Raw genomic sequence first — 141,941 nt, forward strand, 5'->3', positions numbered from 1 at the left:
GCAGGAGAAATTAGACTCTTAGCTGCAAAACTAAAAATAACATTGAAATGCGTGTGGTGGTAAATTGGAAAATTGCTTGTTCTCATGCAACCTGTTTGACTTTTTAGGTCATATTTTTAAAAAAAGAAAAAAAGAAAAGAAAACATCACTGAATTGCAAATTTTAGTAAACTACAAAATCATCTTTTATTCAGGTGAGATGTTTATTCTCCAGTGGTAACTGATAAACTCAGTGTGTTATACCTGAGATCAGCCGAAACCAATGAAAGAAATATTCAATTTAATAAGTCAAAGCTGGAGATCAGCACCCACATGAATATAAATGTAATGATTTTCATAGTTGTAGGTCCACCTTTACAGATTGTTTTTTAAAGAAGCAAGGCTAACTAACTCTCCACGTCAATGTTTTGTAGAAACACCTTACTTTATTGAGTGGTATGTCTTTACCACTTGGGAAACCTACAGACTGAAATGGCTGCTTGTTTATCTGTGCAAAATCACTCAAGCCTAGTCAAACTTAATGTGAAGTGTCAATGAGAATTAGTTTCCAAGCCTTGACATGGATTTTCCCTTAGATGGAGTGCTGGACTTTGCCTGGACATTTTAACACATGAATAGACTCTGCTTTGTGGCGCTGACTCAATACTAATAAATGTTGTTTTACTGGAATATGAAAATCATCCTTTGTCTTACATATGTATACAGGTGTTTGGAGTTGTTTCAAATACAAAAACAATCACCTTAAACAACTGAATATAAAATAAGTGAAAACAGAAAAAACTGCAAACTAATGAGCAAACTAATCCAGCATGTTAGCCACCTCTGCATGTGGCTAACTAATGAGCTATTCTTAAGTTTCAAGTTAACTGGCTATAGCTAAAAATATATTACACAAAATAATGGTGATATTATCCAAAATAATGGTGATATTGTCCAAAACAGAAGGTTTTGGTCTCACCACTTTCACCACTCTGAAACATAGTGGTGGCAGCATCATGCTGGGGTGATGGTTTCTACAGCCTGGAGTAGGAAACTGATTATAGTGAAAAGGAAACTAGATGCAGCTAAATAGATCAGTTATACAAACTCATATATATATATATGATCAGGATATATTCTACGGTGATATATATTTCTTTATTATTTTTATATATATATTTAAAATAAATAAATAAATAAATTATATATATATATATATATATATATATATATATATATATATATATATATATATATATATATATATATATATATATACACACACATAGGTGTGTGTGTGTGTGTGTGTGTGTGTGTGTGAGTGTGTGTGTGTGTGTGTGCGCATCATGAAGAACACACACGCGCGCGTGTGTGTTCTTCATGATGCTGATAGCTTGCTAATGTTCCATTTGATATTTGATACCTTTGATATTTGATAAAATGACATGCTATTTTTGGAAGCATGAACACAGCTTCCAAAAATAGCTGTGTTCATGCTGATGTTAGATTAAGAACAAGCTCAAATAATCAATGAATCGGATGTTTATAACTGGCATTATAATCTTTTCAAGCAGGGTAGGTTTTTAAGAAAGCAGTTAAATCTACTCAGGCGGTTTGCGAATGCGTCTCAATTGTTAACTGGACCTTCCCGGTTGCCGTACGATAACACGACTTGTTTATCAGAGTAACAAGACGTTCGGTTCAGACGTTCTAAGTAGATTGGAGTGAGAATACAAGATTAATAAATAGAATTTAAAAGATGTAGAGAAATGCTGCTACACACTCATGCACAGTAGGTGGCGGTATGCACCTTAAAGTTGCTTGCAATCCGCCATAATAGAAAAGAAGAAGAAGAAGAAGATTGGAGTGAGAAACATGTCTGAATATTCACATGTAAAATCAACTAAGCTTGTTCTGAAGGGTCAGAATAAAGGGTAAGTGTTCTTCTTTGTTGTAGCGTTAGTTACTGAGATGCCGCGTTGTTTGCAGCTTTAAATCAGTCTCTTCCCTAGCTAGCTTTATATAGAGCGCTAGCTAAACAGTGACGTTGGAAATCATGAAAGACCCCAAAGAACCTTTAAGATTTTAAATGTCTCTATTATTTAGTGTAACATATGTTTGGCTATAGCTAGATAACTTGAATCTTAAGAATAATTCGTTAGTTTATTAGTCAGCCACATGCAGAGGTAGCTAACGTGCTAGCTGTTAGCTCATTGGTTTGCAGTGTTTTTTACGCTTATTTTATCATCAGTTGTTTAAGGTGTTGGGTTTTGTTTCACCTTGAAACGACGACATCTACAAACATATGCAAACTTAGCAGACTGTGAGGTTTTGTCTGTCTGTTGATGAGCTTTTCCTGAAATAAGGAATTTGTTCGATTTGATTTTTTTCCCCAGAAAAAAGAAGAAGCAGAAAGATAAAAAGAGAAAATCTGGAAATGACGAAGATAAGCAAGACATTGTTGGTATGACCTGTTGTTATTATTATTATTATTATTATTATTATTATTATCATTATTATTATTATTATTAAATCTCCAAAGTGTGCTTGAATGATAAGAACGCTATTGTTTAACTCGTAATAGATTATGAGTGAACAATGCTCCAGTTGCTGTAGTGCAGTAGAGTCTAAATGTGTCCCAGATTTAACTTGAGGGAATTTAGTTTGAAACGAAACGTGCAATACGTTAAATATATATTTATTTATCAAAATATTTGTCAGACTTTAGCCACAGCTTTCTGCGGTATTTTGCAGGTTTAATAACTGACAAATATTTCCTGGTTTTAAACATCTAGGTTTGGTCTCCACAGGTGTTTTTATCATAAGGCATTTTACATATTTTCACAGTCAGTACTAAAGTACAGAGGTTTGTAGTCTTTTGTTGTTGTTGTTGTATCTGTCACCATATCTGATTCATTTTGGTTTGTGACATGAGTGAAACAGAATTCAAACAAGTTTATTTAGATTTAGGGGGGTTAATAAAAGATCAATTTATTACAAAATAATGCAAAGTTGGCACTATTAATGGACTTTCAATGCAACTTTCAGAGCAACTTTGCATTAAAAGTGTCCTTATTTACCGAATGATACTTCATGACACCAGTCATAAATATTCATAAATACTCCTCAGTGTTCCTAACAGGTGTTATGTCATGTTTATGACAGTGTCATGTCAGTCTTATGCACACCCCATCAAATAAAGTGTTACCAATTCTGTTCTCAAAATACGATTCTATATATGTGTATATATATATATGTATGTGTTCTCTGAAAGAACTTGAGGTATTTACCTTTAAATTCTATTCTCCATACCTGTTTTTGTTTCTGCCATGCAGAACTCCTCATCTTGTGTTCCCAGACCTGTTCTCTAAATGTAAATAAATTCAACATTGGTCATTTTGTAATGACTTGTATAATAAAACATTACCATAACTCCTTTTTTTAATCCCCTGAAAGTCAGTCATATTTTGAAATATCTGCCACCATCAAATAAAGCAGAGGACTTGATTAAATGTGTATAACAGTAACCTGAATGACATAACCAACTTCCTTTACAAGGCTCTACATCCTACCAGTTTTTAATGTAAAGAACAACAAGTGAAACTGTATTAAATGTATAATTTAACATCTCCATGACTGGGCCTTTATGAGAGATTCAAGCTGTATTATGACTTCATTTTTCTTGGCTTCATACGGTACCTTGGTTTCTCTGCTCCCCAGGTGGTTGGTGGTGTGTCAGTAGTTTCGGAAACATTGCAGGAACGGTTGCCGTGGAGATGCAGAACAACTCATACATTCATGCCCTGGATACTGGGCTCTTCACACTTGGCGCGCCACATGGAGGTATGAAGAGAGACGGGGATTATGATGCAATTATTACTTCAAGGGTTTAGTTCGTTCATGCGGTTCATGAGCATTTTGGTATTCCAGTCAGGCGATTCCATTATTACTATTGGAGCTGCACAATATATTTACTTTGAGTTGGCTTTGTGATATCAATGTGTGCAATATTGCAATCACAAAGGCCTGCTTGAATGAAATATTTATTAAACTACTACATCTAATATTGCAAGCCTTTCAGTTCTACATGCAGATGATCTGTTTGGCCTTGATGTCTAAACCTTCTGCAGATTTCACTGAGCGAGATCCTAAAGCTCAACGAAAGTGGTGGAGATATTATGGTAGAAAAATCAGATTAGTCACAACCAATATCGTCAAAATATCTATCATATTGCAAATGCACATCTTCCTTATGTTATGCAGCTGTAATCCACTGATTAATTTTTGTAATCAAGCGGTTCATTTCAATTAATATATGTTTAAAGACTCGCCACTTTAAATTTAAGAATTTCTTACATTTAGTTTAAAACACTTTTGAATGACTTTTCTAAAGCAAAAATATAATCTTGCCCAAAAAACGACAACTTTTACTGTATAGGTTTAATAACTCACAAATATTTCCTGGTTTTTACTGTTATTTACTGAAGAAAAAAAAACTTTACTCATTGTTTTTAACACATGAATATGTAAATCAATTAGTCATATCAGTTTGTTCAAGTATTATTACCACATTTGTGACGTTTTTGTTTCGTATTTTGTAGATATAATCTGCATATCACCATAGAATATGGTGAAGAAAACACTTGTAGTCAGTTGTTAAGATATTAACAACTGATGAATAAAATATTTTTTTAAACTAGCCTTGAATTGTTCAATACATTTTGAGCTTATTGAAATTATTTATATTCTCTATCAAATCAATATGGAGGAGGAAATGCAAAGCAAAGAGCTGAAAGTGCCAAGTCATTATGCAACAATTATAGAGCCTTGATGAGTTGAGTAAAATATGGATAATAAAAGTTAGATTAATTTAATCTGCCAATCGGGTTCAAATACCACCAGCTGTCCAGTTTTTTCCACAAAAAAGTGAAAACCTAACCTGGGTTTCTGCTAAGTGAGCTTTGTGGGAATAAAGTTGTCTTCTGGCTTCAGCAACAAAGTATCTAAAGTGGATACTTTAGTGAAACGCCTGATAGGAGCTGAGTTGAAGAGAAGGCCAGAGCTAATTCAGAGATATTACCTCCATCTACCTGCAGGCACTTCTGACAGAGTACAGCTCATTGAATCAGTCTGCCCTGAAAAACACCTGGCACACAATTAATTCTGCCCATGCTCAGCAGGAACATCCATTTCCCTCAGTGAGCCTTCGGTCTCTGCATGCATATAAGCCCATTTCCATGAGATGAAAGGGACCAAAAGCTTCCAGTGTAGAAGGAAAGACCACAGAGCCACTCAAGAACGTGGTCACAGTCTCTACAAGATTATGAAGATAATTAGCATTTCCAACCTAGATTTTATGAGGCGTTTTAATCAAACCACACCAGACCTGAATAATAGAGCCGCGTTGGAAAAACTGAGAAATTTCAGGGAATAATTAAAAAATTATATCTGCAACCTCAGCGCAATATGCGCACCAGACTCATGGCGACCGCAGGAGCTCTGACACTGCCAACCGTCGCCATTATCTGCACTTATCCACTAGGGGACGCGTTTGACAAGTCTTCTAAATCACCATCAGTCCATGTCCATACAAGTCCAGCTGCAAGTCTTAGACGTTTAGCCTAAATCCAACCTTCCAGCTTGAGAAAAAAACCGACTAGCGAAATAAGTGACTTCTTGTAGGAAAGGGGCGTAGTTAAGGTGATGTCACCAAATTATGAGCATAGTGTGTTAATTACTGTTCGGTTATGTTAATACAGCTATGAAATTGTGTGTGGAAGTTATTCTAACTTATTGTTTAATAGAAAATGGTCATATTCTGAAGCTTGGCCACACTTACATACTTTAACATAGCAGGAAGATGCATTAAAGCAAAAAAAAAATATGAAAAATTTAATTTAACATTTAAATAAAATATAATTTTTATTTAGATGCATCTTTCTTTCGGCAGAAAGATGCATTAAGGCATCTGTCTGCTGGTAACAGCCTTAAGGCTGTGCTGCTGATTTTCAAGTCTGGATGTGAAAAACTGTTTGCTCAGATAGAACATGTGTAAAAGACAATGTAGCGGTTTTGATCCAAAATGGTCGACTTCCTGTACGTTTCAGGTTATCCTCCAACAGACTTTTTGTTCTTGATTTGTGGGGATCTACATGCGTACCAGGACGCAGACCTCTGCTGAATCTTGGTAGAGATCTGACACAGTCTGTCCTGTCTCACGTTAGGGGGCGCTGTAGAGCAGTTTGGTCACGCCCACTTTCAGCGAGGGAAAGGTTTTGGTGAAGTTTGAGTTTCTAAATATGTTAAGGCTTTTAAAAAGCTATTACAGACGTTCAGAGCACTTTTGCTACTCAGGCTTAATAAATGAACTCAGTTTAAATATCTAACATTATTTTAAAAGGAACATTACGGTATATGGCTGTATTCATTTATTATTTAGAGTAGCCACGGCGCCCAACCTAAAACTGAAAGCAGTCGTCTGGTAAACTTGGCATTTTAAAGTGGAAATTTTGCAATAAACCTGCTTGTTGAGCTGTAACGACAGAGTAACAGAGTTACTTTCCATTGTACATCTTAGGAAATACTGTCATCACACCAGAAGTGTAAACTTGATAAATGCACCGGAAGTTTATCAGAAATAATGAGTGTGAAGCCTTAAAATGTGTGTGACGTTTCAGATGACGAGGGCCCGGACCCACCAGAGCAGCTCACCGCCATTAAACTGTCAGACACACGGTGAGGTCACAAACACACACACACACACACACCACACACACACACACACTGCTCTTTGTAAGACTTTTGAATTCATGACTTTTCCTTTTTTTTTAAAAAAGAAGATTTGTTTGTTTCGGCCTGGAGGCCAGTAGGTCTCCAAGGAGTCTCTGATTGCTGCCATTTTTTTTTTTATCGCTCTTTATGATACTTTTGTTTCAAACTCTTTCCAGGAGAGAGGGAACCAAAGTTAGCAGAAAATGATTTGTTACTTGTCTTGTTGAAGGATTGCGTTTAAATCTGGATATGGAAAGTACCTGGGCATCAACTCTGATGGTTTGGTGATGGGGCGCTCCGACGCCATTGGCTCAAGAGAACAATGGGAGCCCGTCTTCCAGGACGTGAGTAGATCTAAAAACGTTTCTCCTGCTCTTGTTGTTGTAGGTTTTGAATTGACTCACTACGTTTAAAAGTTAACTGCTGCCTTTTTGGGCTCCACTGGAGCCTGGATGTTGCTGATATCCAGACTCACCTGAAGGCATCATCATTATTACAAAAACAGCTTCATTTCTAATTGCCTTCATTATCATTATGTCTTCCAGCTGACACTGTAGGGACTCATGTTCATTTTTTAATCATTTGCAGCCATTTAGTTCACAGTGTGGCTTTATTATCTAATCAATTATTTTATTTTGAATATGAACAAGAAATGACATGACAGCGTGATGAGATTATATGAAGATCAGGGTGTAAAGATGATGGCAGACACTGTTAGTTGAATCCAATGGGGGTTTTTCTTGAGGAGAGAGGTATCAAAACTTTTTTTTTGCATTATGGACCAAAAACTGCAAGTTGGAAATATTCAGTGGACTTTTATTTCCAAGTTAAGAACATAAAATCATTTTAGTGTGAATTATTTTCTTTGTACCTGCTCAGCAAAACTAATAAACATGCAATATTTTTCTGATGCATTATTTATCTGATTTTTGTAGAAAAGAACAAATCCTGGATCCAAACAGCCTCTCAAATATTTGCCTTAATAAAACGCAGGTGTACTGTTTCAACAGTTTATAGAAATAATAATCTTAATGTCAGATTGTTTTTTTCCTCTCATTAAATGAACATATTTAACTTCTACGTTGCATCTGGTTCTGTGTGGGATGATGCTCCTTCTATGAAAGATTGGTTTGTTAAAGAGCTTTTTACACATCTTCACCAGGAATAAGAAAAAAACCCGGGTTGGTTGGTTGGTTGGTTGGTTGGTTGGTTGGTTGGTTGGTTGGTTGGTTGGTTGGTTGGTTGGTTGGTTGGTTGGTTGGTTGGTTGGTTGGTTGGTTGGTTGGTTGGTTGGTTGGTTGGTTGGTTGGTTGGTTGGTTGGTTGGTTGGTTGGATGGATGGATGGATGGATGGATGGATGGATGGATGGATGGATGGATGGATGGATGTCGCAATAACTTATTTAAAGATAAAGTTTCAGAAACTTTTCTGTCTTTCAGGTTTTCACATCAAAATATGTTAGCAGCATTTGATTTTTGGACGTGTTGTTATTTTATTCTATGCCTAGATGGATGACAGGTAAAAATTAGCTGTGGTGATAACCAATCACCCTGTCATCCTCTGTGGCTTGTTAAAACCTTCAATCTTCAGATGTGTTTTACATTAAAGATCTGTTGTTGTTTTTTTTATGTTTCTGTCACAACAACCCGTCTCACTGCAGTTGTATTTAATGTGTTTTTTTTTGTTTCTCTTCCCTCCCTCAGGGTAAAATGGCTCTGCTGGCTGCAAATAGCTGTTTCATCTCCTACAGTGATGATGGAGACATTGTGGCCAACAGCAAAACAGCGGGGGACGCCGAGATGCTGAAGGTGACGGATCGGCTGCCTTTCTTTCTCTGAGGATTCATGTTAATCCTCAGACTGTTTTTGTACGTTTGCAGTCTCTCCAGGAACTTGACCAGTTCAACAGAGGAGGGGAAATGGTCGCCTCCTCACTGAGAGAGGTCAAGGTGTTGGTATTTAACGTGCGCCTTCTCTCTTTGTGTGTTCTCCCCGCCCCAATGAGTAGATCCGGACCAATACAGAGCGGGAAGTCAAGCACAAAGATGAGCTTGCAGACGAGGACAGAGGGAATGTGAAATCCTGTGAGGTCAATTATGTGTAAGTTATCACCTCTGTTTCAATGAATGTTACTCATTTATGCATCAGCAGCGTGCGTGTTACATCAGCATCTTATCGGCTCTGCAGCCTGCAATATGCACAACAAAAAAATCAAAAGCTCTTTACTTAACAGTCATAGGCATTCATAAAAACTCCTTCATGTTCATAACAGATGCTATGTCATGTTTATGACAGTGTCATGTCAGTCTTATGCACACCCCTTCAGATAAAGTGTTACTGTTGTGTAATTTCAGGAGAATTTTTTTGAAATATATATATATTTATTTTTCACCAACAGCTGTATATACAACAAACATTATAGAGTGACAGAAAGCAAAAAGGGGTATTGATCTACAAAACAATTAATCGAATAACGGCAACAGAAATAACTCATAACTCACCGGCAATGAAATGTCATCTAAAAACATGGAGTGTATTTTATTGAAATATTTGAGTTGGTTTTAATGTATTGCTCATTGTTGCTCCATTGATATCTGATGTGTAAGTAGATTGTGAGGTACTGATTTTTTTCCTATTTTACCAGTTAAGCAGTTACACGTTTTTATGTCAAATAAAATAAGTAGAGACCCAAAACACTTGTGAAAATAAAAATAAAACACATTGAACATTTACTCACTTGTTCTGATGCTAATTGAACACTAGGTGGCGAGTTTCTTAAAGAGACAGAGACCCAATTTCAAGGTGTTAAATTATGAAGTAAGTCATATTTGCTATATAATGCATTTTTTAACAAGTGAAGTTAACATAGTTACTTCATTATGCTTTAAATTGACACTGTGTGGCCGGAAAACACATGATTCTTCCCCTTTAACGCAAAGTTCCCAGCAAAGAGCAACAGAGTCATTTAAAACATGTTGTTAGAAGGAGCTGAAGTAAAGAAATGTCCTACAATTGTCTTCTCCAACTGTTACATCGCGTTAAACTGTTTTTGTTCTGATGATAGCTTTGTCATCTTTTATGTGTGTCATTAAATCCAAACTGCTGTGCAATTTGTCCTAAGCGCTGCTGCGGCATCAGACGTGTAATGGTGTCTGGATGTTTCCGCTGCGCTCTGATATTTATTTTTCCTAGCTTAAGCAGAGAAACCTTTTGGCCTCTGAAGTCGGCGCCGCTGAAGCTTTTTATTCAGATCCCTTTGTTTTCCCGTCGTGTCCGTCTGCTCCGGCAGGATTTTGACAGTAAAACCACACGCTTGAATGAGACGACGCCTTCTCATCAGCGCTGTCCCTCAGAGGTGCTGTTGATGGTCTGCAGTTAGTGTGATGAGAGCGCGAGGAACGCCACATTTCACTGGGGCTTTTTTTGTTGTTTTTTTTCCTGCAGCCTATTAAAGTTGCAAACAATATGTCTGAGGCAGCCTTTTTTTTTTTTTTTCCTTTGGTTGGCATGCTTTAGATTGTGTTTCCACTCTGTTATTTGTTGTAGATGAATGTGAGGAAAATGGACTCATCATGCTGACATGTTGATAATGGCTGCCCCTGAGCCCTGCGTGGTGATGTAGTGTTTAGCGTGTGAGACGCCTTTCAGGATGGAGTGCAGTCTGGTAATCATAAAACACCGGCTGAGCCGAGACAAACGAACTGTCAGGAGCGTGCTCAGACCCAGAAAGGCCCCCAGGTCGTTTTCCAGCTCCGTTCCAGATCTTTCAGCGTAACTTAGCCTAATTATTTCTATCAAACCCCCTGCTCGAGTTATAACACACCACATGGTGCACGGCCGATCGTCTTCTTCACTGTCTGAATGGGTTTTTTTTTTTTCTTTTTTGTTAAGTGCTAATGAAATCAAGAACACCCAGTCCTTTTGTTTACTCCTCGCATAGAGCTGTGATATTTTTGTTCTCTGTCTTACAGAAAGAAATTTCAGAGTTTCCAGGACAGACGGCTGAGGGTTAACGAAGATGACGCATCGACGCTAAAGAAGGCCAGGGTGGACGGGAAGTTTCATGAAGCTTTGCTGGACAGGTATGAAAACAGAAGTAACACACAGGTGTTCCCAAACAGTCTGGGAGTTTATTTCATCATTTTCTACGTTTGAATAAGTATGGGGGGGAGAAGTTAGATTTTTCAGATTTTTTTTTTCTACTCTTGGCAAATGCCAAACAGCATTTGCCAAGATGCTATTTAATTTTTTTTTTACTTTTTTTGATATTTTTTTAACAAATCAAACACAGGTCCTAACGTTCTTAAGGGGGCAGTATAATGTATTTTTCAGGCATATAGTGTCATTTTATAGCACAATCAAGTAATTATGTTACGTTCAGTTGTTATAAAAAGGCTGTGTGTGTGTGTGTGTGTGTGTGTGTGTGTGTGTGTGTGTGTGTGTGTGTGTGTGTGTGTGTGTGTGTGTGTGCGTGTGCATGCATGTGTATATATATATATATTTATGTCAAATGTAACTGAAAAGAAATTTGACTTTGTAATTTTAAGTAAAAATGGCAAAAACCATTCAGCTTCCACTTCCCAAAAAAATTATCTGTCTACATTAAAAATATACGAATAATGAACATATTCCAAAATAGAAATGTTACTTTTTCTTGCATAGTTGAATACAAATAGTATTTCTACATACATGTTGTGTACATAGTAAAAATGTGAAACTAAAGTGACATATTTAGACTGGTGAGATTAAATGTTGTTTTGTTTGTTTGTTTGTTTGCTTGCAGGCGAAGCAAAATGAAAGCAGACAGATACTGCAAATGAAGACCGGGAGGATTTCCTGCCTGTTGTCTAATTGTGGTCGTGTCGTGTGGCTGGGTTTTTGTTGTTGTTGTTATTGTTACATTTTAAAAATAAACCTTTTACTGGTTAAAATGACTTTATTGCTTGGACTACCACATGCCCTCATTTTGTGATGAGCTATGAATTTCAGGTGACCCATTTGGCCTTTTAGTGTTAATAATTAACCAGTGTGTGTCCACGTCGCCCTGCAGTAACTAGAATATCATTACATAGATCCCAGTGTGTTCACAGTCTGAGATTCATCACAAAATCCATCAGTTTGGCCTTAAACTATGTGCTGCATCGATTATTTTTATGATGAACTATGTCACGTAAAGCAGCTTAGCAAGAGGAAAACACAGCAGCAAAAGAAGTTTATCTCCCATAGCTGGGATTTATTATTTGGACTACACAAAGTCATTGTTGCAACAAATTAACTGTAGCACATGGATGCTGTACATAATATAATAAGAGGCATAATCCTAATTAGAAAGCAGCTAAATGTGTTTTACTGTAGGAAATCCCAACGTTTGAAGAGCTGACTGTCTGCAGACGCTCAGGAAGCCTGGAGCAAACTATCAGAGGAGAATTTAATGTTTCATATTCTGTTTCATATACTGAGCTTGTAAATACTGTGTTTATCTGGACTAGTTTACCCAAAGGCCCTGGATTATTTCTACATGCATAAAGAATTCAGAGCGGTTTCAGTTCCAAACTGTTTATTGCTTCATATGAAGTAGGAGAGTTAGGAAAACCCTGAGTAAGTCAGGATTGTGAGTGGACATTACAAAAGTATTCACACCTCTGCAATCTATTGGGTATTTTCATGTCTTGACATGGAATTTCAGTCGGAACTTTGACTAGACCATTGTAGCACATAAACAGCTACCTGAGCCTCTTGGTGCTTCTCTTAGTAACTATAACAGCTGGACTTCTGAAAGCCTTTGGTTGCGCAGGTTTTTTATTTAGTGGTATTAGATTATAAAAAAGCCCACTTTAGGTTTTTATAAACATTTTGAACATGTCTTATTGTTCCTCCACACCTAGTGTTGGTCATATAAAAGTAAAATAGAAGTTTGTGGTTGTAAGATTGATGAACTGTAGAACATTTTGAGACATAAATACAAGCTGCTGCTCCCATGGCCCCTTGATCCTCTTTTCTGCCTTTCGTCATGGGAGTAGTGATGTCAGTAATAAAGAAAATTGGTCAGGGTAAAAGAAAAGAGTATATTTAAGTAATTTCTGCTTTAATTTCTGTGGTTTTTTTCACAATGATCTTTTTAAAGACAGAGAAAAGCCTCCTGAATGTGTTGGCCTTTTAAAAACATCATGGCCTGAAAGTCTGAAACAGCCTTGGTTAAAGGTCATGTTAACATTTTCTTGATCTTGACATCAGTATTTTATTAGATAAACGTGTTCAGTATTGTGTTGTTTATCTCCACCCTCCCTCACATTTCTGGTAATGTTTTCACCCAGATCTTCTGCTCTCACTGTCTGTAACTCCCAACATTACAGACTTTAAGCTCTTGCTGTTCCCTGAACTTCTCTTCCACAGTCTGAGCTCTGTGAAATCTGACACATTGTCCTGTTCTAATATACCGGCATCATCAGGGAAGATTAAAGTCCTTGGATGGGAAAGCCTGGTCGTCCATTACATTCTGATGTCCTCTGGGTCTCAGTCTTTGGGAGCATAATGCTACTTTATCTTCTGCTCTCACTGTAAAGCTTTTATCACTCGGCACCAGAATGAGTTCACAACTTGTCACATCACATAACTTTTCATATTCCTTCTGAATCCATTATTTGTTTTCTTTGCAAATTGTACTCATTTCAAAATTATTTATCTTTTTAATAAGGCCAAAGCCTTATTAACATGACCACGAGATTTTTCTATGGATTGTTTTGAATTAGATAAATGTTTAGGTGATCTTGGGTCATTTCTTCCACAGAGATTGGTTATTATTACAGATCGGTCAGGGATTAAAAATGCATTAGTCTGCTTTTCATCCCGTTTTTATTTCATCAGTCTCAGCTGTCAGACTCAGCTCCTCGCCAGGCACATATTGTGAAGTGTGTCTGTGAAGAGCAAGTAAGTTCCTTACAGAGGTTAAAAACAGGAATGGTTCAGATTGAGCTGAAGAAAATTCTCAGCAATTCACAACTTAATAGCTAAAGAACACTTCAATAGTGTATCAGTTGTGTCTGGGTCATCGGGAGACTGAAGTATGTCTTTTCAACAAAGTAAAAAAAAAAAAACAGAAATGAATGGGGCCGTTGCCATGTTGCTCGCTCACTGTGTTCGTGCTTTCCCCTCCTGTACGCAGGGGTGAACGTAAGGGGGTTCGGCAGGGTACTGCGTACCCCTAAAAGATTTAGCGGGGGTACGCAGAACCCTCAAGAGAGGAGCGGCTGTCTGCTGTAAAAAAAATCAACGGGTTCACTGTGCAGCTGTGACTGATTAGTTTTTCAAGAATAATCTAAAACACAACTTAATCAGTTAATAAATAGCTTTTTTTTTCTAATTTCATAATGTTTCTTAACTGTTCGTGCTATAGAGCAGCGGCGCAACACGTCGATCGCGGCATCAGGAGACAAACTGAACGTTTTGGCTCATCACAGCCGCTGTAGTTTTTGAACGTTCAATAAACGACGACAAAACTTGGACTAATTACCTCGTTCTTTGTGAGTATAAGTCATTTACAACAAACACCAAACACGGTAAATGTGTTTCATTAAGTATTTAACAAACAAATGGCTTCTACAGCGATAATTATGTGAAATTAAATTAATTGTCTGATATAAAAAATAGTTTGGTGCTTTGAGCTCTGTTCTGCCCCAGGCTGGAAGTTAGAAATGTCTTAATTAGTTTTAGAAAGTTCTATAGTATTAATTTATCTGTATTTTATTTTGAAAGAGAATTTTGAGATTTTAGTGCATTGTGGGTAGCAGAGGCAGTTGCAGTTTGGAATACCTGTTCACAGAGAGAAAGCCTGGCTGTTAATGTATGAACTTCACCTCCTGTGTTGTCAATCTTTTCTTACAACAATGGCTGTTCAATCTATGTTCTGTTTGGTGTTAGATGTTTTGTTAGTTTATTTTGAGATTGTTTTCCAAATGTGTTTATTCTAGAAAAGCCATATCCTGATAGTTTTTGTTTACATAGCAACAGTTGCTACGTGACTGTTTCTTAACTGCAGCTCAGGTTAATTCTATTCAGACTCTAGAAGTTTATTCTGTGTATTTAGAGCTGATGCATAGTTTATTTTTTCGGTTTCTTATAGTTTCACTCAACCTTTCATTGAGCTTTTCTACACCACGGCTCAAAGTTGTGTCAAGAAAACGTATTAAAGGAGCAAGACGCTCAGCTTCCTGGCTCATGAAATTGAGTTTGGCTTGCTGTTGATCTACGTTAACATACACAGAGTATTCAACACGTAGTGATAACAGTATAGTGAAAAGCCATTCACAGCAGTTGGTGGAAGATAAAACTCATGACACAGTGATGGACAACTCTCATGAGGAAAAGGCAGAAGAAATGGCTAACTCAGAAGCTAAAGCATCATCTAAAGCTAGCTTGAGATCCAAACACTCTAGCTCTAAGCATTCATCCAACAAGTCATCTTCTAAGTCCAGCGTATTTGAAGCAACTCTCTTTGCACGAGCCTCTGCTGAAGCAACAAATGCTAAAGCTTTCTACAGTAGAAAACAATTGGAAATTAAAAAGCAACGAGCAAATCTAGAGCTGGATTTGAAGATGCTGGAGATAGAAAAGGAAGCTGCAGCTGCTACAGCGAGAGCAGAGGTTCTAGAAGCTGCCGCAGCTGCTGAACAAGACAAAGAAGAGAGTGTAAAGAGTGCAGTCCCACCACAAGTCGTCAGACAACAAACCGTGGAGTATTTGCAACACCAAGCCCAGCTAAAGTCACATTCGTCTAAAGAAGAAATGCCTCAGGTCGAACCAGCATTGAAAGCATCATCATTCGACCCAAGGAGATCTGGTCAAACTCCCTCTTCACCGGTGCTCATGAAAATGTATGGAAAAGATGAACCTTTTGACACACCAAGAGACTATGTCAGGCCCAACAGTTACCATGATCCCCACCACAATTACCCACCTATGACTGACTTTGCTAAGTTCCTTGCACGTAGAGAGTTAATCACTACGGGGCTCTTTAAGTTCGACGACACCCCTGAAAATTTCAGGGCATGGAAGTCATCATTTTCGAATGCAACTGAAGACATAGATCTCACATATAGTCAAGAGTTGGATCTCCCAGTGAAATGGCTCGGTAAAGAGTCCTCGGAGCATGTCAAGAGAATCAGAGCTGTTTATACCACTAATCCCAAAGCTGCCCTTCATTTAGCATGGGACAGGTTAGAAGAATGTTATGCTACATCAGAAGTAGTAGAAAATGCTTTGTTTAAAAAACTAGACAGCTTCCTTACAAATAGAGACAATGTAAAACTCAGGGAACTAGAAGATTTGCTCCTAGAGCTGGAGGTTGCAAAAAATGAAACTTATCTCCCAGGCCTCGCTTACCTCGACACACCACGAGGTGTTAAGCCCATAGCGGAAAGGCTACCTCCAAGTTTGCAAGATAAATGGCTTCACGCAGGTTCAAAATACAAGCAAAAATATCAAGTAACATTCCCTCCCTTCTCATATTTTGTGAAGTTTGTCCAAGAGGAGGCAAAAGCGAGAAACGATCCAAGTTTTGTGACATGCAACAACCAACCTTTCAACAGAGGTGAGAGACCATCATTTAAACAAACTGGCTACAAACCTCCTCTAACTGTAAGCAGAACAGAAGTCAGTACAACCACTCTTCCTACTACGAAAGAGGAGGATGTAACGCGTTACTGCCCAGTCCACAGGAAATCACATCCACTTGCAAAATGCAGAGCTTTCCGGATCAAACCAATTCAGGAAAGACGAAACATACTCAAAGAACACAGACGGTGTTTTCGTTGTTGTTCTCCTATGCACACAATAAAGGACTGTGATATGAATGTCAGTTGTGAGGAGTGCCAAAGTGAAAAACATTGCTCTGCCACGCACTCTGATGTGATTCAACAACCCCGGCCAGAAAGCACACCTGAACCAGAGCCTCAGCTCCAAGACAACACGCCACCTGAGGTAACGTCACGGTGCACTGAGATCTGCGGTAAAGGCTGTCCCCCATGTTCTTGCTCTAAGGTATGCCTAGTTCGAGTGTTCCCTAAAGGTCAACCAGAACGCTCTGTCAAGATGTATGTGATCCTTGACGATCAGAGCAAATGCTCACTGGCTCATCCCGAATTCTTTGAGCTGTTTGGCATCCAGGGAAGTCATCTGACATACCATTTGAGAACATGTGCTGGTCTAACTGAAATGTGTGGCAGGAAAACAGTCAGGTTCCTAATAGAGCCAGTAGGTGGAGGCCCATGTCTAGACCTCCCTCCTCTCATTGAATGTGATGAGATAGTGTTTAATAGAGATGAAATACCTATGCCTGAAGTTGCTCTGGCCCATGCTCATTTGAAACACCTCGCTCCTCTCACACCAAAGTATGATCCAGATGCTGAGATAGTAATTTTACTCGGCAGAGACATCATACAAGTGCACAAAGCACGAAAACAAGTAAATGGACCCCCCTGCGCTCCCTTGGTCTAACACAACATGTCAAACAAGCAACACACACTCATGGACACATTGGACCTGGTTATCAGTAAGGGTGTGAATATTTCCAATGTTTCTGTAACTGATGTCGTCCTGTCAGATCACTTTGCTGTTATCTTTGACAGTTCTTTATTCATTAACCCACTTGGACAAACAGCTACTATCGCAAAACGTACTTTAATAGAAAACACAGCAGAAACATTTAATCAAATCTACTCTTCTTCCTCGCCCTTAAGCTATAATGTCGTAGATAAGATGTAGAGGATTTTCAGTGCAAACTTTCAGAGATCATTGATTACATTGCCCCCATTAAAGTAAAGGTTGTGACTGATAGGAAGAAATCTCCATGGAGAAATGCACAAACAGTTCAATCTGCAAGACAGCTCTGCCGCAGGGCCGAACAGAAATGGCGTAAAACTCAACTGCACGTTTATTGTGACATCTACAAGGAAAGATTACGTAACTATTATACAACACTAAAACATGTAAGAGAGGCTTTCTTTGCAGATGTCATAAACAAAACCATTAACAACGCTCGAGCTTTATTTGCTACTGTTGACAGGCTCATAAACATTTCTACCTGAACTTCAATCTAATGCCGCCTGCAACAAGTTCTCCAGTTTCTTTTCAGAAAAAATTCAAAAGATCAGAGGATTAATCTGCACATCCACTCCAAAGACAGTACCAATGCTAATCCCAAACAAAACAAATGCAGGAACAATGACAAAATTTCAACTACTAAATTATAAAACCCTAGAAGAAATTATAAGTCAATTAAGCTCCAGTTCCTGCTGTCTGGATGTCCTACCCACACATTTCTTTAAGAAAGTCCTGCCTGTTGTTGCTAATGATCTGATCCAAATAGTAAACTCATCGCTCTCTTCAGGTGTTTTCCCCCAGGCTTTGAAAACAGCAGTTATCAAACCACTGATAAAAAAGAACAATCTGGACAAATCACTACTGCAGAATTACAGGCCGATCTCCAACCTCCCATTCATCAGCAAAATTATTGAAAAAGCTGTTTTTAAACAATTAAATAACTTCCTAACAATAATGAATCGCTTTGACTCCTTCCAGTCTGGTTTTCGTGCTCACCACAGCACGGAGACGGCCTAGTCAAAGTGTTCAATGATATCCATATAAATACAGACTGTGGGAGAACCACAGTGCTGGTTCTGTTGGACCTCAGTGCAGCTTTCGACACTGTTGACCACGACATTTTACTGAATCGACTGGAGAGTTGGGTCGGACTCTCCGGTCCAGTCCTCCACTGGTTTGAATCTTACATAAAGAACAGGGATTTCTTTGTTTCAATCGGAAACTTCTCATCAGAGAGGTCAAAGGTCACATGTGGGGTACCCCAAGGTTCAATCCTAGGACCCCTCTTATTCAATATTTATATGCTCCCACTGGCTCAGGTTATAACAGGAAATAAGATTAGCTACCATAACTACGCGGATTACACACAGCTCTACATCACGATGTCACCAGGTGACTCTGAACCCATCCAATCACTGAATAGATGCTTAGAACAGATCAATGTGTGGATGTGAGAAAACTTTCTCCAGCTTAACAGAAACAAAACTGAAGTTATTATCTTTGGACCTAAAGAAAAGCAAACTAGAATCAATGCACAGCTTCAGTTATTACAACTGAAAACCAGCGATCAGCCTGAAACCTGGGAGTAGTGATGGACTCTGACCTGAACCTTCAGAGCCACATTAAGACATCTTCTGGTTCTGGTTCTGCTCTGCATCCCCAGAACCAGAACCAAACGAGGAGAAGCATCATTCAGTTTCTATGCACCACAAATTTGGAACAAACTTCCAGAAAACTTTAAAACAGCTGAAACACTGGGCGCCTTTAAATCTCAACTTAAAACCCACCTGTTTAGAGTTGCTTATGGCTAAATTAGGATTAGAGTGCGGGTTTTGATGTCTTCGATGTTTTTAATGTTTTTATCTTTACTTTTTATCTATTTATTATTTTCTTTTTATTCCTCTTTGGAATTATGTAAAAGTGGCAAGTGACTGAGGGTCATTGGAGTCTAGAATTTAACCCTGTAAATTCTAGACTCTAACAGGTAAAAAATAGTGGACAAAAATCCATGTAGGACGGCAAAGTCCTAGCGCAAAAATTCGCTTGACAGGTGGACGGAACCTGGTCCTGCAAAGTTGGAGACCTTGTCCTGTTAGGCGACGGGGCCTGATAATACCCTTGTTAAACGGACTGCAAAGTCTGGCGACGACAGGCGCTTAAATTCCGTAACAAAAGTATGTTTATATATTTTTTTAATCTTTTTTTTCAAAATCTCTTTCTCTGTTTTACTGTTTATTCAATGTCACATGTTTTTATTTTTTCTTTAATTAGGTAAAGCACCTTGAAATGCCTTGCTGCTGAAATGTGCTATACAAATAAAATTTGATTGATTGATTGATTGATTGATTGATTGATTGATTGATTGATTGATTGATTGATTGATTGATTGATTTCAGGAAAAGGAGTCTGAAAACAAAGAATCAAAAGAGCTCCATGAAAAAGGGGAGTGTTAAAGTCAGCACTCAGCTTTCAGAGTAGCAATCAACTAACTGCAGTGCATTCTGGGTAAAAGTGGCAGACAAGTTTGTAGTTCCCATCTGATTGAATAATTCCAGCTCTTTCCAGGGCTCAGAAGTGAGCATAAAAGCTGAACCAAGCTTCATGTCAGAAAAACTGAGTTATGAAATATAGAAATAAAAAAGGAAATAAAAGAATTTGATGAAAAAAGGGACTCCACAATCAAAATTCCAATCTTCAGAATAAGATACAAGCAATAATCGTGCATCCCGTGGAAGTGAGCTGAAGAAATAAAATAAAACATGACCATCTTACTTATCCTTTTCAAAGAAAGTAAACCAAGTAATTAAAATTTTCTGAAAATAAAATTAAATACTGACCTTTTATTTACTGGATGCCATTTTTATATTTTAGTTTATATAAACTTGCATTTTGGAATAATGCAAGAACATACATGAATCATATATTTGTATAAAACTGTATGTAAAGCTCAGTTTGATTAACCATCTGTAACAACAATAAAGAGATTCGGTAAAACACAATGGGCACCGAGGTAAGGTCAGTGTCTGGCATAAAACAAGTTCCTGCAAGGTGGAGCCATAATGTTAAATTCTCACCACACTTTCTCACAAACTAAAACATGACAAAAACAATATAATAGCAGAACTAGCAGGACCTAGATTAAACATATTTCAATAATATGTAAAAGAAAACCATATCAACATATTTTATAAAATGCATAAATATATGCAAATCCAAATGTATGTCAGTTATGACATCACTCTCTCTGTGATGTAATATCATTCTCTTTTGTTATGACATCATAAAACTGTCTCTAAGTACTTGAACGTTCCCAAGATCTTTCATTCGAGCACTGGAGAAAGACTGGAGGAGACATTTCACACTTTAAACATGGATAATAACCTCAGAGATGAAATTGAGGAATTTTATATAAGGGTTCAAAGGAGGAGGGTAAGAAATTTGACCACAGAGGAGTTACTAGGAGAAATAACGGAACTGATGAAGACTGTTAAAAGATCTTACAATTTAAATGAGTCAGAAGAAGAAGAAATGGTGGACGCGATTCTTCAAAATTTGAATCGAGAAGTGCCGCAGCAGCAGCGTGCAAGCTGGAGTATGTGGAGCTTCTTGACTGATTGTGGAGAGTCCTTCATGAACGGGTTGGGTTTTGGCCTGGGTTTTGGGGCAGCTGCAGGCATAGTTCTCATTGTATGTTCAAAACTTCTGTCCTAAACTGTTCTGTCCTCGTCTGAATCTGGATGGTGATTGAGGGAGGGGTCTCCGTCGACCTGATCTTCAGCTGCAGAACCTGGCTCTTGGGACGTGGAATGTCTCCTCTCTGGGAGAGATTGGGAGAGGGGTTCCTGCCTCAAGTGGAGGAGTTTATGTATCTGGAGATCTTGTTCACAAATGAGGGACAAAGGGAGCAGGAGATCGACAGGCGGATTGGGGCAGTATCTGCTGTGAAGCAGGCGCTGTACCGGTCTGTAGTGGTGAAGAGAGAGCAGAGTCAAACAGAGACAGCTCTTGATTTACCAGTCGATCTACTTTCCCACCTCATCTTTGGTCATGAGCTTTGGGTCATGACCAAACGAACAAGATCACGGATACAAGCGGCCAAAATGGGTTTCCTCTGCAGGGTGTTTGGACTCTCCCTTAGAAATAGGGTGAGAAGCTCCAACTTCCGGGAGCGACTCAGAGTAGAGCCGCTGCTTCTCCAAGTTGGCACGTCCCACCGGGAGGAGGCCCAGGACACGCTGGAGGGACTATGTCTCTCGGCTGGCCTGGGAACACCTTGGGATTCCCCCCGAGGAGCTGGAAGAAGTGGCTGGGGAGAGGGAAGTCTGGGCCTCCTTTCTGAAGCTGTTACCTCATGACCCAGAAACAGCAGAGGAAAATGGACGGATGGACAGAGGTTTTTGTTATCATGCAGTTTCTAAGGGTTCGGCATGTAAGAGGATGTGGAGGTTCTAAATACAATTTTACGGATGGTTTGTCACTTTCACTTGTTTTTGCATGACCTGTGGAGGGTCAAAGGTCAAGTTTTATTCACCTATTAGTGGTTTTCTCTGTTTAATTCCCTGAAATTGATTCACTTACCTGGGGATTATATTGTTTCTTCGGTGGAAACTGAAATCCTGGGTACGCCTCGCTGTTTTCCTGCAAAAAAGGAGGAAAAAGGTTACTACTTATCTGACTAAATGAATACAAACACAATAGAAGAAAAGACTAAATAGATTCCTCAAAGTGAGGTCCTTACCTGGGGCCTTGTTTGGAAGCCACATCGTCTACTTGGTCTTTTGGACCTTCTTTCCTGCCATGAAGAGAAAACAACATGACTCACCTGGAATGTATTGCTTCTTTTTGTAATGGACAACCAGGTTGTTTACCTGTAATTTTGGGGTTTCTTTGGTTACCTGCAGCATCCCCTGAATTGGGTGGTTCATTTGGGGGTACTGGTTCTAAAAAGTTTAGATACTTTGATTGTAATGTGGGCTGCACAGTGGCACAGTTGGTAGAGCTGTTGCCTTGCAGCAGGAAGGTTCTGGGTTCAATTCCCGGCCCCGGTATTTCTGCATGGAGTTTGCATGTTCTCCCTGTGTTCTCTCCGGGTACTCCGGCTTCCTCCCATAGTCCAAAAACATGACTGACAGGTTAATTGGTTTCTCTAAATTGTCCTTAGGTGTGAGTGTGTGTGCATGGTTGAGGTCACAAGGAAAGGAGCCACAGCCAAATACCTCCAACGAATAAGGCAAGTCCTGAGAAGCCAGCTCAATGGCAAGAACAAGATCCGTGCAATAAACAGCTATGCCTTACCAGTAATCAGATACCCTGCCGGAATAATTAGCTGGCCAATGGAAGAGATGAAGGCCACGGATGTTAAGACTAGGAAGCTACTAACCATGCATGGAGGATTCCACCCCAAATCCAGCACCCTGAGACTGTACACGAGCCGTAAGGAAGGAGGCAGAGGACTAGTGAGTGTGAGAGCCACTGTCCAGGATGAAACATCCAAGATCCATAAATACATCAAGGACAAAGCCTCAACGGACGATGTGCTCAGCGAATGTCTCAGGCAATGGGGAACAGAAGACAAGGTGCTGGAAGTACCATCATGGGAGGACAAGCCCCTACATGGGATGTACCACCGACAAATAACTGAAGTGGCTGATGTCAGGAAAACCTACCAATGGCTGGAGAAAGCTGGACTCAAGGACAGCACAGAGGCTCTCATCCTGGCCGCCCAGGAACAGGCCCTAAACACCACAGCAATAGAGGCTCAGATCTACCACACCAGACAAGACCCAAGGTGTAGGTTGTGCAAGGAGGCCCCTGAGACAGTCCAGCACATAATAGCAGGGTGCAAGATGCTGGCAGGGAAAGCGTACATGGAACGACATAACCAAGTGGCGGGCATAGTGTACAGGAACATCTGTGCAGAATATGGACTGGAAGCCCCGAGATCAAAGTGGGGAACACCCCCAAAAGTGGTGGAGAATGACCGAGCTAAGATCCTGTGGGACTTCCAGATCCAGACAGACAAGATGGTAATGGCGAACCAACCGGACATTGTGGTGGTGGATAAAGAACAGAGGAAAGCCGTTGTGGTGGATGTAGCAATACCAAGTGATTACAACATCAGGAAAAAGGAGCATGAGAAATTGGAGAAGTACCAGGGCCTCAGGGAGGAACTGGAAAAGACCTGGAAGGTGAAGACCACAGTGGTGCCTGTGGTCATCGGGGCCCTCGGGGCAGTCACCCCCAAACTGGAGCAGTGGCTACAACAGATCCCAGGAACAACATCAGACATCTCAGTCCAGAAATGTGCAGTTCTAGGCACAGCCAAGATACTGCGCAGAACCCTCAAGCTCCCAGGCCTCTGGTAGAGGACCCGAGCTCAGAGGATGAAACAGACCACCCGCGGAGGGTGAGAAGGGAAAATATATATACACCATAATGCAAGTCCTGAGAAGCCAGCTCAATGGCAAGAACAAGATCCGTGCAATAAACAGCTATGCCTTACCAGTAATCAGATACCCTGCCGGAATAATTAGCTGGCCAATGGAAGAGATGAAGGCCACGGATGTTAAGACTCGGAAGCTACTAACCATGCATGGAGGGTTCCACCCCAAATCCAGCACCCTGAGATTGTATACAAGCCGTAAGGAAGGAGGCAGAGGACTAGTGAGTGTGAGAGCCACTGTCCACGATGAAACATCCAAGATACATAAATACATCAAGGACAAAGCCTCAAAGGATGATGTGCTCAGCGAATGTCTCAGGCAATGGGGAACAGAGGACGAGGTGCTGGAGGTACCATCATGGGAGGACGGTACCTCCCATGACGGAGGTACCGTCATGGGTACCTCCGTGACAATAACTGAAGTGGCTGATATCAGGAAATCCTACCAATGGCTGGAAAAAGCTGGACTCAAGGACAGCACAGAGGGACTCATCCTGGCTGCACAGGAACAGGCCCTAAACACCAGAGCAATAGAGGCTCAGATCTACCACACCAGACAAGACCCAAGGTGTAGGTTGTGCAAGGAGGCCCCTGAGACAGTCCAGCACATAATAGCAGGGTGCAAGATGCTGGCAGGGAAAGCATACATGGAACGACATAACCAAGTGGCGGGCATAGTGTACAGGAACATCTGTGCAGAATATGGACTGGAAGCCCCGAGATCAAAGTGGGAAACAACCCCAAAGGTGGTAGAAAATGACCGAGCTAAGATCCTGTGTGACTTCCAGATCGAGACAGACAGGATGGTAATGGCAAACCAACCGGACATTGTGGTGGTAGATAAAGAACAGAGGAAAGCCGTTGTGGTGGATGTAGCAATACCAAGTGATTACAACATCAGGAAAAAGGAGCATGAGAAACTGGAGAAATACCAGGGCCTCAGGGAGGAACTGGAAAAGACCTGGAAGGTGAAGACCACAGTGGTGCCTGTGGTCATCGGGGCCCTTGGGGCAGTCACCCCCAAACTGGAGCAGTGGCTAAAACAGATCCCAGGAACAGCATCAGACATCTCAGTCCAGAAATGTGCAGTTCTAGGCACATGCAAGATACTGGAGGAGAACCTTCAAGCCTCTGGTAGAGGACCCGAGCTCAGAGGATGTAAGACACCACTTGCGGAGGGTGAGAAGGGAATTTTATATATATATATATATATATATATATATATATATATATATATATATAATTCTCATGGTACCCCCAAGAATTTAAAACTACTTTCACCCCTGCCTGTACGTCTCTCTTATCTGATACAAAACCAAAGTAAAGAGACTCGGTGGAGCAAATCTGTGGTTAACAAACACGTTTGGTCACTATTTCAACAGAACAAGCAGGAGTCACATGCAGAACTGAATGTTATCTACAACACGAGTGGCTCTGTGGTTTACTTTCATTTCCATATGGGACAGACAACTGACTTAAAACTATGCGGGGAGGGGTTGAAGCTTGAACTTGTTTTTATTTCATTTTTTGTTTGTTTTTTGTTGTTTTTGCTTTATTTTATTTTTTTTTTTACAAGAAAAGGACATAATTTTTGTTCGAAAACAATTTAATTCTAGGACAACACGAGATATTTAACTTATTTATTACGTGTGTCTGTTACCCTACTTGAAAATGGCTCAGTCCAAAGTCACGAGGGGACACAGCAACTTCCGCAAACTTAAAGCGTCACTAAAACCCAAACAGACGGAGGGTCCGCGTTCAGCCAGGCTGGTAAGAATGGCTCGCGGGGTTCTTCTTCTTCTGGCCTCTTTTCTCGCCATCTCGGCGGCTCAGTTCGTCCCACCGGTGAGTTCCGTCCTGCTCGGCCACTGCTAACATGGAGCTGTGCTGTTACCTGTTCTAATGGTGTCATTTCCTCTCAGTACACAGAGGACTGCCGGACAGGCATGTACCCTCCGAACGGTCCGACGTAAGTTTACCAAACACTGTTGAGTCATTTGTGTGTTCAATAACTGAGCCCTGCTGCCTTCGCTGGCTCCTGGAAATGTCACCGCTGTCTTCACTTGCAGCTTAACGCGGAATTTTTGACATTCGTAGAGGCTATCTGTTGTTACATAGTATTTTGTGGGGGTTGATGCTTTATTTTAGAAACAACACGGCGTGATGTTTTTGTTGTTAAAAGATGAAAAACACATGGCAGCCTCCTCTGGTGCTCATTTACATGCAGCTCTCTGAAGTTACTGAGCCTAATTCAGTACACATATCCGGGTTTAAACGGAATAAAGCTATAAAGTTAGTGATAAAATCCAGTTAGAATTTAACGTCTTAGTCACTCTTCTAAGTAAGAAAAACAAGAGAATATGTCAGTGACATAATGTAGGTGTGTGCGTCTTCTTAAGCCTGAAAATTGCTCCAGGAAAAGCTGCTTGCCTGAACTTGTCCTGTTTAACAGAGTAATAATTAAACGTATGTTTCATGAAATCAACGTGTTTCCCGGTGTTCATCTCTCAACCACCAACGAGGAGCAAAAATGCATCAACTTTTACAGTGAACTTGGTTAATTACAATACAAAAAGTATTTTGGCTAATTTTACACGTTTACCAATGGTAATGATAAACGTAGACGGCCCTTTGTACCAGAGATATTTCCTGAGTGGTTTGTCCTTGGTTACTAGTATACTGCTAACTTCATGACACAAATGTTCCCAACATGAGGTCAGAAGATTATTCCGCAGCATACTTGTTTTAGTTGTAAATTAATTTATTTCTTTCTTTTTTTTTATGTATTTTGACTTTTTAACCTACTTCATGTTTTCTTTCTGTCCAGGTTCAGAGGTCCGGTCAGCTGGTACACCATCGACCTCGACCTGCCGCCCAGCAAGAGATGGACGGCTTTGATCACTGACAAAAAAACTGAAGTAAGAGGACAACACCGGCCGCGGGGAACACGAGTTGTGACTCTTGACGTGAAAGTCACTCAGGATGTGCTTGTTTTCAGCTGGCTGGGATGATCCAAGCCATCAGGGACTTGGCCAACGCGTTTGTTCCCAGTGGAAGGCTGATAGAGCTGGTTGACATCATGCTGGTCAGTTGTCCTCTGTCACAGAGCGACTTATTTTCAGAGAGGTGAAAGGTCACCGTTTACACCTTCTGCTTTTTCTAATATTTTCCAGCCTCTGATGGCGGACACTCTCCCAAGCCCGTTTGGCGAGGAGATCAAGGGAATCGCTGACGCCTCTGGGGTTCCTCTCGGTAGATAAAGGGGAATCGTCGATTCTTCAGTTGGTAAAAGAAAACTCCCAGCTGACCTTCCTGTCTCTGTGTCGTAGGAGAAGTTGTTCTGTTTAACATCTTTTATGAGGTGTTCACCGTTTGCACGTCTGTTGTTGCACAAGATCAGAAAGGTGAGTACCAAAGAGAAACAAACAGCCAGGGAACTTCAATGAAAATCTGAACATGGGCTAAAATTCTTTGGAATTGTGCTTATTTTTTCTTTTTTTAACAGGAAACCTCATCCATGGCAGGAATTTAGATTTTGGATTATTTTTAGGGTAAGGACATCAAGGATTACATGTGCCTTGCAAAAATGCACAACTGTTTGTCACATAAACCCAAAATGGTAACACTTTATTTGAGGAGGTGTGAATAAGGCTGACATGACAATGTCATAAACATAAGACCTGTCATGAACATGAAGGAGTCTTTATGAATGCTTATGACTGCTGTCATGAAGTGTCACTTTTTTATGCAAAGTTGCTCTAAAAGTTGCATTGAAAGTCCATTACAAGTGCCAACTTTGTCGTAAAGTGTCATTATTTACAAAATCATACAAAGTTGGCACTTTTAAACAACTTTGCATGACATTATTTACTGGATGACATTTCATGACAACAGTCATAGACATTCATGTTCATGACAGTCTTATGCACACCCTGTCAAATAAAGTGTTACCCTAAAATTTCTGTGTTTTATTCTGATTCTTTGTGATCAGTCCAACACAAAGAAGGGAATAAATGTGAGGTGGAAGGAAAAAAACTTCTTTGCCGTAAAGACGTATATAAATTTTCCTTCCGTTTCACAATTGTGTAGCGCTTTGCATTGGTTCTTCACCAAAAGTCCCAGTAAAAAGCTGCAACATGACAAAACGTAAAAAAAGGGTTGAGGCAGAATTACTGTGGGTTGCATGTTAACCTGCAGCTGTTTGCAGCTGGGATGTGAAGAACAAGTCATGGATCATCAGTGAGAAGCTGAAGCCTCTGGTGGTCAACCTGGACTTCAGGAAGAACAACAAAACCGTCTTCAAGTCCACAAACTTCGCCGGCTACGTCGGCATGCTCACCGGCATCAAGCCGGTAAGACTTTTTAAGATTGAACGTCTTCCCCAAGTTCTGTGGAAGCAAAAATTTGTAATGTTTTTTTTCTGTCGTTTTCAGCACGTCTTCACGCTGACTATGAACGAGCGCTTCAGCCTGGACGGAGGATACATCGGTGAGTTTCAGACAGAATTTCACACCATGCATGGAAACGTGGTGAGTTTTTATGACTGGCGGTTTATGATGATGTGTTTCCATGCAGGGATCCTGGAGTGGATCATGGGACAAAGAGATGGGATGTGGATGAGCTTTCTCACTCGATCGGTCCTGGAGAACGCAACCAGGTTCTTTTATTTTAATATCTGAAGGATGTTACAAAGTTCAATTTCAATTGCCTTTTGGGTCACAAGTCTGACTGAACTTCCTGTTTTATTGTAGAGTTATATGATATAAATATCTGCATCCGTACCGATATTGGGGGGGCAAAAAAAGATTGGTAACAATGTGTGCGATCCATAAAAGCAGATCAATTCTATGCTTTGTGCTCTGACCAACGTCATGCTTTATTATTGATTTAGCATATTTAGAATCCTAATTGCACTTTCAGAGCATTTTGAAAAAATATTTGTTTTTGTTAGTTTATTTTTTACCTGTTTGACCAAGGTAGTCAACCTATTGTTTTTGTCAGTTTATTATTTTCCATTTCCTGTTTTTCTCCTATTTGAATTGACTGAACAGAACAATGATGTTGTTTTCACATATTTGACCAAGCTTGTGAAGCCACTAGTGTATTTAAGTGGATGCCAACAGTGACTTTTCTTTTTGTTCCCATCAGCTACAAGGAAGCCAAGAACCAGCTGGCTCTGACCAAGATGCTGGCTCCAGCGTACTTCATCCTGGGAGGAAACCAACCCGGAGAAGGCTGCATCATCACCAGGTCCAGGGAGCTCAGCATCGACGTCCTGGAGTGAGTTCTGAGACTCGGGCCGCTTCATTCGCACTGCATTTCCTTCAATTTCCTTCTGAAAATCCATTCTTTAGGTGCATGTATCGGGTGTTGGAGCTTTTTGCTCAATCATCATGAAAAAGCAACGTGATGGGGAAAGAAGTCAACTTCAAGTTTTTTTTACACGTCCGTCTTGTGAAAGCATTGCTCAACTAGGAACTCATGACTCCTCTGGTTTCAGATCACCTGACTGACGTCCTTACTGGTCCTTTTTGTTTCAGCATCGACGTGAAACTGGACCGTTGGTACGTTTTGGAGACCAACTATGACCACTGGAAGGAGCCCTTCTTCCTGGACGACCGCCGGACTCCTGCCATGAAGTGCATGAACAAGACAACACAGGCAGTAAGCGCTGAAGTGGTCTAAGTTACTGCCTTTTGGGTCACAAGTCTGACTGAACTTCCTGTTTTATTGTAGAGTTATGACACCCATAACTGATCATCTCTTTTGTTTTAGAACATCTCCGTGAAAACCCTGTATGATGTTCTCTCAACCAAACCAATGTTAAACAAGGTAATATATCATTTCCCATTGTACAGCATACTGCGTGATAATACGCTGCTACATTGAAATTATAAAGTATCTGCTTTCTATTCTTAAACATCAGCTAAAACACCTTTTTTAAAAACATAAAAAGCATCATCACTTCACAAATGTCACAACAGTGACAAGATAACCTCAGCTAATGTCTACACCATGCAGGTACTTTGTGCTGATGAAGATTCACTCAGCTCGGCATGCTGAATGCTCAGAATGGGATTAAACCCAACTCTGTCCCAATGAAGTAGCAGATTGAACATTTTAAACTCTTCATCACAATGAATACACAATATACAAATTAGGGGACGTCAAAAAAGCACTCCATATCTTTGCACGTCAGTACACAAAATAATGGTGTTGAGACGCAAACATAAATAAGAAACAATATCTAGAGATGAAAAGTTGTACTCGAGTATAAGCTTCTGCCTCACAGAGCAGCCTTCCCTGGGACTCCTACACTCAGCTCCTTCAGACTAGCCAGCATCAATTGGCAAACACCTGGTGCAACACTGGTAAAAATGTTAAAGGGATAGATGTTGTGATGACTCCCTGAAGGTGGCGTTTAAGAAATAGGACTTTTTAAAGAGAAGAAGCCCAATTTCAAATTGCAAAGTCAAATTTCTTTTAAGTTGTATTCATAGCATTTTTATAACAACTGAGGTCAAGTTACTTGTGCTATAAAATGGCACTATGTTTCTGGATAACACTTAATACTGCCACTTTAAAATCTGTTTTTCTTAAATGTGCATTGTATCTACAAAATATATTTTTTCATGTTAAAGTAAGCTCTCAATTTTTTTTTTCTTAGCTGACCACCTACACAACACTGATGCAAGTGTCTGAAGGCAAGCTGGAGTCATTCATCCGGGACTGTCCTAACCCCTGCATGCCCTGGTGATCCTCAGCTTGGGGATCTGCTGCATTCTCTTCCTGGCACAAAACACAAAAGCTTTAAATGATCGCACAGCAACTGTTGACCTGAACCGTTCATCGTAACACTGAAATCCCACAGACGTCTGGATTTTGTGAAGCTTGGAGGACAATATTCCAGTTCTTATGAGGGAAACTAAACTTGCAGATCTGTTTGCTTTTCTTGAACTTTCTTCGTCTTACTATAAAAATTCTGCCTTCCTAAGAAATGTTTGTTTTAAGCTCGTACTGACAGACGTACCTCATGATGACCTTTTTTTTTTTTTTTGTAAATTAAATTCCCCGATTTTCTGCTGTTTTATAACAGAATTTTCACAATGTTTGAAATAAGATCTAATATACCAAACATGGGTGTGACTGATTTCCTTCTGAATAATCAGCTCAGCAGCTCCAGTCATTTGGTTTATTATAAGAAAAGCAGAAACATGTTACAGTTCTGAGGAGGAGACAGAGGAATCATTTTGAGCAGAAAAACTTCAACTAACAGATTTGCTCTATTTATCCCATTACACACACACACACATATATATATGTACATACAGTCATTAAAATAAAGTACACTCAGTTTCAGAACTTTAATAATCTCTATAGATACTAAAACTATCTGAATCTAACAAGTGGAAAACCAAAAAAGATGTTAACATGGAACATGTGGCCAAAAATTAAATACACTGCCAGGAAAAAAAACCCTCCAAATAATAAAACCCTAGAATTTAAAGAGGGTGTAGTTTTTACACAGACTATTTGTTGCAACAGCAGCTGGTTGAACCATCAAGAGATGGTTATGATTATAAATACGATGAAAAGAGCTACAGCAGGGCCAGGCAAGAAGAGATAAAAATATTAATAAAACATGTCAAACTAATCCCAGAACCAAAGAACCATCTGGATGTGATCAGCAGCAGGAGATGAATCCAAACAAAGCAGTAAATTACAACAAACATTAAGGAATAAAATGAACTTATAGTGTTGAGCTTCCTTAAAGATTCACAGCTAACGTAGAACTTTTCTCATCCAAACGAGCGGATTGGAGAAGCAAACAGAGGGGAGGATTCTCAGTAAATCAGCAGAGTGACACATCTGGAGTCGTCTTTACACGCTGTGGGCATCAGTGGTGTCTGGAAAAACAACAGTAGTCGAGTTTCCATTACAAATGTGAGCAAAACACAATTGTCGAAAAAACACAAATTTGTAATGGCGGTGCCTTCATTAAATAAAAGACTAAATCAAAATCACATGTGAATAAGCCTGTTCACATGATAAGTCATTAAAAATTATGCTGCATCATGAGCATCCAAACACTTCCTGTCTTCCTTTCTGGTTTGCGACAGTGGAAACACCTGGTTGTTGATAATCTGGGTCGTGTGATGCAAAAAATGTTTACATTTTTCAGTTTTGCAAAATAAATTTTGATACGGCCAAAAAAAAAAAATAATAAAAAAAAAAAATCACCTCATCCTTGCGCCAATCTTTTAATCATAAAACAAGTTTATTATAATTGCTGTGTTTCCATTGAGGAAATCCATTTTCAAAATGTCGAACTGCGCAATTATATGGCCAATAGAAACGCAGCTAGTGATGTACAGGTGGTGCTTACAGACGCTTTAATCTGAGGACAGACAGTAGCTGCATTTCCACTGACCATATAACTACACGTTTTCATATTTTGAAGATAAATCTGTTAAATGGAAACACCAATTTTGAAAAAACATTTTTGTTTTCTGATAAAGTTTTGGCACTAGGATGAGGTGGTTTTTCAGCCGTATCAAAATTGGTTTATTTTGAAAAATTGCAATGGAACACATTTTTGCATCACACAAGTCACATGATCAACAACCGGATGTTGCCACTGGCACAAGTCATGAAGAAGATGATGACGGGAAGTAGCAGGAGGATCGTGACATAACATTGTTTTTCACATTAACAAACGTATTCATGTGTGGCTTTAATTGCATTTCTTATTTCATGGAAACACCATAATTGTGAAATAGTGTATTTTTTTACATTAGCGGAATATGAACAAAGTTTTGCGTACATTTGGAACAGAGACGCAGCTCTCGGTCCTTCCTACCTGGTTCCTTCAGAGCCTGAGCGTTCCCCACCAGCCCGGCGTTCCCATTCAGGATCTCCACGGACAGGTTGTTGTTCTGCTGCTCCTCCACAATCCTCTTCTGCAGCTCCTCCTGTTGGCACACGGCACACATGACACCCTGTCCGCTGGTTGCTTTTAGTCATGGACTACAAAGTTCCTTCCACACACCTCACACATCACCGTAAGCTGCAGGGGAACGTCGTCCACCTTGACGAAGTCTTCCTCGTCCGACTTTTGACTCGTGTTTCCAGATCCGATCTCCTGCATGACGGAAAGCTGAGCAGCATTAATAAAAGGATTTAACATGAAAGACTCGTGTCGAGCAGAGTGACAACAAACAAACTCACGTCGCCGCTAACAAGGACGGGCGAGTCTGAGCTGGGGCTACTGCTGCTGGTCGTCTCCTTGGGAACGTCATGGGAGGGTTCAGCAGCCCCCTCTGCAGCAGCATCAGCCCCAGCTTCCTGCTGCTCCTCTGGGCTCTGGAGCTCCACCAGAGTGCGCTCTTCAGCTGAGAAGTCCAAGGTCTCGGCTGGATTACTGACCTCTGCAGGACAGGAGGAGATGTGCACCATTAAAACCTGAGATGGGAAGACTCATCAGGTCGCGTCTTCATTCAGAACAGAGGGGAAGAGCTTGAAAAGCTCTGGGATCCCTCCAGATCATCCACTAATAGAAGCAATGTTACTGTCCTACTGAACAAACCGTTTGTTTTCTCCTCATAATTTTTGAGCATGGAATTTATGTGACTGGTTTGATGATTTATCCAGTTTTTAATTTTTAAAGCACCGAAATAATGTATGAGCAAATTAAGGAATGCAGCAGAATAACATAACAGAATGTAAGAACTATATTTGTACAAAACCAGTACAAACATAACTGATTAATCCAATCAACAGAGGGCAGTGTATCATACGTAGGCCTTTCAGAAAAATCAATTAACTGCTTTTTTAACCATTTATGCTTAATTTCCTTTCTATGTTTGTAAAGAGGTTTTATGTTGTGTGTCAACTAGAAATGAATAAAAAGATAAACATCCTTTTTTATTCACATAAAAAGTAAAAAAAAAAAAAAGTAACTGAAGTTTCACTGGGTTCACCGTTCGTTTCTGAACAGCTCTGTTCAGAGATTTTCTCCTCAGGTTCGTTGCTGGTTGTGAGCTGGAACGAAGCACAAACACAAAGTTAAAATCTCAGCGAACAGAGCAGCTGCTTGGCGCTACAGAAACACATTCTCATCAAGGCTCACCGCCACACCGACTTCCTGCTCCACCTGTCCATCAGCTGAAACCTGCAGAGATGTTTGGACGTCTACAGGTCCAGCTTCAAACTCCTCCACCTCCTCCTCGTCGTTTTCATCCTCTCCGCTGCCGTAGTTGGTCAGAGCCTGAGTCTCTGCTTTAGACAGACCTAAAGACAAGAAAATCACATCAACTCAGATCAAAGTCGGATTGACTTAAAGCATTTATTTTTTTAAACACGAAGACATAAATGTACTGAATGAAATAAAATGTACTAAACACACCAACAGCTTCACAAGCTGGGTCAAACATGTAAAGACAGTCAGTTGAATAAGAAGCAGAACAGTCAAACTGAAACTGACAAAAACAACAGGTTGACCATGTTGGTTAAACGTAAAAATAAACCGCTACAAACTTATTTCAAATGGTTCAGAAAGTGCAATTAAAAATTCTAAATCTAATATAAAACAAATAATAAAGCATTATATCGCTCATGCACAATGCATAGAACTAGACTGAATAGATCTGCCCTTATAGATCAGGTGCAATTTCATCAACACCTGATTGAGATTTTTTTCCAATATCAGGACTGATACAAATATTACTATCAGATTACTGCATCAGTATTGAAAACAATATTAGAAATATTATCTGAGAATTCCTGCAGCTTGTTTTTTTTATGTTTCACTTACTGATTGACAGAAGAGCTGCTTCCTCATGTCCTTCATCATCACCATCATCACCTTCTGACCCATGGCTGCTCCTGCTGCTCCTCCCCTCAGTCTGCAGGTAATCCTCCTGCATGACGCCAGATTCTTGCTTTTCTGTCTCATCTTGATCCTAAAGTGAGAAACATTGGGCAGTTTTTTCTAAATCAAACAGGTCAAATTCTGAGAACAGCTGCTTTCCCCTTTCAGTACAAATGCATCAAAACATTTAGAAGGAACAACATTTCCAACCACTAATTAAATGCAGGCTGCAAGCTTAATAGCTTGAACTTTGATTACATTTTTTAGCTTAATAGCTTGAACTTTGATTACATTTTTTTTTATTTGATAAACTCTAGAAAAAGTATGTAGAACACAACAATCCTGCTTAAAGGCTAAAAAGATCTGGATTATTCCAATAACTCACCTTGTCCTCATCAGTAAATGCTGGAGAAACAGGCTTAGCAGCATCTGCTTCCGAGTTCTCCTAATCAACCGCAATTAACACAAGACTTTAATTAGTCCAACAGGATTTCACATCATAGAAAAGTGGGATGTAAAATGTAATTGACAGTAAATAACCTCCAGGTTCTGATTTATTTTACAGAGTTGTGGAGACTTTTTCTTAGTTTTATATTTAGCTCCCAGGTTGGCGGTGGCGTTGCTGCTGTCCAGATCCTGCATCAGCTTGAAGAAGGCCAGCTCATTAAAGAGGATCTCTGAGATCTCCACCAGCAGGTCCTCCCCGCAGTCCCTCAGCATACGGCCCTCAAATTTACACAGAGATTCCTGAACGACACAAAAAGGAGAAGGTTTTTCAGTAATGTTGCCTTGACGTGTTGGGTCTGCATGGCAGGGAGCAGGAAGCTGGTCCTACCTGCAGGATTCCTCCCAGCTGCTTGTGGAAGAAGCGAACAAACTCCTTGCTCTCGTCGTTTTGCTGGGTGAGAGTCAACACCATGCGGCGCACAGACGTCAGCAGCTGACGGGAACACACTTCGTTCATGTTCTCCTTCAAATTGTTTTTTAAAAATCAAGAAAATTGATCAGTCAAAATTCCAGGAAACTTTGAAATCTATCGATTTATTTATTTAGAACAAAAAAAAGTAAAACAAAGAAAAAATATATATAAATACATCAAATGATCATTCCTAGTTGACATGCAATTTTACATTTTCTGTTCGAAGAGGAGGTTGATGGTACAACATCTTATGATTTCCTGCTGCTTTCATACTCATCAACTTATAAACATTTAAGTCTCCAAAATCAAGATAACCTTAAAATTATTTCCACATTACATGACACTTAAATCTCACATTCTCATCCTTAACTGTACAATTACTTATATATTTTTATATCATCAATAGCATGTTTGGTCTTTGAAACAGTCATCTTATACAACATATTTCCCAATAAGCTCCTTTTTAAAAAAATTTTTAAGCTGGTTTATATTTATACGTTTTTTAACTCATCATTCCAATCCATTCCATAAATCTACTCCACACACTGAAAAACAAAAAGTCTAATGCGTAGTTTAAAAAAAGAAAATTCCTTCTCATTTTTTGTATACTGTGTGGAAGATGAGTTTCTTACTCTAAACTGTACATGAATTGTACAGTTTTAAATGTTACAAGGTCCCAGAATTTCAGTACATTTGATTTAAAAAAATAACGGGTTTGTAAGTTCCCAATATAACACTTTATAGAGTATTCAAATTGATTTTTTTTTTGATAAGGTATAATGGCTGTAAATTTGTTTTGTATGTCCATATCCAAGCAAATTCTTTGGCACAGCAGAATAATGTCTCCCCAGTTTCTGGAAACATGCCATTGATTCCATTGACTTATATTGGTTATGTTTTTTGTTACTGTACCTTGAGGAAGGGAATGACTTCAGTCATGATGGCTTTAATCTGCCGGTCCAGCTGCTGGGTGTCGATCTGAGGGCAGTGCACACCGTTGGCTGCACTTTCTGCACACAGACAGCATCACTTAGCGCGGACGCTTCGACAGCACGATGAAAAGAGACAACCACAGCTCCAGGTTTTCTGGACGTGCTGAGCTCAAAGCTTTGTCATGGGATCGTATACCTTCCACTGGTTCAGCGATGTTAGCGGAAGCACCTCTAGCATTTGTCGCGTCAGACCTGCTGCTGGTGCTGCGAGGGTTAAACTCAGCTTTAAGCTTCATGCGCTCATACTCCCTAATCCTCACCAGAGCTTTGTCTAAATGAATCACCGTGTTGCCTGTCAGAGAGGCACAGAGAGGAGGGCGAGGAGAGAAACAGAAAGAACGTGAAGGGTTCAACAATCAATGAGGTGAAGGAAGAGGAACGGAATGAATATTAATGCAACCAGCTTTACAGAACAGGAAGTTTCCCAGCCTCACTCTGAATTGATTACAATGAGGTCGGCTAATGAAAGGTAGCCAATTTACTCTGCAGCATTAATCCTAATGTGTATACTGGTTGGTTAAAGATGAAACTTGAGAAGCCCTGTTAAAAAAAAAAGTACCAGATCCTTCGTTAAAGTTCCAAGTTATAAGCAAAGCACTTAGTCAGTACACAAAGGGGAAGGGAGAGAAGGGTGAACCGTAAACCTCAACCTGAGGTTTAAAAAGAAAACGAAGCAGCATAGAAACGTGTGTATGCATACCCAGGTCATCACTAGCAAAAGGTTCCAGGTTGGAGGAGGTTGACATGTTGCTGTCGTTATCAACAGATTCTGCATCTTCTCTCCTCTTTAGGTCCTGCTCTTGCCTCAAGTTCTTCTCCAACACTTCCTGAAACAACAAGGTGGTCTTTGTTAGGGTTCACGTTAAACACACACGTTCACTTTTTAAACGCCTGTACTCCTAACCCAACAGGGTTGTTAATGTGCAGAGTCATTGCAGGTTGTGGTAGAGCGGAATACAGATGCTGCAGACACAGGAGGGCTGGTCAACCTGTCCACTGTGGCAAATGAGACACGAGCATTGTTGACGTTTTGGTTTATGATTTCTGTGAAGAACGTTTCCCTTGCATGTTTCAGTGTTGAAACATGCAAGGGAATGTTGGATGTTTGTAGATTTCATAATGAATGCGAAGTCAATTTTTACGCCATTTATCCTGAGTCCTATGGCAGAGGCTTCTTTCACTTCTTACTAGTGGAGCAGTTCTGAACAGAGATTTCTTGATCTTTAACGGGATCGCTCAATTTCGCTAACTGAAACTTTTAAAATAAATTTTCTTAAAGAAAACGCCACTTGAGATTTAGATGATGGATCAGATTCCCAAAATATTCAAGAGTCAAATTTGCCCAAGAAAATCTTTTTATTCTTTGGAGGTTGCTTTAAATGTGTGTTAATTTAAAGGTTTGATTTATTACAGCTAAATCAGACCTATTATTTGTAGTTGTGTTTCTCTCATTAGCACAGGAATCCCACTGTATTTCACCATTTGGGGGCAGAAATGGGGCAGATGCATTCTGGGAGTAGACAAGTATAGAACTAATGTCTGCTCCCTTTCCACTAGATGCAATCCTGTGCTTTCAAAACATATGTTGCCACGGTATTGCAAGTGATATCAAGGATTTTTCTTCAGATGGATATTGAGTTTGAAATTTTAGCACAAAGATGGCCCCGCTTCCTAAAGAATCCACGGGCACAAGGGAAATACGGGGCAGATTTTATAGACGCTTTAACAACTTCCCCAGAATGTTTTCCTTACAGATCAGGAGGAGGAAAAAAACTCCCAACATTTCACCCATCACTCTTGAACAAAGGGAATATTCAGACAGACAAAAGACCTGACTCCCAATTAGCACAACTCTGGGGACCTTGGGAGAGAACAAAGAACACATGTCTAATCTGGCAAAAGAGACGCGGAGAGATGGGGGTCATTTTTTATAGACGGGCTTCTGAGGCTCTGCTGTCGAGTCAAATTCAAAGGCAATGAAGAAGGGCGAGAGAAAATTAAGATCAGAGAATAAAGAAACATGGAAGGATGACAGGGGACAAGATAGAGACAGATGAAAGGAGACAAGGCTGAGTGAGAAACTAATGAAAGATGCATTTAAATATAGGAGAGGGAGGATGTTAAGGAAGTGGAGGGAGGGGAAGGCTATAAGGGCTGAAGAAGAGAATAAAAGGACATCTAAAACGTGAGAAAACAAAAAGGTTAGAGATAGAGAGTTCAGTACCTTGGAAAAGTATTCATAGCCCTCAAACTTTGCCCAATTGTGCCACATTACAAACGCAATCCTTAATTTTATTGGGATTTTACCTGAGAGTAAAAACAAAGTAGTGCAAAATTGTTAAAGGGATGGAAAACAATAAGCGTGTTTGGTATGTATTCAGACCTCTTTAGCTGAAAGCAATAGAACTCAGAAATAAATTAGGTAACTCTTCAGTGAAGATTTTCTACAGCAGAAACAGAGAAGCTAATCAGAATTGAGAGAGAGAAAAATATAGAAAGAGAGACGCAGACAGACAGAGAGAAAAAGAAAAAGCATCATAGCATATTCCTGCCTAGTCCAAGTCATATCAGTCGATATCACAAATTATTGATCAGTTTTTTGTTTTAAATATTTGAAATAATGCCAAACTGGAGGCGTGACCTTTTCTGTTTTATCCGCAGTTTTCATTTCATGGCGCTGTTTTTTATTTTTAATCAGTTATGGAGGCACTGTGGAGAAACCTGAAACTGCTGCTGCACACAATATTCATAACAGGTTACCTAGCAACAGGTTGTTGCCCATCCCCCAGAATGCTCTGCGGTTCTGTGAAATGACTCAATATTCTATCAGACGTATATATCTATTGATATGAATCACGTGTCTATTTCAACATATATTGTTATTGATTTATTATCCAGCCTTAACGCCGTCTAACGGCCAACTCACTTCATCACTGGTGACCAGACTCTGGCTGGGAGTCAGCTCAGACTGAGAGCCTGCTGTCCACACAACTGACCCCAGAGGGGGCAGCTGGTCTTCGGCCGCGCGCCTCACTGCCAGGTGCTTGGTCACTATGTCCTGTGGGAAACACACCATTACTGCAAAAAAACACAACTGTTTACAAAGTGTTTTTGGTCTAGTTTCTAGTGCAAATATCTCAACTCAGAAGTACACTTTCAGCAAGATGTAGGAGCTTATTTTAAGTAAATAATGATTTAATATTGATGACAACGTTCTAGTTCCTACATCTTGCTGAAAAGTTACTTGTTAGTTTTGTCTTATTTCAAGTGCACTAAGATATTTGCACTAGAATCTAGACCAAAAATACTTAGTAAGATTTTGAGTTTTTACAGTGCATCTGATATTTTTATGTTTTTGTGTCAGTTCATTCTCTGTTTAATGGTGGCTCATTAGATCCTGTCGCACGTTTCTCCCAAAATACACATCTCCGTTTAAAATACTGGCTTAGACAGACAGATGATCAGGGGAACGGGAGTCACCTGCAGCGAATACAGAGCTCTTTGGCGTAAATAGTCTGTGTTGAGCAGCTGTAACTCATGGAAGAGCTCGATGAGAAAGTGGGGTCTCGACTCATTCTGCGATATCAGAGTGGCCACCTCGGAGTAAATGGTCTCCCGCAGCGCCTCGAACAAGGAGAAGTCGCTGCTCGCATCTACAAGCCAGAGATTTCATGTCAGCCTTAGGAACATTTGGTGTTTTAACTGATCAAAACTAAATAAAGAAATGACGCTTTTACTGAGCAAAAAAGGTTGCACATAAAAGTAGATATCATAAAGAGGGCTTAGGTGAATAAAAGGCATGCATGATGGTTAGATAATAAGAACCAAGTGATGGAAGACGTGCATGGTGACTTTACCTGGAGCTTCTGTGCATGCAATTCTGTTAGAGAGGAAGGGAGTTCTCCAAGCATAAGCTGTGAGTAGGATAAATTAAAAGCAACTTGTGTCAAAATAAAATACAGTCAGGGCAATGACAAATGTGCAAAGAAACATAACTGAATCGGAAGAAACTGAAAATGAAGCTAAAAATGAAGAAAAATATTGTGAATAATAATAAATTCAGGGACTCATAAAGGTAAAGTGGAAGCGTTGAGCAGCGAGCCATACCAGAGGACAGGTCGTTCCGTTTGGTTCCGAGCCTCGCCTTGCTGTCCAGTTTTTCTTGAGTCAGTTTGTCCAACAGAATCTGATTCTGGTCTTTGTGATGAGACGAGGCTGCCCTCTCCTGGCCGAACTCTGCAGTGCTGCTGAAGCTGTCGCTGTCTTGGCCTGGTGGACAAAATGAAACGATGAAATCTGGCAATATCTATTTTATTAAGCTTTATGTAAACATACATGTGAAAAGTGTGTTTAATAAACTGCGAGCCGAGTGAGAATGGTGACCTTCGCTGTTCTTGTTGTACCCTTTGCTCTTCCTGCGTCTGTTTTTGGAGGTTTTGCTTCGAGAAGCCAGGTTGGCCTGTGCGGAGGCCTTTTTCCCAGCTTTGAAGGTCTTTGTGACCATGGCAGGATCGTCGGGATCGGGAATACTGCAAAAGCTGTCCTGTGACGCCTTAAACTCCTGCGGCCTACACTGGGATTTGTTAAAAGTGGGGGACGAGGGAGGAGACTCTTGCAGCTCCACTTTAGACGGCAGATGTCGAGTTATGTTGTTGGTGTAGGAGGTGTTCAGTCGTGCAGCTGATCTAAAAAAAAAAATGGAACAATGAAAATACAAGCAGAAATTAAAATGTAAACCTAAATAACAGACAATAAATATCTCTTAAATAAATCTTACCCTCTTTCCGAAGCTGTATTGAGAGGAGAACGCTGCAGTGGCGGAGGGAAACCCATGTACTCGGTTTTGATCGATGTGTTGGGATCCAGTTTATGATGTTCAGGTGAAGCTGGACCTTCTGCACTCTGAGGAAACTCACCCATAGCACCAGGGAACGGCGGGTACAAGTTGAAGCCTCAGGTGAGGATGAAAGACAAGAGAAATGTTTAACACACTGACAAAAAAAGAAAAAAGTCAGACTTCCTATTCTTCATTTATTGCAAAAAAAAGGATCATTTTTAACCTAAAAATCTGCTGCTTCTTGTGCAAGGTTAGGCCTTTCATGATAAATTTTGCTGGGCGATAAATTGTGCCAGGAGTTATGATCAACGATAACATTGCAGGGTTTCCCCCAGAAAACTTGCTAAGCCCGGTGGTCGGAGCGTCAAGGTGGTCCACCGTGTTTTTGTATTAAAAGATATTAAGTTGACAGGAAATGTAAAAGTATTACTGTGTAATTATATGTTACGGGAAAACATAATATAAATAGTGAAATGCTATTTAAACCCGCAAGTCTAAAAACAACAAATTTGCACTTCTGTTAGTTAGTGACTCCATCAGGGGAGCCACTGTCTGTCTTCACTTTACAGGAAAGACAGACACAGAGCCACACTCTGGGCACCGTATTGAGATGTAAATGCCGAATATAATTGTTCGTTGACAAAGATAAATCATTCTCACCACTTCACAACGCGACCTCTGAATTCGCTACAAGTTATTCTTGCGGTTCACTTTGAGCTGCGCAACGCGGTGGGTTTTAAACTTTTACCCAGAGTTCTCCAAAGGATCATAATTCCTCACAGTAGGTTTATATAAATATCCATACAGGTCAGCCTGTGTCCAGTTTGAGTGAAAGGAGGCGCGCGCGATCCACGCTGAGGTAAAGCAGCGGCAGCGCGCGAGGCAAAGCGCAGAGGCGCCAGCTGTGTGATTGGTCCGCGCGCTGTTGGTTTTAAATGCATAAACTATAAATCCATGTATTATAAACCTATCATTTAGGAATAAATCTGCTCTGCTAGTGAAATGCAAAGAGCAAAAGAGACGCTTGCTGCCTGGCTTAAAAAAAAAACAAACAAAAAAAAAAGTTTTTTTTTTTTTTTTCCCCCCTAGAAACGTAAACAAGCAACGCTTAGCCTGGTGGCAGGGCTAGTAAAGCATGGCGGGCCGCCAGGCTTATAATACACTGGGGGAAACCCTGCATTGTTATTTTCAGGTAACAAAATGGTAATAATGCAAGAATAGTCGCTCAAAGAGCAATAAACTTTCAATTCTAACGAACATTTAATACATGGAACTGGAACACATTTTAAATATTCAAAATAAATAAACAAAACAACAGAAACAACAAATAAAATGAATTATGAAGCCTCTGTAAATAAACCTGTTGTTTAAAAGAAAGGGCTAGTAGAAACCAAAACACCACACTGAAGACTTTGGTCATGCAGTTTTTCATGAAAAGAGCAAAAAAAAGAAAAATGATACGTCATGAAAAAGAAAATTATTGATCTTGTTCCAATTTATCATGCAATTAATTGATTAATTGCTTATTGCGACAGGCAAGATAAGCCCCAAAACTGGTCAATATGAATGCCATACCAGGGGAGAATGGAGATAAGGCGGAGTTCGCCACATTGACAGCTGAAGGATGCATCGTAGAGGTGAAAGGAAGGAAGATGCCGGGGGAGGCGGAGGAGCTGGGACCGGACTCCTGAGCCGAACTCCGCTTCTGCGTGTGCCAACCTGGTGCTGAGGAGGAGGGCTGCTGCTGCTGCTGGCAGATCAGGTCGTTCAAAACCTGTTTCAGCCTGAAAGCAAAGGGAAACGTTACAGACAAATCATCTGAAAGAACTGACTCCTGTTTATTGATACAAGTTTGTCGTTCCACCTCTGGACATTGCTTTGCTGCCAGGCCAGCTGGGTGTAGCACTGGTTGAGCTGATGCATCACCAGGTGGACTTGAGGTGACGACACGTTGTTGGGTAAGACACTGTACTGACCCGTCAGCAGGGTTTGTAACATGTATGACAGAGTCTGTGGACAAAAAGCAACACTTTCACTGACTGAGTAAATATCATGATGGAATACCAGCACAGCTATCAGTCAGACGCTGTTCAGACAGGGGGTTAGCGTGTGAAGCTGCTTTTATTATGACAGTTTTAGATTAAACAAGTGCATTTGTTAGAGAATACTTTAAAAATATCAATAAACCAGTCTATGGTGAGATATGATAGGATAAAACTAGTCCGTCAAACTGGAGAGTAAAGCTGCAGTCACACGGTTTCCATCTTGCTATGTTTGTTGAAATATAGAAAAGACTTGATATTCCTCCAAAAAGAATCTGAGGACTAATAAAATACATTTAGAGAAGCACTGATCTGATATCAATATCTTTATTTGTCCCAACTTTGGAATTTCTCATTGCATTTTCTGAACCATTTGAAAGAATGTTTGTTGCAGTTTATCCTTCGAACGTTTATCAACCTATTGTTTTTTCCTTGTCAGTTTATTATTTATTTTACATTGGCTGTTCTACTCCTAACTGCACTGACTGAACAAATTAAAGTTGGTTTTACATGTTTGACCAAGCCTGTGAAGCTGTTGGTGTATTGAAATGTGCTGGACTGCTGCAGAGCTTTCAAATAAATTTGTAATTCAGTACATTTAAAAAAATTTAAAGTCAGTTCGGTGTTGCTTTCCTGTATTGGATCAGGACTAAATGTCAGATATTTGTATCGGTATCGGAAGTGAAGAAAGTGGACGGGTGCATCCTGAGACAGAGCCACGGTTTTACTTTGGGCTCAGATTTGCTTAGTTAACATTTTCCTGAAATTTGGTCATCCTGTTCAGATTGTTACAGAATTTATTGCTTCCAGAAATCAGAAGAATGAGTCAACATGTTTACATGGTTGGAGACCATATGAGAGTGTGAGATTCTGAATTTTGGTCTAAGAGCTCAAGATGTGAACATGCAGCTATTCCATCCTTAATCAGACCAGAACATCCACCAGTAACACCTGTCAGAACCAAGTCCAAACAGAGAACATGTGTCTGTTTGGATCACTCACCTGTTGGTCCTGCAGGAGCGTCTGACACATGCTGGTGCTGAAGTCCAGCTGCCTCTGGAGCTGGTTTATCTGCTCCTGCCAGTGGCTGGAGCCCTCGGCGAAGGAGAGCTCTGAGGCCCAGCGCAGGTTCTCCTGACGTCGGACGCCTTCGTGCTGGCCTGCAGACGGCTTCGCGCCTCGGCTCTGATCCTTCACCTTCGTCTCGTTGTGAAGATGAGCCTCGGCGTCGCCGGAAAAGGCTGCCGGAGGCTTCAGGTTACTGAAGCATTGAGCGCACACAGACGGAGAAAGAGATAACAGATCTCACACCAGCAGGCCTAAAACGGTCAAAGTGTGGGCCTTCTGCCGACTGGACTCACCTTCCCTGATTCTTCCTGTTACTGTAGGAGCTCTGGTTCATCCTTGATGAGTAGATGTGGATGTCATCATCGGAGCTGCTCTCTGTACATTCTTCCTCTTCCTCCTCAGCGCACATCTCAGAGTGATAATCATCCGCTTCCTCATTCTCATCATCCAGGTTGCAAGGACTGGAACCCCATGTGGCCATTGTTCTAATAACAAATAAGAATCATGAGAGGAGACGCACCGAGCCAATATTTATTTCCTTATCGGTCACTAAATTGAAAAAAATTCTAGATTGTTTTTCTCGGTCCATGAGGGCAGAGGTATTCAGTCAAATTCTATGCTTTATTATTTATTTTACATTATGTTTAAAATGTCTAGTTGCACTTAGGCCTGTCACGATAAATTTTGCTGGATGATTAATTGTCTAAAAAATGATTGTGATAAACAATAATATTGTTTCAACACCTTTTGACACCGATTTAATGGAAATGACATAATGCATGCAATTTCCTCCCATAGATAGATGCACATTATTTTCAAAAGAACACATAACACTGGAACTGACAAACTAAACAAACAAAACAACCAAAAATAAAATGGATTCTCAGTCTCCATTAAAAAAACGAACTTGAATAAAAACTAGACAACATAAAGCCAAAGTGGAAATAAATACTGCATTCAACCAAAAGAGTACAGATTATGAAGTCTGTATACTATATTGCCTTTCAGTAGATTTAAATAAAGACGGGCACATCCGACTACCTAATGCAATAGTTCATACTACACAATTTTTGTCCCTATTTTCCCTTTACGACAATCCTAGATCGGCCAACGATCTAAGATTGTCGCTGGTGATTTCGCCGACTCTTTGTGGCCGCTCCGATCTAAATTAGGGTTTTCCCCGACTGGGAGCTTAACGCTAAACGTGACAGGTAGCCAATCAGAAAGCGCGGTTTCTCTTCTGTGCTTTCTGAAGGGAAATTACAAGGGGAATCCCAAACAGCTGACACTGCGCAACCTGAAGTCCAGTGGACATCGGAGATGATTTGTGGAAACAACATTAATGTTTATTCAACATTTCGTGCAAAGATGATAGAAATGACAAGGGGAGAAGTTGGAGCCAAATTGCTACCTCAGTTAATAAACCCGGTAAGTTTTCAGCTGTTCTTCGTTAACGTGACATAAATAGGTTATAATGATTTTCATTCAGTCAGAACTTTACGCTAACTCTAGCCACATGCATCATAGGTAGATTCTAGTAAAGCATTGATTAATGCCTGATTTTAAAATTAGTCAACTGGACTTGTAGCCATTATTTTGGGCCCATGTGGCTGGACACCACACGGCACGACAAACCCGATCGAACTGTTATACCTGGGATTTCTGTCGGCTAATGTTTGGTCTCTCAGGTTTTGAAAATGGGCCGACAGTCAGTCGACTACTCGTGTAGTGTAATGCTGGACATTACACTAAGAAAATGAGGAAGGGAGGGTCAGTTGAGAGACAGGAGCTGAGCCTTTTTTCATTCAGTGTCATCAACAGAAAGAAAAAAAGGCAGGAAGAGGCGATAAACCGATAATTAAAATGAGGTCGATAGGTTTATTTATCGTGCCAATTAATTGATTTATCGTTTATGGTGACAGGCCTAGTTGCACTTTCTGAACTACTGGAAAAAGGTTTATTTTTTACGTGCTTGACTAAGCTTCGGAAGCTATTGGTGTATTAAAGTGTGCTGTACAAGTGCAGATTTATCAAATTCATTTGTAATTCAGTACATTTATGTCTGTGTTTAAAAAAAAAACATTTAAAATCAATCCAGCACTGTTTTTCTGTATTAGATCAGTGTCAGAAATAATAAACCTCAGATATCAGCTAATCCTGAATACATGTAGCTGCTGGTGGAACAACAATTAATACTTCAAACAATAATACTAGGATGACAACAGAGCTTTAAACTAGACAGTTATTCACAAAATTCAAGCTCAAAAGTACTTTATTAACCCCCAAGGGAAATAAAACATCGTAACTGATTTGACAGGAAGTGCGTCTCCTACCTTTCATCCCTGTTGATGGACTGCGAGAGAGTAGCACTCCCCTCCTGCTCTTCCAACTGACAGGGGGAGTCACGGAAACCGCTACGTCTCTGATGTTCGGCCATCAGCGACTCCAGCTGCTTTCGACGCTGTCGCAGGTCTTCTCGCAGAATTTGTCTCCGCCTCATTTCGGACCAAAGCTGCTGGTGGGGCAAAAACGGAGAGCCCTCATGACGAGACGCTTACAGTTTGGAAAGTGTTTTGGGTGGAGATTGAGGGTGTGAATCTGTTACCTCGTTGTCAGTGACGGAAGAAGAAGCTGCCTCCTGAGCGGTGGGTTTGAGCACGGTTAAGTTGGTTTTGGGTCCAGGGGAAGGAGAAGCTTTGACGTTAGCAGGGGTAGAAGCTGCAAGCGGAATCTTCCTCAGCAGACCCTGCTGGCTGCCTGTGCTGGACACAGACGACTACAGAGGAGGAAATACTTTTACTTTTAAATCAAATGATCTAATCCCATTAACATTAGCATGATGTTTCTAATTACTGGTGCAAGCTTTAAAGCTAGAGTATGTAACTTTTAGAAACAATATGTTTCTTCCTGTGAAAGGGGGAAAAAAAAGTCGAGCTCCTCTGCTTTGTCCCAGTGCTCTAGAAATACACTGCTCAACCAATCAGAACCAGGAGGAGGGTCTTAACGTTGTCAGTCATGCTCGTGTGCACAGTGTTCATGTTCTCTCCTTTTCTCTATACTACGCTACAGCTAGTTCACCACAACAAAGCCTGTCATGAATGTTAAGGCTAGTTAGCATGATGGCGACAGATAAAGTTTTTCTGCAAGTTGTCGCTCCGTCCTTAGCACATTGAGCAGCACATAAATGAGTGTGATTAACATCGCTAAGATCCTCCTCTTGGCTCCGATTGGTTGTTTGTCACCAGGAGCAACACATTTATGCATATTACGATACTATCTCATGGAGGAGCTTGATGTTTTCATAGATTATCTGTCTCATACTAAAGGTGCAGAAAAAAAAAGATTCCATGAAGAATCTATATTCCTAATCTTGGGAATTCTGAATCGATTCAAAATGCTCACAAATTAATTTTAAAATACGTTGTTCACCTTTGCGGGTCCTGTTTGTGAGTATATTGCACATCACGTTACGCGTCCACTCAGCCACCGTATGGATTTGGAATAATTTTTTATATTTTTTATTACCGTTTATATATTAGTAAATGTTCTATTTGTTAACAGTGACTTTTTCTCGTCATTCACATAATTTAAGCAATCTCTAGACTGTTGATTTGTATTAATCTTTATTTTCTTGTTTCAATTCTTTGAATAATTAGTTTGTTATTTTTATTTCTTCTCTTATTTCTCATCTTCTAAATATGTCAAGTCTCCATCCTAACGTCACTACATTACATTTTGCAAATCGAACACCTAGAGTTTGGATGGGTGCTGCTCCCCTCCCAAAGCTTTTGTTGATCTAAAGCAGTGGTTCTTAACCTGGGTTTGATCGAACCCCAGTGGTTCGGTGAGTCGGTCTCAGGGGTTCGGTGGAGCCTCTGCCGCGGAGATAAAGACACACTTGTGTAAAGTTGTGATGATGCACCGCGCTTTACCATCACTTGCTGCAGAGGATCACGTTACATTGCTTAGCCAATCAGTGCTGCGGAGGAGCACTGATTGGGGGTGTTGGAGGAGGAATAAGAAGGGTTCGGTGAATGCGCATATGAAACTGGAGGGTTCGGTACCTCAAAAAAGCTTAAGAACCACTGATCTAAAGGAAGACTCTACGTCAAGGATCTCCTCCAGAGAAGAAACAGAATTTCACTTCTTTTTCCTTCACATTTCAGTATACATAAACTCTCAATAACTTTTGAACAAGCAAATTTGTAATTTAAACTTTTAGCTGTTTAGAACCAGATACCGGAAGGTCGGGGCAGGTCCATTGCAAGTCCTGGATCTTTCCTTGGATTTCTATGAGTCTCTGTCTCTCCTCATGAAGCTGCCTCAACTCCTGCTTCTGCTGACGTAACTTCTCCTCGTACAGCTTCTCCCTGTTAGAAAAACACATGATAATTACATAACTCAACAACAAGTTGCAGGACTAGATGCTAATGGTTCATTTTACTGCACCTGGCCTTGATGGAGAGAGCCAGGTCTCTTGGACTCTGTTTGGATCCGGCCCCTGAGGCCCCACACACAGCAGATCGGGTGTTATTGGGCTGCTGGTGTAAAGCTTCATCGTCATTGGCTGTTGTTCCATCTGTGTCATCACTCTGTGTCACAAACAGATCCGTAGACTAATTGTTTCTTTAACACAACATTAGATTTTCTATTCTTTACAAAGAATTAAACATAATAAAAATATTAATGCTGTTAAAGAAACAACTGCTTTATGCTTCCAAACACTTTTAAAACAACTCACCAGCAGGAGCTGATTGCTACAGGAGCAACCAGCTCATTGAAAATAATAACATCTGTTTTAACTAGTGAGGTTTAAAATATGAAGCTTGAGAAAACAGTCAGTTTTGCTAATCAAGGGAAACGTGAAGATGAAACACCTTCACAGATGACTGCTCATGCATTTCTGTTATAACATAATTTTTTTCTATGTACTTGAGGCGGGAAATGGGTGTTTAGCGATAAAAGTTTTAATTCAAATGTTCTGGGAAAATACTGTAATGGTAGATCATACAAGTGTTTTAATAACAGGTGGAAAACTTTTAGTAAAGTTAGTTGATGTTCTTCAGTTCAGCCAATCCAGTTAGTCAGCCAGAAGCTGCGTGTCGTACCTGAACCATGGCAACCAGCTCCTGCAGCTGCCTCAGCTTCTGCGTCGCCGTCTGGCGTTCAACCTTGGGAGGGAAACCCGCAGCGTTCCCAAGGCTGCTCCCTCGACTGGAATCCGATGCACTGTCTGGAAGCATGGCCTGGCCTCCTTCATCATTATTCACGGCGTCTTCATCATCATCCTCATCCTTTACCTGCACGTAAGGGAGGTCCCTGTTGTACTGGCACTCTAAATCAAGATAAAAGTTAAAACCATGTAAAATAAGGTCATGTTCACATAAACCTAGAGATGAGTGAATCTCAAGTAGAACTTTTAAAATGTAATTTAACTAATGTTTTTTATTTGAGCAAATAACCAGATATAAATGTAAGGGTGTTTGTGTTAATGATGATGTAGCTGAAGGTCTTTAGCTTTGATATTCCAGTAATCTTACAGCTTGGTTACCAAAATCAGCTCCTTATTACAGCCAACAGTAAGCTTTACTGTAAGCTTACTGAAGTTACCCCTGTTTTCAAGCCAAACGCTGTTAGATGTCCACTTCATTAGGAGCAAATTTTAATATAAAATTGCCTTTTTATATTAAAGTAAGATTCATAGTTTTGAACATAATGTTTAAGATTTCAAAAAAACATGAAGGGGAAACAGTTTTTAGTAAAAATTATAAAACTAATATTCTGTTGAACCATACCAGATTGTTTCATTTGTGCATTTTTCTTTACACCTGCTAGATGAAATATGACTTAGTCTTTCAGACTTTACTTTTTTTTTTACATTTATATTTATTTTATATTTCTTTAACACTGTGTTTTTGTTTAGCTAAACCCAATAAAAAAAGGCAGAAAATGTGGAATATTGTCTATGATATAGTTAGAGGCATTTAATAAAATTTATTGATATTGTTTTTTGGCAATATCACCCACCCATATTGCAGACATAATAGAATGAACAATAAGTAATTAATCTATTAATCACATGACAAATTAAAATGAGCTTGATAAAAAAAATCATCAAAATGGAAATTAAGGGTAATTTTGTTCACAGAGACATCAAAATCCACTTTATTTATGGTTTTGGTTGCATGCGTGTGGTTTTAGTTTGGATATTTAAAATGTCTTCCAGTTCCAGTGTGGAGTTATGTGTGCAAAATTAAAATCATATTAGTCTTTGAGAGGGAAAACCTATTAAAGTATTTTTATGCCATTATCAACATATTACCTGAAAATGCTCTTAAAACAACATCATCATTCATCGCAATAATTTCTGGGACAACTGATCATCCAACAAAATTTGTTATCGTAACAGGCAGAGCCTAAGCTGGAAAACATTTAAGAGCCAGCAGGAACCCTGATGTAAACAACAGAAACTGCTAATAAGATGAGACTATTAGTTTTGCTGTATTAAAAACACTAACCTGTTGGCGATAATACTTCCAGTACTTACATGTAATTAATTCTGTAACAACTGTCATTTACGAGTATATGATTTTATGAACATTTTCATACAAAACCCCCCAAACTAAATCCCCTAACTACACTGCAGCCATAAGAATGAATGTTTTTCCTCAGGTCTGGTGTCGCTGTGCGTTGCTTGAGCAGACCTATAGGCGTGGTGACATTGAGGCTCCGGAGGTTGGCTGCTGCTCGGTTGTTGATTTCACACTCTGTATTGAGTCGACCATCCTGGTTGTTTGTGGTGCCGCTCCTGAAGCTGCGGCCGTTGGTCAGGCTATTCAAGTCCGCCCGGTTACTGCTGCGCTGTGGGTTTCTTGAGACACAGAGGGGAGAGTTACTGATGCAGTTCAGGATGTACAATATGGAACATGACCAACTGACAGCCATGACGACATTCAGCCATATTTACATGCCGAATCAAATCAGAAAGTGGCTTGTAAGACAAAAAAAACCAGAGACCATTTCTACATGTATTCGATCGGTTATTTTTCCCACCCACCTAAGGTTTGCACCAGAATGCCGATTCTCATGCTCCAACTCAAACACAGTTTCAAACATGGATCCATCTTCCGTCTCATCTTCATCCTCCTCCTCATCATCATCAGCCTCTTTCACATTTTCATTGACGGCGTCCACCATCATATCAGACGTCTGTTCGTAGTACTGAACTAACTCCCTCAGTTCATTAAGGCGCTTATGGACCTCCTTCAGCTTCCTGTTGCCGGATGAGACAAAATGATGAATGCAGCTTCAGTGGAAAACTTTATATTCACTCATAATTTGGACAAGTGTTGCATTTCTGCTTCTTTTAATGGTTTATTTAAAGATGGCATCCCATTGCATTGTGGGGGATGACTATGCAACAACTACACAACCTCAATGGCGTTTAAAGTAAAAATGAGGTGATCTAATGCTTCAACCCTATCAACACTTTATGGACCGTGCAGGAAATAAAAAAAATCTGTAAATATAGGATAAAACAGGAGGGTAGTGCAAAGAAGAAATGTAGAAAATAAATCAGTACATGATTTTAAAAAAGGGAATTATTAAATTATTGAATAAATACAGAATATGAAAAAATATTATCAAAAAAAGAATAAAATCGGAAATAAAATGGAAAATTAAATACCTGATTATGTTAAATTAATAATGTTAAAAATTATCAATCATTTATGTTATATTGTAGAGTTAAATAGGTTGGGAAGGTTCTATTATTTTTTTTGTATGCAATATTTCACACATTAAAAGACGATCAAGCCAAATATGTATTTCTATGTTCATTTCCATTTTTCCGGGCACAGTGCTAATTAAAGAAAAAAGAATTACAAAAACATTCAAACTCGCCTAAATATGTAAGCTGTTTTTGTTGTAAAAGTTCAAAACACAAAAATTATCATCACATTGATGATGTTGATGGATGAAAGTAAGTTTCCAGCCAGGACTGCATTTCAAAAGACACAAAAAATTTAAATCAGCAGAGGAAAACTAAAACTGGTCCATAGGGGATGGACAGCAGAAAGTTCAACTATGCTTCAAAACCGTCTGCTGTTCATATCTGACCCTGAGCTCATAGCTGTGTGTTTGTACCTGAGCTTGTCTGAAGAACCGGAGCCATCCTGTTGTGTGAAAAAAGGCTGAAAGGAAGTGGAGGCTGCATTGGAGCAGAGAGCTGATGTACAATCTGAAGATCCTCCTAAACTTGGACTGCACTGTGCTGACAAGCCCCGACCTGAAGGACGCCACAGGAAATTCATCACCACTTCTTAAAGGTTAAAGCTGCACTAAGGTTAAAAAAAAAAAGATGGCTGAAAAAGAACCATACATGGGTTGTTGTTCAGGGTCTGGTCTCGCAGTGAATGCAACTCTTGCAGAATCTTGTCCATTGTTTGCTTTTTGTCTTTAAGTTCTTGTAACTTGGTGAGTTTGGCGCTGGCGGCCGCCCCCTCGGCTTCCAGACCGGCATGCGGGCCGGAAGCGGAGTGGAGGAGTGGCCTGTGCTGAGGTGGACCAACAGCGTGGTGGGGGCGGGACCAGGACACTTCTCCGGAGAGGGACAGGCTCTGAGCCTGACGACGGTTATCTGGCACCGTTTTGGTCTGGTGGAAGACAGCAGTTTACCCCTTGACCAACTGCCTACTGTTAAATCTATTAGCTTTGATACTTACGTTGACATTTATTAGCATCTGTAATAAAGATGTTTAAGTTTTTTCCAGCAGCAAACCTCTCACACTATACTTTAAGACTTTTTGTACATCTTTAATATGCATGTTAATTATTGTGGCCTGCAGTAGATGAAATGTCAGCACACTGAGTATTTTAAAGAAGGTACAGATATATCAGGGCAGTTACCATGGTAACCTAGCCACAGATATAGTTTCTCCTGTACCTGAGAGTCGTGCAGCTGGTTGTGGAAACGCTGAATCAGCTCATTTAACTCTTCATTCAGTTCTGATGTGATGCTCAGGCCGGAAACACTGCCGGTGGTTTCTGTCACGACTGCAGGCAAGAACAAATGTTAAAAGAGAAAAAAATATATCAAGTGTCTTTCTGACAATATTTTTGGAAAACTTATTCCCAAAATTTAAACATTTAGCTAAAAAACAGAAAAGTGTATGTATGAATATTTCAGTTTTATTCCTACAATGCATCTAAAAAAGTTGTTTGTGAGGAAAGAAGAAATGGAACTGAAATGCTGAGTGACTGAAAAGATTTACTTAAGCTCCAGATAGAACTAGTTTGAAAACGTGTGTCTCTGTGGGTTGGTACATCACCTGTGTCTTCGATCACAGCGAGTGCCTGCTCTGCACTGTGCTGCATGGCCATTAGAGCTTCCTGTCGGCCCTGCAGCGCTCTGAGCTGCTCCTGCTGCTCCAGCATCTTCTTCAGCAGCTCATGCTGCTTACGCAGGTTCTCCAGCTCCTCCTTCTGGTCGGCATGCACACCCTCTGTCCTACCACTCTGAAAATTCACAATACAAAATTTTAAGCGCCAAGGGTCAATGGTTCAGAGGAACAGAGAGGTGAAGAAGTATGTACAAATGGGTTGGGCAGAAAAACTTTTTGTTAGATTCCAGTAGATTAACTAATAACGTCCGCTCAGATCTTTGTTTAGTGTCGTAGTTTGCCCTGTTTTCCTAGGAATTTAAAGTTTAAAATATTAAACAATCTCCCACAAATGTACTCACTGTTATATTTGAAGCATCTGAAGACTGAACCTCAATGTTAAGGGAGGAGCTGTCAGCCAGTGACCCTGATCCGACCGCGGAGTCCAGCATCCCGACCTCACAGTCACTCTCCTGGGCCTGGAGAAAAGTCACACAAAAATTCATCAGGAACTTATGCTACATGCCGAAGAAAGTAACTGTACAAGTTAAAATTCAGAACAGAATAAGAAGAAATGGAATAACTAATTTTTTTAACTAAAAAAAAAAAAACCCATCTGAACCAAAGCCCAGAGAGAATACATATGCAAGTAGTTAACTTTTACATATTCCACTTAAAACATCAAAGAAGAAGAATTATGTGTTTTCCAGACACATAGGCCCCTTTAGAACACAATCCAGTAACTATGTTAATTTCCAACTTTATAAAAATGCTAAATACATATCCAATGGCTTTTTAAAAAATGACTTCATAATTTAGTGCCTTAAAATTGGAAAACTCCTGCTCTTTCTAAACCTCTGCCTTCAGGACAATGTGGCTCTTTTATTTACTCTTTAACAACGTTTTGACCAGCGTTACAGAGAAGTAGCTCTTATAATGACCTCAGCAGATGTGCACTTCCACCAGGTGTTTGCTAATTACTCCTGGCTAGTCTGAAGGAACCGAGTGAGGGAGTTGCACGCAAGGGCAACTCCAGTTCTGAGGAGCTGGACTGAGGAGCCCTTGGAAACTGCAGCTCTGAGGAGGAGATGCATCTCGAAGGCTAGATCCCATAAAGCGTTTTGCAGAGATGAGTGGTTGCCAAGGGAGTTACAAGGATTTCTCAAACATACATGGAAGAAATACTCCAGGCATGATTTTGGTGAAAGAATAACATTATAACATCAGGTAAAGCTCAAAAAATTTGATTTTACACAACACCGCCCCTTTAAAATCATACACCTGCCAGCCACCCAGCTGAGGAATTGTTTACTCAGGCCATATTCCTTTGAAGTAACTTGGCTAAAGTCTTATAGCTTTAAAAAAGAAACACTAAAGATATGCATGAGAAAACCGGACACACTTACAAGCATTTTCTGCAGGAAGCGTAGATAGGACTTCTCCTGTTCCTTGAGGTGGTCGATGAGGTAAGAAAGACGCTCAACGTTGGCGGGAACGTCGTTCTTCTCCACCAGATCGTCCCTCATGGCGCTGGCCTTACTGATGTATTCCCGAATCTGAACCAGTTTGCTCACCACCTGAGAGCGCACAAATGGGAGTACGGAGGAGGTTTGTGATGAAGAGAAGAAAAACACATAAAAATATTAGGTGAGCATCTGTAGATATAGCTGTGACTAGTACACACGAGGGCTGAGAGGGGGCTGGGCAAGATACTCACAGGGCGCCATTGGTGGCATATTTAGAAACTGTCCTATATATGGTCTGGTTTTAGCTGCACAACCTCTCCCTCACTTTCATCCTAGATTTGGTTTTTCCCCAAGCAGTCGAGAGAACCGCCATGTACAAATACACAGCCGTACAGAGACAGAAAGAAGCTTTCACCCTCTTTCACCCTGCTTCAAAGGGTTTTTCACATTTTGTCGCTTTCTGTTGCAATTTTATGTGACAGACCAACACAAAGTAGTGAATAACCAAAGTGAAAGTAAATGATGTGGCTCTCAATTTATATTTTTTGAAAAGAAAATTTTAAAACTCTGCAGTGAATGTTTTTGGCTTTCTGCTCTAAATATGACTCAGACCCACAAGCCGTCCAGTTAGAGAACATTACTTTTGTTTTGGTCTATCAAAATAACATGAATTGAAGTTAGGGCTGGACAATAAACCTATAATGATATACATATCACAACAGACATATGATGTGATCAAGATCAATAGATAATGTGTCTGATAGAATATTCAATAAGTAATTTATACAATAGTCATTGAACTCTGATCCAGAGCCACACAACATTCTGGCATTCTGATGAGGAAAGGCTTCAAATCACTCACTCACTCAGTCTCACTCAGTCTTTGGTTACCTAGCAACAACCTGCTGAGTACTGTGTAAAGCAGCAGTTTCAGGTTCCAGTTTCAGTTGCATGGAGTGAAAACTGTGGGTACAACAGGAACGGTCATGCCACCTGTTTGACATTACTTCAGATAATTAAAACAAAAAACTGATAGGTTTTTCAGCCACATCATCCGGTGCTAATTGAAGTTTGAGGTAATAATGTGATAAAATGCTAGCTTTTCAATCATTTTGCAAGTTTTTCTATTTTTGATAGCATCAAACACTTGCTGACTGCCATACAGACGTCTCTAACCACAAAGCGTTACCTGGCTGCTGTCTATTTTGGGCTCTGGCCTCCCGTACTCTCTCTGCATCAGAAGTCCTCTGTCTGTCCCACAGCGACTCATCCTTGGCGACTCCTTGCGAGGACCTGCGGGACTTAATGTTTCCCTCCGTCCTGGACTCTGCTTCTTGGTTTCCTTGGTGATAGCTGGGGTAGTTGGGGCAGAAGCTGAGGGATGGAGCAGCTCTTTGCTCTTGTTAGTGTTGACATGCAGAGGCAGGTAGTTGAAAGGCTTCTTGTTCTCTCCGGCTAGCTGCCTCTGGTTGTTGGCAGCCGTGACGCGGCCCTGGGAGTCGCTGCCGATGCTCCGCTGGTTGACCAAAAATCAGACCACAAAGATCATTACTTGGGCTCTTGGCCATGATTTTCGTTTTCAAACTTTAAGCGATGTAGATGCACAAGCACTCATCAGTCAAGCCCTTTTTGTGCCTTACAGTTTAAAAAAAGATATCACAAAACATTATTTAACAGGAAATGTTTTTCAGTAACAAAACATGAAGCTGTTATTTGATATAAGAGCATCATCTAACACTCTGCTGGTAAACTAAAAAACCTTCCTAAGACACTAAACGTCAAACTGCTGCTATGACAGTAGAGTGGAGGAATGTGATCTTCTGACAAATGATGTTTCAGAGATTTTCCTGATTCAGTAGATCATGTATGAAAGCCAAACAAATCAACTGCAAATCCTGAAGGTAGATCTGAGACTGTGGGGATCTTTGACAGAATTTTACGCACATTAATAGGCTATGTTTACCAACACGCAAATGCAAAAGAAAGAAATAAATTGGAATAAAATATTGGACTTCAGAGAAACACCAGGATTGATCAATATGTTAAATATGTTCTGTGGATATTTCATAAAAATATTAAAGATCCACAAAAGCAGAAATATGTTGATTGACCTGTACAGACTGGTTGAGCTCTGCAGTCACATAACAACCAAAACTCCTGAGACACTGAAGAGTTTCATCCCATTCCCAGTCAGTCCCCTCAACTACTTTCCTCATTAGATACTTCCTGAGGATCAGGAACGTCTAAGACATTGTTCAGTATTCTGATGTCTACCTCGTCCAGGTCTGTGAAATTGATCCTTTGGCGCAGCTTGTCCAGTTCAGCCTGGTCAGGAACAGACATTTGGGTCATGTATTTGATGTGGGGAAAAGAATGAGGAGTGCGAGTTCTCCTGCGGCCGGCCCCTGGGGTGGACTCTGGTGAAATATCATTGGTCAGACGGCTCTCCACTGCTGCAGAAAGCTTCTTCTTGTTCTTCTCTGTCGACCGGTTAGCTTTCTTTTGCTGAATCCCCCAGTTCTGCTCAAACACAACAGGGAACGTAAGAAATGTTGTTTGTTAATAAGAAAAGAATAAACCTTCTCTTCAGAGACTAATGATGGGAGACAAATTTAAAATATTAAAATATTAATCACACTTTTTGTGACATTTATTGTAATGGCAATCTCAATGAGGATCACAGGTATTAAAACTGCAATGATGATGTTTGCATTGAAAATGAATGGCAACAGAAAACCTTGTATCTCCAGACAGACTCTACATTAGGAATGCAAACTTGTTCTCATTTTGGCCAAAACTGTCAAGTCCAAAAAGTAATCGCAGTCCAAAAAGAAAAAAAAAAAAAACAAGCAAAAAATTATATTGAGTATTGCTTTTACCCGCTCAACAATAAGTTATATTTATAATACTTTAATCCAACAAATAAACCAGTCACATTTTTTTGTAGGAAAGTGATAAATCATTGTACATCTAAAACGTGAATAGTATATGTATATATATATATATATATATATATATATATATATATATATATATATATATATATATTTGGTCTATTCTCAGAAATAAGAAGATAATTTTGAAAATGCTTGCTTGTCAAAATGTAATAAAAAACAGATTTGAGTGTGCCAAAGTCTGCCTTTAATTAAAACTTGCTGGACAGATGCAGTTCTATTTAATTTAAAATGAAGGATATAATTTTTTTTTTTTTTGCTCAAATACCCAATATCTGATTTTGAAGCCTGCAAACATTGACGGCTTCTTATTGACAGTTATGTATTATTGCAAGATTATACATTCAATTGGTTATTTTCGTTTTGTTAAGGTTGATAAAGAGTGTTCTATATAGGAGCTAGATTGTCAAACCATTGTATAATATACAGAAAAAATTATGGGGAAATAACTGGTACCATAGGTCTGTATGTCGTATTGCCAAAAACATTGTGTGAGTGGGACTTTGTGTAAGTGTCAGCCCTTACCATGTTGTTCAGTCTGTCTTCCAGACTGCCATTGGGTGCTGTCCAGGTCTGCAGCTCTTCTGCACCGTCATCAAATGGAGCACCTCCGGTTGCCATGTCACCCACTTACAGCTTGCTGGAAAGAACAACAAACAGTGTGAGGGTCAATTTCCAGAACATGAAAAGAAGAAAATTCAGTTCGAAACCGCAAAATAAGAGAGCTGTTACATAAACTGCTTCACTTCAATCATAATTTATAACGAATGTTCATCAGTGTACTACCTCTACTGTGTTTGTATTCACACCAGGCATAAATGAGTTTTTTTCGACAACAATTTAAAATTAGATTTTGATGTAATATTGATTATTACCACAAAAAGACTCCTCAAAACTGCTTACCGGTTTCAAATCAGTTAGCCAAAACTGAAAACATCATTATTATTCTAAGCTGTAACATCTAACGTTAGAGGTTAACGTTGACATGAGTCCATACTTCTTTGCGACAAACATTAACCTTCCATGGTGTAACTTTTCCGTAACTCTACGGGAAAGAAAAAAAACCGTTATGGTTAATTGGTGACCTGTCGCTTAGCGTTAGCTGCAGCTGGGTCGTGCTGCGTGGTGGTAATGGCCCGCTTGGACTGACCGTCCCCTCACGGCGCGAGAGGCTAGCACGAGCTTCCAGTTAGGTCCTTCGTTACCAAGTAAAAAGTAAAACAGCCATTGTCGTAGCCACTCTTATCAGTTCACACTAGACTTGATGCTTGGTGAACTCCATTAGCCAAACGTTTGTGACCTATTTCCAACCACCAGTCCCCATGGCAACAAAGAATACGATATTTTTGTATTGTGCTCAAGTATTTTCACTTTTAGTGTTAGGCTTACCCTAAATCATTGCTAACAAGTTGCTAAAGTTGTGTGTCTCAACAATTTAGGTGGCTAATACCCATTAGCTTGGTCCCAGCTTCGCACAACACAGACAACTTAAAATGTATCCGTAATAAAATATTTTATATAAAATAAAAATATTGCATAACGTTTAGAAATCTACTATCGTCTTAGTTACTTGCACGGGTACCGTTTGTACACCTACAGAGGCTAACAAACGTCAACAAGGCAAGCTCTGGCTGGCTTCAAACACAGCTAGCTAACCATTTTTAAACCGGAAAATTATCTCACCGTTTAAAACAATAAAACAGACTCGCAGTGACAAGCCTCGTGTACTCAAGTAAAGACAGTATTTTTTCTTCTGCTAATCCACGAATCTGTAACTATTTTCCATGGCTCCCAACATCGCAGCAACCAACTATGGTACTAGCCTGATATTACAACCTCCCAACAGCAGGTGGCAACGCAATGCATCACTTAAAACGAAAGGATTCTAAAGCTGTCACCGCCACATTGTGAGTGGCATTTTGTTGAGACGAACGTTAAAATGCTGTACTGTCCCAAGGATTTGGGGCCAATTTGCGACTATTTAGTGTGTTGTGACACTATAATGCATTTCTCTTTTGTTTCAAATTATATAGCAAAATAATTAAAAAAAAAAATTTACTTACATGTCTGAATAGAACTGAAGTTTGTTCTACATATCTTTATTTGGTCTTACATTTAGCATTAGACCATGAGCTTCATATGTTTATTAGTGATGTGAAGAACAAACTGTTAATACACTTATTGTGACACCACTGATTAAACATTGTTTAGTCTTTACTCTTTTTTTCTCAAGAAGTAGAGTTGGCTCTTCAAAATAAATTAGAGCGCAACTATTTTTATGCTACTGCTTATAATAATAATAATAATAATAATAATAATAATAATAATAATAATAATAATAATAATAATAATAATAATAATAATAATAATAATAATAATAATAATAATAATAATAATAATGAAATTACATCAGACTTAAATAGTGCTTGATTGGTATACTCAAAAGCGCTTTATATAAAGTCAGTCATTTTCATTCACGCACACATTTATATGTTGTTAAGGCTGTTCTAATTGAGTGCACTAGTTTAGAAGAAAAATACATATGTACTGATTTTTAAAGACTGTGTAATGTACATGGCTGTTCTTTATTTTTATAATGAAGACGAATTAAAGAAAATATTTTCGAGTTCATCTCCTGTTTTGTATCCAATAGTTAGGTGGCGCTAGCTCACCTTATAATGTTCTGCGAGCCGCCTGATAACTGCAAAAGAAGAAAAAGGTTGTCGTTCGACATTCGTTTCAACTTTAACGTCGTGGAGGGTTGTGGATTGTAAAACTGGACTGAAAAACACAAGTTATCAAAACTCAAGCAACTTAACTTGCGCTTTGTGGATAGTGGAGCTCGAAAACAAGATCTAAGTTTCTTCGAAATGAGTGAGTTGTGTCATCGTGCTTCATTTAGCCTCTGAAGCTAAAGTTAGCTAGCTTAAGAGTGAACGCTAGCAGCATTTTCCTCGCTAACCCATCTAAATAAGACTCTGTAAGCGATTCAGCCTTCGCGGACCCACTCGTTTGGACCTTATAATTGCAACCAGCACAGGAAGTGATGGGCTCTTCTAAAAAACACAAGGAAAAGAGCCGCGACAAGGACGCAGAGGATCGTCGTCGCGAACATAAGAAACATCGCCACAAGGAGAGAGAAAGAGATGTGTCAGACCGTGATAAAGACAGACGAAAGCGCTCCAGATCCAGAGAAAAGAGCAGGCGGGAGAGCCACAGCAAGGCCGAAAGAGGTGGTGGAGAGCCCCGAGTAAAGAGGGAGAAGGTGGACCCTGGTTATGAGGAGAGCGGCGCTGACATCCAGCCCCAGAGCACCAGCGGAGATGGCTCCCTGAGCATCGAGGAAACAAACAAACTGCGCGCTAAGCTGGGCCTGAAGCCCCTGGAGCTGAACGAGGGCAAGAAGGAGCTGGGGACCAAGGAGGCGCCGATGGTGGCGGAGACCATCAACCCCGTTCTGATCCGACAGCAGAAGGAGATGCGAGAGAAGCTCGCCGCCATGAAAGAGAAGCGCCTGCTCAATCAAAAACTGGGTAAAGTCAAAGCAATCGGCGACGATGACTGGCTGGACGACACGGCCGGTTGGGTGGAGAAAAGCAGGAAGCTGGCCAAAGAGAAGGAGATGGCAGAGAAGAGAGCCAAGCTCCTGGAAGAGATGGATGAAGAGTTTGGAGTCAGCAGCCTGGTGGAGGAGGAGTTTGTTCAAAGCAAGCGGGACTCTTATTCATCACAAGATCTGAAGGGTCTCAAAGTGCAGCACAAGGTGGACTCCTTCACCGAGGGCCAGACTGTTGTCCTGACCCTGCAGGACAAAGGTGTGCTGGAAGAGGAAGAAGATGTGCTGGTAAACGTGGGGCTGGTGGACAAGGAGAAAGCTGAAAAGAACGTGGAGCTGAAGAAGAAGAAGCCCGACTATAAGCCCTACGAGGAAGAGGAGAGCGTGGATGATATGGTCACCTTCAAGCCGCACACTGTGCTCTCAAAGTACGACGAAGAAATCGAGGGCGAGAAGAAAAAGAGCTTCCGATTGGGCAGCTGGGGCTTCGCGGACGGGGAGCGAGAGCGCGAGCTTCAGGCGATGAAAGAAACGCTGCGGAATCAGGCTCAGTCCCTGGAGATGCCCGCTCTCACCATCGCCTCCGAGTACTACACGCCTCAGGAGATGGTCGGCTTCAAGAAGACGAAGCGCAAAGTCAAAAAGATCAGGAAGAAAGAGAAGGTGACGATCGCAGACGAACTTCTGGACGACACCCGTACCTCTGACTTCGGCTCGAGGGCGCGAGGCAAAGGCCGCAGACAGGCGGAGGAGGAGCAACAGGAGAGCAAAGAGAAAGTTAAAGATGGTGACAGCTGGCCGCACGAACTGCCCCAAATGTCTGATGACATCAGGATGGCAGAGATGGATATTAGCGACGAAGATGATTACGTTCCTCCTGAGCCAGCCGTGATTGAGGAGGACGAGGCGGAGCAGGAGCTCCAGAAGCAGCTGGAGAAGCAGAGGAAGTTGAGGCAGAAGCAGCTTCTCAAAGACTCTGGGGAGAAGGTGGCGGCGCAGATCAAAGTCCTGCCTAAAGGCGACGACGACCACGATCCCGAGAAGAAGAACAACATCGTCTTCAACGCCACCTCAGAGTTCTGCAGAACTCTGGGGGACATTCCGACGTACGGACTGTCTGGAAACCGGGAGGACCAGGAGGACATCATGGACTTTGAGCACGAAGAAGAAAAAGACGACGGCGGAGGTTCAGATTCTGAAATTGACGAGAACGTTGGATGGAGCACCGTTAACCTGGACGAAGAGCAGCAACAGGCTGACTTCTCCACGGCCTCAGCCACCATTCTGGACGAGGAGCCCATCGTTAACTCCGGCCTCGCGGCTGCATTGAAGCTGTGCACCAACAAAGGCCTGCTGGACACCCAGATGCAGAAGGTGGCCCGCGTCAAGGCAACAAAGGGCGCCCTGCCCAACGACAACTACTGCATCGAGGACAAGATGGGCTTCGACGACAAGTACAGCCGCAGAGAAGAGTACAGAGGCTTCACGCAGGAATTCAAGGAGAAGGACAGCTATAGGCCCGACGTCAAGATCGAGTACGTGGACGAGTCCGGGCGGAAGCTCACGCCGAAGGAAGCTTTCAGACAGCTGTCGCACCGCTTCCACGGGAAGGGTTCTGGAAAGATGAAGACAGAGAAGAGGATGAAAAAGCTGGAGGAAGAGGCGCTGCTGAAGAAAATGAGCAGCAGCGATACTCCTCTTGGGACGGTGGCTTTGCTCCAGGAAAAGCAGAAATCTCAGAAAACCCCATACATAGTGCTTAGTGGGAGTGGGAAGAGCATGAATGCAAACAACATCACTAAATGACTTCCTGGTCCGATGTGTAGCATAGAAACACATACGCAGAGATCTTTTTAGATAATTCCTTGTTTTTGTTTTTTTTGTCCTAGCTGGTAAAAAAAAATCAGATTATAAAAATGTTGAATAAAATCAGTGCAACTATAAGACAGTTTTATTTGTGTTGTGAATATTTTCAGTTGCAAGATACATTCAGTGTGATAATTTTGAACTTGGATATGGAAAAGAGGAAAAATGCATCTAAAATTCTGAACATGTTTTAAAATAAAGATTGGTGAAATTATAAAGCTCTTCTCAGTGGTTTTAACTTTAACCTGTTTAAAAAAAAATCTAATTCACATTATGCAGCTCATCTGACGAGTAACTGGATAAAATATGAAGACTATTAATACTGTTGTATTAAACAGCTCAGTTGACATAAAACTACAAATAATTTACAAACTGGTTTGGTTCTATATTAATAATTGAGCTATCTTTCATTTAACTATGCAGGTGTTTGGCTCTGTTATGCATAGACATGATTGAAGTAGCTTTGAAAATGTTTAGGTCCTACCCCTAAATGACTGCAAATATGATTTAGTCATTTAGCCTGGAATAGTCAACAAAAATTTAACAAATCTATTTTCCCCTTTGTTTTAAATATTACACATAAAATAAAAAGAATGAAATAGAAATTTTAACCGAGTTGATTTAACAGCAACAACCTTAAATGAGATAATATCAGATATTTTACATTTAAAATTTCACATAATAAAAATCAAATAAATTGCATCAAAGAATATCTTAGGTTGAAAGTATTAAATTAGATAAGTGGAAGACCATTTATGTTTTGGTGCATTTTATTTTTAATAAACAATTTTATTTGAATTCTTTTTCAAAAACTCAAAATACAATAGAAAACGCTGCATATTTAATAAACAGATTTACTGGATTAGCAATGTCGGTTGTTTTTTAGTAACATATCACTGCAGTTTGATATGTCAGCCCTGTATATGAAAGTATTTTTAAAAGTAATTATGAAAACATTCTGCAAAGTTTAATTCTACATTCAGTCGACGTGATTTGATCCATCTCGGTTATCTTTTATTCTTTTTTTTTCTTTTTTTATAGCTAGTCTTCAGCGGAACCAATAAGAACGATTAAAGCGGTTGGCCGGACACCGTTCCCATGCACAACACGTTGCTAAGTATTTAGCACAGCTAACGCTTTTGCTCCTTCGTCCTATCTTCTTACAGGAGATGCTCGCGGACAGGTAAGAGACCCAGAGATGGTTGACCTAGTTTTGAAAATAGGATAAAAACCTTTAGTGAAGCTGCTCAGTTCTTATAGTTAGCTTCTCGGGCGCGCGAGGCTTAAACTCGTTTTCATCTGGTTTAGCTTGCTGTGAGCTTAAAGGCACCCAGAGTTTAAGTAGCTTTGAAGTGAAGAACTCTGGCGTCTGTTTCACATGTAACTTACCCCCCGGTATCCATACGGTGATCATTTGGTCCTGGAATGTCGTCTTTAGGAACAGCTGTACATATTCTGTTGTGGGAACTGAGTGGGTTTCCCACCTCTATATATATATGGAATAGATTCATATTTTATTTCTTCCTCTAAAAAAATCCAGGGGGAAATCCAGTGTAACAGTAGCAAAGGAACAAACAGATACACCCATAAATTGGTAATAAAACTAAAATAGAAACAAGGTACAAGGTAAGAACTTCTTACAAACAGCAGCAAATGCAGACAAAATGTAAATTTGTGCATATTTGTGAAGAGTTAGTAAAATGATACAGGCTTTTCAGAATTTAGTTTGAAGTTCAAATCTAAAAACTGTAGCGTATGTTTGTATTCACTCGCCTTTTTATTTAATACTTTTAAATAAAAGCCTGTGTGACTAATTTCTTTGTAAACAATGGATCTTCCACTTGGCAAACAGGCCTTATCTTATTTCACAATATAGATTTTAGTGTATTGCAGGACAAATATGAGTTGTTTTGGTTTCTTCTGTAGTTTTGAAATTTGATTCTGATCTCCCTCATCAGAGCTTTAGTGTTTAATCTCCCAGTAAAATAAAATATCTGATCTCTCCTGTTTTGTTTAGAAGTTGTGCCATCCTGTGCAATTTTAGATGCATTCTATAACTGGCCTGGACTGCGTGTGCATCTCATAAACCAATATATATAAACCAATAAAGATAATGTTCTGCAGTTATTTGTACATGTTTAATATGTGTTGTCACACTCCAGGATTTAAACTCGCTGAGTGAAATCACAAGTAGTTGTGATGTCGGAGCCCAAACCCCCCACTCCTACCATCCCGACCCCTGGAGACGCGTACAAGGGATGGCTCTTCAAATGGACTAATTACATAAAAGGTTACCAGAGACGATGGTTTGTTCTCAGCAACGGATTGCTGTCTTACTACAGGTAAGCAGTACAGATTTAAATGTACAATAATGTATAAAACCTGTAAAACGAGGGGGGAAATATTCAGGTTGTTTTATCTGCTAATGTACATGGGACTTCAAAAATAGAAAGTGGTTTTATTATATGTTGGTATCAAACAACATTTTACTTTCAAATATTTTATCCATATAAATAAAGTTGATCCCAAATCTATATAGATTCATTACACTCAGAGTGGTTTATAGCCAGACATTTATTTCTGTCAGTTTGGATGATTGTGAAAATGCTACATTTTGTTTCTATTGAAATAATGCTAGAATATTAACAATTGTGTATGATCCAGTGGAAAGCTTATTTTTAATACTGAAACTACATAATCATGGTCAGAACTGCTGAGTCAGGGTCCAAACGTTTTGTCACATATGCCAAAATCATCAAGATCTCATGGACCAAGAAAATAAATAAGAAAACAATAATCAAGCAAATAAGGTAGATTAATTTGTATTTTTTTTGTAGGAAGGGGTTATTATGTATTGTAGTAGGTTCAAAACTTTAAAAAGACTTTTCATGTTTATTATATATATTTTTTAAAAGCATCCAGTTTTCTAATTCTTTTGGACTTGATTGAATGAATTTATTTTATATAATGGAAACAGGATTTGAGCCAATGCTTTCAAACTTCTGTGCTAAATTTAGCCAATTTTTTATTCAATGAAAACTGACTTGGGTGCAGCAAAATTGACTTTCCAGTAAAAATCTGAATTTTTTTCATCCTATTATAAAAGCTTGGTTATAAAAATACAAATACTTTAGTGTTGTCCTTAACATTTTCCATTGGAAAATAATTATGTTGGTAATAACTTTATCTTGATTAAAAACAAAAAGTTTCCTTATGCATCTAAATTTGAACTAAATTTGTATCGGTTTTTAACTGCATTTGGGGGCCGCACAAAATCGGTCCGCAATTTGGACGCCCCTGTGCTAACCTGTCAGTCATTGAGCAGACAGGCATTGTACACATTGAAAGTGATACAAAAAGATATAGAGTTGAGTGGAAGAAAATTTTGGTGGACACAAACAGTACAAAAACAACATTCATATGGGAATATTTTGTTGAAATTTACTTGTATAAATGCAGGTAAATTAAGATTATATTCGAACAAAACTTAGACTGTTGTTTTAAGAGGAAGAACCCCAAAAAACTATTTTTAAAAATTGGATCTCCTTTTTTTAAATTATTTTTTTTCTCTTGTTTTTGTTTACACACACATTCATGTTGCAGAAATGTTGTGTGTCTGAAACCGGATGCTTTTGACTCTCCACTGTGGCGCTGTCTCCAGGTGCCAGGCGGAGATGGGTCATACCTGCAGAGGCACCATAAACCTGGCCACCGCCAACATTGCCGTGGAGGACTCTTGCAATTTCGTCATTTCCAATGGGGGAGCGCAGACGTATCACCTGAAGGCCAGCTCCGAAATCGAGCGTCAGCGATGGATCACCGCGCTGGAACTCGCCAAAGCCAAAGCCGTGCGCATGCAGGACGAATCTGGTGAGACAAAAGGCCCGATAAAGACAGACGTCACGATCACTCTAGTTGCGTTCAGAGACGACATGCTGCTTGTGTTTGTCATCAGACGACTCTGCTGATGAGTTCTCTGCAGCGCCCCCTGCCACCACTCAGGCCGCAGGATCTCATCCCTCAGAAGTCCAGTCCACGCTACGCATCCTGGGCAGCAAGGTGGAGGACCTCAGCACCTGCAACGATCTGATTGTTAAACATGGCTCTGCTCTTCAAAGGTTAGCGTCTGCTACACAGCATCCAGGAGAAACAAAGCTGCAAATGTTTCGTTAGCATTCTTGCTTTATTTATTTATTTATTTATTTATTTATTTATTTATTTATTTATTTATTTATTTATTTTCTACTGCTTTTGCAAAACATTAGGTCTTTATCAGAGCTGGAGGGGCTGCAGGTTGGAACGGACATGGGGGAAAAGATCCGACAGGTCACAGAAAGGGCCACACTGTTCCGAATCACCTCCAACGCCATGATCAATGTAAGGTTTAGTCTATTTAGAGCTACTGAGGCTGCTGCTGAGTTTTTCTTCCTGACATAACAGAGTTTTCATCCTGAAGGCCTGCAGAGACTTCCTGTCCATCGCCCAGAGCCACAGTAAGCGCTGGCAGAAGGCCTTACAGACCGAGCGGGAGCAGAGGATTCGCCTGGAGGAGACGCTGGAGCAACTAGCCAAACAGCACAACCATCTGGAGAGAGCGTTCAGAGGCGCCACCGTTCTGCCACCTTCCCTCAGCAATCCCAACTTAAGCATTAAAAGTAAGGCTCTCGTTTTGGACTTCTGTCCTCTTAGTCTGTTAGCAGAAATCCTACACAGTCTAAGGGGCTGGAAACTAAGGGTGCAGAAATAAATCCATTTTATAGAGAATTACAATTCCTAGTCCTGGGAATTCAGAATCTGTTCAAAATGCACAAAAAATTATTTCTGAATCAAATTGTGTCACTGAAAATCATAATAGAATTGAGTCACTAAACCCTGAAAGATTTGCATCCCTTCTGGAAACGCTTGATTTGATCATTGTCCAGGTCTGATGACGTATGGAACAATGTAGAAGCTTCCAGTTAGACTTTCTTATTAAATTAGCAATAAGTATAAAATCTCAATGACTTTTTACAGTGATATTAATTAAATATAGAAATTTGTCTCATCAAAACACTGAATTTTTCCCCCCCAAATCAATAGATTGTTTTGGTGTTTGAGAGAGCTCAGATAAGTGCACATTAATTTCAAAATCAAACTGCACCTGTTGTTCCTGAATTGGGTCAGGTTGTGATGCCAAGCAAAGTATTGGCTTTCAGAATGTGTGACCACTTCCTACCTTCCATCTCTACCTGTAAACAAACTATTTCCTGTTCAGATGTGGTTACACAGGAAATGGTTCTGAAGAAAGCTGAAATCTCTCAAACATGTTAATTCCAGGTTGGTTCTACTTCCTGTTCCCATATAAAATAGTTCTGAGTGATTTGACAACTGATGATTGACATGACTTTACCTCATTGGTTGTCATAGCGAGTAGATGGCTTCAGGTAACATTTGACCTATTAGGTACAACTACTCAATCTTTTGTTAAACATTTTAGATGTAAAGTTAAAAGTTGAGTTACTTCCTTCACCACATTAACTCAGTTAAAATACATCGTCGTGTTTGTGTCGTCATTTTTGAAACATACAGAAAATAAACCCCAAGTACAATAGATGATTCTTTTATACTCAGTTGGCCAGAAAAATGAAGATTGATCTCAGAAGTTTTTTTTTTTAAATGTAAAATATTTTGGAAGTATATTTGGAACTATCCACTCATTCTATGAAGTTTTTATTGTCTGTCATGTTTAAAGGCGGTGTTTCAGGAAAGGGCGATGCCAGTGATGAGGACGATGACAACGAGTTCTTCGATGCAATGGAAGACCCAACAGGATTTATTACTGTTCCTGCTGACCCCAAGTACCACAGGTTGATCCTCTTTTTCTGTTTTCCTAAACATTCTGTTCTGCAGTACCTCACTCCGGCAATGCTTCATGTCTTCTCTCGTCTCTGTTCACCAGGAGATCTGGCAGCAATATCAGCGGGATAAGCAACGAGACGGGAATGGACGACCAGTCGGTAACGTTCTTGTTTTTCTCTCCTGATCTGCATTGACTTGATGGGCTAACTTTACACTAACCTTCCAGATGTTTCCCCCTTTTTTTTCTTCCCCAATCAGTATGACGAACTGTCCTTGGCGTCCAATTCTGAGTCTTCTCCACCTCTTGAGCTGGAGCTGGTCAGACAAAGACGGACTCGTATTCCCGACAAACCCAACTATTACCTTAATTTGTGGAGCATCATGAAGAATTGTATCGGGAAGGAGCTCTCAAAGATACCGATGCCGGTAAGAAATTTATCTGTCACCTGAAATCTTGGATCTTTTTTTTTTCTTTCTTTTGTCCCCTAAATGGAAGTAAAACAAAGCTTTTTTCCTTGTTGTCTTGCGTTTCCAGGTGAACTTTAACGAGCCACTGTCGATGCTTCAGCGTCTGTCTGAAGACCTGGAGTACTACGAGCTCTTGGACAAAGCCGCAAAGTGTCAGAGCTCTTTAGAGCAGATGTGCTACGTGGCGGCTTTCACCGTCTCGTCTTACTCCACCACGGTGCACCGCACGGGGAAGCCCTTCAACCCCTTACTGGGGGAAACCTTTGAGCTGGACCGGATTCGAGAGTCCGGTTACCGCTCGCTCTGTGAACAGGTCTGCAAAAAATATACGTACACACTTGAGCTGTTTGCTTGGATTACGCTGGTTATTTCTGTTCAGTGTTGCGTTCAGCTATGAATGAATGAATGAATGATTAAATGTCTTCCTGATGGCCCCGCCCCCCTCAGGTGAGCCACCACCCACCAGCTGCAGCCCACCATGCCTTCTCTGAGAAGGGCTGGACCCTCAGACAGGAAATCACACTGGCCAGCAAGTTCCGGGGAAAATACCTTTCCATTATGCCTCTGGGTAAGTTTTCAGCTGTTTGTATATTTGCGGTATAAAGTGAAACCATCCCTAAATCAACTTTTTGTCTTTTATTTTTGTAGCTGATAAACTGTCTAAGCCTATTATTAGGGTTCTACCTTTATGTTTCTGTGCGAATTTTGACGGTTTCGTGCAATTCTTTTAGTTTGGCATTATTTTGTAAAACCGAGTGAGGAGTAAGGAGTGTTGCCATGGCGACAAGCGAGCATTGATCAATATTGTTATTCACCTTTTTTAAGTTGTAGTATGTAACTTTTCCAAAACTTAGTTGTTGTTTTGTTTTTTTTACATGATTGTTAAAACTGTGAATATGTCATGACCGTATGAGTCAAAAAGGTGTTTTTTATTATTACGGTATTATTTATTTATGTTTTTTGAGTAGAATAAACCTCTATTCTGGTTATCGGTCACCAGGCTCCATCCAGTGTATGTTTGATAGGAGCAACAATCACTACTCCTGGAAAAAAGTCACGACGACCGTACACAACATCATCGTTGGGAAACTGTGGATTGATCAGGTAACGGTGGCAGTTGTATGAAAATGATCTTTTGTGTAGAAACCCTCAGTGGGTTTTGTATTTGACTCGACTTCCTCTGTCAGTCAGGAGAGATCGATGTGGTGAACCACAAGACGGGAGATCGATGCCACCTCAAGTTTGCTCCTTACAGCTACTTCTCTAGAGATGTACCCCGGAAGGTGAGCCAGCGTTCTGGTCGAGGAGCACTCGCCTTTGCCTGAAGCATTTCTTTCTGTTCTGCTGGATTCAGATTGGAAAACAGCATTTTAAGGTTTTGCAGACATCTTTTCCAGAGGTTCTAGGTGGAAGATGTACTGTGACGCGTTTAATATTTCAGAACCTGGAACAGAATTTTGGTAATCTTTCTGTCTTGAATCCGTGTTCTACATTAAAACAAAAAAAGTCATTCAAATGAAAAAGTTTCTCAGTTTTTTGAGGTATAAAATATTTTTCTTGATTATCTCAATGACTCTGGTATTTGCATGGTATTCAATGAGCAAACCTATTCTGACAGCAGCAAAGCCAAGTTATCAGATGTAGATGAAAAGGATTGGGCACACTGCATTTCACATTATATTAAACCCATCTCTCTGTTTTTACATTTGAAAATAAAAATGTGTTTACATTCAATCTACAAACTTAACCCGAGTTAACTCAGATAGTCCTTTGTGAGGTCCTAGACAATTTTTTCTGCTGAAAGGAGAGAAAACTACGATGGCATTTTCAGGGCTTTGTAGAAAGGGGAAAAAAAACAACAAAGGAATAACTCAGAAAATTTGAGAATAATCTCAGAAATATTCTAGCAAAAAAAACTTGGGGAAAAAATAACTTTGAGAACTCAGAAATGTCCTTTTTAAAAAAAATTAAAAAAAAGTTTTAAGATTAATCAAAAAAATGGATGTATTGCAAATATTGATGTAAGGGTCCCTGAGATGCAGTGAGTGTGATCTGTCATTCTGTGGCATCATGGTATAAGATCATCTGAGAAACTCACTTCTTGCTTCTTTGTTCACTATGTCTTACAGTAATAAAAAAGCATTTTCCAATACTGCGCGGGATTTGAAATGTGGATATCTTCCTCTCTCAGGTGATGGGAGTTGTGACAGATAAGGACGGGAAGGCTCATTATGTTCTGTCAGGAACATGGGATGAGAAGATGGAGTTTTCCAGGATCATGCAAAGCAGCAAAGGCGAGAATGGCACCGAGGGCAAACAGAGGACTGTTTACCAAACCCTCAAACCCAAAGAAATCTGGAGAAAGAACCCTTTACCGTAATTTTTATTTTATTTTATCTAATCCTTCTCATTTTTAGAGCGAACGTGAAAATTCACGAGGTTCCAGAGTGACGCTTGGTGCTTCAGATCTTGCCTGACAATGTCCTTACAGGGAAGGAGCAGAGAACATGTACTACTTCTCCTCTCTTGCGTTGACCCTGAACGAATCCGAGGAGGGCGTGGCGCCGACAGACAGTCGGCGGCGTCCGGACCAGCGCCTGATGGAAGAAGGTCGCTGGGATGAAGCGAATGCAGAGAAGCAACGGCTTGAAGAAAAGCAGCGCTCTACCCGGCGAGAACGGGAAAGAGACGCGGTTAAAGCGGCTCCAACGCCTGAGGAAGGTAGGAGCCGATCAGAGAAACTTGTTCATCTGCAGATCTGGCGTCTGCCCATCCATTTCTGTCACCTTTAGTCATCGTCCCTAAACCAAGTTCATGTCTGAGGATTCAGCTGGTGTTGAAATTGCTTCTCTCTTCATTTTTGTCTTGCTGATAACATCCTTCCCTACGTTTTAACGTCTCTTCATCCATATTTGTTCCGTTTAGCTCTTGCACATGAGGGTGGCACCACAGGAAGTGAGGTTACTGATGAAAGCAAGTATCAATCCATATTTGACTTGGAACAAAGTGCCCTGTGTTGCTTTTTTTTTTTTTAAAGAAATTTCTGTAAATTTTACAGCAGGGGAAATTTACACAAAACATTCCTGTTGCTTTGATTCATTTGCGTGTTAGAAATTATTCAATCTCCCATGGCAACCATTCAGTTGCAGTCTTCATACATCCGCCTCACAGAGCATGCCACCTCCATGACTCCCCCACTCAGTTCCTTCAGACTAGCCAACAGCAATTAGCAAACACCTGTTAAAACTAAGCATCTGTAGAGCTCTTTATAGGAGCTACTTCTTAGTGAAACGCTGGTAGAAATGTTGTTAAAAGTTTAATAGAGAAGCCATGTTGGGATGGCTTCCTGGAGGTGGAGTTTCAGAAGGAGCAGGAGTTTTTAAAGAGACCCAATTGGCATCATGTGCCTGAAAAACACATGATTCTGCCCCTTTAAACTGAATAACATTTTAGTAGTAATCCCTGTCTTTGTTTTTCTGGGATATAAAACTTATGTCAGTAATAAATTAATTTATGATTCATAGTAAAGCTAAAACAATATGAATAAAATATTTTGATTTAATAAAGTTAGTTTGAATGCTACAGCTCACATATTTGGAGAACAAAATAATGAAACGGATCAGAAGTCACATTTTGCCAGGTCCCTCTTAAAAATGAGATCTGGATCTCAAGGCGGTTTACCTGGTTAAATAAAGGAAATAAAATAAAAAAAGGTAACACTTTATTTGAAGGGGGTGAATAAGACTGACATGACACTTTCATAAACATGTCATAACACCTGTCATGAACATGAATAAGCCTTTATGAATATTTATGACTGTTGTCATAAAACGTCATTCGGTAAATTATGACACTTAATACAAAGTTGACATTATTCAAAATGTCTTTATGACAACTTGACATTAACCAAGAAATCATTACTGTTTAAACTTTACCTTTAATAATATAAAGTTATCTAATTTTTAAAGTGCAATCAGTAATACTTTTATAACAAATTTATATCAGTAATGATTTCTTGGTTAATGTCAAGTTGTCATAACAAAGACATTTTGAATAATGTCAACTTTGTATTAAAAGTGTTGTAATTTACCGAATGATGCTTTATGACAACAGTCATAAATATTTATGAAGGCTTATTCATGTTCATGACAGGTGTTATGTCATGTTTATGACAGTGTCATGACAGTCTTATCCACCCCCCTTCAAATAAAGTGTTACCAAAAAAAATCTACCAAAGTCTCCAGTCCTCATGGTGGAAGTGAATTTTTCAACAGATTTGTCTGTGTCGGTTTGAGGCAACTGGAGAGCTTGTTGCCAAAAAGCTCAAATGTTGTCGAAGCAAAAGTTTGGAATTAAGCAACAAACAAACTCTTTAATTTTATAAAGACTTTGTCTCCTGTCACTTTCGGACAGACACGGCCGCTAAAATCAAGATTTGATTGCAGAAGTTACTTAATTATGTTAAACATGGATTTGTGCGTCTTCTAAAATGCTTTTAGATTACATTTGTTGTGAACTGGTTCTATATAAATCAACCAGACTGAACAGAATCATTAATGCAATGCATGGCACTTTGTCCTTTTTTTTAAACTACACATCAACATTGTGTGGATTGTTTTATGAAGTGATATTTTCTGTTTGTGCTGGGGTTTGCTCAGCTGATGCAGAGGACTCTCCCCCCCTCACGCCTGTTGCATGCAAGTATCCCCCAACGCTTTCACCCTCTGTTATATTTATTTTACGAAACTATAAATGTCCTATGTAAGCTCTAGGAAAATCACCCTTTTAATTTTTTTTTCTTTAGCCTCTTATGGACAATCTCTCCCTCTATACCAAAGCAAGTATTCAGATAAAATCATCATGTAGTAAAAACTAGACATGCTTGGAGCCCAATTTTGGGGGGGTTTCGATCCAATCCCAGTTTCTGAATTTTTATAAATATCTGCTGACACTGATGGTTTCTGATCCAGAACGCCTTAGGCTTAATATTTAATTTTATTGTTGGACACTAAATAAGCACTTTGGGGGAGCTGTAGACTCTAGAAGTCAATGAAGTCTTCTGCTTTCTCAGGGTTTATCTGAGTGTACAATGGGCTGAAAAGCCTCTTGATCTACAACAAAACTACTTTGTGAATGTGTAATTTAATTCTGCCTATGGTCATCAATTACTCATGAGCAGAGGCAGCTCTGCACTGTGTGCATACATAAGGAACAAACTCCTGTTTTATTAAGCCATGTACTGTGAAAATAAAGTAATAAAATTAAATTAAATAGTCAAGAACCTATAATGGTGAATGTTGACATTTTATGGTGCACTTTGAACTGCCTTATATTTAGCTGGATCAGCTCGAATACAGAAATGGGATCCGATCGACCCTATAGCTCTAATGAACAAACCAACACCTGTAGGGTGTAGGAAACCCTGCACAATATTAAGCCATCACTTAATTTCCTCTTTCCGACTCACTGTCCCTCTCTCAGCGGAAGGCAAAGAACAACCTTTTGGAGCCCCGGGCAAAAGCAAGTAACACACGCTCTGTTCTCTGTTGTAACCTGTGTCATGGAGCCGGATGTAGATCAGCTGTGATTGGTAGAATTTTGCTCCATAGGCTGAGATGTACAAGCTCGGTGTAACAGTTGTGTATCTGCTGGCATCTGATGGAACCTTGGCTGCTTCCACTGATTCCTCATTCATTTTCCTTCTGCAATGTTTTACATTAAGTTCATCCAAAAATGATGGTCTGAACTGATTTGAAGGTGCAGTATGTAACTTTTATTATAAAAAACCAACATGTTTTTTGCATATTTATTAAAACTGCTTCCATGTGGTGACAGTATAATATGAGACAATCAGTGAAAAGATTAATCTGCTCTACCTCCTCCCTGAGCTGCTACTGTTGTCTGAAGAAATGCACTGCTACCAACAAAAAAAACAATCAATCAGAGACTGCAGGAGGGTCTTGGCGCTGTCAGTCATCTCATGTACACGCTGCTAACTGTGCTAATGGTGGAGAAACGACTTACCGTTACAGGAAAAGGTTTATCTGCTGTAATTGGTGGCTATGCTAATTAGCCTGAGCATTCATGAAAGCAGCGCTACACGGAGAGGTGATTGACAGTGCTAAAACCCTCCTCCTGGCTCTGATTGGTTGTTTCTAGAGAGCACTTTGAGAATGCAGAGCAGCTTAAATTTTTTTCTTTCAGATTAACTGTCACTATACTGCCATGACATAGTGACAGTTTCAACAAATATGTAAAAACATATAAAAATTTATCCATCCATCCATTTTCTTCCGTTTCATCCGGGGTCGGGTCGCGGGGGCAGCAGCTTCAGAAGGGAGGCCCAGACTTTCCTCTCCCCAACCACTTCTTCCAGCTCCTCCGGGGGAATCCCAAGGAGTTCCCAGGCCAGCCGAGAAACATAGTCCCTCCAGCGTGTCCGGGGTCTTCCCCGAGGCCTCCTCCCGGTGGGACGTGCCAGAACACCTCACCAGGGAGGCGTCCAGGAGGCATCCTTACCAGATGCCCGAGCCACCTCAACTGGCTCCTCTCGAAGTGGAGGGGCAGCGGCTCTACTTTGAGTCCCTCCCGGATGACCAAACTTCCCACCCTATCTCTAAGGAGAGCCCAGCCACCCTGCGGAGGAAATTCATTTCGGCCGCTTGTATCCGTGATCTCGTTCTTTCGGTCATGACCCAAAGCTCGTGACCATAGATGAGGGTGGGAACGTAGATCGACCGGTAAATCGAGAGCTTCGCTTTTTGACTGAGCTCTCTCTTCACCTTGTGAGACGGAGTTAAAGCTCCGTCTCACAGGGGACTCCGCCAGACGTTCCCAGCAGACCCTCACTACACGTTTGGGCCTGCCAGGTCTGACTGACTTCCTCCCCCACCACCGGAGCCAACTCACCATCAGGTAGTGGTCAGTGGACAGCTCTGCACCTCTCTTCACCGGAGTGTCCAAGACATATGGCCGCAGATCCTATGAAAGATGACAAAATCGATCATCGAGCTGCGGCCTAGGGTGTCCTGGTGCCACATATGGATGCCCTTATGCCTGAACATGGTGTTCGTTATGGACAATCCGTGTCGAGCACAGAAGTCTAACAACAGAACACCGCTCGAGTTCAGATCGGGGGGGCCGTTCCTCCCAACCACGCCCCTCCAGGTCTCACTGTCATTGCCCACGTGAGTTGAAGTCCCCCAGTAGAACAAGGGAGTCCCCAGGAGGGGCACTCTCCAGTACCCCCTCTAAGGACTCCAAGAAGGGTGGGTAATCTGAACTGTTTGGCCGTAAGCACAGACAAGGCGGAGGGAGGGAGGCTACCCTCTCATTCACCGGGGTAAACCCCAACGTTCAGGCGCCAAGATGGAGCGCCTGAACCCCATCTTGGCGTTCAGGCGCCCACTCCCGCCCGGCGCCTCTTACCGCAGGCAACTCCAGAGTGGAAGTACGTCCAGCCCCTCTCAAGGAGACTGGTTCCAGAACCAGAGCCATGCGTCGAGGTGAGGCCAAATATTTCTAGCTGGAACCTCTCAGCCTCGCACACTAGCTCCGGTTCCTTCCCCACCAGAGAGGTCACATTCCACGTCCCAAGAGCCAGCTTTTGCAGCCGAGGATCAGACTGCCAGGTCCCCTCCCTCGGCTTCCACCAGTAACACTTTGCACCCGACCCCTTTGGCTCCTCCGACAGGTGGTGAGGCCATATATATATATATATATATATATATATATATATATAATATATTTATTTACAAAGGTTACATACTGCTGCTTTAAAGCTTCATGTGTTGCTTCTCGACTTGCAGTTTAAACATTCTGTGTTAAAACTGTGATTTTATTTTGTCTGGCTTTCTCAACAGGCGCCCATCCAGACAACTACCAAGCGCTGTGGTTCGAGAAGATCCACGACTCCGTGTCTGGAGAGACGCTGCATGTCTACAAGGGAGGCTACTGGGATGCCAAGGAGCAGGGCAGTTGGGAAATGTGTCCCGACATCTTCTGATTACAGATACCTGTAGTCTCAGGATCAATCTGTTGGATGTCACCCTCAAAGCACACTCAGTGCTCATGGGTATTGTAGTCATTGTGCTGTTGGTTGTGTTGTATTCCATTGGCCTCATGAGTCAGATCTAAAACCCTCTAGCTCCACCGTGTTCCAGAGAGAAAAGCAGTAAGTTATGTTCTGACAACTCGATGCTAATCGTAACTATTATTATTGACACGAGGAGAAAACACAGAATACTGCATTTTGTGCATTCAGTCACTGGAACAGAACATTCACTAATTCCTGCACAAATTGACAGAAGAACAAGCTAAAGTTGATCACCTCACTGCAAAAACACATTTCACCAAATCTTTCTGATCTGGTTTCTAGTGTAAATATCTTAGTGTACTTTAAATGAGGCAACATTTACTTGTAAGTAACTTGTCAACAAGACATAGAACCTTGATTTAAGTTAATAATTCCCTAATATTTATGAAAAAGTAAAGCAGATTATTTCACTTATAACATGGGAAAAATGTCTTGTTAAAAAGGGAATAATCTAACTAGTAGTTTTTCATCAATACTAAGGAATTAGAGTTAAAACAAGCTCATATTATCATGCTGGAAAGTTACTTTTGTCTTATTTTGTGTGTACTAAGATATTTGCATTAGAAACTAGACCAAAAATACTTGTTAGAATTTTGTTTTTGAACAGTCACAGTGCTCAACCGTCGGTTTTCCTCATGCACGAATGTAGCCATGTTGGATTTTGAGGTTGTGGATGGTGTAAAAAAGCAACTTCTTTATTCCTAGAACTCAAAATCTGACTCATGTGTTCAGTGAAATGCATAATTTTTCAGAACTCCTCCTCTATCCACTGCCGCTCTTCTCCCAGTTTGAAATCTTCTGATCCTCTTATGATTTGATCATCCTCTGTACAGTGCCTTATAAACATATTCACCTACCTTCCATTAAACTTTTCACATTTTGTCACATAACTGCAGTATGTTATGTCAAAATTTCATCTCATAGGTCAGCACAATGTAGTGTGTAATTGTAAAGAGGAAGGATTAATCGAAATAAAACATAAAAATGTCGGGTGCATTTCCATTAAATTCCCCTGATAAACCTCTTATTGCTACAACTCCACATCTTTTCTAGACTGGTTTTGTACATCTAGCCTTCATAATTCTGTTCTCTGATGCGACCTTCTTCTGGATTTATGCTTCATTTACATTCAGGTTGACTCTATTGACTAATCCGACAACTTCTGAAGGCACTTGTTGGCACCGGGTTTTATTTGAGGGCATTAGATTAAAGGGGACTAAATACAAATCCACCCCATCATTTTTAACTACCTTGTATCATTTTCCTTCAACGTCACAATTATACGCTACTTAGTATTCAATTATAACAAAAGTAAAATACTTTGAAATTTGTGGTTGTAACATATTAATACTTTTCCAAAGCGCTGTATGTATTTGTTTTGTTTTGTTCATGGGAGTTGCTCCATTAAAGGCAGTTAATTGTTGCTGGGGTTTTTTTTTTCTTTTGATTTGAATTATTTTGCAGTGAATCCGTGTTCACTTTGAGCAAAGCTGGAAAATATGTAGACCCTTGTGCTGTGTGTTTCTACCAGAGGTCTACTTTTTCTACCCTGTAAAAACCTTTAAATAGTATTTATTTAGTGCTTTCTTTCCAGACTCTTGCCCTCCTTTAAAGAATAATATAGAAACACATGGTAAAGGTTTGAGAAGCTGTTTCTGGATGTCCAGATGCTTCATTTTTAAGTGGTGGTGTATTTTTTTTTTCCAGTATCTGAATATCTTTCCTGATATTGTTCAGAGTGTTACTTATTTCTGTTTTCCCTCGTGTGAATACGGAGTTAACATGAATTCTAAAGCAGCGATCCAAGAAATCAGTTTTAGATCAATGAGAATCAATTTGTGTGTCTTCCTTCAATAGTTCATTTTAAACAGTGCAGGTTGTGTTTAGATTTAATGACCTGGTTTCATACAATCATTTGGTATAAAAGATGAAGATGAAGGATTTGATCTTCACCTTTGAGAAGGAGTTTCAGTAGTGAACAAAAAAAAAAACACATGGTCCAAGAGTGTGTTTTTTTTTTCTATCGTTTTGTTGTGAAAGGGGTTTTCATTATTACCATATAACTACTTAATCACAGCTTTAACCTTATGGAAGGAGAATTGAGTTATTTGTGTGCTGCAGGTGTCACATTCTTCCAGAGCAATATGATTACTGGGTGTTGGTTCTTAAGGAGTTACTTCTGTTTCTTTGTTGTATAATTCAAGCTGGGATACCGATTGAAGCTGATTGAATATTTCTTATTAAAGTGTACTTACAAATGAAGACGTGTTGAAAAACGATGCTGTGTACATAAATCAGACGGTGAAGGAAGTGGCTGCAGGTAGCAAGTCCTAGACAGAGAAGCACTTTAAAGTTGTTTTTTGCTTTACAGTTTGGAATTCGCTAGCAGGGCCAGCTTTCTATTTGGAATATTTATAGATTTGTCCCACAGAATTGTATGTTTTTACCCACAACATTTAAACTTGCAACTGCATCTTTTCAAATGATTCAGTTTACAGATTCTTGATTTCTTTTTCTAAACATAAATTCCTCTGTGGTTTTGTTGCTCCATTGTTTCAGTCTGTAAGTTTTATTAAATCTTTTTTTAATCTCATTTTCTCTATTTCCACTTATTGTTGTTGTTACTACACTGCACTTTGTAGACTGTCACTGTTCACAGAAGAGATTTAAAGTTGTGCTTGCACTTTATCTAACTGAGTGTTCCAGGATGTAATATGATTAATAAATGGTTGGTTTCATTTGGATGTCGGGTCCTTAAAAGATTTGTCATTTGGAAAGTTTCATTTTAAAGGTTCCTAAATTTTGTTCACTTTGGTTATTGAAAACGAGGATTATGAAATGGATTAGAATTAGATTATGAAAAAAATTGCCTTGAGGAATAATGCAGCTTTAGGTGGGGAAAAAAGATGAAAGTCAATGTTCTGGTTCTAGATTCTCACAATATATTAAAGTTGTTTAAAAACCTCTTATATGTCATCCCCAAAATGCCCACACGGTCAGGCGAAGGTGTTGAAAAGTTGAGATTAAATTAACAATAGCTTAAATTGTGAAATCTGAAAGTGAAGTCACAGTTTTCAGCCAGCTGAACAGCAGTGCACAGGACCAGTCAAGGAATGGACAGCACTGTTTCCCCTGAGAAAACCCTGGCATGGGTACAGAATGTAATAAACAGAAATGTAAACATTGGGCAAAGAATTGAGCACCTTATCGCTCTTTAGAACAAACATTACATTGAAAACAGCTATTTTCAACATCTGTAGCTTAAAGTTTACTACAATCAAGACTTTGATAGATTAGTATGCCTAGTACTGTATCAAAAGTTTACCTTGTTAAAGTGGAGGACTAATTTTCTCAAAGTATTACAGAAGAGGAAGAGATCACAAGTTGAAACTCGGATAACCAACACTTCACAAAGTGACAACAGCTCAGGAAGGAATCAGACCATGTGAAGGGGAAATAAAACCACTTATTACCTGTAAGTGTTAAGTAACTGGAAAAGTAGGTATTTTCCTTGAATAGATTTCCAGAGGCCATTGTTTACTATGCTGTTTTCTATGTTGTCTCTTGTTTTCATCACACGTGAAGCGTTGCATTGTTTCACATGTGAAAAGTGAAAGACTGAATAATGTTTTCGAATGTTGCACTCTACTTTCAGTAAGTCGGCCCCATTCTTAGCAAGCAGGGTCAACAGAAAACTGTAAAAGGACTTGAATATTTGAAATCTGATTGAAACCTTCGTGATGGCGATTTATGTAGATTTTAATATGTCTTTTTTGATCCGTTTGTCTGGATTTAACTGTTGATTCTGTGTCTTCTGGGAAATGGTTTATTTGTAATGAACCTGTAAGGGCAGGCACATATAAGCCGAATTGCTTCAGCCTGCATCTTTTTGATTCATACAACACTTAGGAATTACTTTGTTTTGAATCTTTTTGATTTGTTAGATTGCTGATTGACTAATTAAGTTTTATGTGTTTGAGTTTTTTAGACGAATAAACATCCAGGCGAGGTAAAGCAGGAAGCAGGCGGTGTCTTCCGTGAAGGAACGCCTTACCAGCGACGCGGCACTTTGCAGCTCGTTGCCAGAGGAATTGCAAACGAGGAGTTGCCATGCTAAGCATCATGCTAAGATGCTCTTGCTAAGAAACAAGCGCATCTTAGCATGACGTAATACAGCAAATATTATTGTATTTTCTGTAAGTAAATACAATAATATTTACTTACAGCACAACAGTATACCAAATATTAGTAGTTGTGTATTGGTAGATTAAGTGCAGCTTTTAGCACCCCTGTGTTCTGTGTTGTTTTATTTTGATTTTCACAAATTTGTCCTAACATCTAAACTTCACTTTGTCTTTAACTCAACCATGTCTTCGTCTTTTTGTAAAACACGATTATAGACTTCCATACTGTATACACACGTATTTACAAAAAATATTGTCCAACAATTCTTTTTCTATAATTAGACTTAAGTGCACGCGTAATAAATATCTTGTTTATGTGAACAAAAGTGCCGAATAACACTAATGCCAGAACTCCTGCCCCGTCTCCAATTCCAAGCAGCTATACCTCTTTCCAAAGAAAACTTGCCTCTCACAACATGGAGGCGCTGGCGTCTCGTTTTTACACGGAAGCTTCGCTGGCACTCACGCAGGCAAAAGAAAAATAGAACTATCACGTTTTAATTTGAAAACTTTATTGTTTTAACAATGCACTTTTTACGTTTTCTATACACTATATCAGGTTATTACGACATACATATTTATCACGTTACAATGAGAGCCCTTTAGAGAAAATGGCTCTCGTTATAAATAAACATTACATTTTGACGTTCATACACGCGATCATTTATTATGCCAACGTCGAAAATATATTGTTAAAACAACACAACCCGCCTGACTGCAGTTCAGGAGGTCTACGCTTGCGGTTCAACACTGGTTTTCCCGTGATGACTAACACGGACTAACACGGGATGTCCGCACGGAAAAAACAAGCGCATCTTATGACGTAGGCATCTTTGTTTACTGGGCGGGTAAGAGCAGCTAAATGTTTCTCCACTCGCTCTTTTCGACGTGTACGTCTGCATGCATTTTTATTTCGCAGCTGGTGCCTCTGTTAAGTGTTCAGGGCGTGTAGTTTCCCCGTCCGGGTTGGCGCTTTTTTAAATCCTGTTTAGAACTATGTCCGCAAGAAGACCAGGCCCTGAAGGGGACACCACAGACGCGAGGCAAGACAATGGAAAACAGTGAGTTTATTTATTGAGGCTGTCTGCGACCTTTATCCTGAGCAGGTCATTGTTTCTTTATCATGTTCAAGTCAGTAGAACAGACTCCGAGTCCTCTCGGAACCTCCGAGTTCCTCATTTGTCGATTTGACTTTCTGACCTGCATCACTTAATGCTGTTTTTAATCAATAAGATGATGACCTGTGGTTTGGTTTGTGCTCCTGCAGGCCAGCCGGGTCTTTGTCTGCTCCTTCGCCCACGGACGTTGATGCTAAGCCCCATGCTCACAGCTTCAGATACAGCCTCCGTTACCCCAGCATTGGCCAGTGCATCATTATCAACAACAAGAACTTTGACAGGCGCACAGGTGATGCTTTATCCTATTTCCTTTTAGCCTCTGACTCGTTCTTATGTTTTCCAGTCAGAATGAACGATACTGACTGGAAATGTCATCCAACTACTTATAGAAACATTAGAATTAGGTCACATTTTATTTTGTTCACATTCTAAATATGTTTTCCTCTAACTAAAACTATACATTAAATTTACAACGATGATCAAATCTTTTATATATGTTTACCACCTGGTTGTTTTGTTTATTAGTGTGAACAAGACTTAATTCATAGTCAGTTACTCTGCATCTTTAACACAAAAACTTAACATGATACTTTATTGATACTTTGTTGTTTACAGTTCCATTGCAGTACTAAGTTGTTCTAAATAACAGAATTTATAGATATCCACCTTGTTTTGTGGATTATTGTAATATGATTGCTAATTCTATACATGCTCTGTAAGTCGTGTATGAAATCATTTTGCAGTTTTTGCCATGTACAGTGCATGGACAAATAATTTACTCCAAAGTAAATTTCTCCTGCTTTGACTTTTTTTGTCACCATGAACTGTTTCAGATGATTAAACTAGGTTTATTATTCCATAAAGATGACCTTAGTAAATGTATAACACATAAAGTGTTATCTGTGTCTGATATTAAATAATAAAATTAATTTGATCTGACATATTTCAGTTTGACTAAAATCAAAAATAGTAGACCGTAAGGGGGCAAACACTTTATCCCAGTAGTGTATATTATAAAATACATTTTCTAAAGAACTACTAACTACTTTGTTTAGTAAAATAAATGCAAATTGATTTGTCAGGCTAGAGCACACATAACAGAATGCTTGTCAAACCTTCATTAAAGCCTGATGGGATCACCTGACATCAATATCCAAAAGTTTTTTTTTAATCTCATTCTACTGATTTCTTTCATTCTTTATGGTTTTTGATGATGTAGAACGCCCAATGTTCCTTCCTCTGATTATGTTAAAGTCGTGGAATCACTTGAGTTGCAACTGGAGCTTGTTTTGTTTGCTCTGAGTTCTTTCAGAGTAAAACTGCTGGCAGAAAGTGATAAGCAATATCTTAAATGGTTGATGTGTCTGAAAGGGTGTTGGTCTGCTGGGTTATTCTTGCAGAACCTCATTGTTTCACAACCAGTTACACTTGTTATTGCTCAAATAAGCACATTATTGATCCCTGAATTGACTCAATGTCCCTATGACTTCCTTAAAAATTAGATTCAAAATAGAAATGATTTACCTGTGATAGAAAATCATCAGATAGCAGCTGACCAATCAGAAGCATATTTAAAGTGAGATTTGATCCCAAGGCAACTGAAGATGCTTATTAAATGTGACTGATCTCTGGTTTCTGTGTGGCACCTCTAGTTAGAATTTCACTACATTATTTAAGTGTGTAACGAAGATTCAGTGTTTATTTTTCATGTCCCGGGTTCCTACGGTGTGGAAAAGTCTGGAATTTAAATTAATTATTTTCTAGGTCTTTGTAGGTAAGAAAGTAGAGTACAGAAAATATCTGTATTTCACCCTCTATTCCAATTTCCATTGCCATCTCCTTTCTTTTGTCCTTAAAAATTAGTGTCCTCTTTTATTGGTTTGTTAGGAACATTCTGTAAGTGAAAAGACTGTCAGACTGAATCTGAAGCTCGAAATTGAAGACATGATGATCAGTGTTTGTTGGCATTCATGCCCTACAGGTCAGATGTGAGTTAGATGAGAAGCTGGTGGTCTGGAGTGAGCTAGATGGTGTGATGTAGAGTTACCTCACAGTTCAGAGAAGGGTGATTGGTGCAGACTTTAACAGACAGGTTGGTGAAGGGAACAGAGGTGGTAAGGAAGTGTTGGGCAGATTTGGAATCCAGGACAAGAGAGGGACATATGTTGGTGGATTTTATGAAAAGGACATGGTTGTAGTACAAACCTTCTTGCAGAAGAGGAAGATGGAGCTGATGGTGAAGAGAACAAATGCAGAGCAGAGGACCAGATGGTGAAAACAAAACAAAGTGTTGTGGATTTTTTGAGGAGTCGAGACTCCCAGATGAGTGAACAGCTACAGCTAATGTGATTAGGGAGATGGGTAGGATGGTATCTGGCATGTCATCTGGAGGGAGTAAACCAGAAAAGCAGACTTTGTGTTGGAACAAAAACGTCAACCAAGTACAGAGAAGGAAGTTCACTAAGAATATGTGGGAAAATGAGAGGACAGGAGAAAAGGAAAAAAGACGGGGGTAGAAGGAGATGCAGCGTATGATGAAGGTAGATGTGACAAAGTACAAACAAAAGGCGTATGATGACTTGTACAATGTTGTTTGTGAGAGCAAGTGGTCTACTATATCTGTAAACACTGAAGAGTTTTTGGTTTTTACCTATTGGATTCAGATAATGGACATTGGTTAGCATGTCTGCTAAACCATGTTGGCTTGTGAAAAGAGAAAAGGAAAAACTTTGATTAAAATGGAATAAGCTCATGTTGTAAAACTACTCTTTCCTCTTAAACAAACCAGCCAAAGGCTCAGTGGCCTGTTTGCACCAAGGAGTTTAAAGGATGGAACCCTGCAAAACCCAACAAAAACAATGAAATAGATGATCAGAAATTATTTAAATTGTTTTATACTGAACTAATTTCCCTCTGCCCAGACACAAAGCCTTACTTTAGACCAGTGGTTCTTAACCTGGGTTCGATCGAACCCCAGGGGTTCGATGAGTCGGTCTCAGGGGTTCGGTGGAGCCTCTGCCGCGGAGGCAAAGACACACTTGTGTAAAGTCGTGATGACGCCCCGCTTTGCCATCATTTGCTGCAGAGGATCACGTTACATTGCTTAGCCAATCAGAGGATCACGTTACATTGCTTAGCCAGTCAGTGCTGCAGAGGAGAACTGATTGAAGGAGCTCCACTCTCAGCATGGATTTGAACTTGTCTTTAATTACTTCAGCAAAGCTCACAGTTTTTACCAAATTCTATAGTCTAAATCTGCTCCTTAGTGGCATCTTTTCGGGGTTGCTACTGCCTCTAGTGGCATGGGGGTGGTAACACAGCTAATATAATTGCATCACTAAATCAGAATACCGCAAAGTATTCTGTGTGTCGGCAGGGGGTGGCGGTGGGGGGAAGAAGGGTTCGGTGAATGCGCACATAAAACTGGGGGGTTCGGTACCTCAAAAAAGGTTAAGAACCACTGCTTTAGACATTCTTAAAAAGAAATGAGATCTCCGGTAGTGTGAGAGCCGTGCGACGGAGAACAAACATGATGGGATAATCAGAGAGAGTCTTTGCAGTTGGGGAAAATGGCGGTGTTTGCCACTCAGCAAGCTGGGGGGCGGGGGGCAGTCCAGCCTGGGCCAGTGAAAAACGTGAGTACGGTAATGGTTGCAGTGGCTGCCCAGTTAGTGGTTGGGAAAGGTTGACTTGGTTTGGGCAAACATTGGCTTGGCCCTGTATCTGTACAGCAGGCTTGTGGAGCTGCAGCATCTTCTTCCAGGAAAATGGAAGCAGTGTCGGTTCAGCAACAGGATCAGAGTCTCATTTAGGGAAATCTATAATTTAAAGATTCTTTCTGCAGAATTTTAAGTAAGCCAGACTCGAGACTTCAGCCACAATATAGTCGAAATGGCATTCTCCTTTTGGCCAGCAGAAGGACTGCAATGTTTCACCATTATAATCCCTTTGCAGTAAAGAGGGTGACTTCCTTCAAGGACAGAGTTTTTGTTAAAACAAGATGTCCCATATTCACACAGTGAAACTCCTCTTCCTCCTAGAAACTGGAACTGGGTTAATGCAGTGCATTCTGGGATTAATAGTTTTTATTCCCTGTATGTAGTTCAGGTCGTGATGGCCGGGAAGCAACAAGAGTGATGAGGAAGGATAGGATCAGGAATGAGAACACCAGAGGGATATCCTATATTAGATGTTTTAGAGATGAAGTCAGAGACCAGACTGAGAAGGTTTGGACAAGAGACGACAAGATTTGTCACGCCTGCCTGTTGTAGAAATGTCTGCCATAGATCCATTGTGAACTTTAGCATTCTCTGTGTTGAAACCATTTACCTGCATCCCCTGATACTTAATTGGGCGTTCAGACGTCCGTTCCTATGGTGACAGTTGTTGGAGAAATAACAACAAACACTTTCATTCTGTGGATTCCTGTATACCTTCCAGAGTTTGCATCCTTAGTTGTTCGTCAGAATGCTGTTGCACACACGCATGGCTTTCTGAGCGGGGGTTGGACTTCTTGAATTGCAGCATGGCGTTACGGTAGGTGTGTCTAAACTTCAAACTGAACTGGGCATGTGTGAGAAATTTCACTGAGACTAAAATGCACTTTACAAATCTGGAAGTCTTCCCTCAGGGCATTGGTTCTCAAACCTTTCATGGTGTGCTTCACACCCTTTTTAAAGGAAGCATGACAAATTCATAAGGACAAACTATACTGCTCACTGGAGTAAAGTAAAACATGCCTTGTTTGAATTTTTTCAGCTTCAAGCTGACAGTTTTCAGAAATAAAACAAAAGATACAGGTCACTGACTCTGCACCACTTGTCCGATAGTAATCGGTGAACCAGGTATGCATGACTCACACACTATTTTAACTTGGAGATGCATCCTTGGGTAGAGTAGAGTAGAGTAGAGTAGAGTAGAGTAGAGTAGAGTAGAGTAGAGTAGAGTAGAGTAGAGTAGAGTAGAATGAAGTTGAAGGTTGTGGGTTCAATTCTTTAATTCAGTACCTAAAGTTGCTCACTAATCTGTGTATCTGTGTAAGAATGTGTGCGCTTTAGTGAGCGCCTTTGTTGATTGGGAGGTAACTTGGTTATCAGCGCTACTGAACGTAGCCTCAGTCGGACAGATGGACAGATGCTTGTGGTTCTCACTGAGCAGACTCTGTCTTGAAAACCTGTCTAGCAGGACTGAAAGAGCACACTTGGTTCAATAAACACTTTTAATAGATTACTGATTGAGTCTGGTAAGCACTAGCAGCAGTTCCTGGTTTATTATGTTGTTTTATTGCAAAGTTGGACACATGCAACTTAAACATGTACGCCTGCTTAATGTGTTATTTTAGGTGGAATTGTGTATTCATTAGGCGTCGGTATATCATCTGAAACTACTGACTTACAGTGTATGTGTCTGTGGCTATTTAAAATTTCCAACACTTTCCAATTTTTAAATTTTTTGTGAAAAGTTGAAGATTTTTAACTCTTAAAAAAATTGACTCCCTTTATGATCATACTTTAAATTAGGAATATCACAGTGAGTTGGAAGGAGGTAAATGTATGTCTTTTTAAGGACAAATAATTTACGTTCACTTGATTAAAGTAAACATGAGTTTTATATTTCTTCATTGCTAATATCAGCATTTCATAGCAGGTCTTGTTGGTTCTGATTTTTGACATATTTTATTCCAGCACACAACCTGACTCAAAGCATGATGCCACCACCACCACCACAATAAATCCTTCTTAAATCTGCACTAAGTTTACCAGAACTCTCAATTGTGTATCAATCAGAACTTGTAGAAATCAGGTTAAAGTTCCCACCTTAAAAAAAATTTATATATATACAAATTATTTTTTTTATTTTTTATTTTTTCAGTCTGTTGCATCTTTTTGTCTTTTTAGGTATGAATCAGCGAAACGGCACTGACGTTGATGCAGCCAATGTGTGTAAAGTGTTTACGAAGTTGGGCTATGCAGCGAAGATTTACAATGATCAAACAACCGATCAGATGATGAAGATTTTAAGTGCAAGTAAGTACAAAATAAAACTTGTATTCTCAGATTTGAGAACCTCCCTGTTGGGAATGTTGCCTGCACGGTGCTGTGGAAAGACATTTGTCCTTTAACAGATTTCTTCTGCTTTTGTTTTTTTGTCACATAAATGAAACATTTTAATTTGAGACAAAGATAAACCTTGTAAACATTAAAAAAAAAGTTTTCAAGTGATGATTTCATTTGTTAAATTTGTAATGTTGTCCAAAGCAATGTGATCCCACGTGAAAGTAGGGCAGGGTTTCAATCAGCAGCTGACGGTGATTGATCCATTTTTTAACTGTTTTTTTAATGTATTAATTTTGGTTCAGTTTCACTGGCCAGGCCTGATTACTGCTTGAACTGTCAGGTTAATAAAGACATTAGTGAAGCAGAACCTGCCTGGTAACATGAAGTAGGCTGAAAGATCTCAGAAAGCATCAGGCCCTAATCAGGACAAACAGAAACACTGACATTTTTCAATCTGGAGTCTTGAGAAGGTTTTCTCTTAAAAAAATAAAATCATCATTTGAAAATTGTATTGTACTTATTCCGATTTATTTTTGTCTGTTATTAAGAATTGTATGATCTGAAAAATGTTAAATGCTGTAAAAAACAAACAAACTGCAAAACATCTGTAAGTGGAGCACATTTTCATTGACAGCATTACCAGCTCTGTTAATGGAAGGTAGTGACAATTCTTTTCGCTGACTTCTTTGTTTTTGTAGCATCTATACACGATCACAGCAACTCCGCCTCGTTCGTCTGCGTTCTGCTGAGTCACGGCGATGAAGGCGTGATCTACGGTACCGACGGCCCGGTGCAGCTCCAGAGCCTTACCTCATTATACCGAGGCGATCGCTGTAAAACTCTGGTGGGAAAACCCAAACTTTTTTTTATCCAGGTAGGCAAGGCCAATCCTTAGATTTTTATTTTATTTTCTTTCTTCTTGTTTGTCATGTTATTTATAGAAAATTTTGTCTCGTCCGTTCTGATTAGGCGTGTAGAGGCACTGATCTTGATCCGGGTATTGAATCTGACAGTGCAGACGAAACCACAAAGATCCCTGTGGAAGCAGACTTCCTCTATGCCTTCTCCACCGCTCCAGGTTAATTGCCCATAAGTTTTTAAACTGGTAATTATTATTATTTTTGTTTAAAAAAGTACTAATTAAGATTAATCTGTGATTGTCGTAGGCTATTACTCCTGGAGGAACACAATGACTGGTTCTTGGTTTATCCAGTCACTGTGTGACATGATCAGCAAATACGGAAGGGAACTGGAGCTTCTGCACATCATGACACGAGTAAACCACAAGGTGGCAGTAGAGTTTGAGTCTGTGTCCAATTCACCAGGGTTTAATGCCAGGAAGCAGATCCCATGCATTGTGTCGATGCTGACCAAAGAGATGTATTTCTGCCCTTGATGTTGAATTCACAGCAGAAACCTGAGCTTGGCAGACGTGATTACAGATTGGGTTGTGCTTTTCCACATGATTTCACTTGTTGGGAGAAAATGTGATGCTTCAGGATACTTTTAATTTAATAGGCTTTTCATTATAGATTTCTCACTTTGTGTTGTGTATGTCTGACATGAATAGTATTCAGTATTTTATATTACATGTGCCTGTTTTTTTTTTATTATTTTGTTTTTCAGAATTTATGTAATTATCTTTTTGAACCGTTTTCAGGCTAAACTCAAACAACAGTCATCTAGTTTCACTCTACCTTGTCGTACCTTTAAACAAAAAAATTTCATTTTTAGTCACTGAGTTTCGGTAAATTTCTTAAGGTAGTTAAGCGTTCTGAAAAGTCATGCAGATGAGCATAAAAACACTTCCTTTATAAATAGTTTTCTCAATCTTTTATACTCGATCCTATTTTGACTGATTGTGGTTCTGATCTCAGATCAGGCCTGTCTGCTCTTATAAGAGAGGATGGATTTTGCTCCTTGATCAGGGAATCACAATATTGTGAAATAGGAGTGTTAAGTAATGGGATACATTTAGTTAGCATTGCAGGATTATTTGAATTCATCCACAATAAAGGAAGGAATGAATGGCTTGTATTAGATCATGTCAGCCCATCTTGGTAGGATTAAAGTTCACACTTTGACTATGCCAATGCTGACTGATGGCTGAACGTTTATTTTTTTTATTAAAAAGCACAATTCATCACTCAGTAACAGTTATCCGGGTCCCGAAGCAGTCCCAGACCATCACACTGCCACCACTGTGTTTCACTGTGTGTTCAATGTCCTTTTTTGCTCGTTTTACACCAGTTGTCACACAACACACAGCTCTTTCAAAAAGATCCGCTTTGGTCAGACTATTTTTCCAACAGTTTCATGGATCATCAAGATGTCATTTTTTATTTTTATTTTTTTTGGGATGTTGGAGGGGATTAATTAATTCATAATTATTGAATCATGACCTCTGACCTTAGCAGAGGCGGGATGGCTTGCAGGTCTTCAGATGTTCTGAGTTCTTTTTGACGTCCTAGATGAGCCGTTAGAGCGTTGTCATAATAACTTTGGCTCTGACTGTAGTTTGATCTCATTATACAGTGAGACTGTCAGATGGTAGATGGTGGAAGTAAACCCAACAGAGTGGTTAGCTAGTTGACTTCTGATTTAACAAGTGGAGTAATTATAAACTGTATTTTGTATTCAGTAGAATTATCTTTGCCAGCGCAATCTGCTTTAAATGAGTCCAAATTCAGTAAAACTCTGTAAAGGACAAATGTTTTTTCATGACGCTGTATGCTCTATGTGGCCATCAAGACCAGGAAACTCCAACTGACCAGTTCTCAGTGATCTGTGCAACTTTACTGTTTACACTCTACACACTTCAGGGACATGCCCTTTTCAGCTAGTTTGACTTTTTGTACTTTTCTAGTTATGAACCTGCCGAAATGTATCTGCGCACAATCATATTCTGCAAAGGCGGCAAGTCTTTTCAAAGCTGTATTCTCTATTTCACCAGACATTAAATTGAATAACCATACTGCGAATGATAATGTGAAAGCATCAGCAGGCTTTTGGTGGATAATGTGTAACATAGCCAGGAGCGGCATGTGAGCTGTAACAAAGCTCGCAACTGGGGTTGTCTTTTATTTTCAGATTTTTGATTCTGTGCAGTGGAGGTGTGGGAAAATATCTTTTTTATTTTTGGGTAAATTCAAACTGCTGACTTGAGAAAGTGTTTCATTCCCAAAGAGTTTTTTTTTCTTATAATGAAATTTACATGGATGAAATTGACCAAGTCTGTGCTCTGGTTCAATTTTTTCTTTAATTGGTTACGTAAGCCATGGAAGCCATTCACCAAATGTTGTGATAATAGCTTTCTTGCCTTTAAACCTTTTGTACCAGTTTATTTAAATTATCTGAGCAAAACAAATCCATTTAGGCCTCAAGAAGGGAAACCGTCTTCTGTACTTCTACCCTTTTTTTTTAGGTTCTCGTAAATGTAAACTTTTGCACACTCTGGTTTCAGTAAGTGCTCTTTTGTGAGAATCCACTTACAATAATAACTTGTTTTAGTTTCTTCAATGTTGAAAGGTGGACAATTTTTACATTTCTAATATACAATATCACTGTTTATCAGCAGCTACATCATGACCTTGATGGAATGTTTTTGTTCTTCTAAATAAACTCTTTCACTCAGACGTTGCTTGTTTTGCTGAATTGTCAGAAGGTCGGGGTTTACCAGCACATAGAGGCAGCTGGAGAAAACATCTGGAGCCGAGTCCTGGAGGAGCTGAGCTCTGGAACAGCCACACATCTATAAGAGTAAACGTGTTGTCAGAACTAGGCAACCAGATCCTGAGCTCCAGAGCAAAACACAAAGCTGATGTTATTCCTTCACTAAGAGAGACAATGCACTTCATACAAAAACCAGGACAACATGTACAGGAACAAAAAAGGGACAAAGTAAGTACACCAAATGACTCCACAGCTTGTAGGATGATGTTTTGTAACAATTTCTCTAAGGTCATTGCTGATGGTTTCACATCTTGGTGTTTTATCAATATCAAGATAATTATGATTACTGTTTGCACCAACACCTTAATAGAATTCATAAATAAAATTTAGTTCAGAACTGAAAAGTATACATATTATATAATTGATAAATTATCAAAATATTAATTTGGAAGTGGTTTTGAACCAGTGTAAATGTGCATATTATAGTATTTGATAGAGCAACATAAATACGTATGACTAAACAGGAAAGAAAACTATACGCTTTTAAAATTCCTATGCTTCCACCATCATGTTTCACAGTCGCATGTCTTTCACTTTCCTGTCTGGCCACTCTCACATAAAGGCCCCTAGAGCCAATAAAGCCTTGAAAAGAGACTTGCAGAAATAATTTAAGCAGTAAGAGGTATAAATGCAAGCCACACTTTTCAGAAATTATTTGGAATTTTAAAAAACCTACAATTACCCTCCACCTCAAAATTAACCACTTTTATGTATCTCTAATAAAATCTTCCAAGTTGAATTCGGTATTTAATGATCATCTTTTGTAAAAGTTTAGTTTTTTGCATCACTTTACTGTTTCACTTATATCTTTTATCACCGTATTATTTCTTTTTTTTTTTTTATTTATTTATGAGAAAAACGCTATCAAGAAGTTGGATTGCCTCATGTCTTTCGGACTTTTCTCTCTTATTGATTAAAAAGAAATGTCTCTTTGGTCCAATGGTGCGTTACCTGTTCGGGGTTTAACTCGCTGTTCTCATTTGGATTAAGAACAGTAGCAACAGAGGTGCAAACACGTTTAAAATGTAAGCGTAGTAGTTTACGAGGAGTTTTTGAACGCAGCACAAAGTCCTCGCCTCTTTTGTGGCTGAAAATAGTTCGTAATGCTCTTTGACAGTTACAGTCTTTGAGCAGCCTATCTGACGGCCGCTTACATGGAGCACCTGACCTGACTTAGGGGCGGCTTTCTTCTACAAATTACCTTTAAAAATGAAAAACAAGGCCGCATGAGAGGTTTGAGAACTTAGTAACGAGGTTCCCGCTCAGAAATGTCAGTTTTCTGTCGGAAAACGAAGCAGGGATGGAAAAGTTTTCCCACATAACTCCGCTCTCTCTGGCTCTCGTGCTTTCGCGGGTTTGCGGGGAAGATGAGAAGGGTTCACCATCATCATCACCACCGCCGCCAGATGCAGTGGAGGTGTGGGAAAAGGTAGAGCATCACACCGGCTACGAGGTCTTTGCCAGCTTTAAAGCCGTCAACATGCAGCACTTCTGGAACAAGGCGCTGACCGAGGCTCTGTCGGAGGTCTTCTTCCTGGGCTGGATAGACGAGCGCGTGCTGCTCCTCCAGAGCCAGGAGGCGCATCTTCAGCAGCTCAGGAATGCCTGGACCAGGAGGACCCTGCAGCCACCGCAAGGCTTTCATATCAGATGCATAGGTGGGTAACAAGCTTCAGAGTCTATCAGTTATCAGGACACCATGTAAACAGATGTAACTCCTTGAAACCTTTAGCCTTTTGTCATCTTTTAGGGATGCACCGATACACTTTTTTCACGACCGGTACCGATACTAACATCTGAGGTTTAGTATCGGTCGATACCTATTCAATACAGAAAAACAGTGCTGGGTTGACTTAAAATTTTCTTTTTTTAAATGCAGACATGAATGTACTGAAAACATTTGATAACTTTTATACAACAATATCTTCACGAGCTTGGTCAAACATGTAAAAATAACTAATTTATTCAATCAGTGCAATTAGGAGTATAACAGTAAATCTATAAATAAATAATAAAGGAACTGAAGCTGACAAAATAATAGGTTGACCTTCATCAAACATAGAAAAGAAACTGCAACAAACCGTCTTTCAAATGGTTCAGAAAGTGCAGTTAGGAATTCTGAATATGGTCTAAAATAAAGAATAAAGCATGACGTCACTCAGAGCTTGAGTAATTTCTCTTTTTCACTTTTTCTTGAGTAAAAATATGTTGAAGTGGTGCTACTCTTATTTGAGTATAATTTTTGGGGTTCTCTACCCACCTCTGAGTGAGTCACATTACCCATACCGAAAAACCACCAGGGTGTTTGCTGTCACCCCAGACTATGACAACCAGAATGTCTCAGTGAAAAACAAACTATAACAGAACCTGATTTTAATACCAAAATGTCACATATTCAAATGTAAGGCTTTATAGATCTCTTTTTGAAGTCCTGTTAACCATTTTAAAACCTGCATAGAGGAGCTGTGAGGTAAAATACTTCTAGCCAAAGTTTTAAGAGGAAGTTATTCGTCTGTGATTCCAGTGAAGATGCCCCCTGGGTTGCATCCAACTAGTCGCAGCTAGTTGGAGTTAAAAGGCAGTTTATGCATCATCTCATCTTGTGGCGGCAGCCGCTTTATGACTTGTACTCTTGCTGATTCACAAAGACGAGTTCAGGAACTGGGCCCAGTTATACTCAAGTTTAACTTTTCTGTACCTAGGCCCATGATTTTTTTTCTGTCAAAATTATAACTCACGCGCTAAGGCATGTTGGGGCGTCTCTTTTAGCTGGTTCGACCACAGCAGCTTCTCAGAGACAGGCGTGGACAATGTCAGAGTTCTTCCAATTCATGTGGGTCACAACTTGAGTTGCGCGTAGATGACGTCTTGCATGGTCTGTGCACTGATGAAAGGCAGAGTAAAAACACAAAATTGATGGTTTTCTGTAGATTTATACAAGACGTTCTGTTGACAATTATTCCACCACTTGAGTGAAACTCAGAATGTTTGGGGAGTAAATGCGACAACAACAAGACACTAACTATGTTTGCCTTGACTATAATTGCACAAATAAATGTGCTTAATGGAAACATGTCAATAAAAAAATCCCCTAAAAAAACCCCTAAAAAAACAAGAAATAAAAACAACTTGTTTTTTGACAAAAAGCTTTGGCGGTAGGATGAGGTGGTTTATCGACTGTATAAAAATTGGTTTATTTTGCAAAACTACAACGAAAACACTTTTTCACATCACACAAGTCCAGTAGCAACTGGATGTTGTAACATCCAGTAACAACATCCAGTAGAAACTGGGTGTTGGTACTGGTGCAAACCACAAAGAAGAAGACAACAGGAAGTAGCTGGAGGATGATGGCATTACATGTTATTTAATGACTTAACACGTGAACAAAGTTATTCACACGTGATTTTAATGTAATTTCTCATTTCATATGAACACCATGATTGCAAAATGGTGGGTTTTTTTCCAACCTTAGCAGAAAATCGCGGTAAAGTATTGTATTTCGATCAGAATTACATTGATTGAGTAATGAATACTTAACAGAAGATACCATTTTCAAAAAAAAAAAAATTTAAACAAACTGACTCTGGTGTTTTCTCCCAAGTTTTGCTGTTACCATTTTGCCACCCATATATTATAACTATAATTTCAACATATTTTAGTCAGTTTTATAAACGCATGACATAGTTCCAGTTAGCTATAGTTTTCTCCCATTAATTACCATTTATTGTATTTCAGCTAACAAAAATGTTTTCTCAATTTCAGTTTTTGTTGTTTGATTCATTTTAGTTAACTATGATAACCTTGATAGACACATAATATCAGAGCAACTGTCTGACACCTCTGCACTGTTGCTCAAACTGACTTATGAATGGACTGCTGCTGGGCTGCTTTCCTGTCCTTGTCGGTACCAGCAGACACTGATAAGCTGTGGAATGTTTGTCTTACAGCTAATGACTCACCAAAATTAATAATGCCAAAACCAAAAGACTTCTGTGCTGGTGCAAATTTAACATATGTTGTACGTATGAAGTGAATTTTCATGAGTCATGTCATACTTTGAAAATCACAGGAAGGGCTGTTTTTGTTTCAGTCGGTCTTCACATTAATAGTGAGGTCATGTGAGCACAGAGATCAGCTACAGTTTAACCAGCATGACACCCATGCAGCTTCAGCTTTACCTGCTTATTTTAAATTAAGACAAGCAAACTATGACTAATGAATGGAAACACTGATCATGATACATACCCATTCAATAAATTACTGAAAAACATTATGTATTTCAGGAACATTATCACTAAGTGAAATTAATTTTATAATCACACACATATTGATGTTTGAAAAACTTTGTACATTATTACAATTTTCCAATTAAGATATGACATTTAAAATTAGAATAATACATCATATCAATAAATACAACTATTTTAAAAACAAAAATGTGAGCTTACTGAAAAATATGTGTACTACCTGCTTAAGTTTTTTTTTTTTTAAAGGTACTTTTAAATATCAAAGGCTTGCAGGAAATTTAACTAAGCTTTGTGTTTCTGTGTGAGGCATTCTAAGACGACATGAAATACAATTTACTTGGTCAATATCCGTGCAGTACTGAATTGTTCTCGATTCAATAAATATCTTCTTAGCTGGATCATAATAACTTGAATCATTTATAATTTTTTACTGTTTTCTTCAGTCGTTGACAAACCGGTCTAGTCTTAGTTTTTATGTGCCCAACACTTCCATACCTGAAGTCCTTTGAGAGACTAATAGCATAAAAACAGAGTCTTTATACTGTATGTCTTTTGCTTCACATCATGACTGCACTGAATTTTATGCTGTTTAACTTTGTTTATTTGAGGCTCTGAGCACAATTTCAATGTGATCCACATTAACATACCTTACTTTTTGCCTATTAGTAAATATTGCAAATTGGATTTTGCTATAATATAGTAAGTTGTGTCAAACCATTTCTTTAAAACTATAATTTCCTGTTGACTTTACAGTGATTACTAGAGTGATAATATACTGTAATATAATAACTTTAGGCCCCTAAAAAGAGTTAAACTGCTGCTGGATTAACAAGTCCAGATGAAAGTCTCAGACTTTCTGCTATAGAAACAGGGACTTTTTTTTTCTTTGACTATTCAATCTGATTAGCAGAGGCTGAAGAATTGGGGTTTGTGTTCTTTAGACAGGAAAAGTGCAGTGTTTGTTCAGGAAAACTCTACCCGGCTCTACTTCCCTGCTCAGCACAGCTCTTCGCTGAAAGGAAAGGGAGGACCTCCGCAGAGAATAGGAGGAAATGTTTTGACGTAGCAGAAGCTGTTGCTATATATTTCACATACGTTTTACGTTTGATATCAACGTAAAAATCTCTATGTCTTTGATCTTACTTTTAGCTTTGAGAATGAGATTTTGGTTAAATGAGTCACTGAGGAGCACACTCACTGCTAAGAAAGTTTTTGTGAGAACGTCTTGACAAAAATCACATTGTTACTCTTACATGGAGTCCAGCATTATTTATTCAAGATGAAAAGATAAAAGTTAAAAACACTTTATTATCCCATAGGAAAACTTTATTTAGCCACTGTTTAATTTTCGACATCATCATACACAAGTACAAGCTTCAGTCCAGGTTAGATGTCTCACATCAACAGTACAGCATTCTCTCTATATGAAAAAGATATAAAACTTCTATAAAAGCTAAATTTTAAATTTCTTATATCCTACAGATTTTGTAGATATGGCAAACTCTTGATGTTTTCTTTTTTTCTTTTTTTTTGCAGTAGTGGCATTTCATTTTTACCTAATCTTCTTTAGTTGCTGTACTTATTGCTGAGAGCTGGTCATTGCAACTGAACAATAAAATGTGGTATGCCTTACTGACATCTGCAGTTTTATATTATTCTACCTTAAGTCATTACCTTTCGGGAAAATGATCATTTTTAAGTTGTGCAGGTATTGCGGTTTAATTGATGGTGATAAAGTAGCTACAAAATAAAAGCTCTGCTTTTTAGTTTTATGTACTGAATTGAGACTTTTTATGACAGTTTTATTTTCTGACCCCTGAAGGTCAGTTTGAAACATGTGACCCAGCAGCTATAAAATGGTGGCAAGCTCTGCTAATCCACCTCCTTTGCTTTTGCTGTTCCATCTGGCCGTCTGGTTAGAAAGCCGGGCAGAAACTTTTAGAGTCTGGGATTTGATCTTTGCCCAATATGATGGATGGAAGAGACAGTTTGAACTTCCTCCTTCTCTCCCTGCTTTCTGGTCCCGCCCTGCATACATTAAATCTCCTTTTCAACTCCTCTGGGATTTGGGGTCAGAGTTGGGTCAAAGTTCAGGCACTATTTGAACCTTTCAGATGCTAATTAGCCACTCCGAATTGTAAAGAACCAATACCTTGTTGCTACGGTTACACATCATGTCGAAAAGTGAAAAGGTTAGAGCAAAAGTCCTCCCAGATGCAGGACATCCAGAACCAGAGGACAACTTGTCCAAACAAGCAGTGCCTAGATAAAAAAAAATCAACAAAAGTCTGGAAAAAAAGAGCAAACCAGAGCTAACATAGCAGAGCTGCTGCCAGCATGAGGACATTGACAAATAATAGGGATGCACTGATACAAATATTGATATCCAATATGAATATTGCTGTCATTGCCAATAACCAATACTATACTATATATACATATTATATATATATATATTTTCCCCGCATTTTGACCGTTCACTTATCCCCCCACCCAGTCTCCCACTCCACAAACAAAAGTCAACAAGATGGAAATAAATGTTGCTTGTTAATATCGTCCCAGTTGTTTATCGGACCCATACCGATGCTACTGCCGATATATCAGACATCCCTGTAAAATGTGTTATATTCACATTTTGAACTGAATTAATAAAATTATTTAAACTTTTCAATAACATTCCAATCTTATGAATTATATTATATTATATTATATTATATTATATTATATTATATTATATTATATTATATTATATTATATTATATTATATTATATTATATTATATTATATGCTCTCCGTTGTGGAACAGTCACGTGAGGGATCCTAGTTTTTCCGGTCCTTGTCTATGTGCTTCAGTCGACTTTCTATTTTGGGTAACTGGCTCTTTAAGGGAACAACACTCAAAAGCTAACAGCTATGAGCTCATCGGCTTGCGTTGTCATAGCAACAAAGGCTGTTGCAGCACAACTGAGAAATAAAATGGCTGGCGTTGTGTTGCTCTCCCTCCTCCTCTCCCTCCTCCTCCTGCTGCTCTCCTCTTTCTTTTTGGTATCAGTGAACTGGAGCAGATTGGTTGTGACACCATCCTCCACCTCCCTCCACCCACTCCATCACCACCCCACTTTGCCCTGTCCTGCCCCTCTCACTTTGCTCCTTGTTCCGTCCCTCCAACCATCCATTCACACTCCACACATGTGAGTCAGCATGGAGTGCGTTTGCTTGTTTGCTGTCGCCTTCTTGTGTTTTTTTTTTTTTCTTTTTGCAGTTCAGCAAAGTTTCAGTTGTTTTAGGTGTTAAAAGTCAGCCCTGCTGTCTCTAAATGATTCCTGTTGACTGTGAGTTTTGTTGTATAGAGCCAGGAAAGGCAGAGAGAGGGGCCCCTCATCCCTAAAGAGGACATATGATTCAAAGACGGTGGAGGGAGACAATGGAAATGGAAATTTAGCCAAAGAGACGTGTTCCTCTTTTTTTTCCCCTGGACTTTTACCAGAAGAGTGGATATTTTTTTATATTTTGTTTTATTTATTTTTTTGTTGTGTGTGTGTGTGTTCATATTTACTCTCCTCTCTGCCTCTAACGCATGTCCTCGTTCTCTCTCCCTTGCATCCTCTCCTCCCATCCCCTCAGCCTCAATCACCCAGACACAGACGCATGCATGCTCACGCAGAATCACGCGCAGCAGGCGGATGCGCACATACGTACTCTCTCTCTCTCTTTCTCGCTCTCTCCCTGTCACACACACACATGCACACACACGCGCGCACACACATACTCACACACCCTTCCTGGAGGTGCTGGGAGCAGCTGCAGCATTAGCGTTGAAAGAGATTTTTGCCGTTGACTGGAGTTTGCATCCCCCACACCCCCCCTCAGCCCTCCGCCCCCTCCCCCGTTAATGAATGGATGCTACGGCGATCGGATCGGGGAGCTTCTAACGTCGGATCGTGGGGGGGAAACTGTGGATATCTATTCCTGACTTAATTTATTTATTTCATTTCGATGCTCACCATTTTTTTCCTCTCCCCACCCCTCTCGCTTGTGTGCTGTTGTCGAAAGGACGATGGGGTCTTGTGGCTGATGGGATAAAGATGGAGGTGAACATGGTGTCTCCGGCGCTGGGCTTACTACGGAGGTTTTAATGCCCGTCGGGGCCTGAATGGAGCTTTTTATTTCGGGCTTTTTTCTTTTTCTTTTTTTTTTTTTAAAGCCAGCTCTTTTGTTTTATGGGAGGGGGGATCGGCCGAGCACTCCTGTGGTGAATTGAGCTATTGTCAAAGACTGGGCCTCTTAAAGCTTTTGCTTCTGTGACCATACCATCAATCTCCTCCGGATCTCTCTCTCCCCCCCCCCCACCACCACCCCTCTTTTTCCCTGCTACTTTCTGAAAAGGGAACGCGCAGCTTCCCCCTTTCCCCCCTCCACCCTCCAAAAAAAAAAAAAAAGCTCAGCTGAAATTCTTTTCTCACCGTCCTCTTTGCTTCCAATGCCCCATTTCCCTCATCTCTACCCCTGCTCCCTCCACCCCCCCACCCTTCCAACATCTCTCCCGCTCCCTCCTCCCACATCAGAGTGGCTACGTAATGTGCCTCCCTACGCATGCAAATGGGGATGCTACAAATGGTGGCTGGGACTGATGTCGATGAAAGGGTGATGCCTCGCGCAATCACCTGCTCCTCCGCCGCCGTCGCCCCGGATCAGCCGATGACAACAGCCCACAGCGCCGACGCGCTCGTTCGTAGCTTGCTCGTGGACGTAAATGAGATGCGTGAATGTGTGTAAAGGCGCACACTGGTTCCTGCCATGTCTGGTGTGTGATCGCTCTAGCGGGACGTTCTCACTGATGCGGGGGAGGCACTGAGCCTGAGGTTGGTCGACCTCCCCCTTCCCCACCTCCCCTCCTTTCCTTTCCCCTCTACCCCCATCCCCCGCCCTCTTTCTCCTTTCTGCCCCCCATTTCACCAGTTCCCACCACCCCTTGCCACCCCTTTTTGCCCCACGCTTCCTTATCCCAGAGGTCCCTGGGGAGTGAAGGCCGCCGGGTTAGGAAAAAAACGGGGGAAAAAAAGAGGGGTCACGATGAAGAAGAACCGCAGCGGCAATCTGCGGCGGGCCTGGCCCAGCTCGGAGCTTCCCGAACGCCCGCTGGATCACAATCTCTCTCGTAGCGAGAAGGACATCCGTGTGCAGAAGCAGCATCTTCCTCCTCCTCCTCCGCATTTCTCTCCATCCCCGCCAAGTTATCGTGCGCCAGGTGAGTCTGACACTCCCCCCACCCCCTACCCCCTCTTCTGCCAGAAGCTCCACCTTCTCTACAATAAGGCAGCTAAGAGTTTAGGAAAAGTGATGTGGAATCAGTTTTGAATCAGCTCCAACCCATTGGGGATGATGGGAGATGTAAGAACTGTTGGGAAACCTTCTCCTTTCTATGCCAGTGGAAGCTGGCATCTCAGTGGGGTCAAATCTGTGTGTGTTTTCCTTGATGTATTTTTATAATCGCACTTTATCTGAGCTATGTTTTGAAATGTAGATAACAGGTAAAGTAGGTACAGCGTGTACCGTTTGTATAAATGGTTGTAGGATGTTTACCTTTGGGAGAAATCTTGTCCTTTACTCTTATTGCGTGTTTGCTCATCTCAGACTATAAAGGACCATTCTCACTTTGCAAAACAAACACTTTTATTCCTTTTCATCGTATTAGGCCGTATATGTGTCCCGGTTTAACACAGCTAAAACACATTCGTGTGCAAATTCACAGCCACATGAGGCTTAAAGGGCTTGAGATACTAAACAGAGATAACGTCATCGTGTTGCTTAACTGACCGTTAAAGGCTGAGTGTTGCTGAAGAGGCAGAGCTAAAGTTAAAGAAACACAACTCAGATGGGTGATGCCGATTCTGTTGTTTCAATGTGAAGACGGGAGGGATTTTTATGTCAAACTTGAGCTTTGGACATTAGATTCCTCATCGTCTCGTGTGATTCTCAGATGTAGGTCAGGGGACAGGGTCACTACAGCACAGATGCTGCAGGAGTTGCATTCAGCGTGTTGCTTTACAACCTTCCAGCCAGACAGATGTCGGCTCTCGGGTAGAGCTTGAAGCCCGGGCTTTCTGTGCGGTACGGGATGATCTCATCATTCGCTACGGCTGACAGCAAAGCCAGCTTATGGCGGACCTGAGAATTTCTGCGTGGGTTAGCACGGAGCAGAATTTTGAGCAGGTCCGTCTTTGAGGATGCTTTAGTCGGTTCTCTGAAACAGACGAGCGGTTTGCAAAAGATTTTTCACTCTGCTGCAGCAGATGCCTCACTTTGCTAACCCAGAAAAGGCAGCGGCAGCAGCAAAAAGAGGCTAAGGAAGCACAGAGACGAGGGGAGGAGCCGTTCCTGGCAGCGTGCACACTGCCGCTGTTTGACCATTACATCATAGCTTCACACGCTGCGCCCACTGTTCATTCATGATCTAACTGTTGTGCCTGTGCCTCCTCCTCCTCCTTCTGCAGGTGATGTGTCTCCGATCAGTATGTCACCTATCAGTCAGTCACAATTCATACCACTGGGGGAGATCTTGTGCTTGGCCATCTCTGCTATGAACTCTGCCCACAAGCCTGTCAACCAGGAGGCACTGATGGAGCACCTCACTGCCAGTTTTCCAGGTACAAATCCATGCAAAAACCCTGTACATAGGGGGGAAAATGAATCTGAATCTATTAGATTCATCTATTAGAAATGTACAGTGAAGTGAAAAAAATATTTTCCCTTTACAGATTTCTTCTGTTTGCTTTCTTGCTACACTTTTATGATTCAGACCATCAAACAAATTTTAGTATCCGACAAAGATAAAACAAATATAGAACAGCAAACACACAGCAGAGAAAGAAAAATGCTGGGTCAGATCAGAAGACAAAAAACAACAGCAGTGTTTGTTTAAAGATCTACTAACTTTCTGTTGTGGATAATCTATTTCTGTAACACAAGGAGAGGTACTGATATTATGGTGAGGAATCTCCATTAATCTCTTGTTATTATTCGGCTGTCAGGACTTCCCCAGAAAACCCACTAGCCCAGTGGTAGAGGCGTTAGGCAGTCCACCAGCAGGCCTTCGTATTGTTGTGTTAAAATTTTTTAAAATTGCAAAAATTCAGAGGTGCATGGGCAGACATCATAATTTTGAAACGATAGCATGTGAGGCCAATGGGCAGGTGATCACGTCCTTGCGTCCAATTCGATGTGTCAGCTATAAACCTAGCTTAATGCTTTATACATCATTGTTATTGGTGTATATTAAAAAAAAACCTATTTAAAATAAACAAAAGGACACTGGTGGGAAAGCGAGTAAGGCCTGGAAGCCCACCAGGCTTATAATATACTGAACTGATCTTGCATGGTATAGGCAGATTCTCCAATGCAATCAGTCCAATAAATCTAATTAGCTAATAACAAGTTAAACTGACAAACAAGGCCTTCTGAAGACTCAAACATCCTGCTAAATATTTACTAATGTAGTATTAACAACTATTCCAGTAGCCGCTTCAGGAGCAGCTGTAGGTTCCTCTGTACCCAGTTAGCAAGCGAATGTTCAGATCAGTAAATGTCCCCTGAAAGTTGAATGTTCGGAAATGGATGTTCAGTACGCTGACTAAACGTTGACTCTGAACATTCAAATATATCTAGAAATATGTTTTTCCACACCAAGAAAAAATATTGCCTAGAAAAATATATATATTTGATATCATCATATTGCGCACCCCTTCACAAAGCACTTCATAAAGAGAGCATCATACAATCAAACATGGTTGTGGTTGTGTGATGGTCTGCTTCAGGACCTGGACAACTCGCTGCAATGATTGGAACCATGGATTCTGCTCTCTTCCAGGAAAATATTCCTCCTTTTTTTGTGTGTGTGATCAGAAGCTCAACAGACTTTGGTTTTGCAGTGAGACAATGATTGAAAGCACACCAACAAGCCTAACCATAATGACAGTATGTGGTGGCATAATCAAAGTGCTGGACTTGAATCCGATTGAGATGCCGTTGCATGGCGGTAAACAGGTTTTACAACCTTGAAAAGCCTCCAATATGTCTCAATTTAAGCTATTCTGCAAATAAGTTTGGCCCAAAGTTCATCCACAGATAATAATAACTTAATAAATGAAAAACACATCCCAATTTGTGTGTGTAAGTGTGTGTGTGTGTTGACTCAGGTGTCTGATATTAAGTTTTCTTTGATGATCTAAAATAATTAAGAGTTGTAAAAATAAGAAAAAATCTGTGATGGGGTAAATGCGTTTTTTCACATCCTGGTATCTTTGTTTTTTTAGTAGTAAGAATGTTTCATAAGTGTTTTAAAATGTAAATCCTCATCTCGAGAATGAAAGCCAGTGAAAGAATAAAAATACATAATACTTCAAGATTAGTGAAATACAGTTACAGATAGTTTGCTAAAATTCATGACCTGTTTTTGACTTTTTTTCAATGCATTTAAATGAATCCATTGAGTGATCTGAAGGGAAATTAATCATAGATGATTTTCACAAGAAAACAAAAATGAATAAAAATAGACATATAAGGTTAATGTCCTTCAGCAGACAGTGATGGTTATATCAACAGAATGAACATAGCCTATACCAACAGAGACATTTCTACAATATAGAATGTTTATGTTTCAAGAAAAATGTATTAGTCTAAGAACGGTTGAATGGTAAATGAAAAATTGTAAAGCTGCCTAATTTCTGTCGGTCTAGTATCAGTCTGGTGCACATAGTACTAATATTGTTTGTGTGAGTGGGGGGCAGAGGGGGCGTTCATGTCTAGTAAACTTAAAGGGACAGTATTATGTAAAATTGACTTTTTAGAGCTTTACATAATGTTATAATGTTATTCCCTCATCAAAAAATGCCTGGAATTTTGCTTTGATTCTTTCGTGTTTGAGAAATCTTTTTAAAATGTTGTTAAAGAGTTTATGGAGGAGCCATATTATGATGACTTCCTGAAGGCAGACGTTCAGAAAGTAAGAGTTTCTAAAGAGACAAAGGTCCAATGTCAAGACATTAAATTACAAAGTCAGATTTCTCTTAAGTCTACTTGCTATGTTTAGCATTTTTATAACGACTGAAGGTAAAATAGTTACTTGATTGTGCTATAAAATTGCACCATGTGGCTGAAAAATACATAATTTTTGACCCTTTTAAAGTTCTTACGGGTCCTATTGAAAAAAGTTATCTCAGTTTGCTGTGTTGATAACTTTTGGACCAAGTGTTTCAGACAAAAGGCCTCTCACTGTCTTTTTTCAGTAAGTGCCTCAGCCGTAATTTTCAAAAAATTCCAATAATTCCCTAAAGAACTGTATTTATTTTATTGATCTAGAGAGATTTTATTAATCTGTCCAAATTTGAAACCAGATATTTTCATACATGACTGCACAGTGGTACAATTAGTAGTACCTTCTTGTGACCTTCCTTAAGCTTATGACAAAACTTTGCTGTGGAGGTTTCGACCACCACAGGACATGTCTCCAAAAATGAAGGGATTTGTCCCTACGCGCAATCTTTAAGCTGGCTTTTAATGTGGCTTTAGGACCACTGGCTTCTTTCTCTGTGAGTGTGTCAAACATTGACTCAAAAGAGTAATGTTTATACAGTGAATGTAAGCATCTGTCAAGATCTGCCAACTGTAAATAATTAATGCAAGGAATTAAATGTTCAAGATTTTTATGTTTCTGCTGGCTGAGTTAAAACTAGATAACCTGTAAAAGATTGAGAAGTCTGTTATTTCTTAAAAAAACAGGAGAATATATAGCCATATTTATTAAATTAGAATATTATTTTTAAAGTTCATTTATCCAGCTCTGTGAAACAGATTATATAGCTTAATTCCACACAGACTGATGCCTTTAGGCATTCAATAAGTAAATTATCTATATATTTTTTTTCTTAATGAGAACACATTTCAGATCAGAATATTTCATCAGACCTATAAAAAAGCCTTTTAATACAGAAATGTGAGTTTATTGAAAACATGTTTAATACAAGATGCCCCTTGACATTAATGGATTTGTCTACTATTCTTTCCACTAATATTTTCATTTTACTTTACTGAGTCTAATATGTGCTTCTTGCAGGTGTGCCTACACCCAGCCCAGAGGTCCTGCGACACACTCTGAACATGCTGGTGCGAGAGAGGAAGATATATCCAACTCCAGAGGGCTACTTCATCGTCACTCCCCAGACGTACTTTATCACTCCTTCCCTTATCAGAACAAACAACAAGTGGTATCACCTGGAGGATCGGCTGCCAGAGCGTCAGCAGCAACAGCCACAGAACTGTACCTCACCTCAGTCTGGGAATGTCACACCATCCACACCAGGCTGCATGAGAGATAGGCCTTCTCGCAAGAACCACAATGACTCATACAATCCCTATCGTGACGACCAGTCAAGACTGCATGGCTCTGCACTCCAAAGTAAGTCACCAAAGGAGCACAAGGGAGATTCCTATCAAAGCAAGCCACCCAAGGATCAAAATGGTGGGGAGACCCTTCCAAGCACGTCGACCAGGGAACACCGAGGAGAGCCGCCATCATACCCCCATCCTCCGGCTCCCACTTCTCCTCCTATACAGTCTCCGCCTTCTCAAGATCAAGTTGATAAGAGCAAAGGCATTACTTCTTTCCCTTATAAAGCTGACACTCTGACCAAAAAGAAAGAGGCAAGTAGTGGTGGAAGTGGTGAGAAGCAAACCAAAAGGTTTGGTCTCAAACTTTTTAGACTAAGTTTCAAGAAGGATAAAATGCGACAGCTGGCTACCTTCTCAGCCCAGTTCCCCCCTGAGGAATGGCCCCTACGTGACGAGGATGTACCAACAACACCCATTCCACGGGAGGTGGAGATGGAGATAATTCGGAGGATTAACCCTGATTTAACAGTGGAGAATGTTGCGAGGCACACTGCTGTAATGAAGAGGCTGGAGGAAGAGCGTACACAGAAGAACAAGGCAGGGTCTTCTGCCCAGCACAGTGCACGCAGCCGGAGGGGCAGGGGCCACCGGAGGGCACCACATGGTAAGTCTCGTTCTCACAGCAAACCACGGACATCCAGGGGAGACCCATCTGATGGTTCAAACTGGGATCTTGTGTTCATGGAAAGGGATTATCGTTTCTTTAGCCACTCGTTGGTTCGCTCGCCTCGGGAAGCTATGTACACTCTGGAACGCAGGCGAAGTGGAGGTGCAACGTACCTGGTTCACAGTAACCCCAATATTACTGAATCGTACTGCCCAGTTACACCTGAGTGGGACGTGTCTGGGGAACTGGCCAAGAGACGGACTGAGATGCCCTTTCCTGAGCCTTCACGTGGAACGTGTCAGTCCAGAGTGCAAAGAAGTCACAGCCACAATCAGGACAGGAAGTCTCGACACGAGAGGTCAGATCAAGCAAAGGAACGATCTCGGTCAATGGACAACTCTCTCAAGGGCCCATCACTGGGAGCCCCAGAAGACTTTGAACCCAGTCTGGAGGAGCGTAGTCATTACTACACTGATGATGGCACTCTTCGAGCCACACAGAAGTCCTCCCACTACTCAAGGATCATGTTCTCTGCTGCTAAGTTCCACTCCGACTTTAATGTGCCTGATTTGGGGAAAGGGAGTCTGGATGAGTCAAGGATCCGGAGTACAATGGAAAGGAACAAAAGCAGAGACAGTTTGCCGACGTACAATGAGCTAATGGGACTTTCTCCTAAGCCCTCTACGGATGAGTACTTCCAGTGCAATACATCAAATGAAACAATCCTTACTGCCCCTTCGCCTCAGGCAAAATCAGAATATGACACATTAACCTCATCAGGGGGACTCCGAAAGGGCTCTCCAGCTGACCGGCAAACTCCTCACCTTACCTCTCCTCATACAATGGAGTACAAAGAGGACATGTCGGCAGCAAAGGGACAGAGCGGTTCAGCGCGACTGACGCCAAGCCAGACGCCAGAACCAGCACAAAATGCCCGCTTGACACCACACCAACACAATGTAGATCCTGGAGGGGGAGGAGGCAGTTTGGTGATAAAGAGGAAAGAGATCTTCAGCAAGGACACTTTGTTCAAACCTCCACATAATGCCTTGTCCACTGGCTATGTGGACAGCAGCTACACCAAGTCTGGCACATTGCGGAAAGCCTCACATGCCAAATCAACAGAGGCCCTAGACAATCCTGAGCCCCAGCAGCCTTCCAATTCAGCCACTTCCTCAGCGTCACCTGCAGTTTTACAGAGCAGCTTAGAGCCAACAGTCCCTTCTGCCTCCTTTGACTATTATAACGTATCAGATGATGAGGAGGAGGAAGAGGCAGAGGAGGACTCGCACAAAGAGTTGGCCACAGCAGAGGACAGCAAAGACCATGGGGAAGGAGGCGGAAATGTTGGAGGCAGCAGTGGTGGTGGCGGAGAAGGAACCATGCAGTGGCTCCTTGAACGGGAGAAGGAGCACGATTTGCAGCGGAAACTGGAGACCAATCTGACCCTGCTCAGCCCCAAGGAGACGGAGAACAGCAGCAGCCAGAAGTCGGCCCACTCTGCCCGCTTGGACAGCATGGACAGCAGCAGTGTCACAGTGGACAGTGGCTTTAACTCTCCTAGGTAAGAGCCAAAGTAAACTGCATCATTCAAAACTTATCATAAGGGAATGTGTCCTCAAGTCTCAAATTCATGTGTTTGTGGCCAGATCACAAGTATTTTGAAATGTCAGACCCACATACAAGTATGTAAAGATCAATCAGCTATTAGTACATGGCAATCCTCTGTGCTTAAAAAGATAACGCCTTTGAAGAAGCAATACAAGTTCAGTTGTTATTTATTTAAGCAAATAGGATGATTTATAAATCCATACAAATACTTTATTAAACTTATTTTCTGGATTGGCACAACAGCCAGTTGGGAAATGATCAACTGGAAGTTTCTTCCTTCCTAAAATGTGGGTGACCTCTGCAACTCAATATGCTTTTATATATTGTTTTTAAATCTATTTTTTTTCTTTACTGTCTTAATTTTCCTAACTTTTAATTAGTGCCTGGCTGTAATGTTGAGAATTTCCCAGTGGGGATTGATAAAGTATTTCTGATTCCGAGGGAAAGAGTGGTTTTTAGGTAGGGACAGACTGACAGGAGTCTCCGTGGACTATGATGTTTGCAGATGACATTGTGATAGGCAGTGAGAGCAGCATGTAAGTAGAGGAAAACCTAGAGGTGGAGGCATGTACTGGAAGAGAGGGGAATGGAGACTAGTCACAGCAAGATTGAATACACGTGTAAATGAGAATGGCACAGTGAAAAGGTGATGTTACATTGAGTAGAAGTAAAGAAAGTAGAGGACTTTAAGTACTTAGGATCAACAGTCCAGAGCAACGGAGAGTATGGAAAAGAGGTGAAGAAGGGCGCGCAAGCAAGTTGGGATGAGTGGAGTCAGGTGTGATATTTGATAAAAGGGTCTTGTAAAGAATGAAAAGAAAGGTGTACTAGACAGTCGCTGGGCCAGCGATGTGTGGTTCAGAGACAGAACTGATAAGGAAAAGACTGCAGGTAGAACTGGAGTTGACTGAGGTCAAGATGTTGAGATTTTGTTTGGGAGTGACGAGGATTAATATTTTTTAGGATTGAGGACATCAAATGGACATCTCATGTTAGATGTTTTGGAGATAAAGTTAGAGAGACCATACTGAGATGATTTGGAAATGTTCAGGAGAGAAAATTATTATATTGGTAGAAGGATCCTGGCTGGAGCCACCGAGCAGGAGGCCAGGAGGTAGACCAAACTGGAAATTTGGGGATCTGGTTGGATACTGTAAAGGTAGAGGATGTAGAGGATAGGACTAAATGGAGACTGACGATTCGGTGTAGCAACCCCTGAATCAATCAATCAATCAATCAATCAATCAAATTTTATTTGTATAGCACATTTCAGCAGCAAGGCATTTCAAAGTGCTTTACATAATTAAAATAAAAACAGCATGTGACATTGAATAAACAGTGAGAAAGAGAGAAAAAAAAAAAGACAAAAACATTAAAACCCGCACCCCTTTTAGGACTTCAGTTAAATGTCGTTTAACTGGGATTCCATCCCTCAGGGACTTTAGTCAAAAACACCGTTTGACAAGGACTCCAACCTCTAGGTTGAGGGAAAAGTCAAAAGAGAAGAAGAAGAAAAAAAATCTGGTTCCCTCAGAATCAGAAATATTTTATTTTTACTCAGGAAAGCTCAGTAAAAATCTACCCCACACTTTTCAAAAATTTTAATATTAATCTTTTTTCCCACCTTATAACAAAGTACTTTCTTGTTTTGTTCTTTTACATAACATTCCCAAAAATAAAAATGAAATTTGTGGTTAGGTAAGGGGATACTTTTGTGAGGCAGTGTAATTTCATCAGAAACTTAAAAAGAGTGAACAAGCTTCAGTGAGAATTTTGTTTTATTAAAGATAGTCAAAAATAAAGCAATTAATTCAGTTAAGCCCAGAAGTATTCATACTAGTGTAAGATTTAGCTGTAATTAATCTTTCAATTTTATCAAGATGTTCATGTTGAATGAAAGTTAACGTTAATGTTTTGAAGTGGCCCAGCCAGATTCCAAACTTAAATCTGCTGAAGAATTTATGGAGGATGGTAAAGAATATGATGATGGCAATGAGGCCTCAATAACTTGGAGCACATTACCAAGGATAATTAAATGTTCGCCTTACCAGTGAAAACATAGAAAACAATAGTTAGCAATTATCAGAAGGGATTGGCTAATTCTGAAAAATACTGTAATGGCACATGCTATAATACCAATAAAACTTCAAAAATTGAATGTATATTGAATATTAAGTCTGTAAATGCAAATATTTTTCTATACTCTTTTTAATCATATGTTCTAAAGCTGCAGTATTTAACTTTTATTTTAAAATATGTTGTTTTACATATTTGTTAAAACTGCCACCATGTCGTGAGAGTATAATACGAGGCAGATAATCTGTCTTTCAAATATGTGTCTATATGTGACAGACACATAGAGACAATCTCCTCCATCTTCTCTGCCCATTGTCATCTGCAGAAACCACTACCCCCATTGTCAGAAGCAACCAATCAGAACCAGGAGGAGGGTGTTAGTGCTGTCAATCGAGCTCATGTACACACTGATTAATGTGCTAATGGCGGAGAAGCAACTCACCGTTCCAGGAAAACTGTTTATCCGCTGTCATCAGTCGCCATGCCAACTAGCCTAAGCATTTGTGGCAGGCTCTGTTGTGAAGAACAAGATGTGATATAGCAGAGAGCAAGTTGATTGACAGCATGAAGACCCCCTGGCTCTGATTGGTTGTTTCTGACCAATTTGTTTATTTCTGCAGATAGTAATAAAAGAAAACAGAGGAGTTTGATTTATTTTTTTTCACAGATCATCTGTCTTACACTAAATTGTCACAATATGACAGTTTTAACAAATATGTAAAAAGCATTTTTTTTAAAATATTGGTTACATACTGCAGCTTTAAGAAAAGCTGGATATAAATTTTGTAGAGGAAGATTTCCAAAACTTAACCCCCTCTGTATTGAATTTAACATGTACCTAACCATCTGGAAAATTATGGTGGTTGTATAAAAGTTCGTAAAACAGTGTATCATCTGTAATAGCATTTTTAAGGTTGGTGTTGCTTTAACTTGGAAGAAGCCAGTTTCAGTCTTGGACCTACTCTGACCAAGAATTAGCAGGAAAAATCATCTCAGTGACATCAAAGTCTAATTGCTGCCAGGGGTAAAATCAGATCTTGTGCCACAACAACATAATAATTATTAAAACATCACAATATTTCTGACTTGTCTCATGAGACAAGTCTTCAGTTGCTGTTAGCATGATTTTGTTTGGCACAGTTTAGATAAATTAGAATTAAATATTTCCTCACAAACTTTAAATAATAAATAATGTGTGGCATCAACCTGGTAGTGGTCAGAAAGGCAATTTACCATCATTCTCATTATCGGATTTAAAAGATTTAACAGTGTCAGACAACAAAAATAATTTTGTTATAACAGGAGGAAAAGATTATCTTACAAACGATTAGCAGAGTTCTGGTTGCAATTCAAAACTTTTCTGATTGTTCAAACTTGAATTAGTTTATATTGCTTACAAAATTAAAAATAATTTCAGTTATAAAATCCAATTTACAAAATCCAAATGTGACAACACAAAACTGACACTTTCACTGCAGTTACAAAGCTAATACTAATGTTGATATGCTATTGCTGATTGATGTTTGGACAATTTCAGTGCAATTTTAGAATTGTGGATTGTAGTTGATCATCTCTTTATCTGAAATATTTAGACTGATCAAACATAAACTAGTTAATAGTTTTTAAGGTAAGAAGAGGTAAAGCTCGTTTGGCTAAACTAGCTATCATTCTAACTTTTACATTGTTTATGGATCCTTTAAAATGATTTCCCAAACCTTCATTCTGTGTTAAACATGTTTTAGTGCTTTATTTAAGGCTATCCTGAATCTTGCACATGGACGTCTGTGGCACAGTGGGTAGAATCTGAAGGTTGTAGGTTTGATTACAGCTTCTTCCGGTCACATGTCGGTGTACCCATGGGCAAGCCACATATTCCCAAGTTCTTTAGTGTGTGAGTAAATATGCAATTTTAGTGTTTTTATGGGATCTGGTCTGTAATCGTTCGTACGCCATGCTGTGCTGTAACGTGAATCTTCATACCCCTCTAGATCCCTTTTTCAAAAGTAGAGACAAATAATATATCTAGCAATTTTTCTTTTTTTTTTTTGGTTGCATTCTTGGAGACTTTTGGTGAGTCTGAAGTGACGTATGGTTTCTCTGAATGAGTGGTGAGTGCAGCTGTGACCCCCTCACTGCCCTAAAGCCCCCAGAGGCAGCCCAGCAGTCCTTTTTAGGCTGCAGAATCTCTGAAAATTAATTGCACATAAGTGAAGCAGCTGCTGATTCATCACCTGTTAGTCAGAGTGGGATGTAAATGTAATGTTTTTATTTTATTTTATTTTTTAAAATCTAAAATAAATTACTGCACTGAAATAAATAAGCTCAGTTTTATTGTTCTTTATCTGGTTATCTGAGATTGTAGGCTTAAACTAAACTAGGTTTAAGAAAGCTAACCAAAAATACCAAAAAAAAATAAAAATAAAATGAATGAATGAGACAGTAAAGAAAAGACTCTGCCATAATGTTTCTTTTGGATCACTTTTAAAGATCCCAGGCTCTAATAAAGCATTAGCATTCTTTTTGTTTTTCTTATTGACTTTCTTTCTCTTTCCTACAGTGTTTCATCATAATGTCATGCAGATGGCTAGTGAGATGATGGCAACACTGATTTTGTAAAAAGACAAACAGACAGGACCCAAACATTTTTGGGATAGTTGTAGAAATTCCATTGTTGTATTTGGATTTTTTTTTTGCTCCCTTTGTACAGGCCAAACCTTAATTATTTTTACAGTTAGTTTAAAACTCAGTGGAACATGTGTTGAACCCTACACTTAGCTTCACGGAAACACGAGTATGAGTCGTGTGTTATCGCTTTACTAAAAAATAGTTGGCATAATATTTGACGTTAACATGACTGCTTGAAAACTGTTTTCACTTTTTGGGGGGATTACTTTTGTTAAATATCGCTAGCTAAATGAGTCCAATTAGCATGACAGACTTTGTCACTGTTTAAAATCATAAAAGTGTCATTCTGTGATTCTGCATTATAATATAAAATCTTTGAAAAACATGACTAAATATTCGGTTGCATATGTTATGATAAATATTGCCATATCCACAACTGACTAACTAGACTTTGGCGATTAGAGTTTTCCGATTAGAACTAACATTTCTGAGTAGAACTGATTCAAAAGAATTACTGCTCCACTTGCAGCAGCGTCAGTAGAAAATACCAGGGTTGTAGGTGGCATCATGCTCCTCAGATCAAAATTTGTCTAATGTCGTCTTCAGTTTTGTGATTCATCTTACCTCCAGAGTTCCATGGTTCATTCTCCTATAGAATGAAGTTAAGGTATTGACTGCACTTAACCTCAACAAATCTGAACGGGTTTTTATTATTATTATTATTATTATTATTATTATTATTATTATTATTATTATTATTATTATTATTATTATTATTATTATTATTGTTATTGTTATTATTTATTGTTATTTTCTGTGCTATTATGTATTTTTATCCATTTGAGGGAATGTTGAAAAGTCTACCACTCATCTGTCCACTGTCACCATAAACTTACTCAGAAGGATGGATTGCTACAAAGTCAGAGATGTAATCAGCTGGACTTCCTTGGACACATGACAAATCTTAATATGAAATTGAAAGCAAAATTGTATTGTATTACATCATAATTAGGTTTGCATTTGACTGTATGGAATGAAATTTAAGGCGTGTATTGGTGTTCTGTGAAAAAAAGCTGTAAAAAAAAAAGTTCCCCTTTTTCATATACATACTTAAATGTTTCAGATCAACAAAACAAATCTGCTATAAGACAAAGATATTCTGAGGAAAAAACAAAATAAGTTTTCAAACATGATGTTTATTAAGGCTAAAAAGGTAAAAAAAAAAAAAAAAGGTCCAGAAAGAACAAGGTCTCAATCTCAGTCACAGATAGACGTAACATTCAGTTACCTTTTTGGAATGTGTGTAAAACTACCAACATTTAAAAAGTTGAACATTGTAGCAAAACAAACAGCTTAGAACCTGGACCATTTCCTTTAAACGATGGAAACATGAGTTCTGCACTGTGGCAGAAAATTCAGAATAAGCATATCAAGCTATCCATTTTTGACTTAGAGCTCAAGCTTATGTTATGCATACAGCAAGATAATTATCCAAAGAGCAGCAGAAATTTCACCCCATAATGTCTCCACAAAAACCAAGGGGCTTTCAAATGGCCTACTTAAAGTTCTGACTAAAATCAGATTGAGACGCTGCAGCCTGACTCTAAACAAGCTACTATTGCTAAGGAAACCCTCCAGTGGGACTGAATTAAAACCATTCTGCCTAATGGCTCAAAATTCCTCTGCAAAACAGTCATAGTCAGTTATCCCAAACGCCTGATGCCAGTCGTTGCCCGCTGAGGGATGTATTTAATTACTCTATGCTGGAAAATTCTTTTGCTAACCTGACAAAGTTAAAGGTGCACTATGTTACATTTTTGTAAAAAAAAACAAAAACAAGCAAACATGTTTTTATATATTTGTTAAAGCTGTCTCCAGTGACGGTATAATACGAGAAACAATCAGGGAAAAAAATTGATCTGCTCCACTTCCTTCTTGAGCTGCTGTAGCTGTCTGGAGAAATGCACTGCTCCTGAGCAAAAACAGCCAATCAGAGCCAGGAGGAGGGGCTTAGAGCTGTCAGTCAACCTCATGAATGCACTTGTCAAATGTGATGACGAAGAAACAACTTACTGTTACAAGAAAACTATTTATCTGCCGTCGTTGGTGGCCATGCTCCCTAGCCTCAGCATTCATGAGAGGCTGTGCTAGCTGTGGCGTAACAGAGAGCAAGGGGAGTGGGAAACGGAGGGATGAGCAGCGGTACACGGATACGTGATTCACAGCACAAAGACCCTCCTCCTTGTTCTGATTGGTTGTGTTTAGACAGCACTGGGAGCTCTGGGAAAAGGCATAGGAACTCAATTTTTTCACATATTATCTGTCTCATACCAAACTGTCATGACAACTGAAAATGTAACAAAAAAAAGCCAAAACCAAGAAACCTGTAAGGGAGAAAATTTTTTTTTTTCCACTACACTATAAAAAAACTGACTTTAATTTCTAATTTCCACGCTAACTTTCTGTTTGTCGTGCAGAACACGTGAAAGCCTTGCATCCAACACATCCAGCATCGTGGAAAGCAATAGACGGCAGAATCCGGCGCTGAGCCCAGGCCACATTGGCACCAGCAGCATTGGACTGCCTTTCAGCTTTCGCGCCATCCCCGAGCCCCCCACCACGCAGCCTGAGAAACTGCAGAAGTCATCGAACTGCCTGGCCTCCATCACCAGCGTCTGACAGACAGCACGGACTGAGACGGCCCAGGTGATGGAGCTGAAGTGAGGTGTTTTCACCATTTGGGTTTTCTTTTTTCCTTTCTTTCTGTTTTTTCTTTTTTTTTTTCTAACCCTTGCTTTCCTCAACCAGTCACACACACACTCCACACATCTTCAGACTCCTGAGGATCCATTTACTGGGACTGTTACAAAAACAGGCATGGCTTCAAGAGACTGTTCCTACAGCATCAAGAACTTAACTGCAAAAAACCCCCAGAAGAACAGAACAGAATATCAAGGCTGCAGCAGGTGCAGATACTGACCTAAACTACGTTGATTTTGGTGACATGGACTCTAGTTTGGCTTATATCAAGATTCTTGAATATTGGTATTGGAAAGTAGTAGACTATAGGATTCAAGTTACATTTGGAAATATCAAAAAAGCTTTTTATATCGCTTAACAATACATGTCCGATTAAATGTTCTCCTTCCTGAAATAGCGTTGAGTTCTCCTGGACAATTTAATGTATCAGCACAATGTCGAGATAATAAAAGTTGACCCTGAGAACAACAAATGAAAGATATGAAAACATGAATCAGCTCAGATTTGTGTACCGCAATGCAAATTATGTATGTATACTCGATACTTTTGATATCCTAATTATTATAATGGTGGTATTAAAGATGCTATGTGACCAAAACGACGTTTGGATGGTTTGAGCTTCACCCCACCACACCTGCACAAACACATTACAAAGCAACAAACTCCTTTTATTGTCCGATCTACAGGCTCCTGCTTTCTATCAGAGAAGTTAAGAAATTTCTATAGTTATTTGGAAATGACGCAGCCCCAGCATGGGCCGGTTTCAGGATCAAGATACGGCAAGTTCAGCAAAAATCTGGCCAACAAGAAGCCAGAGAAAGTGCTGCAGTGGTTTTCCTCTGGCTGTGTGAAGTTCTGAGTGACACCACAAACCCTCCCCCACTTGTTGCTCAACAGTTGTGTAAAGAAGATTCTTTCATGTATCCCTTTGGTAACAAGAAAGACAAATTTGTCTGGAAATGTTTCCAGTCACAAAAATCACTTCAGTGGGCCTCTTGTCACTTTTATTAGTTTAATCCTGTTTTTGTTTAAAATGTCTTCCAGTTCAAGTATTAGTTGTTAGAATTTCAAGTTTGTTGATCCTTCAGAATGTGTTCTTGCATTGTTGTGCCATTACCATTATATTACTTGTAAATGATCTCAAAACAACAATATTATCATTTATCACAATAACTTCTGGGACAATTAATTGTCCAGCAAAATTTGTTGTCATGACAGGCCTAGTCGTGGCTTCCAGCTCATGAAAACTAGGATTTTCAGTTCCTCAGGAAGTTTTTAAATCAGACCAATAACAAAAATTATTTTTGACTAAAGAAATGTCAGTTGGAAGTTAGGTCCTGGACAGTTTGTTTCCTATTTCATTTGCTGAAGTGTTCAGCTGCTCTGCATTGTTGGTTCCTGTGTTTGTCATCTTCCTCCTGCTCTTTTCCGCAGACTCTCTGTGGGGTTCTGGTCCATGTGGGCTGACCAACAGGACCACCATGGTCATTAAAGCAGCTTCTGGTTCCTTTGGCACAGTGGGTTGGTACCCTGTCCTGCTGGAAAATGAAATGAGCATCTCCATACAGTTTGTCAGCAGATAGAAGATCTTAGAAAGGTGGAGGGAAGACTAAAGTTGCAAAAGAAAAAAAAATGTAATCCCATTTTTTATCTTAATTTAACTTATCTATTTTTTTCAATCATTTAAAAAATAAAATGTAAGTTAGAATAACTGATTTCAATGTTATTTCTGATGCTCATTTTCTGATTGGCTGCCTGTCAAATTGATGCTATGCTAGCTTTGGTCCTCAAACTAGCGAAGCCGTTAAGATGGAAACGTTTCTGACAAGAAAAAGACCAAAGGAAGTGCTGCACAAAAACTATGAGCTGTGGGAATACAGTCAAATTTGATGTGATTCATGTAAAATCTTACGTTTTCTTATAATCAAAAGAGGGGATTTGTGATGAAAAATTGTATTATGTGGTAATATAGTCATAATATATTATCTGATAATAAAAATTCCCACCACAGAACTCATGGGCATCTAACATCAGAAGGTGTGAGGCAGCACTTATGCTAAATAAATGTAATAATTATTGAATAATGAATAAAAAACATTGTAAAAGTTGATATTTCCAGAAGTTAAAGCTCTTTAGGGCTGTCTGAGGTAAAAGTTTGGGAACCCCTGCTGTAGAAAACCATCACTGACTGTGGAAACTTCACACTGGACTTCAGGCAGCATGGACTCTGTTCCTCTCTCCTTTTCCTCCACCCTGCTGGATCCTGCTCCTGAACGTTGCTCACACTTTTGAATAAGTTTTCATCCACAATTCTCTCAGGGCCATGGTTATAGCTTTCACACCTCTTTCTACCACACTTTTTCCTTCCTCTCAATTTTCCAGCCAGCTTCTCCAGTAGAGACCTTTGGTGGCTTAGCCACCTTGCAGAGGTTTTGATGACTGTCAGCTGGACAATTGTTGACAATTTCCCATGATTGTGTATTAAAAATCTGTTTATTTTATTTTATTTTATTGCTCCTATTGAGGAATTGTCTCGCTTTCTGGGAAGCCGAACTGATTAATTGTGATAGTTAATAATATTGCATGAAGTATTTTTGCAGGTGTAGGAATAATTGTTGCTTATCTGTTTTAAACAAAAGCAGTTATTTTATATTTTGCCTTTTTAAAATGTATTTTGGACTAATTCTGTGGTATTTCAAGGTTAGCATCCTGCGCTAACAAACACCAATCAATGCCTATGATGATGGACAGCTTCTCGACTTAAGTACTACAAGAATGAGAGATGCACCTGAACAGAAGATAGGAAGTTTTCTGGTTTTACTACAAAACCAGAAAACCAGTGATTGTGTTTCCCAGTTCAGCAAATAGTTATTTTTGAGGGAAATGGATCTGTAAATCATTAAAGATTCAAAACATAGTGGTTTGGTAGACATGTTTTATTAAAATAAATGCAGATGGCTGCTTTTGAGTAAACATTGATGGATATCTGTGAACAGATTTACTATGAAGTTAAAATGAAGGACATTTATGAAAATATAAACATTGTGTTGTTCTTAACATTTTTGATTGTAATGAAAAACTTTTTACCTGAAATGTATTATTTTTAAATTGGACACCTGCTGTTTCAGTATGTCAGCCTGAATTAGACTTTGAAAATTCAAGCTGCCAGTCATGGAATTTCTGCACTTTCTACTTTACAAACCTAAAGCAAGCAACACTGGTGGAAAGACTACATAGCAACAGACTTTGTGGTTCATAGGTCAGAAATGTAGGCTGCAAGTTTTCCGTATTTGAGTAAAAATTATGTCTTATTTACCGAACATGTTGTAAACGTAGAGCTTGAATTGTTGAACTCTGGTATTTCGAGATGACTGCAGTTCGCCGCGTGGCCTCTACGTGGAGCTAAACACGGATTGGCGGCTTAACAAGCTGCTGCAATATCGTTGCAACAAGGAGAAACCTCCATGTCAGCCAACAACAAGCTGACCCAGTCTCACAGCTTATGGTTTTAGTTCCTCCGGAGAGAGCAGATTACAAAACATCTTACACAAGAAAAACACCACGAGCTTTGGACTCATTATATAACATACAGCTGTCTGGCTTAATTTGATCATTTATTGCGTTGTTTTGTTGTTGTTGTTTTGGTTTGCTTTTATTCGTATTCAATTTGATTCAGAAAACCTCAATAAATTATGTGGGAAAAGGAAAAATTTTTTACTGGGAAATCCAGCTCCAGTTCAAAGCACTGACCTTTGATAAACTCGACATTGGTGCCCTCTAGTGGTTACAAAGAAGTAAAGCACTGTACAGTTTCCTGGAGGAAAATACATGCTTTTGCTTTTGATTATCTTAATGTCTTTCCTTTTTAAAGTTTTTTGTTGTACACTTTCATCTCTTGAGCTCAAAAGTAGTTTTTTTATTTCTACGTAACAGTTGGATCAGTTTAGCTCACTTTAATTTGTTTAACGCACATTAAACAACATATGTCAATTTGGCATAAAATTGTGCCAGAGTTCGCCATAAACATACATTTTCATCTGTAGTCTCTGGCAGGGTGGTGGAGTAGAACAGGGAAAACTAATATACATCACATGATTTATAAAATACAAAATACCAAAGAATTAATCAAACAATAATACAAATTTCCAAGAAAGAACTGCCCCTTCAGAGAAGACACACTTATTGCTACATCTTAGTGTCTTTAGTTAAAACTCTTGTGGATCAATTTTTAGATTTATTAATGGGATTGCTTTTTTAGTAGAAGAGGGAAAACCATGTAAAACAGAATATATTCCTTTAGTAAAAATTTTGCAGTAGTAGTTTTATCCATTACATATTGTTAAAACATATTTTAACTGATCACATTATAGCCTTTCTGATTTGTATCTAACATGTGAAAGTTAATGGTTTCTAAAGTCTAACATTATTCAAACTGATTTAAATTCCTTTATGAACTTTTCAAACTTGGATTTTAAAAGTAAGTTTTGATTTAACTATTACACCAACAGAGTCATACAGTCAGGTTCCTGAAACTATAGCATGTTAATCTGGATCTCGACTTAAAGACCTAAGAAAAGAACATACATTCAGTTTTATTGTCGTTAAGATGCAGATATGAGTTACATAACCAATCAGGGATCATAATTATTAACGCAGAAAATTCTGCAATTGTGTTGTTTGTTTTCTGCAGAAAAATATACAACTGTGTCATCTACATATAGACGAATATGGTCAGAGCTAAGTATACTTGAACACAATCAAATCTATATAAAATGAACAATTAAATTGCAATAAATTAAAAAGCAGCAAAGCCTGAATGTATTTTCCAAAACACTTTAAAAGATTAACCAATAACCAGCTCCTTACAAGCACCGCCTACGAATAAGGGTTGACTGAAGACTTTTGAAATATGTGCAGGCATAAGGTTTGGTGGTTTTCAGGCTTTGTGGTTCGATCAACAATTACTGAAAATAAACATAGTTGTTAATGATTGTCTGATCAATTTAGGTAATTTTTTCATTGGTTTCCACAGTGGAGGTACCCATAATTGTGGCACCAGTAAATTTGTTGAAAATACATTTAGAGCAGGGTTTTTCCCTAGTAAATACTGGAAATGTTGAAAACATCAACATCAAACTGAAGCAGACGAGAGCTTTGAACCTGTGTGTACTTTAATGAGTGATGCAGCGGACGCAGTGTCCCTGTCTCTGGACTACAGACACGGAAAAACAAAAACTGGTTTGGATCAAAGAGGATCACTTGGAGCTTGGCACGTACAATGACATAGTCAGTTTAAGCACATACAACTTACAGACAAACACGCATTATGTTTTCCTTATAAATCAGCTACAACACACACGTTAGAGCTTTACACCGCTCATATTCCTTCAGACTTCCTCCCCTTCTTGCTCCAGATGTAGCGTGAGGAAGCATTCAGATGGAATCGGTTGCGACGCAAAAGAAGACATGAAGAGGTTTCTGCTAGTATGTCGCCGACACAAACACACACGCACTGTGGACACGTGTAACATAGCTACCTCAAGTACAAATCACACTCGGTGTGTTTTCTTTTTACAGTGAAACCACTCTAAGACGCAGCCAAAACACTCACAGACATCTGTGCAAGAGCATCAGAGACACCCATGGAACCATAAATTTTGGTTGTAAGGCATTAGTTTGTGGTTCCACAGATACAAGCTGATGTTGCAGGGGCCCGTTTGCACAGTGGCTAGACGAGAGCCCAGGAAAAAGTATTTATATCCCTTTTTTTTCCTCCATTTTGCCACATTACAAACACAAACTTCAGCATATTTTACTGATGTTTATGTGATGTTCAATTGAACCATCTTAATTTGACAACCCTAAATAAATCCAGTGTAACCAAATGCCTCCAGAAGTCACCTGTGTGCTTCAATCTCAGTGTGAATGCAGCTGTTCTGTGAAGGCCTCAGAGGTTTGTCAGGCTTCATCTACTAACCACTGTCCCTCACTCTGCTGCTCTTTCTTACTGCTCTCCATTTTTCAGTATGTTCTCAGTTTTTTTTCCTCTCCATAGACATTTTACCTGCCTTGTTGTTTTCTTTTAGCCATGGAACTTTTCTTGAGGGTGGCCATCATCGACTGAGCTATGGCTGCCAAAACCTTCAATGTGCTCTCTCTGTAGATGACAGGTTGCAGTGGTTGGGACGCTTTTCTCCAGCAGGTACGAGGCAGTCAGGAAAGAAAACCTTCTAAAAGTTGCAAAAGACTTGAGATTTGCTGTTTGACCTTCCAACAGGAAAAAAGGCAATAAACCTACAACCAGATGCACCACAGAACATTTTGGATCATCAACCCGGTCACAGTCTAGGTCAAAATCCAGCTGAGAATCAGTAGCAAGATTTGAAGACCAGTGGAGAGAGCTTGAGCTATTTTACAAAATAAAAAATTAGACAAAAATGTCTGCCTCGGGGCGGTGCTGTAACAGCAGTGCCCGTTTGTTCTCGATTCAAACTCACCTCGCTTTTTAGATTCCATGGATCCTTTTTATGACCTCATAAAATCCCTACACTGTTCAGTTTGTGGTTGCAGCACCACAAAAGGAGAAAATGTTGAAAGGATATGAATACCTTTGCAAGTAATATTACCTCTATTTAAAAACCTTCATTCAGTTTTATTTTAGCACCATGAGGGTCTCTCTTTCCACAGACAGTTCTTCCCTTCAGATATCTGCTTTTATTTATATATATCTATATATATATATAGATATATATATATAGATATATATAAATACAAATTTCCTGGGGATATGCAACTTAAAACCACCAGTAAAACTCAAAAGCACAACATAAAGCAAGGCTTAACATCAATGTTACAGATTATAAAATCTTCATATGTTTGTTTTCCTTTCCATTTTTCCATGATGGTCTGCATGAGCCGTGAGCAACCAAGAGTAAAAGGACCAACATGGGCCTTTTGTTTGTTCTCTCCTCATGCGCGGACACACACACACACACACACACACGCACACGCGCACACACGCACACGCACACACACACACACACACACACACACACACACACACACACACACACACACACACACACACAGTAAACACGTTGGGTTTAACAATACACAGAAATCAAAGTATCTGCAGCCGTTCTGAGCTGGGCTGAAGAGGCCAGTTCCCAGCCATCCAAGGCAAGTGAAACATCTGTGAGCAGTCTGAGTCCCTGTGGATGGAAGCAGCCGTCCGGTGACAGTAAATTGCACAGTTCAGGGATCCAGGAGCAGCACAGAACTGCTGCTTGGATTCTGTTTGTTAGTCTCCTTCATAGCCATAGTTTGTTGTTGAAAATATGAGTCTGTAAGTGGCTCCTTTGCATTTGTGTCCGTGAACAACGCCTCAAACCTGATCCTCCGTGTCTCGTTTTTGTTTCCACTACGTCTCAAAATCTCAACGGTTCTTTTGTAAACAAATATTTGCATCGAAAGCTGTCCCCCCCTCCCCCCTCGCCCCTCACCCCCCAGCCGGTCAGGCGGCTAGTGGACGTCCTCATTTGTCCGTGGGTCAGAGATGACGGAAGAAAGCGGATTTTTCTGGTTGCCGTGCCGCAGAGGTCGCCGGCTGAGTGTAGAGTCACTTCCTGGCGTGAAGGTTCTCCTGGAACTTGCTGCTTGTGTATCGGACGTGGAAGCCCTTCTTGCTGATCGTGTCGTCGCTATGGAAACGGATCAGCATGGCGTCTCCAGGGGAATAAATCCCGTCTCTGGGCTGAAGATGGAAAAACAGAGAAAGATCTGTTAAAAAAAAAAAAAAAACGAGAAGAAAACGAATCCAACAAAGTATTGCAGTGTGAAAAAGTAAGTACACCTTACCATCCACCAGCTTGTGGAAGCATCTTTAGCAGAAGCAGCAGCTTCTACCAGTTACTTTTGTCTGATTTGATCAGTTTTACAGATTTCCTACTGTCTTATAATACTTTGTTTCAGTCCATTAAGGCGTGGAAAATTTCTCTTTGCACACATCCCCTCAGGTCCTGCCACAGCATTTCATTCAGGCTTAGATCTGGGCTTTAACTGGTCCACCATGATTCCTCTCTTTTCCACCATTCTGCTGTAGATTTACTGCTGTGTTTGGGACCGTTGTTCTGTTGGTGACCCACTCCAGGTAAACCTCATGATTGACAATAGAATATTTTGTAATACAGTACAGTTTATGCTTTACTCATGCGAGGTGCACAGGTTGAAAACACAGCCCATATCAAGCCCACCTCCATGCTGACCAGCTGGTCTAACACACTTCGTTCTCTCTTTAGTTTTCACGCATTATGGCCAAACAGATCTATCTTGATCTCAAAGTTCAGATTTTGAGATTGTTGCTTTGATTCTTTCATGCATGTTTGAGAAATTAGCAACCATTCAGCTGTGCAGAACGGTTGGGCCAAGCTCCTCCTTCCAGGACAAAGCTCCTCCTCTGAGCTGCCGTTTCAGAGCTTCAGACTAGCCACCAGCAATTAGCAAACACCTGTTTGGAATTGAGCATCAGCTGAGCTCATTACAGGAGCTACTGCTCAGTAGCTGATAAAAATGTTGTTAAAGGGTTAATAGAGTCGTGCTGTTATGATTTCCTGAAGGTGGAGCTTCAGAAAAAAAGCAGGAGTTTTTAAAGAGACAAAAGCCCATCTTTAAGGCATTCAATTATGAAGTCAAATTTATTTTAAGTTATATTTGATAGGTTAGAGTTACTTGATTGTGCTGTGAAATGGTGCTATGTGTCTGGAAAACATATAATCCTGTCCCGTTAAAGAGTTGATCCGTTTGTCAAAGTTTGGTACCTTGACTGCTAATAGATAATGTTGGATCAGCAACAGCTCAGATAGATGGCTCACTTCAAATATCTCAGTTACCAATGTTCCCATGTGGATAACGAAAATTCATTTTTCCAAAGTGAGACCAATGCTAAAAGATTAGAAAGTTTTGGCTTCGTCTGTGGTGGCAAAAGAAGTGACCACAAAACCACAATGACAATGAGTTTGAAGTCAAACGTTAAAGCTCATTCCAACACAACAAACTCTAATGTTCTACATTTCTATTTGAGTCACTGAACAGCTCTGACTAACAAATACACAGTGAAGAACTGAAGTGAATGGATGTAATGAATTGGTTTATGCATCAATACCAAATCACATTTTCAACTTCCTTTAGCAAAAAAAAAAGTACAGCTTCTGTGAAACTCTGACACTTCCTGAAAAATCCTAAATGAAGCTTACCCCAGAACCACAGAAGCGGCCTAAACGATGTGCATTGGCGTCGTATCCGTTGTACAGCTCGATGTAGTCATAGCCACAGTCTGCTTCCTCCTCCACTTCAAAGGTTATGAAGCTGAGCTCGATGCCGTAGCCCTGCTCTGTGGTCAGCAGCCACTCGCAGTCCGTGTGACCCGGGTAGTTGTTGTCTCCAAACTGGGAGTGGGAGTAAAGGTTTTTCTGACGGGCGTCCGCTTTCAGACGACCTCCACACTCTGAAGCACAAACAGACGAAGGAAAGTGAGCAGCTATTCGCATATTGTCACCTTCCAAAAATAATGACCTACGTAAAATTTTACCAAAAATGATTTTTTTTTTTTTTTGGTAAAAATTACCCTTTGGCAAAAAAAGAGGTGGTGATTTATTTATTTTGGAAAATCACTTTTGGCATAAAATGGCTATTATTTTAGGAAGATGACAATGTCTGGATAGCATTGATAAGAGTTTTTGTTTGTTTTGGATGTTCTGATAAATCATTTTTAGATTGCTTTACTCATACACCTGCTTCAACAAACCACTAGAGGGCGATATTACCCTATAGAACACCAGTTCTCCAATTACGGTGATTGATGCTTTTCACAAACTCCCACAGTGTTTTACATGGAGGTGTGTTTGTGGCGTCTTCGTTACCTGTGGAATGTGAAGCCTGGAATCCTTTCCGCTGCACTGAGGCATCAGAGATGAAGCGCAGGTACATCTTGTTCCCAGTGGAGATCAGAGGCTCCGGGATCTTGTTGCCGCACAGGCGGCCCAAGATGGCCGTTGCATCGCTGTCCCCGTCAAAGGCCTCCAGGTGGTCGTAAGCACACTCCTGATGCTGCTCAATCTCAAACTCACTGAAGGCCTGCAGAGAAAGAGCAATCAGAGGAAGATGCCTCCACCACCTTCCTTAGATTTGCAACATTTTTAAGCTGCAGAAAAAAGTTTGTCACACAAAAAGACCAGGGCTGGAAGCAATACCTAGACTTATGATGGTGCTATACCCAGAGAACCACAGACAGACCAGTGGATTGATGATTGGACAGTTTTTATGTGTTTTATGTTAATGAGGGCTGCAGAATTTCTAGGTGTTGAGATCATCCGATTTGGAGGATCGGTGCCTTCAAATCCAAGACTGCCCCAAGTGGAGGAGTTTAAGTATCTCAGGGTCTTGATTATGAATGAGGGATAAATGGAGCTGAAGATGGATAGGTGCTTTGGAGCAGCATCTGCACGGATGTTAGCGCTGTACTGCTCTGTTGTGGTAAAGAGAGAGCTGAGTCAAAAGACAAAGCTCTCCATTTACAGGTCGAGCTACTTTCCTACTCTCACTTGTGGTCAGGAGCTTTGGGTAGTGACCGAAAGATCAAAGTCATGGATACAAGCGACCAAAATGAGTTTCCTGTGCATGGTGTCTGAGCTCTCCCTCAGAAACAGGGTGAAAGCCTCGGCCATCCGAGATGGACTCAGACTAGAGCCGCTGCGGTGGCTCGGGCCATAACGCCTCCCTGATGAAGTGTTCTAGGCACAACCCATCAGGAGGAGACCCAGGGCACACTGGAGGGGTGGGTTGGTTTTTAGTTTGTAGGTTGATTGGTGGGTGGGTGTTTGGGATGGATGGATGGATGGATGGATGGATGGATGGATGGATGGATGGATGGATGGATGGATGGATGGATGGATGGATGGATGGATGGATGGATGGATGGATGGATGGATGGATGGATGGATGGATGGATGGATGGATGGATGGATGGATGGATGGATGGATGGATGGATGGATGGAACCATTATGATCAGTATTTTCTGCATTTGTGGTCTAGCTCAAACAAACTGCTGGACTGGATATAATTCACCACAAATGAATCTCTTTAGGTTACAAGACTTGTCACCGGTCGATGAGCCATATTTCTAGTTGCGTAAGCAGCAAGGGCAGATTACACAAATGAATGGGAAGTGGATGGTAAATATGAAATCCTGCATTGAGACTCACGTGTAGCTGCAGCGTCAAAGTAAAGTGGGAATGCAAGTCCTGATCTACAAACTGATCTATTTATGCTGAACGTGTGTGTTTGTGTGAGTGTAGACAATGTGTATGTGTGTGTGTGTGTGTGTGTGTTTGTGTGTGTGTGTGTGTGCTTACAGAAAAGTCTTTTGTGTGGTTACAATAGAATATCAATGCACTTTAAGAGGATTATGTGAAGTGAACAGTAAAAAGAGACCATGTTCTTGACCGCTTGGACCTCTGCCTATAATACACACAGAACTATGCAGACGTTTTTAGGCATCCCGGTTTCTGAAAATATTTGCTTCAAAGAAGAAATCCATCCTGTGTTTTAGAGGTCTTCTCCAGATTTCCGTTTTACTTTTGATTGCTTGTTCACTCATATTCAGAGCCGTTACTGATTTTAGAAGACTGTCTTTTAAGTTTTTGTTGAACCTGTTAAATCTGTCCCATACACTGAGGCGAGAAAATGTTCCACCTCTTCAGAGATGCATCTTTACAACATAGACAAGTTCCCACAGAACCAATTTTCAAACATTGTTGCAAAGGCACCATTTATTTTAATTTATTTGGCTGAATTTGTTCAAAAATATATCCCAACATGTTTATTTATTGCAATCATTTCATTGTTGCAACATTCATCAACTGATTTTGCGCTTAAGGTTTTGTAGAATCCATCCAGGTCAGGGCCTGGAGTTAATGTAGATGGAACAAAAATGGAGGCAAAGCTTTGTGAAGATGTTAAGGTGCCGACGAACAAGGTTGATGTCTAAAATTAATGCTTTATTTTGCAGTTATAGAACTAACGAAATAGTCATACTTCTTCTAGATTGCATTTATTACGTTTTATCAACCTTTTTCAGTAGTTTAAAAAAAAAGTATTTAATCTCGCAAACCAACAAGCAAATTAAATCAGTGATCATTTCTTTCCACTTTGACTCTGGCTTTGGTGTAAGAATAAATGTTGTTTTCATGTGGCTGTGATGACTAATCTTGAGCAAAAGCGCAACAACATTCTAATCTGGCTCTGTTTAGGTATTTAAAATTATAAACACTTCATGACACATAACCTTTCGTGTGCAAATGGCACTTAACCTGGCAGTTTGCATCAAATCTAATTATGCATCACAGACGTTCATGGTTTTTGCTTTGTAACCTGCAGCTGTCCAAACTCGATGATCTTTAATCATAAAATTATCTTCTATACAAAAAGGATAAGAAACATGTCGTTGTTTAGGAAAAGAGAAACTCAAGACCAGAAATCCTCAGTCTAACAGTGACTAACACGATTCTTCATCAAGTCATGTCACACAGATGTGCGCACCACAAAAAAGACAGCTATTTTTCTCTCTCTGTGTGTGTGTGTGTGTGTGTGTGTGTGTGTGTGTGTGTGTGTGTGTGTGTGTGTGTGCGTGTGTATGCGTGTAGGGGTGTGTGTGTATATGTACTTGTTTATCTATTCTTCTTAGGACCTTTTCTGGCATATTTACCAACCCTCTGAAGACCGATGGGCCGCATGGGGACCAAAGAATGGTCCTATAGACTTGTTTAGGGTCAGAGGTCAGGTTTAGAGGTATGATGTGAATTAAGTTTTAGTTAAGGTTAGCGTTAGGAATAGACTAGTAATGGTTAGGGTTAGGGAAAATGTCAGCAGTTTTCAAGTCTTAGCCATAAATGCAGTAACTAAAATGAATGGAAGTCAATGCAAAGTCCTAATGTGGGTAGAAATCCAAACTTGTGTGTGAGTGTGTGTGTGTGTGCGCGCATGCGTGTACACACAGAGGCACAAGGACACAGATGGCCTCTGCCCAAGGCCTCTTACTAACACATGCGCACGCGATTGCAGTTAACCCAAATATCTGTGCTTTCTTCTCCATCCACATTTAGTTCTCTTGAAAAGAGAGAGAACAAAGAATTCAGACATGAAAAAAAAAAAAAAAGAGAAGAAAAGAGACGCCTTAAGGCCTCTTCATGTCGCATGATTCTGCAGCCAGGACGACAAGTTGTTACTAGGTCAGCTTAGTTGGATTTGCTCACTTACGATCTTGACTCGGTGTCCCGGCGTGGCAGTGATGTCCCAGGTGCACTCCTTACGGCTGGGGTACTTGTCGGGCCAGTTGGGGCTGCTCAGGGTCCCGCTGGGGCTGTGGATCTTATGCTCGCACTCAGCTGGACACACACAGAAACACGAGAGCACACATACGCAGGAAGGAAGTGAAAATCGTGGCTGCACAGGAAAAGGTCAGAGGAAATAGAAAGGGAACATGAAGAAGAGAAACACGAGAACCGAACGAGGGGAAAAAAGGGATTTCAAAGGAGAACATCCTGGTCACAAGTTCAGGGTGAAGTTTGAAGGAAAGCAGGCGCACATGTACAGCACAAGCTGCCTGCTGCTGCACTAAACATGGTCGGTTTGGATTTTTGCGGTTCAAATAAAAGAGCTGGATTAGAAATAAAAAAAAAGAAGTCAGATTGCCGAGTCAAAAACAGACTCAAACCCTGCATGTGGAGGCACTGACCGGTCACATAGTGATGCTGTCAGTAATTCAGAGCGAGGCTGTTTCATTTGACACAAACATGATGCCCAGCAACCTAAAAGGAACTAAATATATTAAATCTGTTGACCTTTTTGTTTTTTGATTGATTGACTGATTTTATTTAAATGGGACAGTGCATAGTAATGAATGTTGTCATAAATGTAGCAAAATGCTAATTTCCATTCATAGTTCCATAAACGAAAGAACACAACATACAAACATTCATACAATTTCACACATAATAAGAAATACAGCAACAACAAATAAAAACTAGATATATAAAGTCAGGACAAACTATTTTACACATAATGCCACAAACTTAAGCAAATTCTTCTGGCATTTTATGTTGTAGACCAACACAATGTATCTGAAAAGTGTGGTGTGCACTTAGATTCAGACCCCTGGGTCTATACTTTTTTGACATGCTTAGAGCTTCTAAAAATTTTAGCTCCAGTGAGATTGCACTGTGAGCTTCAATGAACAGTAGTTTTCAAGTCTTGCCACAGATTCTCATGTTTTGTTATGTCATAACTCTGGAGCTTCCTCCATCCCCCCCTTTTTCTGACTGATGAAGAACGATAATTGTTCTTCAGCAGCGCGCCGTTAAAAGACGTGGTGTACCTGTGCTCCCAGTCTAATTCTGCTTCTTCTACTCAAAACATCGAGTGAAGAAAGAAAGAAAGAAAAAAAATCTCCTGATCCAATTGTTCAGGAAGCTTAACTTCTTTGTTACATCGTGGACTTTTACTGAGCAGATCACCTTTGGTTTTGACAACACATGTATACATGCAGAGTTTATTATTATTATTTTATTAATTTATTTATTTCAGTATAAAATAATGCGAAAGACATATTTTTTTGTACCATGATAATCTTAATATGCTCAAAAAGGAGCAGGAAGAAGAAAGAAACGTATGAATTCCTACCCCATAAATTCGTACCATGTTTTCAGATGGACCATCAATATTAAATCAGAAAAATTAAAAGAAAATATAGGTTAATTAATTGTCCATTTTATCTGCCTTTTTTCTGTTTTTTTTTTTTTTTCCATGGACTCACCAAACACACATATGTGTAAATATATTCACCCACACAGCCATACCCACACACATCGTTACAATGGTCTGGTTTACAATACAACCAGATTCTTGACATGCATTCGTGAAAATGTGAATCGTCTCTTCTGACGCCCTTACGCACTAATGCAATGCTTTATGTGTACAACCGCAGATCTGACTGCAAGGCTGCAGGGCCACGCTGGTTTAGTGAACATATAAACACACATGTGCTACATGTCGACAATCAGGACAACAATGCAACATGCAAAGCTTTGGAGTCCCCAGATGTTGGAAACGTGACTCTCTTTATGAGAAACCTGAGGAGCCTCAGCGAGTCGTTCATACAGACACTGATGTAGTGTTTATTGGTGTGTGTGTGTGTGCAAAAGTTGACTTTGAAAAGCTTTGAGGTTTTTAATTACTGTGGGAATGCTTGAGAGGTCAGTCAGATTAAAAAATTTGGTTTGAATAACACCAATCCCTGGATGTTACATTATACTTATGGTTCTGAACCATAATAATGCTGTAATTTTCTAATTTTCCTTTGTTATGCCCTTTTGCTCTTTCATGTTTTATCACTTTTCAGCTGAGTACAAATCAAGCAGAAAACTCGATACAAGCTCTGAGTCTCAGCTTCTTTGGATAATTTAAGGGCACGTTTGGGACAAGTGAACTCGGGCATGGTTACTGTGAAGCAGTTGTTTAAGAAAAGTTCAGATGAAGCCACAAGCCAAAGACACCAAATCTCCGGTACGCTGGCACACATTCAAAGTAATAACAGTAGTAAAGTCTTTACAGTAAGTTCCAGGTTTTTACAAAGAGGGCCTTGTGGAGCGAGACATCTGAGACAAATCCAAATTAAATCTGAAGCGGTGCGAGGCAGGCTGCTGGTTCTGTCCTAAAAGTCCAGATCAAATGAACACGATGACAGTAAAGAGGAACTTTAAGTGATTCCATAAAAAGCACCTGGACTGGCTTTCTTAGAAGTATAATTATTATGGTTCATCTTGATCGTTATGTGTATCATCTGTGTATAGACGTAACCTGTGATCCTTCACTCATCGATTTAGAGTGAAGGAGAGACGGGATCCATGGTGAGATAAAGAACAATGGCTAACAAATACTGGTTGAAGTCTTGAAGTTAAGGCAGGCAGGTTATGAGAGATTATATCATCCATTATGGTTTCTAACTGCGAGGCCAGTGCCTTCGCACAGATTTATACGTCACTTAAGGAGGAAATGGGTCAATGTGAATCACAGTTTGAGTAAAATAATAATGGATGCCTCTGTTAACAATCGTTAAACAGAGATTAACAAACATTAATCATGTTAATTTTGAGATTTCTGAAATAAAGAGGCAGTCAAAATTTCTTTAAATAATGTTTTAAGTTTGAGGAATAATATCTTTAAAGAATGTATACTCCTAGATAATTTTATGTCTCCCTCCTTGAAGAGTTTTTTTCTCTCACTAGTTATTTATGGTTTGTTGTTTGGGAAGCATCTTAGTGTTCTGGTGGGAAGAACGTTGTCCACACAGAGGTTTATGTAGTTGGTCACACACTCATGGAATTGATGTCCTCTCAGTGTGACACAGAGCAATCAACCCTGCAGAACTCCTTCAGCTTCCTTTCTCACAGTTATTGTCTTTACAGGTTGTCTGTGAATAAAGGGTTTGCAGCAGAGAAATGGATCAGAAAATCACAGCCAGGTGAATCCACAGATAACCAAACTACTAATACGGATAATTTAACCCCTTGATGGCTCCCAGTCAGTGTTCTAGTCTTTACCCAGACTCTGGTTGACGAACTTCTGATCCTCCTCCCTCGGGCAAGTTAAAGATGAGCATGTTGTCCTAGTGGGTCACTCTCAGGTTTGTGGGATACAGCTGACTTTTTTCTGAAACAGGACTTGTTTTACGCAATGGAATACTGCTCCTTTCTTTGCTGCGGTCTTGACAGATCCTTCTTGTGACTCATTGGTATTGCAAATCGTGATCCTAGCTCAGCGAAGAACAGCCTCTTCTTGCTGAAATCTGGGAAAGCAGACCATTAAGGCACAAGGGAATTTGTGCTGACTGGATCGGAGGGTTGGAGACCGCTGTGCCCTCTCCAGCTCAAAAGACCAGAAATGAAATCGGTTGGGTCTGCACCATCCTCAGCTCTGTCAGTGATGCTTTATATGCAGTGGCTGTTTCTACCTGAGCACTTCTCAAGGTCATCAAGTCAGTCCAAAGCATAGATATTTCAAACTTTCATGCATGTTAATGGTGGAGTCCACTGCTAGTAGACATTCAATCACAGACTTCACAGAGGAGAGGCTCTTTTGTAGAGAGTCCACTGTTGTTTTCAACAAGTCTACCGAGGCTCGTAGAGGTTTTACGGAGTCTTGATGGGAACTGCCCGGTGCTTTTTGAACTCTGCAGCTAGCTGAACTATGGAGACTGCTGTGGCCGCAGTTTCTTTGGATGGGTTCGCTGGCAGAGACGAGTTAGCCTCGAAGGAAGCTAGCTTTCCTGTTACCCTGGTAGCCACTTGTGTTGCTGGGATTTGCTAGCTTATCTGTTATTCATTTTGCACAGATATCCTCTAGATCAGTGTTTGTACTGCAAGTGTGATAAAATTTGAATAAAAAGGTTAAATCTCCTTCATCTCACATCCAAACTCTGAAGGCTCATTTGGGTCTAATTTATTTCATGAACATGTGGGAATGACCTTTTAATCTCTCGTCTTTAGGCCTAAATTACCCATGAACATTTGATAACTATCTTTCGTTCTTTAGAGTTGGAATCTTAAACTCAAGTCTCTGTTGAGTGTAACTTCTAGTGTAAAAGAGTTTGAGTGACTGGTATACCAAGAAAAGTGTTCGTTCATGCACATTAAGAATATGTGCACGATCTAACACTAATTGCTACGTACACTATATACACTACTATATACTGTTAGTAGTGTATATAGGATGCATAAAAATTCAAATTGGGTCCGATGTTGATTACGGACCACCAAAGGAAACTATCTATCTAGACAGAGTGTGGTGATCCTGGGTGCTCGGGTTGTTTTGCTGCTGCTTCTCGCTCCTTCCACCAGGGGCTGCCTGGTGGATGATCTCTGGTCGGCGTGACCGGCGACGCTGGGATCCTCACACCTGTCGGAGATTGTCTCATCTCCGCAGAGGCTTAAGAGTGGAGTCAGCCAACACATCGATGCCAGAGTGTTAACTAGTAATGGTACTGCAGGCCACCATCATAGCTTTTATTGACTCCTTGTGAACCTCCCAGTGACACCTGTTGTGTTTATTCGTTTTCAGACAACTTCCTCGTGACGTCGTGGTCCAATCACTCGAGGCTTGAGCTCCTGGCTCTACTTGGCGTACTTACCCCTCGTTGGCTGCCTACCTCGATCTGCCCCGGTGAGCTGAGGTCCGTGTCTGTCCGCCCTCCAACACCGTCCGCTGGATTTCCCCCAAACACCAGCGGGTTCCGCAGCAGATCCCCATACCCGAAACCGTCCCGGGAAATCCCAGTATCCACCCCCGCTTACCTGCCGCCTGACCTAGTAAGACCGTTGCCGCTCGTTCAGACCTAAAAAATTCCACAGTCCTTAAACTCATCGCTCATCCTCTCTTCCAGCCCGCTCCAGTTGCCGCTCCCCCCAAGAACACAGTTGATCTGTACTGTTCTGGTGCTTTATATTAAACATCTTTTACTGATTATCGGTTCACTTGTTTTTGCATGTTGGTCAAGAAGTTACCTTCCGTCATGACATATAGACTCACTAAGGCAGTGAGAAAGCTAATAATGTAGCATTTACTTTAAATGTAGCAGGTAGGTTGTCTATATAGATCAGCTTAACATTTTCTGTTGACAATTTTGGATGTGGATCCTAGGTTTGAAATTTCTCGTTTTCATGACCAAAAGTGTCATCAACATGCACATGCGTCCCGGCCATTCTCACTCCGGTGTGTGAACACGCAGGTGCAAGTGGAACCCACCTTCTTTACAGTCATGTTTGTTCTCATGCAGCACAAAGCCGTGGCGACACTGACAGACGTACGAGCCCACCGTGTTGATGCACTCGTGCTGGCAGCCGCCGTTGTCCTTGCTGCATTCATCTTTGTCTGTGAGAGACACACATGCAGCACGTCACTCATGTGGAAATAACAGAGACGAAGTGGAAGGGATGAAGGAAAGTGGGAGGAGAAAGAAAACGGAGGGCGAAAGAAAAAAATGCCCCAAAGGACATGTGGGGGGTGAGATGGGAGGAACCAATGCAAGCAGGTCAGGTGACGTAAGGGAAGGTGACAGAAGTGGTGAAAACATGAACATGCGCAGACAGAACATTATTTAGCTTTCAAGCAAACATTTCAACATAAGGCACAAAGTAAAAAAAAAAAGGACAGATCCCAGCTTTAAACATTTCATGTAGCCCAAAATATGACTAAAGTAACTCTCTAAAACTTAACAAAATAAATAATGTAAAGACTGAAAATGTAGATCTGACTGAAAATGTAGATCTGAAAAAAAAAATATGAATATTGTGTACAATACTTCTTGCCAGTCAACTCATGATTTTACAAGGATTCATTACATAGAGTTAAATATTTCACCTTTAATTTTTATATTTTGCTGTTTCAATGACTGAAGAAAATTACAATATCACATTAGGATTTCTTCTAATGCCCTGCATATTTTAGATGTGTCTCTGCTCCAGCACACAAGCATGTATGATCCTTTTTCCATATTGTAGTAATTACACTATGAAATTGCTCGCATGCGGTTTTGTAGATGTGTGTGAGCTGTCAAACCGAACCAGTGTCAACCTCCCAGCGAGTGAAAATAAAAGCGGTGAACATTGGATCTGTTTCTAACATACATAAATGAACATTTTTGTACATATTTTTTTCTAAATATTGAACTGAAATATTTGAAAATCTTTGGACTCTGCAGACTTTTAAACAGAAACCAAAACCAGAGTTTTAGTGCTGTTAGCCTCTTGATCGCCTTGCTGACGACAAAGCCATTCAGAGGAACTGGACTCTGCAGGGAGCAGAGGGTGGAAGATCTGACCTGCATGGAGCTGCCATGTTGACAGATGCACAGGAAACCCCAAGACTAAAATAACAAGTGTTGTGATGTTTTCATGCCTGGAAGCAAGACTCCCTACAAAGAGGTGTAAGATTAGACACAGATGATGACTCTTAACCCAACTCAGCTAGATCTGGTTTTAATGAAACCACTAAATCCTAGTCTGTGTGTGTGTGTGCGTGCGCGCGTGTGTTTGTGTCTGATGCGGTATTACAGTTTCTATTGTGGGCTCAGTCACACCCTATCTATCACTGACTAAGAAGCTTTGCAGCCGATGTTGCACGGTGCTCATTGTAGCCGTCTTCAGGTCAAGCACAAAATGTCCGCATGCACCCATGGATTAGTGGTGTTTGGGAGGCAGAGGGGACCTCCCTAAAGCCGCTGGCTGTTCGCCAACCAAATGTATCCCTGGAAGGTGCAAATAAGCGTGGGCTATCTGTTCTCCAGGAACTTCTCCACAGCGCCAAGCTACAAATTCTAGAGGCTCTGCAGGCAGTTGGGAGTTTTACAAGTTTATCTGCGAGGGAGCGTGAACCAACATCTCCTAAAGAGGATGGTCAGGGTTGGACACAGGGATGTCTACAGAAAGAAGGTGGTGCTTTTTGTTTTATTTTTTTTACAATGCAAAGTGTGAGGCTTATTTCTGAATTTAAAAGACTGTATTACCAGTGCCCCACATTTTTGCAAGTTTGTCTTACAAGACTCTCCCTTACTCCCTAAAAACATGTGAGATGGTGTGGCGTGACGTGGTGTGGCATGGCGTGACGTTTCATGGCGTGGCGTGACGTGACGTGGTGTGACGTGGCATGGCATGGTATGGCGTGGTGTGGCGTGGCACGACGTGACGTGGAGTGGTATGACATGGTGTGACGTGGCATGGCATGGTATGGCGTGGCGTGGTGTGGCGTGGCACGACGTGACGTGGAGTGGTATGACGTGGTGTGGCGTGGTGTGACGTGGCATGGCATGGTGTGGTGTGACGTGGCGCAGCATGACTTGGCGTGACGCGCCCCACCATGCGTGGCTCTTTCCTTCAGACTAGCAGCAGCAATTAGCAGACAGTGCTAACTGCTGGTGGAACTGCGAGTCTGCTGAGCTCATCATACAAACTACATCTCAATGCAACGCTCCTAATAGCTTACAATAGTTGTAAGGGTTGTTGTGGTGACTTCCTAAAGGCAGAGTGTTGGAAAGAGCAGGAGTTTCTTAAAGAGACAGAGGCCCTATTTCAAGGGATTAAATTGTGCAGTCGAATTTCTTTTAAACTATGTGTCACATATACAGCAATTTATAACAACTGAAGGTTGTTATAAATTGGCTACAAGCCTGGAAAACACATAACACCGGCATGCAACTGAATCAGACTCGAGAATTTTTAGTTTGGAGATAAAATCACTCAGTCAGAATAATTCAGTCAATTTCAAAGCTTTCTGTAGCAAGTTTTAGGTTAAAGGCAGATGAATGAAACCCTTCTTACCGAGCTGAGTGCGAGCAAAAGAGACAGAAAGAAGCAGCAAGTAGCACGAAGAAAAAGGTTTGTCCTGTTTAAACCTCAGACATTTGCTTTGGTGTGCTCCTGACAGTTGAAGTGAGTGTGAGCACCATGGTGAGAACCCAAGAGCTGTCTGAGGCATTTCAGGTGGAAGACTGAAGCAGATTATGAGTCTAATGAGGGATTTAAAAAGGTCCTGAAATAATTTACGACCAGTTGTTCCACTGAATGAAATCAGTCTAGAAGAGGAGAACGGAGTGCCTTGGTCTGGCCTCCCAATGTTAACGGATGGAATGATTTCATGCTGATAACACCGGGTTATAAAAAATATCTGTAGGAAGTTGTCTATGTTTTTTCAACTGAATTAGGATTATTTTGCACTGCTGAATCAAAAAATGACATCTATTTTTCTCAATAAGGTCAGGGGTTTGTTCTAATGTGATTTAGAGAAATCTGATCTCCTGACTGAATTGATGACATTTTGTGATGAGTTCATCTCTGTTAATATTTCTCATCCACAAAAGGTTTTAGGAGAAAAAAATTTGTTTTCTAACAGAGTGTATAAAATAAATGTTACAAACTTGGATTTCTGTAAATTGATATGCAATTTACAGAAAATTGCACATTTACACAATGAAGACATTGTGTAACATTTTATATAATGAAGACATTTCGTCTTCATTGTGTAAAATTCTCCGTCTCTTTTATGTCCTGATGGAATCTCTCCTCCTGCTCATCACTCATTGATCCAGATTCTCAGGAAACCGATCCATAAGTGAGAACAAGTCATGCATTTTGATGCTCAATCGAAGCACTCTGCCAAAGACACACTCGTGCTAAAGTTTTACCTGAAAAGAAGTGAGCTTTGAAGCCTTTCTTGGAAACCGTGTTGTCCGACTTGAACTCAATCCTCATGTTGTTGTACTGAGAGGTGATGACCTCGGGGACCTCTGTGCCACAGTATTTCCCATGCAGCTTAGAGTCGGATGAGAGGCCGCTCCGCACCTCCACGTAATCGTATTTACAAACCTAAACACACACACACGAGGATCGCGTTGGGGTCTTAAAGCGCTGATGGAGAAGGAATCGTTAGCGTGTTGCTAAAAGCCCTGCAGCCAGCCGATCTGCACGCTAACACCCGGACACGGTTACCTCGTTGCCCTCCAGCTCGAAAGCCTCAAACTGCATGGAAATGCGGTACTGAGTGGGGGCCACCACTTGCCACACACAGTTCTTGTTGGGTGGATATTCTTTAGGCCAACCAGGAGTGCTGATGGTTCCATTCAGCTTGGACAGAAGACCGCCACAGGCAGCTGAAAACACACAGATGTAAACAAATCAGGCCCAGAAATGAGCAACATGGTTATTTTTGTACATGAAATGCACTGAGGGTATACTGACATTACAGTGATTTCCCCTGTTTAGTCCAGTTTGATTTTTCTACATTTAATCCCAAGAAAAAAGCAAACAAGTCAAAGTTAACACCATCATCCCACAATAACTGATCCAGAATCTGGAGAGGTTGGGCCTGTACATGTCTTTCTGTGATTGGCTACTGGACCATGAGCAGTCCGGGTTGGCAGCACTACATCCAGTACCACCACACTAAGCATGGGGGTGCCCCAAGGGTGTGTGCTCAGTCCTCTGATGTTCATGACTGCACATCCCAGCACAGCAGCAACCTCTATCAGGATTGCAGGTGACACAATTGTGGTGGGCCTGGTCAAAAACAAAGAGACAGACTACAGGAAAGAGGTGACTCAGCTGCCATGCTGGTCACTAGAACAGCAGGATTTAATCTAAACCAGAGCTGCCTCTCTTTTTCCTTTTCCTTCCTTCAAACATCAAATTCCACCTTCTATACTGCCTCAAAAAAAAACTGGGGGGATTTTTTTCTTTTCCTTTTTAAAAGATAAATCATAACATTTGTGCTTAGAGTTGCTAAACATGACTTATGTAATATAAAGTTTCTAGTTTTATTGTCATTAACAGGTAGAATTCAAACAATGAATGCAATTGATTTGTGACTAAGTTTTAACATACAGGTGGCTCAAAATTATTCATACTCCTGGCATACTTAGGTTTACAGTACCTTTTGATTTTAAAAACAATAAGTTGCTTTCTGTGGCTGAAAAGATACTTGCAAATGAAAAAAATACTGAATGAATTTACAAGGAAAACTAGCAAAAGGAGTTTAGAGAGAAAGCTTCAAAGTCAAGACAAATCTTCCGGAGAACGACAGAAAACACCAGGAAGCAGCTCATTAAAAATTGTCATGATGTTCGCTTAACCCTTGTGCGTGCAAGGACTGAGGCAAACGTAGAGGACTATGGTAAATGATACAACTTTTGCGTGTGTGGGGTCGGTCGGATCCCATTTCTACATACAAGGGTTAAACTTTGCCGAAAAAACCAATAAAAAGTCAGAACAGTATTTCTTCCTTCAGTTTCAAAAGGGCAGGAAGAAAACAAGATGGAGGGGTGGTTTGAGACTGACACGTGACCCGAAGAAGAACGCAACGTCTGTTCAGCTCCATGGAAGCTGTGTGCTGCTTCAGACTGGAATGATTCCCAACAGCCTCGGTCTCCAGTGTTTACTGTGACAGAAGATGGAAACAGCTAAAAGAATTCAGAAGTGGACGCTCGCAGCCAGATATAAAAAGTTGACAACATCAGACTGTGCTGTATAAAACTTTTTATAGAGTCTTTCAACGTGAAGAAAAAAAACACTTCACAAATCACATTCAACCTTCCATAAAAGAACAATCTGCGAAAACAAACTGGTGAAGAAAATTTCCAATGGAAATTCAATCAACTTGCATTTCTACTGTCTACCACTGGCAGAAGCCAGGAGAGCTTGATGTTTTCACTGGTTATCTATCTCATGTAAAACTTTCACGG

General features: G+C 40.1%; 8 protein-coding genes and 1 long non-coding RNA gene across 21 annotated transcripts in view; 7 read left to right on the forward strand and 2 right to left on the reverse strand.

The window, feature by feature from the left end:
* The first annotated feature begins 1,566 nt into the window (after positions 1 to 1,566).
* On the forward strand, positions 1,567 to 11,683 carry frg1 (FSHD region gene 1). The gene is made up of 10 exons (XM_081612803.1): positions 1,567 to 1,694; positions 1,837 to 1,912; positions 2,375 to 2,442; positions 3,699 to 3,821; positions 6,656 to 6,713; positions 6,979 to 7,093; positions 8,454 to 8,558; positions 8,758 to 8,849; positions 10,721 to 10,831; positions 11,533 to 11,683. Exons 2-10 carry the CDS (start codon positions 1,854 to 1,856, stop codon positions 11,567 to 11,569), a joined length of 768 nt encoding a protein of 255 aa, XP_081468929.1. The 5' UTR covers positions 1,567 to 1,694; positions 1,837 to 1,853; the 3' UTR covers positions 11,570 to 11,683.
* Positions 11,684 to 25,443: 13,760 nt separating this feature from the next.
* Positions 25,444 to 30,922, forward strand: asah1b (N-acylsphingosine amidohydrolase (acid ceramidase) 1b). The gene is made up of 14 exons (XM_008403912.2): positions 25,444 to 25,632; positions 25,710 to 25,756; positions 26,615 to 26,705; positions 26,786 to 26,872; positions 26,961 to 27,039; positions 27,117 to 27,191; positions 27,293 to 27,338; positions 27,995 to 28,139; positions 28,221 to 28,275; positions 28,363 to 28,444; positions 28,936 to 29,067; positions 29,328 to 29,451; positions 29,563 to 29,619; positions 30,455 to 30,922. The coding sequence occupies exons 1-14, from the start codon at positions 25,459 to 25,461 to the stop codon at positions 30,542 to 30,544; spliced, it is 1,284 nt and encodes a 427-aa protein (XP_008402134.1). The 5' UTR covers positions 25,444 to 25,458; the 3' UTR covers positions 30,545 to 30,922.
* A 43-nt stretch (positions 30,923 to 30,965) lies between these two features.
* pcm1 (pericentriolar material 1) lies at positions 30,966 to 60,168 on the reverse strand. 8 transcript variants are annotated; one of them, XM_017305188.2, is made up of 40 exons: positions 59,999 to 60,168; positions 58,841 to 58,955; positions 57,636 to 57,881; positions 56,551 to 56,877; positions 55,302 to 55,472; positions 54,258 to 54,374; positions 53,845 to 54,031; positions 53,460 to 53,569; positions 52,896 to 53,169; positions 52,661 to 52,802; positions 51,573 to 51,788; positions 51,220 to 51,386; positions 49,624 to 49,850; positions 48,965 to 49,107; positions 48,756 to 48,885; positions 47,121 to 47,291; positions 46,849 to 47,027; positions 44,809 to 45,000; positions 44,450 to 44,708; positions 43,270 to 43,415; positions 42,981 to 43,189; positions 41,346 to 41,520; positions 40,952 to 41,253; positions 40,676 to 40,837; positions 40,426 to 40,482; positions 40,049 to 40,221; positions 39,495 to 39,626; positions 37,269 to 37,395; positions 36,705 to 36,860; positions 36,489 to 36,586; positions 35,493 to 35,627; positions 35,198 to 35,404; positions 35,043 to 35,102; positions 34,601 to 34,748; positions 33,917 to 34,077; positions 33,768 to 33,828; positions 33,016 to 33,215; positions 32,837 to 32,929; positions 32,648 to 32,759; positions 30,966 to 31,694 (listed from the first exon to the last, which is right to left on the reverse strand). In XM_017305188.2, the coding sequence occupies exons 2-40, from the start codon at positions 58,934 to 58,936 to the stop codon at positions 31,669 to 31,671; spliced, it is 6,294 nt and encodes a 2,097-aa protein (XP_017160677.1). In that variant the 5' UTR covers positions 58,937 to 58,955; positions 59,999 to 60,168; the 3' UTR covers positions 30,966 to 31,668. The 8 variants fall into 8 exon arrangements, with proteins under 8 accessions (XP_017160677.1, XP_017160679.1, XP_008402002.1 ...); XM_017305190.2 differs by having other exon boundaries at positions 32,648 to 32,756; positions 46,849 to 47,030; XM_008403780.3 differs by having other exon boundaries at positions 46,849 to 47,030.
* Positions 60,169 to 61,002: 834 nt separating this feature from the next.
* Positions 61,003 to 63,955, forward strand: sart1 (spliceosome associated factor 1, recruiter of U4/U6.U5 tri-snRNP). Its single transcript, XM_008403584.3, has one exon. It carries the CDS (start codon positions 61,362 to 61,364, stop codon positions 63,675 to 63,677), a length of 2,316 nt encoding a protein of 771 aa, XP_008401806.1. The 5' UTR covers positions 61,003 to 61,361; the 3' UTR covers positions 63,678 to 63,955.
* Positions 63,956 to 64,783: 828 nt separating this feature from the next.
* LOC103461134 (oxysterol-binding protein 1-like) lies at positions 64,784 to 80,882 on the forward strand. Of its 3 annotated transcripts, none has more exons than XM_017305199.2 (17): positions 64,784 to 64,920; positions 65,900 to 66,079; positions 67,399 to 67,607; positions 67,693 to 67,855; positions 68,003 to 68,114; positions 68,194 to 68,392; positions 69,469 to 69,583; positions 69,676 to 69,733; positions 69,834 to 70,001; positions 70,111 to 70,356; positions 70,491 to 70,611; positions 71,044 to 71,147; positions 71,231 to 71,326; positions 72,235 to 72,419; positions 72,535 to 72,764; positions 72,969 to 73,016; positions 77,906 to 80,882. In XM_017305199.2, exons 2-17 carry the CDS (start codon positions 65,937 to 65,939, stop codon positions 78,046 to 78,048), a joined length of 2,340 nt encoding a protein of 779 aa, XP_017160688.2. In that variant the 5' UTR covers positions 64,784 to 64,920; positions 65,900 to 65,936; the 3' UTR covers positions 78,049 to 80,882. The 3 variants fall into 3 exon arrangements, with proteins under 3 accessions (XP_017160688.2, XP_081469561.1, XP_008401718.2); XM_081613435.1 differs by lacking the exon at positions 77,906 to 80,882 and adding an exon at positions 74,702 to 77,699; XM_008403496.3 differs by lacking the exon at positions 72,969 to 73,016.
* A 2,294-nt stretch (positions 80,883 to 83,176) lies between these two features.
* Positions 83,177 to 93,131, forward strand: casp3a (caspase 3, apoptosis-related cysteine peptidase a). Its single transcript, XM_008403394.2, has 6 exons — positions 83,177 to 83,383; positions 83,590 to 83,729; positions 89,338 to 89,466; positions 90,195 to 90,370; positions 90,466 to 90,574; positions 90,663 to 93,131. Exons 1-6 carry the CDS (start codon positions 83,319 to 83,321, stop codon positions 90,890 to 90,892), a joined length of 849 nt encoding a protein of 282 aa, XP_008401616.1. The 5' UTR covers positions 83,177 to 83,318; the 3' UTR covers positions 90,893 to 93,131.
* A 1,197-nt stretch (positions 93,132 to 94,328) lies between these two features.
* stox2a (storkhead box 2a) lies at positions 94,329 to 118,201 on the forward strand. Of its 2 annotated transcripts, none has more exons than XM_008403230.3 (4): positions 94,329 to 94,886; positions 103,973 to 104,125; positions 107,590 to 110,095; positions 117,321 to 118,201. In XM_008403230.3, exons 1-4 carry the CDS (start codon positions 94,529 to 94,531, stop codon positions 117,520 to 117,522), a joined length of 3,219 nt encoding a protein of 1,072 aa, XP_008401452.1. In that variant the 5' UTR covers positions 94,329 to 94,528; the 3' UTR covers positions 117,523 to 118,201. The 2 variants fall into 2 exon arrangements, with proteins under 2 accessions (XP_008401452.1, XP_008401510.1); XM_008403288.3 differs by lacking the exon at positions 94,329 to 94,886 and adding an exon at positions 100,283 to 102,726.
* A 3,978-nt stretch (positions 118,202 to 122,179) lies between these two features.
* The window catches only part of tll1 (tolloid-like 1), a 58,129-nt gene continuing 38,367 nt past the window's right edge, over positions 122,180 to 141,941 (reverse strand). For 2 of the 3 annotated variants that reach the window (XM_008403067.3, XM_008403001.3), the window contains 7 exons: positions 140,194 to 140,354; positions 139,890 to 140,070; positions 136,457 to 136,582; positions 130,916 to 131,043; positions 127,521 to 127,734; positions 126,855 to 127,105; positions 122,752 to 125,356 (listed from right to left, as the gene is read on the reverse strand). In XM_008403067.3, the coding sequence (XP_008401289.2) occupies positions 125,222 to 125,356; positions 126,855 to 127,105; positions 127,521 to 127,734; positions 130,916 to 131,043; positions 136,457 to 136,582; positions 139,890 to 140,070; positions 140,194 to 140,354 (1,196 nt within the window). In that variant the 3' untranslated portion in view covers positions 122,752 to 125,221. Of the gene's footprint in view, positions 125,357 to 126,854; positions 127,106 to 127,520; positions 127,735 to 130,915; positions 131,044 to 136,456; positions 136,583 to 139,889; positions 140,071 to 140,193; positions 140,355 to 141,941 lie in introns of all 3 variants that reach the window. The other variant, XM_081613361.1, reaches the window with a different exon arrangement.
* On the forward strand, positions 135,862 to 136,175 carry LOC145554153 (uncharacterized). The gene is made up of 2 exons (XR_014090203.1): positions 135,862 to 136,020; positions 136,095 to 136,175. It is a non-coding gene; the product is annotated as an uncharacterized LOC145554153 (long non-coding RNA).

Source organism: Poecilia reticulata, chromosome 1, assembly GCF_904066995.2.
Source record: "Poecilia reticulata chromosome 1, P_reticulata-male-v2, whole genome shotgun sequence".
Lineage (NCBI taxonomy): Eukaryota > Metazoa > Chordata > Actinopteri > Cyprinodontiformes > Poeciliidae > Poecilia > Poecilia reticulata.

What these genes read in the sequence shown, in the direction of transcription:
- LOC103461134 (XM_017305199.2), top strand. Translation starts at nt 65,937, where the DNA reads ATGTCGGAGCCCAAACCCCCCACTCCTACCATCCCGACCCCTGGAGAC. An exon ending in CCTCCAACGCCATGATCAAT is followed by an intron (nt 68,115 to 68,193) that starts GTAAGGTTTAGT and finishes TTCATCCTGAAG; the next exon opens with GCCTGCAGAGACTTCCTGTC. An exon ending in TGGAGAAAGAACCCTTTACC is followed by an intron (nt 72,420 to 72,534) that starts GTAATTTTTATT and finishes ATGTCCTTACAG; the next exon opens with GGAAGGAGCAGAGAACATGT.
- stox2a (XM_008403230.3), top strand. Translation starts at nt 94,529, where the DNA reads ATGGAAAAGTTTTCCCACATAACTCCGCTCTCTCTGGCTCTCGTGCTT. An exon ending in CTTTCATATCAGATGCATAG is followed by an intron (nt 94,887 to 103,972) that starts GTGGGTAACAAG and finishes CTCCTTCTGCAG; the next exon opens with GTGATGTGTCTCCGATCAGT. An exon ending in AGTGGCTTTAACTCTCCTAG is followed by an intron (nt 110,096 to 117,320) that starts GTAAGAGCCAAA and finishes TTTGTCGTGCAG; the next exon opens with AACACGTGAAAGCCTTGCAT.
- sart1 (XM_008403584.3), top strand. Translation starts at nt 61,362, where the DNA reads ATGGGCTCTTCTAAAAAACACAAGGAAAAGAGCCGCGACAAGGACGCA.
- pcm1 (XM_008403780.3), bottom strand. Translation starts at nt 58,936, where the DNA reads ATGGCAACCGGAGGTGCTCCATTTGATGACGGTGCAGAAGAGCTGCAG. An exon ending in GACCCTGAACAACAACCCAT is followed by an intron (nt 52,803 to 52,895) that starts GTATGGTTCTTT and finishes GGCGTCCTTCAG; the next exon opens with GTCGGGGCTTGTCAGCACAG. An exon ending in AACAGGAAGAATCAGGGAAG is followed by an intron (nt 44,709 to 44,808) that starts GTGAGTCCAGTC and finishes TCAATGCTTCAG; the next exon opens with TAACCTGAAGCCTCCGGCAG.
- asah1b (XM_008403912.2), top strand. Translation starts at nt 25,459, where the DNA reads ATGGCTCAGTCCAAAGTCACGAGGGGACACAGCAACTTCCGCAAACTT. An exon ending in TCACTGACAAAAAAACTGAA is followed by an intron (nt 26,706 to 26,785) that starts GTAAGAGGACAA and finishes GCTTGTTTTCAG; the next exon opens with CTGGCTGGGATGATCCAAGC. An exon ending in TGTTGCACAAGATCAGAAAG is followed by an intron (nt 27,192 to 27,292) that starts GTGAGTACCAAA and finishes TTTTTTTAACAG; the next exon opens with GAAACCTCATCCATGGCAGG.
- casp3a (XM_008403394.2), top strand. Translation starts at nt 83,319, where the DNA reads ATGTCCGCAAGAAGACCAGGCCCTGAAGGGGACACCACAGACGCGAGG. An exon ending in GATGAAGATTTTAAGTGCAA is followed by an intron (nt 89,467 to 90,194) that starts GTAAGTACAAAA and finishes TTGTTTTTGTAG; the next exon opens with CATCTATACACGATCACAGC. An exon ending in TGCCTTCTCCACCGCTCCAG is followed by an intron (nt 90,575 to 90,662) that starts GTTAATTGCCCA and finishes TGATTGTCGTAG; the next exon opens with GCTATTACTCCTGGAGGAAC.
- frg1 (XM_081612803.1), top strand. Translation starts at nt 1,854, where the DNA reads ATGTCTGAATATTCACATGTAAAATCAACTAAGCTTGTTCTGAAGGGT. An exon ending in ACTTGGCGCGCCACATGGAG is followed by an intron (nt 3,822 to 6,655) that starts GTATGAAGAGAG and finishes GTGACGTTTCAG; the next exon opens with ATGACGAGGGCCCGGACCCA. An exon ending in GGGAGCCCGTCTTCCAGGAC is followed by an intron (nt 7,094 to 8,453) that starts GTGAGTAGATCT and finishes TCCCTCCCTCAG; the next exon opens with GGTAAAATGGCTCTGCTGGC.